The following is a 133970-nucleotide window of genomic DNA, read 5'->3' as shown; positions in this document are numbered from 1 at the left end:
GAGCTGATGCCACTGGGGTCCCACCGCAGCTAAGTTATGTGTGGCTGTGGGATGCAGCAGAGAAAGCTTGGGTAGCCGCCCACCCCCACCTCACAGGTACCGGAGACAGCAGAAGATGCCCTGATGATGGTGGTGTGAGAAGGCCAGGTCGGTGCAAAGCAACTCAGAGGGCTCTGTCTCAGCACCCAGCCGGACATGCTGTGCTAGCAGATTAGGAAAGTCTTGGCGCTGAGGGGGAAGCTTCCGGCGCCCTGTCCCCAATTTGGGGAGCTCGAGCTCCCAGGATCCCGTTTCACTGGGGCCGGTAGGCTCCAGTCTCGGAAGCCAGGGAAAGATCTCCGCGGAAACCCGGGAATTTCCGGCATCTCGGGTCCTCCCCCCACAGCCCGGAGGCTGCCCTGAAACCCTCAAAGGGCGTACTGGTGGGCCCCGGCTTTCTTGAGGGGCGGAGGAACCCCACAGCGTCCTGGTCCCCTCCCTCCGGGGTGCCAGGTCCCCGTTCCCAACCACAGCTCTCAGCCCGGAAGCTTACCTTGCAGAGGGGCTGGGGAGGGGATGCCCCGCCCTCTCCGGCCTGAGGGGCGGGAGGGGACAGGGGTGTCCAGACCCTTTGTTTGCTGTTATGTGTGTGTTTGTGTGTGTGCGCGATTGTGAGACCCGCGGGGGTGTGGGTTCGTGCGCGCGCGTGCCCGGGGCCTTGACGGCCGCGGAGATGCTGTACTGCCTGGGCTGGAGGGGGAGGGGGAGGAGAGGGGGACTTCCCCCGCCCCCGCCCGCCCACTCGCGGGTTTGAAAGATGCAGGAGAGGGAGGGGAGACAGCGGGCGGGCGCTTTTGTCTGGATGGCCCCTCCTCTTCCCTGGACAGGGGAATCCCCCCATCTTGAGAACTTTAATCCATCCCCTCCAGCCCCCTTTCTCCGAACACGCCCTCGGGGGTAGTCTGGGAAAAAGCGCCTCTCACCCAAGGGGTCGGAGCTCCTATCCCACCCGCCCCCACGGAACGCCCTTTAATCGGAGATAATCCTGGCCCTAGGCTGCAACACGGCCTTTTATCCCAGTATCAAAACGAGGACTGGGATGCACGCAAGTGTGCAGCTGGGGTCGCCCAAGCTCGCAGTAATGGAGTCTTTAGAGCCCCGGCCGCGTAAGGGGGATCGAGACCAAAGAGGAGGGGCTACGAACGATTCTAGAGTACCACCACGAGGAAAGCTTCCATCCGCACCTCCAAGATCCCCTTCCCGTCCCCCGGCGGCGCTGGGCTGGAGCACAGGCCTTTGACTAGACATTAGCGACACCCAGCGGCCGCACGGGGAGACGCCGCGGACAAGAGCCCGAGATCCCCAGACTGGAGTTGGGTGGCGGGGGTGGGGGGTGGGGGTCCGGGTGAGTTTAGAGAGGGCGTATGTGCGTGAATCCCCGCTCAGGAATGGCAGAGGATGGTGACGCAAGGGGGAGGCTGTGGCCCGAGCCAGGGAAACACTAGCGCCCAAGGCAGGACCACATCGTCCCCACATCCGACCCCCCAAGGGCAGGGCCATATCCCTCCTCCATTTAGACCTTCCCTGGGCAGGGTGCTGTACCCCTAGGATTGGGAAAATGCTCTGATCAGACACCCCTCCCCAGCGTGAGGTTAGGTCCTCTTCTCCGGGTGCCCGGGGAGAGGTCTTCCCGCCCAAGCCCGCCCCTGCAGTATGCTCGGGCTGACGTCACTGCGGCGTGGCTGAAGGGGACAATCCCAGGCTTCAGTCTCGCCACCTGCCCCGCCCCTCGCGGCAACCGCAAACGCCCACCGGGGGGGAAACCGGAGATGAGGGGGGGCTCGAAGTTGGAACGCCAGCCCATATACCTCCAGGAGATGCCCCGCCGAGGCCCCGCGCGCCATGAGGCGGGGTCTTTGCGGGGACTCCCGGGGGCCTGAACACATGCGCCTGATCCTTTAAGGCAAGCCGGGTCGCCACTGCCGCCACCGCGGTTACTAGGGATATAACGTCATGCGCGGGCGGGGAACGTGCGCGCCAGGGCGGAAGCGGAAGGGGCGGGGCTCCTCAGGCCGAGTCTCCAGCGCTGCCGCCGCCAGAGTCAGACCGGGAGCCGGAGCGGGCTGAGCCGCTGAGGCAAGATGGTGGACTATAGCGTGTGGGACCACATAGAGGTGTCTGACGATGAGGACGAGACGCACCCCAACATCGACACGGCCAGCCTCTTCCGCTGGCGGCACCAGGTAGAGTGCGCGCGTCCATCCCCTGCCTCCCTCCCTCCCCCTCCCCCCAGCGCCCGGGACTCCGCTCCAGAGTTCTGACCCTAGTAGTGCCAGGGACCCCGCCATTGACACCTGGGATTCCCAACGCACAGTCTGGACTTTCAGTATCGCTTGGGGTTTCTCGATTCAACTCCAGACCCCAGAACTGCCAGGGCGCCGAGTCCCTACTAGAGATCTCGGGCCTCCCCTCCGGTTTCTGCATGGAACTCCCACTTGACCCCTAGGGAACCTTTCTCCGAGTCTAAACTGTTAAGAGAAGCTTTGGGGGTGCCCCTCAGTCCCCTCTGGGACTTTCCACTTGCACGCAGAACTCTGCCTCAGAGTCTGGATCCTGATCCTATTCTGGGAGGCATTTCTGATCTTGGATATACCATCCGCCCCTCCCCAAATCGTAGAATGCTCAATACTTCGAATTCATTCTGAGATCTTCTTTCCTAGTTCTTGACAGGGATTCGCGTTCAGATCCAGAGATCCCGCTCCTCCCAACAGAACAAGGAACGGTGTTCTTCCCCGAGATTTCTGTTCCTGGCTTGGGAGTCCAACCCATAGCCAGGACCCCTTCCCTGGAATGTACACGGGTGCTAGTTACACCAGGGCCTTCAATCTCATTCAGGCCTGGAGTTTTGGAACCCGTTTCTCCTCCAGACCAAACAACCGGTTCCACTGTGATGGAGCCTTCCTAATGCCAGCCACTCTTAGCGTTTCCTACTATGGACCCCATTTCCCATTACTCCAGGAAACCCTGCCCCTCCTTGGTATTGCAGGCCCAGGCACCACCCACCCCCAACAGTTTCCTGTAGGAGCCTCTGGCAGCCTTGGAATGCCTTCTACCAACTCCAGTCCAGCACCCAAACCCACCTGGCCTACTTCCTGACCCCAGCTCAGTCTGCTGCTCTCAGACACCCAGACTGTACCTGCTCTCACTAGAGGACCGCCCAGTTTGACTCCAAATTTATCACCCCTTCTTTTACCTATTTGCCCCCAAATCCAGATCCCAGAACCCTGTCTGGGTGTCCTCCTGCCTCTCTCCCTGCTCAGCAGTGCTCACAGGCCAACAAAACAGCTCTCATAAGTCCTAGTAGTCTAACCTCTTGGTCCCGCAAATCCGAGCTCCTACACCGAAGTACTGGTGTATACTATACTCTCACACTGAGGACGAGGGATCTCTCAGAACCTTCCAGTTAGGAATTCCTCACCCCACCCTTGCATAAGGCAACTCCCAGTCAGAACCTCCTAGAACAGCCTTTCCCCATTCCGTGGTGTCTTTTGTCCCTACATCTGGTCTCTAGTCCCATTTCCAATCCTTACCCTACGGCAGCAGTCTCTAGGGGAGTGTACCTGCCAGGCAAGCCACGGAGTAAGAAGAAAGTTCTAGCACTTCTATTTCTTGCTGTGTGTAACATTTTATTACGAAATGCTTAAGATTTGCGCAGAGCTCTAATAAGTCTATTCTTGGGAACACCTACTTCTCTCACATAAAGAGGTTAATCTATACAGCTGTATTGAGAACATTTTGGTCCTGCTGGGTGGAAAGCCGGCACCCCCTCTCCTGCAGAGGGCATCCTCCCCACCATGCCTTCCTCCCTCCTGGCACAGGACCTTTTCCCGTCCTGCTGAGGACCCTGGAGCTGTAGTGGAGCCTAGTGGGGGTGGGGGTGGGTGAGGGGGAGGGGAGATAAACATCTCCAGCTGTGACAGGCAAGCTTGGGCTCTAATCCCAGCCCTACCGTTTACTGCTGTACTTTCCCTGCCTGGGGAGACCAACCTGAGAATGAAATGAGATTAGGCTAGACAAGAACTTGGCTCAGGGCCTGGGAGGGAGTAAGCATATGGGAGCCGGGAGGTGGGATTAGTGAGAAGGTAGCCTGGTGCGCTTCTGAGTACCAGCCTGCACGCCCGGGGTCCAATCCTGGCTCTGGAATCCAATCCGTTGGCTCACTACGTGACCTCCGGCGGGTTGTTTGATCTCCTTGTCTCTCAGTTTCAGTTTCCCCCAGCTGGGACTACTAAGGGTATCTGCCTGAAAGGGTCTTTAGGTAGGAGGGGTTACTTTATTTAACTTGTGTGATGTCCTTGGGATTGACATCATCTGGCGTGTGATAAACTCTCTGTAAACTTGAGCCATTAGCATCATTGTTGTTATTCGGGTGATCTGTGCTCCTGGGAAAGAAAAATTCCAGAGGTATCCAGAAAGGGACAGGGGAGTCTCCCAGGCCCTGCCATGCCCCGCCCCCGCCCCCAACCCCCACCCCCAGCTGCTGTTACTGGTTTCTTGTGACTCCTTTCGTGGAACTGGATGGCACCAAGGTTCTGGGAGCCTCGGGTTTTCTATCTGTGGGGCAGATGGCTGGGGACACCTGCAGCCCCCCCCTCCTCCGTCTGCCGTGCCTAGCCTGCTCCAGCCCCTCCCAGAGGTGTAAAGCCTGGGCTGGGCAAGCTGCCGCCCCGCCCCCATCGGCTCTGAGAGGCCTTTATTTAGCTTCAGTCTCCCTGGCGGCCACTCAGAGGACACCGAGACGAGCTCGGTGGCGGCCCAGCAGGAGTCAGCAGGATGGTAGGTTCCTGCTGCCACCTGAGGCCAGCGATGATGCCAACCTCTTGGCAGCATGGAGCCTCCTGGGCAACAAAGGCCCATCCCGGGAAGGGGAACGGGCAGGGCCCAGGGCTGCTTTCTCTGGTCCCTCCACAAGAAAAGGCCCTTCTTGGCCTTTATCCACATGGGCAAAGTGAGATTCGGGATTGACTGTAGCAGTCCTGTGGGGCGTGAGAGAAGGCTCCAGGCTTCCTGGTTCCCGCCCACCGCCCGCCTGGCTCCGTGCTAGAACCTGGGGATACGGCCTCCAAGAAGGCCCAGAAGTGAGTCGGGAGACCATTCTGGTGGCAGTGACTGTGACGGCGGTAACAGTGTTCAGTACTGAGTACTGGGTTGCGAGCAGTTTCCTGGGACTAACTCCCGAGGCCCCGTTTCCCAAAGAGGAACCCCAAGGCTTGGAGAGTTTTAAGTTTCTTAGCTAAGGTCATGTTGGCAGTAAGTGTGGAGCCGGGTGACTGGACTGTGCAGTGCCGACCGCTCCCAGCTACTGAGCATTTACTCTGGGCTGGAAATTGACCTAAACGCTTCAAGTACATTTTCTTGTTTGAGGCCCAGAATGGCCCCCAGAGAGAGAGAGAGAGAGAGAGAGAGAGAGAAATTGTCCCCTTGGATGGTAGTGGCAGTTGCCAGCACGGGAAAGGGGCTTTGAGCCTCCAGCACAGCTCTGGACTGTCAACTTGAGCTTCTTATCTCCTTTGCTTATCCTAGTGCCACCCTGTGAGGTCGGGGCTGTTGTCACCTTTGACAGCTGAGGAAACGGAGGTCCCTAGAGGTTAAGGGATTGACCCAGGGACACCTGGCCTTTACTTGGTGGCTGTGGGTTATGACCCCACATTCGGGGCCCTGCACCTGTCGTCCAGCATCTTATCATGTCATCTGGGGATCATGAAGGGGCATTGGGGGCACAATGATGTGGGATGGGGGCACTTGGACAAGGCTCTGTTGAAGCTGAGACCCGGGGGCAGAGTAAGTGGAGCAAAGGGAAGAGAGTTCCAGGTGGAAGGAACAGCCTGTGCAGAGGCCACGAGTCAAGAGCGAGCTGGGGCATTTGGGGAACCATGAGGGCCAGCATCTGCCTGGGACCCAGAGTTGGGAGAGGAGAGTGGGACCCAGGCCCCCGTGGGGCCTTGGTGCTATCTGAGCAGCTTGGGGCAAGGGTCAGGGTTCCTGTCTGAACCCAGGCACTCTAGGTGGGGGTGGCGGGAGGGCTGCAGACGGATGTGTGGATTTCAGGGCCTAGCAGCTTCTGAGTCCAGCTTCAGGGAGCAGTGACGGAAGGTAGGGGTGCCTCTCAAGGCTCAGGCAGTGGTTCGAGATTGAGCAGGTACTGCTGAGAGCCGGGGTGGGGGGGTGATGGAGCCCAGCTGGGCTGGGGACCAGACGGGGCCATGCTGTGTGACATGGGGTCCACTGGGGACCTGAGCGAGAAGGGGAATGAAAAGAGACCATCTGAGCTTGGGGAACAGCCGAAGAGGCGGTCTGGGGAGCAACAGCTGGGGAAGGGGGACAGGAGGCTGGTGGTCCCCAAGCTAAGGCTGAAGGAGGTGTGCCGGCCTGGAGACAGAGTAGAAGGGGTCCTGGCAGCAGTCCAGCAGCAGTGCCCTGAGGGGAGCGAATTGGAGAGACATCTAGAAGTGGAAGTAGTCAGGACTGGGTAGCAGAGAGGGAGGGAAGGACAGGGCCAGTAAGCAGGCCTCAGCTGGGGGCAGAGGCGGCTGGAGGAGGTTGCTGGGCAAGGAAGGGCACCAGAGTGTCCCTGAGGGCAGCTCTAGGGAGAAGGGGGAGCCTGAGACCCCCATCCAGTATTTCATCATTTTATTCATCCAACAAATGTTTCCCATGTGTGCGGTGTGTGTGAGATACAAGAGTGAGCAGATCCCCGCCTCCATGGAGCCAGGATCCCCGGAGTGGGACAGCGTCGATAACACAGTAAATAATTATCACCAGGCGTTAGCAGGTAATGAGTGCTGAGGAGGAAGGTGACACAGGGCAAGAGTAAGGGGAGGTTGCCATCTTCAGCAGGGTGGTCAGGGGAGGGCCTCATCTGTAAAGTGACCTTTGAGCCAAGATGGTAAGGATGTAAGGGAGTAAGTGGTATTGAGGGGTGGAATCTGAACAGAGAGCTTTCCAGGCTGAGGAAACAGCCAGTGCAAAGGCCCTGAGGGTGGAAGTGGGTTGGAGAAAGGGTGAGGCAGCCAGTGTGACTGAGGGGAGGGGAAGACCATCCAGGGCCTTTTGGTTGGTCATGGGTAGGACTTGGGCTTTTGCTGAGTGTGGTAGATGGCCCGGAGGGTTCCTGGGTGGGGGGTACGACGACGTGCACAGACGCAGTTGTGTGCAGGTGTACCGGTCGGGGTGGAAGCTGGCCATCCGGGCCACAGAGGGTGGCGCATACATTCCCTGGGCCATCCCAGGTGCAGTGGGTAGAGCCCTGGGTGGGGTGGAGCTGAGGTCCAGGGACTGGCCCTTCCCCCCAGTGATGGGCTGTGTGTCTACCCCCAGGCCCGGGTGGAGCGCATGGAGCAGTTCCAGAAGGAGAAGGAGGAGCTGGACAGGGGCTGCCGTGAGTGCCGGCGCAAGGTGGCTGAGTGCCAGCGGAAGCTGAAGGAGCTGGAGGTGGCCGAGGGCGAGGGCAGCAAGGTGGAGCTCGAGCGGCTGCAGGCCGAGGCTCAGCAGCTGCGCAAGGAGGAGCGGAGCTGGGAGCAGAAGCTGGAGGAGATGCGCAAGAAGGAGAAGAACATGCCCTGGAACGTGGACACGCTCAGCAAGGACGGCTTCAGCAAGGTGGGGGGCGGGGCTTCCCCTCCTGCAGGGGCGGGGTGCTGCGTGCTGGTCAGGGGTAGGTGGTGGGCGGCAGGTCAAGGTGGGCACGGGCTGGCGGGGGTAGAGGGATAGGTGTGCGGGGCCGGGCAGATGAAGCACCCCACTGGTACCGCCCCTCTGATCTGCCCGAAGGCCCTAGTCCGAGGCCACACCTGCCACACCCTGGCTCCCGCCACACTGACGCTCATGACACCGGCACCGCCTCCGCCGTGGAAGGGATGGGCACTGCGGCCTCGGCCCGCCCGGCCGCGCTGGAGGTGCCCCGCGGCCTCGCCCCAGCCCACTCCCCCTCTCGCCCCACCACAGAGCATGGTCAATACCAAGCCAGAGCCGGCGGAGGAGGAGTCGGAGGAGGTGAGGGAGCAGAAACACAAAACCTTCGTGGAGAAGTATGAGAAACAGATCAAGCACTTTGGTGAGTTGGGCGCAGGGTGGAGGGGGCCCGCTGCTGCTGGGGCGTGGGGTGCGCGTGGCAGGGGCCGGCCCTCTGCCTCCGGGGCCCGTCAGCACCTTGCCGACGCCTTCCCATAGGCATGCTCCGCCGCTGGGATGACAGCCAGAAGTACCTGTCGGACAATGTCCACCTCGTGTGCGAGGAAACGGCCAACTACCTGGTCATCTGGTGCATTGACCTGGAGGTGGAGGAGGTGAGCAGAGGCCGCCCCGGGGCTGGGGAAGAGCCGTTGTCCCGAGACCGCCCCTCTGTGACCTGGTGTGTCTGTTCCCTCTCGCAGAAATGCGCGCTCATGGAGCAGGTGGCGCACCAGACCATCGTCATGCAGTTCATCCTGGAGCTCGCCAAGAGCCTGAAGGTGGATCCCCGGGCCTGCTTCCGGCAGTTCTTCACGAAGATCAAGGTAGCGTGCCCAGGAGCCGGGCCGGGCTGGGGTGTGGCCCCCTGTGGCGCACCAGCCTCCGTCTGTAGCAGGGGTGTCCGCGTGTCCGCTCGGGCTCCCGGCCGCGGGATCGGAGCCTGCTGTAGCAGGGGAGGGCAGAGGCGTGGAGGGGCCAGTGGCCAGCTCCCAGACAGTTTGAAAGACAGGGTTGAGGGACAGAGTCAAGGACGCCTCAGGGCTCCTCAGCTGAGCGCCTGGAGGAACAGGGCGGCCCATGCCGGGGCTGGGGGGACTGAGGCCAGGCCAGCCCGTGCGGAGTGGTCCAGAGCGCGAGCAAGCCGTGTTGAGTTTGAGGTGCCTGCCGCCCCCACAGGCGGTTGTGGAGGAGGTGAGCGTCGCCGGTCTGTGGCTCGGGGGATGGGGCAGGCAGGTGGTTGTTAGCACAGAGATGGCAGAGCCGGCAAGGAGACTGCACGGGCCTATGCGGGCTGATCCTGGTGCGGCCCCATGAACAGCTCTCGGCCCCCAACCCTGCAGACCGCCGACCGCCAGTACATGGAGGGCTTCAACGATGAACTTGAGGCCTTCAAGGAGCGTGTGCGGGGCCGCGCCAAGCTGCGAATTGAGAAGGCCATGAAAGAGTACGAGGAGGAGGAGCGCAAGAAGCGGCTGGGCCCTGGCGGCTTGGACCCCGTTGAAGTCTATGAGTCTCTCCCTGAGGTGCGGCTCCCCTGTCCCCAGGTGGGGGGCTGGGGGGGCAGTAGGGAGGACCTCTGGGGACTTAGGCCCTGACCCCCAGCCCTTCTGCACCCGCAGGAACTTCAGAAATGCTTTGACGTGAAGGATGTGCAGATGCTCCAAGATGCCATCAGCAAGATGGACCCCACCGTGAGTAACGGCGCCCCAGGGCCACACTCCAGCCCCACTCCCGGCTGCCCCGGGAGAGCCTGTCACCCTGTGGCCCGCACGGGAGGCAGCCAGGCTTCCTTTCACACACTTCTACTGTGTGACCACCCCCAGAGGTGAACACGGCGTTTTCAGCATGTCCCCTGCCGTCAAGTGTCACTGCCCCTGTGAGCCATTTACGAGCCTAGTGGTCCCACCAGGTTGCCCCACCTTCGTCCAAGGAAGGGGCATTCCTCCCCAGCCTGGGTTACCCCATCAAACCACAGTTTCTTTGGAGACTGACCTGGAGAATGCTTGGGGGCGCTGAGCACATGGTACACGTCACCTGTCACTATACGTGCCCGGCGTGGGGCTTGAACTCATGACCCCAGATCAAGAGTCACGTGCTCTACTGATGGAGCCAGCCAGGCGTCCCCAGCTGCTGCTGCTTTTAGGAGCAGTGATGGTACTGGTGGACGGGACTCTGTATCTTCATAGATCTCGGTTTGACCCCGTGCCTGCTGCTTGCCTCACTGGTTGGCCACACTAGTTTCCTTATCTGTGAAATGGGTCTAGTTGCAGGACCTGACCCAGGATTTCTAGAAGCTTCCATGAAAAAGGATCTCTAGACCGAGGCTCCATGTCTGTCTTTAAAAGTAAAGTTTTATTGGAACGCAAGTCTCATTCTGGACGTACACTGTTTAAATTTGAGTTAATGTTAAGTGAAACGGAAAGGTCTGTTCCTCACCGGCACTGGCTGTGGCTGAAGGACTTGGCAGGCACACGTGCAGATTGCAGACCATTCCCATCATTGCAGAATCCCCTAGACAGCTCTGGTCTAGAACAAGCAGTGAATAGGTTGAAAGATGTGCAGGGGGTAGGGGGGCGGAGAGGGTGGGTGGGCAGCCCGGCCTCACTCGCCATCCTTCTCCCCACAGGATGCGAAGTACCACATGCAGCGCTGCATTGACTCCGGCCTCTGGGTCCCCAACTCCAAGTCCAGCGAGGCCAAGGATGGGGAGGAGGCGGGCCCCGGGGACCCTTTGCTGGAAGCCAGCCCCAAGCCAGGCGACAAGAAGGATGTCAGCGCCTAGCTCGCCTCAGCTGCTGCCCACCTGCCTGCAGGCCCCCGTGTGCCCCTCTTCAGAAAACAGAAATAGATGCTGTCTCCCCAGCTCCTGGCTTCCTCCACTTTCGCCTCCTGCCCTGCCTGGGGCCAGGAGAGGGCCTGTCCCTGCCCCCACTGCCCCCACCTCCAGTGCTCATCCAAGTCTCTGCTTTGAGTCAAGGGGCTTCACTGCCTGCAGGACGTTACCCCTCCCCCATCAGCATTATGCCAAAGGCCTAGGGGTCCAGGGAGGGGTGGAGGTCGCTAGGCTGGTTCCTGGGGTGGGGGTGGGGGTCTCCAGCCCAGAGGCCTGCTCTAGTCACTATGGGCTCTGTTTTCACTGTTCATCTGCTGTCGGAGTCTTCTATATGGTAAACAGCAATGATCTTCCAATAAAGGATTTCAGATGCTCAGGGGGGCGTCTCAAGGGCTGTGGACACAGCTCTTCTCGCGAAGTGGGGGGAAACCCAGTGAGTGTTGGAGGCCTGGCCTGCGGTGCCTCAGGCTTTATCCTCCAGCTGTCTGGGCAGCTCCCTCTGTTCGGATTCCAGGCTCTTGCACGTGCTGTTCCACTGCCTACAACATTCTTCCCCAGGGTTCCTTTACCTTGGAGTTCTCAGCCCCACCCCCCACTCTATGGCTTGGCCCCCAGGCCCCCTGCCCCATTCAGGAGCATCGTTCATCTCTGATCACTGCCCTTTGCATCCATGGCTTCCAGTTGGGTCCAGATCCCATCCCCTCTGGCCTGCAGCCCACCCCAGCCACTTCCACTATCCCCCCACCCCCACCCCAGTCCACATCAGACCCCAACAGCCAGTGGCCAGAGGAGAGCCAGGAACACGTGAGTCAAGTCCCATCCCTCCCTGAGAGCAGAAGCCTGAAGTCCTCTCTGCAGTGCTCTCTGCCCCAGTCTCTTCCTGTACCCCCACCCCCGCTCTGCTCACCCCCTCTCCTGCTCCCTCCTTGCAGGTCCTGAGCACTTTAAATTTCTGTATCAGTGTGACCTTGGGCAACTTACTCAGCCTCTGTATACCTCCCCCCTCTGCACAATGAGTAATGTTAGTGCCTTTCTCCTGGGGACTTAGTGCTAAAAGGAGATCATGCCACAGGCAAGCAGGGCGCCTGGCACTTAAATGCTCAAAATGTGGGCCTTGGCGTGTGCCTGTCCCTCTCCCCGGACACCCCTGCACTCCTCGTGAGGCTCCTTTAAAAAGTAATGAAATATTTGGGCCACATGAAAGGGCTTAAAGAATAGTACAATGAGCAAGGACACCATTTTAGGATGAAGCCCAGCAGGGAGGCTGTCTGCCTGCCCCTTCCAGGGGGTCGCACCCTGGCAGCTGCTTACCCCTCGGACCAGAGCTCGGTGCCGCTTCCTCCCCAGGGCCCTCCCTGGCCCACCTGAGTTGCCCCTCACGTGCAGTCAGGCGGCTTGTCTCACCTGCCATGTGCCAAGCTTTGCCAGCCTGTGTGCTGTCCTTGGGCTGTGGCCGTGAGATACAGTGCCCTGGATGGATCTGGCCTCAGTGGGCACTCGGTAAACCTCTGCTAAAGCGAAGAGCCGGTAGATACTGTTGTGTGCAAGCTGATTGCCACCAGGGGGCAGTGGTGAGCTGCAGACCCTGCGGGCATCCCCTAAAGCTTTTATATGGTGGGCATGGAGCCGATCTGGAGGGCTTGGGGAGGAGGAAGGCATTCCTAAGGCCCTGGGGAAACCTCGGCCATCCAGGATAGGCGACTTCATTATTTACTGTGAAAACTTTCAAAGGTGGAATCCATATTATTGGTTTTTCCTTTTGCCTCAGGCTCTAATATAACTCAGCACTGTTAATGAATCTCTACTTAAAATTTCAGTATTTTGTTCATGGGTGTTCTTTTGTTCACATTAATTGTGCTTTTTTAAAAAATACTTCATTAAAGTATTTATCTTGGTTACTGAGGTTTTGGGCGCCCTCTTTACTTTTCATGCCTCACCTCCTGCACCATAGTGTCGGCTCTCTTAAGGAAGGGTTTAAAACATCAAATGCTGTTAAGAGACACTCAAGAACTAGCTCTGTCTGTCCGCCTTCCACCCAGGTGGTTCCCCGCCCCCAGTCACGGCGCCCATGGGAACCAACTGTCCATGCTTTCTCGTGATTCTTTCCAAGCTTTTCTTTTTACAAAATTGAATGCATTTTGTTCTTTAATTGAATGTGTTCTTATCCCCGCTCCTCTTCTTTACCTGAAACATAGCATGTTTCACTGTCTGAAATGCATCTTGCTTTTTTGATTGAACAGTACGACCTGCAGACCCACCTTTATCAGCCCATCACCACTTCCTCATTCTTTCTACCCTGTGTGGAAAGCTACAGGGTGTGCCTTTCTTGGGGTTGATTTCATTCAGGGCTTTCCAGGCTCTCTCTTTTTACAAGCAAGAAATGCCCTTGTGCGCCGTTTCCCGTAAGCACAGGCATCCTACCTATAGGAAAAATACCCAGAAGCAGGATTGCTGGGTCTTAAGTGAAAGAAACAGAGGTCAACTCAAAAGGGCTTCACAGAACAAACTGTAATGAAGGGATTCGTGTCAGGGATGTCAGCGGGGTTGCGGAACCAACAAATTCATATGGAACGTATTCGTTTTCTATAGCTGGTGTGACATAACTGCAGACTTAGCGTCTTCAACACAAACGTACTGTCTTCCAGTTCTGCTGCTCAGAAGCCTGACACAAGCCTCACTGGGTTAAAATCGGGACATTGGCAGAGCTGCAATCCTTCCGGAAGCTCCGAGGAGGATCCATTTCCTTGCCTTGCCCAGCTTCTAGAAGTTGCTTCCATTCCTTGGCTCCTGGCCCTTCCTCTATCTACAAAGATGGCAAAGATAAGTCAGGGGGCGCCTGGGTGGCTCAGTGGGTTGGGGCCTCTGCCTTCAGCTCAGGTCATGATCCCAGGGTCCTGGGATAGAGCCCCGCATTGGGCTCTCTGCTCGGTGGGGAGCCTGCTTCCCTTCCTCTCTCTCTGCCTGCCTCTCTGCCTACTTGTGATCTCTGTCAAATAAATAATAAAATCTTAAAAAAAAAAAAGATAAGTCAGGCCTTCATATCACTCTGATTTCTTTTTCTGCCTCCCCCTTCCACTTTTTTTTAAAGTTAAGATTTTTAATTTTATTTATTTGAGGTAGAGTGGGGAAGAGGGGCAGTGGGAAAGGGACAGAGAGACTCTGAAGCAGACTCCATGCTTAGTGCAGGCCTGACTCGGGCTGGATCTCACGACCGTGAGATCTCGACCTGAGCCAAGACTAAGAGTCAGTCACCCAACTGATTGAGCCACCCAGGTGTCCTCCCCACCCCCCAACCCCACCCCCACCTCCTCCACTTTTAAGGATCCTTGTGATTACCTTGAGCCCAACAGGATAATCTTCTTATATGAAGGCCATCTGATTAGCATTCTCAATTTCCATCTGCAATTTTGCTTATTTATTTTTAAAAATATTTAATTTATTTATTTGTCAGAGAGAAAGAGAACACGAGCATGGGGAGGGGCAGAGGGAGAAGCAGGCTCCCCGATGACCAAACAGCCCGATGTGGGACTCGATCCCATGACCCTGGGATCATGGCCTGAGAGGAAGGCAGCTGCTTAACTGACTGATCCGCCTAGGCATCCCTCCATCTACAATTTTTTTTAAAGGATTTTATTTATTTGACAGAGAGAGATAGTGAGAAAGAGAGCACAAGCAGGGGGAACGGCAAGCAGGTAGGCAGGCAGGCAGAGGGAGAGGGAGAAGCAGTCTCCCTGCCGAGCAGGAAGCCCAATGTGGGGCTGGATCCCAGGACCCTGGGATCATGACCAGAGCCTAAAGCAGCCACTTAACGAGCCACCCAGGCGCCCCTCCATCTGCAAATTTAATTCTCCCTTTTTATGCTTCTCCCTAACGAAGCATAACCTATTCACAGATTCCAGGGATTAATTAGTTCCTAATGGGCTTTTTGGGGGGTCTGTTTCTCTGCCTGCTACAGGGAGGCACCACATCCAGGCTCAGGAAACAGAATTAGCAGAACTCATTGAGATCTGGAACCACAAGGAAGGCACTCCTTGCAGAACATGTGGTCCCAGAGGTACAATCACTGCCCAAACTGTGCCCAGCAGGGAGGGAGCAGGGGACTAGATATCACTCCATGGTTCTCCCACTTCTGGTCTCTGGCCAGGCTTCCCCGTTGGCAGAACCCACCCGAAGCTGGGTGCAGCACTTTGATTACTTCTGGCCACAAGAGGAAGTCCTCAGTATCATAGGCAACAAATACCTAGACAACAACAAATAGCCTAGAACAAGTTCCTCCAGCCCCCGATACGCCTTACTTGGCTAACTTCTTCCCTCCCTACCACTTAGCACCTTCCAACATATCATAAAACCCACTTACTAGTATTTATATCGTTTACATCCACTCCCCGGAGGCAGGGATTCCTGTGTTTTGTTCATGGCTAAATCATCAGATCCTAGAGCACAGCACACAGTAGGCACTCCATAAGTGTGTGTTTTTAAATTGTGGTGAAATGTACATTCCATGAAATTAACCATTTTGGGATGTGCCATTCAGTGGCTTTAACTACAGGAAACTGTTGCCGTTAAACACTTAATCCCCCATTCATAAAATATCTGTAATTTTGTGGGATGCCTGGGTGGCTCAGTCAGTTAAATGTCTGCCTTCAGCCCAGGTCATGATTCCCTGGGGTTTGGGGATCGAGTCCGGCATCAGCTCTCTGCTCAGCGGGGAGCCTGTTTCTCCCTCTACCTCCGCCTGCTGCTCTACCCACTTGTGCTCTCTCTCTCTAGCAAATGAATAAATGAAGTCTTTTTAAAGAATCTGTAATTTTGTGACTGGCTTATTTCAACTAGCATAACATTTTCAAGGTTCATCCGTGGTGTAGCATGTACCAATTTCATTCCATTTTACAGCTGAATCATTTTGCATCGTAGGATACAATTTCTTTGCATATACAGCCCCGATGTGGAATTGCTGGATTACATGGTAATTCTACACTTAACTTTAGGAACCACCAAACCATAAACATATTCTGAATTCAGTAATTCAATGTCAGGGACCCAGAAGCAGAGTAAGAACTTGTCCTCAAAATCCTTTTCTGCCTTTTCAATTCAGAACCATGTGAGTGAATTACTTACTTAAAATAAGCAATTCTTTAAAAAAAATAATGATAATGTAGGAACATTTCTTGGCACCACTTGGAAACCACATAACTGTCCATCCATGGGAGAAGAGACAGATAAACTGTAGCCTACTTTAAAAAAATTTTTTTAAACTTATTTATTTATTAGAGAGAGAGAGAGAGGAAGACAGAGCATGTGTGGGGGAGGAGCAGAGAAAGAGGGAGAAGCAGACTCCCCGCTGAGCAGGGAGCCCAACGGGGGATTCGATCCCAGGACCCCGGGATCATGACCTGAGCTGAAGGCAGACGCTTAACTGACTGAGCCACGCAGGTGCCCCAACACAATGTTTTCCAGGTTCATCCAAGTTGTGGCATGTGTCAGAGCTTCATTCCTTGTAATGACCAAAAGTTCCCCCGTATGGCTAGACCACATTTTGTTTATCCATTCATTGATTGATGGACACCTGAGTGGTTTCTGCCTGTCATCTAGCTGATGTTTTCATGTATTTCCAACCCCTCGTTGAGTGCCTGCGATATGTCCTAATCAAACAATTCTGCAAAATAGATCTATATGCAGGGGAAAGGAAAGATCACCAAAAACTGTCATTAATTGAAAAAGGTAACGGCCCTCACTCTGTACTCGGGTTCCAAGATCTCACATGTACTTCCCTGTTTGAGGTCTCTGACATGTCTCAGAGTTTGTGACTCCAATTAGCCCCATTCTGCAGAGTAGGAGATGGGTATGAGCAGTTAAATGTTTGCCCAGGATCCCACAATGGCTGAGCTGGGATACAAACCCAGACTTTCTGGTTCCAGCCTTCGTGTGTGTAACTCTTGTTTCCTCCCAAGACCAGCAAGGAATGCCCAGTTTAAGGCTGCTCGTGGGAATTTCCTGGAGGCGTGTATTCACATATGTACCCAACAGGGTATGGCACTTCCTTGGAAGGATTCCCAGGAAACTGACCAGCCTCATGGCTGTTTCGGGGGAAGGGGTTGACTGTTCCATGAACCCTCCAATTCAAAAGAACACAAAGGGGTTTTGTTTTTAATTCACCGACTGGACTCTTGGCTTTTGCCTGGGCTGGTGGGAGCTCTGGGAGGCCCCTCCCTGCAGGGTCAGGGGAATCCCCCAATTCTAGCTTCCTCCTAAACACCTGCGAGGGACTGGTGACCAATTGTTCTATTTTGCTCAGGACTGTCCCAGTTACAACCCCGAAAGTCCCTAGTGGTAATCTCCCTCAATCCTGGGCAAACCCTGATGGTTGGTGGGGTGACCCGGAGTGCCCCTGCTGGGCCTGGAAACTGTCTGTGATGGAGGAGTTTGCAAAGGAGGTCTTGGGCCCTGGGGGCAGGACACTAGCCTTGCCCGCAGTCTCTGTAGTCTCCTTTATCTTCAGCTGTCAGGTGGGTGTGCTGGTCCCACTTTAAGAGAAACTGAAAGAGCTTGGTGAATTCTAAGCACATGCAGTCTGGGACAGTGTGAGCCGGAATTATCTTCTTATTACTGGGGTTGTTAGCATCATTATTATTATCAGTCATCATAGCCACCTGCCACTTCCTGTCCCCCTGGGATGCTGGACACCAGTGCCAGGCTCAGCCCGCGCTCTGTGGAGGCTGCCTCACTCCACCCAGCTGCCTGTTGAACAATCTGGCAACTTCGACTTCCTGCTGCTGCGCTCTCAGGGGCAGAGAGGAAGCTGAGGCCGGAAGGCCATGGTCAGGCTTTCCGCAGCAAGCAGGACAGCCACTCAGGCCCAGAGGGCTCCCTAGATCATTCACCACCACCACCCCCCCACATCTTTAAGGCATCTCCTGGGTGCCAGGCATAATTCCAGATGCTGAGCATATAGTGGAGAACCACACAGACCCCTCCCTTGTGGAGCTGACATTTTAAAGTGGAAGACAGGCGTTAACATCAGTGCTCACAGAAACTTCCAGAGAAATGTCATAAGGACTGCAGAGAAAAATACAGCAGGGGAAGAGACAGAAAGATGGGATTGTTGATTTAGATCAAGAAGCTTCTGGGGAGGGCTGAGGGTTTATTTCTTGGCCTGGGTAGTGGGTTTATTACTGTTCTTTAAAACTGGGCCCACAGGTGAAGCCTGGGAAATCTTTCTTTAGTGCATGGTAAAGGAAAACTTTCTCTACTTGCAACACTTCTGATACCCAGTATGTGGGTTTTCCGCACCAGACAACTCTCCAATTTTCTGTGGCAACCAGCTGGGAGGAACTGAATCAGATACAAAAGATGGGGGATGACTTAAAAGGATTCTTTACTCGGACAGGACCAAGCAGTCTGAAGATAGGCTCAGGCCTAGGTCGAAGGCTGGTCGAGAAGAGAGCTCAGACGAGTGAGGTCAAGGAGGGCGTCGTTGTCACCTCTCTGTGCCTCCGTTTCTTGCTCGGAGAAATGGGGACAACACAAGCCCCCAGAGGACTGCTGCCTTGATCAAATGAGATACTGCATGAGAACACTCAGCGCATAGCCTTCTCGGTAAATGACAGCGACTTGCCGCTGTGTGTTGGTTAGAACTCCGGTCGGGGGGACTTCCAAGCTGCTACTTTGACAGCCTCAGCGGACGGGGCTGGAGGTGATTAAGCGGTGGATGTGAAGAGGCGGGCCGGAGACACCGCCCTGGCGTGCGTGAAGGGTGTCTCGGTCCAGCCAGGTGCAGCTGGCCCGGCGGAGACGAGGGAAGCGAGGCAAGATGGAATGGAGTCAAATCGGCAGGGGCCTGGAAGACGGAAGGGCGGCTGGCTGCAGCCTTGATCGCCAAAATGAGGACAAGAAGTTTACGCCAGTTCCGAAAGCCTCACTTGGGCCAACAGCCCGCGTAGGAAATCCACGCCGTTTGAACGCCTGCACTGTCGAAACCCGCATACCAGCCAGCGCTTCCGCATCTCCTCCCGCTCCCCTCCAGCAGCCATTCACTGACGCCATGGTGCCATCCCAGCCAATCGCGGTTGAGGGTAAAAAAAAGGTGAGGGTGAAGGCCAATAGAAGCGCCGCTATTGCAACGAAAGAACCAATGGCTACGTGCGACGGGTCACAACCGCAGCCAATGAATATGCCCATTTCAGGCGGCCAATGGGAGGCGGCGTCTCGGCGGCGATTTGGTGGTGGCAGCCCGCAGAGCGGGGCGGGGTCCCGGGTTCGAGACAGAGTCCGGGGGGAAAGGGTGAGCCTGAAACCTCCGGGAGGTCCCCTGGAGGGCAGCGGCCGGCGGGAGGCGCGGTGGGAGGCGCGGCGGGAGGCTGAGCGTGGCGGAGGGTGGACGGAAACACCCGCTGCCTCGTGACTCGTCGATGCCTAGTGGGTGCGCATCGCGGCTCCTGCCCCAGCCAGCGAGGTTTTGGGGGGTGTGTTGGGGGGCGGTGCGGGTCTCCTGGGTGCAGACGTCACTCCTACCGCATCGGCAAAGCTGGTCTGCACTGTGGGGACGAGGACGAAGGAAATGGGCACCCCCCGAAACCCCATCCGTATTTTCTCAAACGTTAACATATAGTAATAGCGAACATTTATGAGTACGGACCGCACACCGAGCTCTGAGCTGAGCGCTTCCCCTCCCGCGTCTCACTGAATCCTCCCGGCACCGCTCTGGGGGAAAGACTGCTCTGTGCCCCTTTTCCAGACGAGGAAACGAGCTCAGAGAGGAGCTGATTCCTGAGGAATCGGACATTGTGCTACGACGACACTCTCTTCTTCCCGTCACTGTTTATCTTAAACTGGAGGACTTGGCGGCCTGACCCTGGGCCTGGCTCTCGAGTCCCCCAGCTGGACTGAGGGGCGACTGGAAACAACCCCTCCTAGGCTGGGGGGAGTCGGCAGGGCGTGGGGTCACTCGTGCGGGTAGGTGTGGGACGCATGAATCTTGGCCTGCTGGAGAGAGATCATCAGGACGATGAAATCAATAATAATGATTTTATTTTTGTTTTTGTCATATTTTGTTATTTTTTCATGCCTGCATTAAGGGCTAGGTGCTGTGGGGATGTCACAACCTTCTTTTCATGGCAATGCTCTCCGCATCTTCATTTTCCGATGGGAAAACTGAGGCCCGATGTGGCTAAGTGATTTGCCTGAGTTGACACGGAGAGAGCCAAGATTCGTCCCCTGGTCTGTCTGACCTGCCTGCCTGGTGATTTGGGGAAGGGGGCTGCAAAGCAGGTTTTTATATTAATGCAAGTTTGTCCAATAAAGGGGTTCATTGTTCATGGCAGATCTAACAGGTGTGAACGTGTACCCCAACTCCATCAAACAGATGTAGAAACAGGCTCAGGGAGGGGAATTGTATGCCTAAAGTCACACAGTGAGGGGGTTCTAGAATTTTCCCCTCAGGCCTAATGTTTGGGGGCTGATGGCCTATCTCTTTCTAGCCAAGCCAGCTGTCAAAAGCATGTCTCTGTGCCACTGGGGTGCCACCACCAGGGACAGCAGGCCTGATGGCAATGGAGCTCAGCCCATGGCCACCAGGGGAGGCCTGAAGGTCCTTCTGCACTGGGCTGGCCCTGGCGGCGGGGACCCCTGGGTCACCTTCAGCGAGGCCACACTGACCGCAGAGGAGGTCTGCATCCACATTGCACAAAAAGTCGGTGAGTCTGGGGCATCAGCCCTGTGGCAGGGGTGGAGGTGCTCAAGGTAGCTGGGCCCATCCGTCTGTCCATCTGTCTGCCCGTCTGCCCGTTCATTCAGCAGACATTAAGTGAGCAACTACATTGTGCCAGCCCCAAATCACTGTCTTCTTAGAGCTGATAAGAAGGAAAATCAGCAAGAAACTCAATGAATGAGAAAACCGTGTGGAAGGGGCGCCTGGATGGCTCAGTCAGTTAAGCGCCTGCCTTTGGTTCAGCTCACAATCTTGGGGTCCTGAGATCAAGCCCTGCACCAGGCTCCCTGCTAGGGAGAAGCCAGCTTCTCCCTCTCCCTCCCCCCGCCCCAATTATGCTCCTTTGTTCTCTCTCTCTCTCTCTCTCTCTCAAAGAAATAAATAAAATCTTAAAAAAAAAAACACTGTGGGAGAACAGAGGTAGATGATGGAGAAAAATTAAAAAATTCAGGAGAGGAGTGCCTGGCTGGCTCGCTTGACAGGGTATGTGACTCTTTTTTTTTTTTTTTTGAGATTTTATTTGTTTATTTGACAGAGATCACAAGTAGGCAGAGAGGCAGGCAGAGAGAGAGAAGAGGAAGCAGGCTCCCTGCAGAGCAGAGAGCCCAATGCGGGGCTCGATCCCAGGACCCTGGGATCATGACCTGAGCCGAAGGCAGAGGCTTTAACCCATTGAACCACCCAGGCGCCCCGTGGGTATGTTACTCTTGACTACAAGTGAGGTGGGAGCCACAGAGGACTGGGCGCAAAGGAGGGGCGTGACTGGACTCAGGCGTCACAGGGGCTCTCTGGCTGCTGTGCGGGGAATAGACTGTGGCAGGTGAGGGTGGGAGCCAGGAGACCAGGGTGGCAGTGACCTCCAGGTAGGAGATAAGGGGGAGAGGTCAGCCAGGGCCAGATCTTACAGTGCCTTAAATGCCAAAGGGAGGCGTTGAGAGTTTACGCTTTCTCCTGAGAGCAGTAAGGAACTGCGCGGAATGCCTGGGAGAGCCCATAGCAGAGGCACCAGAAGTATCCTGTCTTCCTCCTGAGGAGGAGAAGATCTGTCCAATTGGACCTTGCTTATATGCCCCTTCCTCCAGGAAGTCCTCTCTGATGCCCTTTGCTACAACCAGATGGGGGCCTCATGGTGGATTTCTGCCACCCTTTGTACTTTCCCACGGGTGGCTGATCCTTCATGAGCTCCGACAGGTGTGTTGGGTGGTGAGAAACATGCCCAGTAGAAGAAACAGCGTGTGAAAAGCTCCCAGACAGCTTGATGTGTGTGAGGAAGCAAAAGATCTTAAGAGTAACGAGTGTCGCTTTCAAGAATTTGAAAAGGGAAGTAGGACTTGAAAGTGGATCATATTTTCAGACTCCAGGTCATAGTTATTATTATTATTTTTAAGATTGATTTATTTTAGGGAGGCGGGGGAGGGGCAGAAGGCGAGGGAGGAGAATCCCATGCGGACTCCCCTCTGAACGTGAAGTCCGACTTGGGGCTCCATCTTACACGCCTGAGATCATGACCTGAGCCTAAATGGAGAGTCAGACATGTAACCGACTAAGCCCCCCCGGGCACTCCCTGCCCAGGTCATGGTTAGTCTGTGCTGAGGGGGTTGGGCTTTCTTATGGGGGCAATGGGAAACCATGGAAGTTTTTAAGCCAGAGAGTGAAACAGTCAGATTGGTTCTTTAGGAAGTTGTCTCTCAAGGAGGCATCCTCCTGTGAGAGGCAGTGAGTACACTTGGACCCAGCAACTTTGGAAAGCCATTGGTATCATCCAACATTGTTGGAATATACGTTCCTTGAGGCCGCATAGTTCCACTTCTAGATAGGCCCGGTACAGACGCTCAGCTCATGTGTTCTAGGAGACACATACCAGAATGTTCGGAGCAGCTTCATTTATTGTGGTGAAAAATAGGAGACCATCTCAGGGTACCCTGTAAGGGAGAGGACACAAACTAAGGTTGAAGGCTGGAAAGCTATACAATCAGGAAAAAGGAAATTTAACCAAAGTTACACCTAATCATATGTGAAGTTTTTTCTTAATTTAATTTTATTTTTTTTAAAGCTTTTATTTATTTATTTGACAGAGATCACAAGTAGGCAGAGAGGCAGGCAGAGAGAGAGGAAGGGAAGCAGGCTCCCTGCTGAGCAGAGAGCCCGATGCAGGACTCGATCCCAGGACCCTGGGATCATGACCTGAGCTGAAGGCAGAGGCTTTAACCCACTGAGCCACCCAGGCACCCCTTTAATTTATTTTTTAAAGTAATCTCTACACCTAACACAGGGCTTGAACTCCTGACCCCAAGATCAAGAGTTCTACTGACTGAACTAGCCAGGCGCCCATTGTGTGAGGTTTTTTGTTTTTTGTTTTAAGAGATTTTATTTATTTATTTGACAGAAATCACAAGTAGGCAGAGAGGCAGGCAAAGAGAGAGGGGGAGGCAGGCTCCCTGCTGAGCAGAGAGCCCGATGTGGGGCTTGATCCCAGGACCCTGAGATCAAGACCTGAGCTGAAGGCAGAGGCTTTAACCCACTGAGCCACCCAGGTGCCCCATGTGTGAGGTTTTAAAAGCTGTTGTGATTGGGTGCCTGGGTGGTTCAGATGGTTAAGCATCTACCTTTGGCTTGGGTCATGATCCCAGGGTCCTGGGATCGAGTCCTTCATTGGGCTCCCTGCTCCTTGGGGAGCCTGCTTCTTTCTCTGCCTCTGCCTCTCTCTCTCTCTCTCATGAATAAATAAATAAAATCTTTAAAAAACAAAACAAAACAAAAACCTGTTATAACATGAAGAAGTAAATTGTAGAAGGACACCTATAGTGTAATACTGCATTTATAGTTTATAACATTTGAGACTAGGTCATAGAGGATACGGGAATGATAAACTCTAGTTCTGGAGTGTGGTTAACCCCCTTTTTTTTTTTTAAGATTTTATTGATTTGCCAGAGAGAGAGAGAGCAAGCGAGTACACACAAGCAGGCAGAGGCAGCGAGAGAAGCAGGTTCCCTGCCGAGCAAGGAGCCCGATGCGGGACTCGATCCCAGGACCCTGGGATCATGACCTGAGCCGAAGGCAGCAGCTTAACCGGCTGAGCCACCCAGGCATCCCAACCCTTTTTTTTTTTTTAAGATTTTATTTATTTATTTGTCAGAGAGAGAGAGAGAGCACACAAGCAGGCAGAGAGGCAGGCAGAGGCAGAGAGAGAAGCAGGCTTCCTGTCGAACAAGGAGCCCAATGCAGGACTCGGTCTCAGGACCCTGGGATCATGACCTGAGCCGAAGGCAGCAGCTTAACCGGCTGAGCCACCCAGGCATCCCAGGAGTGTGGTTAACTCTTGGGGAGAAGAGGTGGATATACGCAGAGGCAAGTTTGATGTCGTGTGGCTGTACTTTGGTGATGATAAATTATTCTCAACAGATTGTCTTAGATAGCAGTTTCAAGTGATATGTATAAAAGGATACCTCGGGTGGCCGGGGTAGGGAATGGCCGCGAGTCTGGAGTCTGGGGTTAGGGCTGGGCTCTGGATCTGAAGGATCCCAGAGATGGAGGATATGGAAAGAGCAGGTCTTGTGACCCATCTGATGTGGATTGCAGGCAAAGTTGAGGACAAGGACCAAGTCCTAGTTTAAAAGAGCCAGAAAAGAGGCAGGCTTGGGGACCTGGCATGAGGTCCCTTTGGAACATGGCACATCTAAGGGGGCTTCATGTCCAGGAGGAGACATCCGGGAGGTAGCTGGGTGTCCCTGCAGGGCTGGAGCTCGGAGACCAGGCGACGTGCCAGCGGTTTGTAGTTGGGCTGGTCGGTCAAGGGTAGGTTTTTGCTGCAGTAACAAGCAGCCCCCCAAATTTCCCTGGGTCAAGACAGTGAAGGTTTACCCAAAATCCAGTGCAGGTCACATGATTCGCTTCTGTCTTGTAGCTTGGCACAAGGGGTCTCTAACATCCCTGAGCCAGAGGAGATGGTAGGAGTTTATTTCCAGGCCTAGAAATCTGCGGATCCTTTTCGCCAGCATCCCATTGTCCAGAAACTGGTCCTGTGGCCCCATCCCAGCTGCAAAGGAGGATGGGAAATGTAGTCTCTGAAGCCACAGCTCGGTCACCATATTGCATTGTCCTCTGTGGGCAGAAAGGAGGCCCAGGGAGGGAGGGCCTGTGATGGGAAACATCAGGTGTGGGGGTCCACAAAGCAGCTGGCAGCAGATGCTGCCCCTGACCCTCTTTCTCCCCTGTTCCAGGCATCACTCCATCCTGCCTCAATCTCTTTGCTCTCTTCGATGCCCAGGCCCAGGTCTGGCTGCCCCCAAACCATGTCTTGGAGATCCCCAGAGACATGAGCCTGACACTGTACTTCCGCATGAGGTGGGTGACGGGCCCTTGGGAGTCCTATCCCCTTTGGTTCTGTGCCCTTGCTCCCCTGCACCCCGCCTTCCTGGAGCGGTGTCTGAGTCCATGCTAGGTCCCAGCTGCGACCTCTTTATCCTGTCTTGCAGGTTTTATTTCCGGAACTGGCATGGCACAAACCCCCAGGAGCCAGCTGTGTACCGCTGTGGGCCCCCAGGGCCCAAATCTTCGCCTGAACAGGCGGAGCAGGGCATGCAACTACTGGACCCGGCCTCCTTTGAGTACCTCTTTGAGCAGGTGCATGTAGGGCTGGGGAGGTGGGACTGTTCGTGAGGGACTTTGGTGCCATTGAGGAACCCCCGCCACCTCGCCCCAATTCACTAAGGCTAATAGATTTCAACTCATGCCACCTGGGATCCTTTGGCTGCCTGGACCAAAGGGTTCTGGGACAAAGGATTGCCCGGGAAAGGGGGCTGTGGTCAATTCGTGACGTCCACTGCGGGCCGAGGTTGGACAGAGGAGGCACACGTGCTATGTATTTGGCCTTTCCTGAAAACAGGGGTCCCCTCCCATCCCCAGAGTGGACAGAAGCTGGGGAGTGAACAGGCTCTCATGCCACCCTTTCTGCCCAATCTGTCCCCCCACCCTCCCGCCCCAACCCCCAGGGCAAGCATGAGTTTGTGAATGACGTAGCATCGCTGTGGGAGCTGTCCAGCGAGGAGGAGATCCACCATTTTAAGAACGAGAGTCTGGGCATGGCCTTTCTGCACCTGTGCCACCTTGCCCTGTGCCGTGGCGTCCCCCTGGAGAAGGTGGCCAAGAAGATCAGGTGTCTGGGAATGCGGCGGGAACGGGTATCTGGGAGCCGCAAGAGCCCTCGCCTACTGCCGTGTATTCATTCAGCACTTATCTAGTACCTGCTGCATACCTGCTGTGGTACCAGCGTTTGTTCTGGGTATTGAGGCCACAGAAGTGACCAAGTCAGACAGTGGTCACTGCCTCCTGAGCGCACATCTGGTGAAGGAGGCATCAGTAAACAAAATACAAAAGGGGGAGGTCCGGTGTTTCCGACAGTGATAAATGCCGAGGGGAAATTCAGCAGGAAAGGAGGAAGAAGGAGCGAGAGGGAGAGGTGTAGGATTTCAGCTTGGAGGGTCCGGGACTCCCTCAGAGAATGTAGCATTCAAATTCTAAGGTGCGAAGGAAGTGAAGGCAGGAGGCTTGCGAGTGTCTGGGAGAGTATTCTAGACAGAGAGGACAGATAACTCTCTGTTTAGAGGACAAAGAGGCAGCTGCAAAGATCCTGAGGCCCGCCTGATGCATTGGAGGATGTGTGGCTGGAGCAGAGCGAGCTTGGAGAATTCCTTAGATTCTAGGGAAGGAAGGTCCCAGGAGCGTGGGGAGCTGGGAGCCAGCTGTGGGCATGGCCATTGCTGTGAGGGCCCTGGTAATCAGGGTAGACTGCCTGGAGGAGGCAGTGGGAGACATGGCTCTTGGAGAACCAGTAGTCCCTCTTAAAGCACATATCTTTCTGTCCCTGTTGTATTATCACTCTGGAAGACTCCGGCTGGGACAGTAAAGTCCACAGTGCTAGGAAACCCAGAGGATATACCCTCTCTAGCCTGGACGGCAGAGAACGCTTCCTGGCGGGGAGGTGACATTTCTGCTAAGACCTGAAGGTTGAGTCAGCTTTATCCTGATGTGGAATACGTTGGCAAAGCATTCCAGGCCGAGGGAAAAGCATATACAAAGGCCCAGAGGCAGGAGGCAGCAAAGGCCTGTTTCTTGGGGATCTGAACTTAGACTATGAGGGCCAGCTTGGCCGGCAACCCCGGACTCCTGACCAGCCCTTCCTGGTTGCCCCCCACCCAGCTTCAAGGACTGCATCCCACGCTCCTTCCGGCTGCAGATCCGGCGGCACAACGCACTGACCCGACTGCGCCTGCGGAACATCTTCCGCAGATTCGTGCGGGCCTTCCAGCCGGGTCACGTCTCACAGCAGGTCATCATGGTCAAATACCTGGCCACGCTCGAGCAGCTGGCACCCCGCTTCGGCACGGAGCGCCTGCCCGTGTGCCACCTGGAGCTACTGGCCCAGGCCGTGGGGGAGCCCTACTACCTCCAGGACGCCGGGCAGGCTCCCCCAGAGCCTGGGCCGGAGTTGGCCACCGGGCCACCCACTCACGAGGTGCTGGTGACGGGCACAGGTGGCATCCAGTGGCGGCCGGTGCGGGCAGAGGTGAGCAGGGTGCCTCTCTGTCTAGTGGTCCAGGTCGGGCTGGGGCTGGGGCTCCTGCTCAGCCTTGGCCTTGGCCTCTGAGCGTGGCTGCAGGGAACCCTTTCCCTGTGTGGCTCTGGGATATGTCTGTTTATCCCCCAGAGTGGTTTTTTGGGGAATGTCCTCTAGTCTGTGTCTCCCCCTTGGGGACCTCTGAGGAACCCCTGTCTGGTATTGGGGTGAGAGGGCCTGGCTCTTCCTCTCTTCCTCCCTGAGGTTCTGGCCTCTGGCATGCGGCTCTCTAGGGGGAGGGTCCCCATCATCCAGTCTGTGACACAGACTCAAGTACGGATGCCTCAGGAGCATCCCCGGTCCCTCCAGCTCCCGCTTCTCTGCAGGGAGAATGTGCGGGAGACTGAACCGGTGTAGCCCTGCGTCACGCACCTGCCCCGCGTGCTGGCTTTCTAGGGTCCCAGAGGCGATGGCAGCAGCAGGAATCCCCGTGCTGGCCCATTTGGGAAGAGAACCAAGGCCCCAGCAGCGGGTGACCAGCCAGCAGACAGGCCTCAGGAAGCGCTGTGGACCTACTTCTGTGACTTCCATGACATCACACACGTGGTGCTGAAGGAATGCCACGTCAGCGTCCACTGTCAGGACAACAAGAGCCTGGTGGGGCCCAGGGTGGGGGCCTGGCAGGGGTGGGGGCTCCTGTGGGCTGGATGCCTGCCTGATGTCCTGTCCCCACCCTGCCCCGCCCTTGGCCTGCAGGAGCTGACCTTGCCTTCCCGGGCCATGGCCCTGTCCTTGGTGTCACTGGTGGATGGCTATTTCCGCCTGACTGCAGACTCGAGCCACTACCTGTGCCATGAGGTGGCTCCGCCACGGCTGGTGATGAGCATCCAGGACGGGATCCACGGACCCCTGCTGTGAGTGTTGGGGGGGGGGGGGGGGGGGGGGGGGGAAGCGGGGGGAGGAGGGGAGGGAGCAGGGGAGGGGCGGGTGGAGCAGGCAGGAGGAGGAAGGGCACTTGGGTGACACAGCCGGGTGGTGGCTACCTAGAGCTCATGGTGAGGCTTCAATGAGGCACGTGCGTGTTTGTGCGTATTCACGTCTTTGCGTTCATGTTAGTGCGCACGTGTTCACCCATGCACGTGCACGTGTGGGAGTGCGTGCGGTCGTGTGTACATGCGTGCAGATTGGGCATGCCAGCGGTGTGGGGGAGAGGGGGCGCCTGCAGTGGTGTGGACGTGTGGCACAAGGTACCGGGTTTGGGACAGTCACCGCGCACGTCTGCAGGTCGAACAGCCCTCCTGGCGCGCAGCTGTGCTGCACGGTCGCCTGCCCAGTTGTCCTTGCCTGGTGTTGCGCGGCGCGATGGGCTGGTGATTTTCGTGGAACCGTGTGTTGCGCAGATGCTGGCGGCCATTCACACGTTCGTGTGAACATTCACATCCCTGCAGGTGTGTGTCTGTCTTGGTCACTGGCGGTCCCTGCGGTTCTCTACAGACTCGCGGGGCGGAAACTGTGCAGTGTCTGGCCATCAGGGGTCCTTCTGTGTGCCGCTGGGTCACGGGGCTGTGACTCTGAGCTCATGTGGTCATCATACCTATGCGTGGCTGTCCCCTGGCCTACCTGTGACAGCGGGACTGGCCGTTAAGGTGTTTTAAGAGGTCTGACCCCTGGGAGCCTCCTCTCTACACTGGAGGAGGGTGGAGGGGCCATTCTGCCTCTTGAGGGCCGAGGTGGCACAAGGTCACTGTCTGGTGTGTGTCACCTGACAGGGTTCTCTGGGCCCCATCCACGGGCATCCTCGTGTGTTCAGGCGGCTGTGACTGTCCCAGTGACCGGGTGATGCCAAAACAGCGGACATCGATTTCTCACAGTTCTGGAGGCTGAAAGTCTCAGTGCAAGGTGCGGGCAGGTCCAGTGTTTGACGGAGAGCCTCCCGCACGGGTGCACAGACAGCCAGCTTCCGGCTGGGTCCTCACATGGGGGAAGGGGCAGGGGCTCTCTCTGTGGTCCTTTTCTTAAAAGGGCACGAATCCTATCCATGGGCTTTCCACCCTGGCGACCTACTCAGCCCCCAGAGGCTCTGCTTCCTCGAGCTGTCGCGCTGGGGGGTAGGTTTCCACACGGGAGTTCTGGGGAGACGTGGATGTTGGGTCAACAATAGAATGGGAGCCCCAGTGTCCGGGGAGGGCGGTGTGTCTGGGCCCAGGTGGCAGTGTCACGAGTCCTGCCCATCTGTGTTCCTGGCGGTCGTCTCCTCTGGGTCTGGGATGTTGTGGCCCCTTATGCGCCCTGTCGCAGGGGTTGTGATTGGTATCGTCTGTGCATGTGTGGCAGGCTACCCACCCTGTGTCCAAGTGGCTGGCTGGGCATGTGCCCTCCAGTATCTGATCGATGTCTCCTGTCTCTGGGCACGTGTTACCGTGTCGGAGGTGCTGCCTGACCGTCGCCCCGCACGCGGGTGCCTGTCCCACTACCTCTTTCATCCCGTGGGTATTTCTGGACACGCTCAGACTCCACGTCCACACAGAAGTGCCAACATTTGTCCCAGCCGGGAGTGCTCCCCTACGGGCAGATTCTCTGTATCCCTGTTGCCTGGCATGTGCCCCATGGTATCCCCCAGATTCTCTGACCGCGGCCCCCTGGTCCCCCTACAGGGAGCCATTTGTGCTGGCCAAGCTGCGGCCCGAGGACGGCCTCTACCTCATTCACTGGAGCACCAGCCACCTCAACCGCCTCATCCTCACAGTGGCGCAGAGAGAGCAAGTGAGCCTGGGGCGGGGGTCCTGGGCCGGGGCTGGGTGCGCTTCTGGCCTGGACCCCTGCTCACCGCCCTGCCCCCTGGCCCCACCGCAGACCCCAGGCACACAGCACGTGCACCTGCGCAAATTCCCCATTGAGCTGCAGGCCGGGGTCTTCACGCTGGAGGGCTGGGACCGGTCCTTCCCCAGCATGCGGGAGCTGCGAGCCGCCCTGCAGGGTTGCTGCCTGCGGGCTGGCGATGACTGCTTCGCCCTGCGCCGCTGTTGCCTGCCACGGCCCGGAGGTACGATGTGGGGGGCCCGGGACAGGGTGAGGGTGGGCGTTGGGGTCCCCATCCCCAACCCAGGCCAGCCCTCCGTGACGGCACCTCAACCCTCCAGAGATCTCCAACCTCATCATCACGCGGGGGTCTCGGGCCAGCACCGCTCCGCCCAACCTCAGCCAGCTCAGCTTCCACCGGATCAGCCAGGATGACATCACCCAGGTGTGTGGGGTTGGAGCTCCCTGGGGCCGGGGGGGCACTGTGGAGGGCAACCCTGGGTGCTGGTCATGGAGCTGCCCCGTGCCCTGTTCCCTCAGCTGTCCCACTTGGGCCAAGGCACGAGGACCAACGTGTACGAGGGCATCTTACGAGTGGGGGACAGAGGCCCCAAGGAGGACACGGCAGACAGTGAGGACCCCCCCACGCCCAGTGGGGACTGTGGGCAAGAGCTCCGAGTGATACTCAAGGTGCTGGACCCCAGTCACCACGACATCGCCCTGGTGAGTGAGCCCAGCCGGGGGGCCGTGGGGAGGGGTGTGGGGGTCAGGGTCTGTGGCTGCCTGACCTGCCCTGTCCCCACAGGCCTTCTACGAGACAGCCAGTCTCATGAGCCAGGTCTCCCACGTGCACCTGGCCTTTGTACATGGCATCTGCGTGCATGGCTCTGAGAGTGAGTCCCCGTCAGCAGGCCACCCCCGCCTGTGCCGCTCCCTGGGTTGGACCCTGACCCTCAAGCCTGTGTCCTCCTTACCCTTAACTCTGTGCTCCACCTTGACCTGTACTGGGATCTCTGACTACACATCTCCATCTGTGACTATTTGACCTTCGACCTGTGCCCCAGCCGCAGACTATTTCCCAATGGTCCCCGACTGCACCTGGACTCTTAGTTTCGCCTCGATGCCTGGCTGCACCCTGATCCCTAGCTCCATCTGCCACCCAGCCTCTGTCTACCCTCTGACCCCACTGTGCGGGTGCCAGTGTTGTGGGGCGCCCTAGTCCTCCCAGATCTCAGTCCCTGCTCTACCCCCACCCCTGCACTTACCCTGCATGTACCTCAGAAGTCCTTGTCCAGCCAGTAGCCCCCAGATCCTCAACCCCATGTGTCTCTCTTGCTTTCCTTCTAACACTGGTCGACACCCCATGAGCACCCCAAGCCCCTGGGATCCTCTCATCACTTAAGCCCCAGCCCCATGCTCCATGCCTCCACTTGTCTCCACCTGCCCCCAGGTCCCCAGTCCCATCCTCCTCTTTGTCCCTTACATGGCAGCTTTGCCCGCCTCCCACCCCCACCCCGGACTGAGATGCCAGCATTCACCTCTGCCTCACCCTGTACCCACATGGCCTACCCTCCCTCCTGCATCTCCCCTTGCCCCACAGTCATTTGTTGGCCGCCCCCAGCATTTCTGCCCCAGCACCTTCCCCACCCACGGTCCCAGCCCCCATGTCCCGCCCCCACCGTGTCCAGGACGGGGGAGGCAGGTGGGCGGCCTGTGCAGTGGCTGGGACTTTGCAGACATCATGGTGGCAGAGTACGTGGAGCACGGGCCCCTGGACGTGTGGCTGCGGCGAGAGAAGGGCCACGTGCCTGTGGCCTGGAAGGTGGTGGTGGCCCAGCAGCTGGCCAGTGCCCTCAGCTACCTGGTACGTGGCCTGTGGGCGGGGCCTGGGTTGGTGGGACGCGCCGGGGCGGTCATGTACACACTGGCCCTAGGAGGTCTTTCCATGAGCCTCTTCTGCTCACACACCCCTGTGACTCCCATCTCCCCCAAGAGAAGAATGCCTCAACCCTCTATGTCCCATGGGGGCCTGAGCTCAGCAACTCTGTCGCTCTCTCTTGGCATTGGTCCCAGCTCCTCCTGGTGCAGTCACCCCAGTTTCCAGAGAACCTCTGTGTGCCAGGCTCTGTCCTAGACCCTGAGGACACAGTAGAGAACAAAACCAAAGTCTCTGTCCTTAGGGAGCAGGTATTTTAGTTGGGAGGGGCAAACAAATGATTAACTACTTTACACAGTATTTTAGAAAGCAGTCACAACCGTGGGAGAGTAGCTGGCGTGGAGATAAGCAGTTGCTACAGGCAAGGGAAGAGGTGGAGTTTAAAATAGATGCTATGGTGACCCGGAGGTGAGGAAGGAGCCGTGGGGGCACTTCAGGAAGTGCATTCTAGGCAGCGGGAATAGCCAGTGCAAAGGCCCTGGGGCAGGACCATGCCTGGCATGGTTGGAGGACAGCAGTTGGACCTGACCACGAGCTTTGACCACCAGCTCTGGGAAGACAGGAAGGACCTACTGGGTATCCAGTGCCAATGATGTACTTGTATCCCCATGATGGCTTTTTTGTTTTGTTTTGTTTAACCATGGTTATTTTCTTCACGTGGTCTGTCCCTGTGGAGACCACATGGGATGGCAGTGGAGGCAGCATCTATAGCACCCCCCCCAGTGGTCACACCCCCTTTTCACCCCCCACAGGAAGACAAGAACCTGGTTCATGGTAATGTGTGTGGCCGGAATATTCTGCTGGCACGGCTGGGGCTGACGGAGGGCACCAGCCCCTTCATCAAGCTGAGCGACCCCGGTGTGGGCCTGGCTGCCCTTTCCAGGGAGGGTGAGGACCTGGGCTGGCTTGGGTTCAGGGATAGGCTTCCCCCCAACTCTTTTTCCATCCTCGCTGACCTCTGACCCTGGCCCCCAGAGCGGGTGGAGCGGATCCCCTGGACAGCCCCTGAGTGCCTCTCCGGAGGAGCCAACAGTCTGACCACTGCGGCTGATAAATGGGGCTTTGGTGCCACCCTCCTGGAGATCTGCTTCGATGGGGAGGCTCCTCTGCAGGGCCGTGGCCCCTCCGAGGTATGTCTGGGACATCTCTGGGCCCTTCCCACAGAGGGGATTGGTACCTCCAAGGAGTCTAGAGGGCACGTTCAGGGTCCTGGGCTGCCTCCCCTCTGGCTATGTGGCCTGGCATATATATGTGGCCTCATCTCTCTGGGGCTCCATCTGATTGTCTGTCAGCTGGTGCTGACAGTCTCTACCTCATCAGGTTGTTGTGACACACAGCAAGTAAGTGACATGCTTCAATTTTAAGCAGAGCGACCAAGGCCGTCATGGGAGAAGCCCTAGGCTGTGGGGGTGAGGGAGGACCAGAGGACCCCCCTGAACCAGCTGAGGGGTCAGGCAAGGCTTCCCAGAGGAGGTTTCAATCCAAGTACAGAAATGTTGCAGTGACCCAGGCTTGGAAGTGCAACCTAGGCAGAGGTCATGGCAGGTACCAAAGGCCCTGAGGCATCAGATTGCGGTTCGGTTCGAGCTTCCTGGAGGCAGAGTGAGGAGGAGGCAGGGCAGGAAGGGCCTCGTGCGGGCTGCTCCCGAGCTCTGCAGAGTCAGCTGGACTTGGGATTCAGCCCCGGCTCTGCAGTGATGTCCAAGTCTGCTTCCCTCCACCAAGCCGCAGTGGCATCATCTGTAAAATGGGAATGACGGAACAAGGACCCAGCATGCTCTGGGGGCTTGACCTGTCTTTTGGAAAAGGGGTTTGGGGGCAGGGGATGGGCGGGGGTTACTGACTCCTGCGGGTCCCCTTCCTGGCAGAAAGAGTGCTTCTACCAGAAGCAGCACCAGCTTCCTCAGCCCTCCTGCCCGGAGCTGGCCACACTCACCAGCCAGTGCCTGACCTATGAACCAGCTCAGCGGCCCTCCTTCCGCACCATCCTGCGGGACCTCACTCAGCTGCAGCCCCAGAGTGAGCCCCACCCCATTGCTGGGATCCCTGCTGGTGCTGGCCCCGGGCCCCTGAGGTTTCTACCCCATGACCCCTCTCAGGTGTGACAGTGTCTGACTCACTTCCGGGTGTGCGGACACCTGTGCTTGCCTTAATGGTTTATGTGGGGAGAACCACGGCTTCCTTGGACAGATCGGGCGCTTGCAGCTTTCTGGCTTTCGTTTTCTCTCATCTTGAAACACCCTTTACCCTATCTGAGACTGTCCCGGGTGTCCCTGGATGCAGCCACTTCTGCATTTTGGACACGAGGTAGAATTTTCCAACCGTTGCAAAAAAAAAAGGTTTCCTTATATTTGAGATAGGATACTGGCAGAGTGGTGGCCCCCTTTCTGTGTGACACCCACCGCGGCTCTTCTAGATCTTGCTGACGTCTTGGCTGTGAACCCTGATTCACCTGCGTCAGACCCCACCGTGTTCCACAAGCGCTATTTGAAAAAGATCCGAGATCTGGGCGAGGTGAGGGGCTCAGGGGGCTGGGGCGGGCCTGAGGTTAGTTCTGGAAATATAGGTGGGGCCTGGCCTAGAAGGACACCCCCCCCCCACCTCAAGGGAGTCCGAGTCCCGGGCCCCCACAGAGGAGGTGGGGCCTGGGATTTTCCAAGCGCACCCAGCCAGCGGGGGGGGGGCCTGGGGAGCCGGGGCAGGGCCGACCCGCCTGCGCCTTCCCGGGCCAGGGCCATTTCGGCAAGGTCAGTCTGTACTGCTACGACCCCACGAACGACGGCACCGGCGAGATGGTGGCCGTGAAGGCCCTCAAGGCGGACTGCGACCCCCAGCTCCGCACCAGCTGGCGGCGGGAGATCGACATCCTGCGCACGCTGTACCACAAGCACATTGTCAAGTACAAGGGCTGCTGCGAGGACGCAGGTGGGCGGGGCCGGCGGGGCCCCGGGGCCCATTGGAGCCGCTGGCAGGAGCCTCCGGCTGGAGAACACGGGCAGGGGTGGCTGCGGCCCGGGGCTGCCTCCTTCCCACTTTGGCCCTCTGCGGGGCGCGATGGGTGAGAGGGACTCGGCGGCCCCCTCACTGGGGGTTTTAGGATGGGCTGGCCCCCCGAGGGCTGGACCTAGTGTGGGCGAGTCAGGGCCCCACGCTGGGGAGGGCGAAGCTGCGGCGCTCAGAACGCGCGGCGCCCAGCCCCTGCCTCTGTCGCCCGTCGCCTGCACGGGCCACCACCCTGCCTTGCTTCAGGAGAGAAGTCGGTACCGCTGGTCATGGAGTATGTGCCCCTGGGAAGCCTGCGAGACTACCTGCCCCGGCACAGCGTGGGGCTGGCGCAGCTGCTGCTCTTCGCCCAGCAGATCTGTGAGGTGGGCCCCGCTGGCCCCCGGTCCCCGAGCCCGGCTCCCTCCTCCGTGGCCAGGCCCCGATGGCCCCACACCGCCCGCTCACCTGTCCCCGCCCCTGCTGCCGGCCCTGCTCCCTTCTGTGGCTGCCGCCTGCCACCCTGCCCGCGCTGGCGTGGTCCCAGCAGTCCCGCCCCACTCCTCAGCCCCTTCCCATCGGCCTGGCACGCCTCAGGCTCTGCCCCGGGCCACTGACCCTGACTCGCCCTTCCCCCAGGGCATGGCCTACCTCCACACACAGCACTACGTGCACCGAGACCTCGCGGCCCGCAACGTGCTGCTGGACAACGACAGGCTGGTCAAAATCGGGGACTTTGGCCTAGCCAAGGCTGTGCCCGAAGGCCATGAGTACTACCGCGTGCGCGAGGATGGGGACAGCCCCGTATTCTGGTGACCAGACAGGAACCCGCTGGAGTGGGGGGTCAGGGATACCTGGAGCAGACAGGGTGAAGGAGATAGATGCCGGGGTCTCAGGCGACAGGGCCTGGTCTCAGTGAAACTGCTCCCCCCCCACAAGGGTGGGGCCCTGACTGGGACCAGAGAGCCCCTAAGCCCCAGGTAAGGACTCCCACCTGGTCTGGCCAGAGGCATGAGTGCCCCCCCATTCCCCCGCCCCCAGGTATGCCCCAGAGTGCCTGAAGGAGTGTAAGTTCTACTATGCCTCCGATGTCTGGTCCTTTGGGGTCACCATGTACGAGCTGCTGACCTACTGTGACTCCAGCCAGAGCCCCCCCTCGGTGAGAGCCAGGCCCTCAGCCCCACCCCATACCAGAGGCGCTGGAAAGGAAGGCATTGAATTCCCAGCTCACCCACTGTAGGGAGCGCTTAAGCCACGTGGGCCTCACAGTCCCACCGTGTAAAACGGGCCCCCTTGCCACGTCGGGGGGCTCTGATTGTGACAGAAACCCAAATAGAAACAGCTTATTCAGGCGTTTGCAGCCGGGAAGGCACAGCTTGACTTAGATCCTCAGCTGTCCTCAGGAGACCCACTTTTCTCCATCTCCACTCAGCTGCTCTCCGAGGAGGCATCTCTCAGGCAGCCCCCCCCATCCCCACCCCCACCCCCGCCCCCTGCTCCGTTGTGGCAGCAGTGGCCCCCTAGCTCTGCAGGTGCAGCCTCCCAGCTGAGGGGACCAAAGTGTCTCCTCCCCACCAGCATCATTGAGGGCTTTCTGATTGGCCCAGCTTGGCCCCCCGAACCATGGTTATTGGCCAGGCCTCGGCTGGGGGAGGAACCAAGGCTGTGCTCCGAGTTTATTCCCAAAGGCCATGGTCAGAGGGGTGGGCAAAGGATTCTGGACCGATGAAAACACTTTGCTGAGAGGCTTAACAGCAACCGCCCCCCCCCCCACCTCCGACTTACTCCGTGAGTGTTAATTACCTACCTTCAATATAACCCAGTGGTAGATGTTATCGCCCCATTTTACAGATGAGTAAACTGAAGCCCAGAGAGATGAGGTCATAAATCTGAACCTGGGCACCACATCCTGGTGGAGGCGGGCAGGGACTGCTGAGCCGGCAGCTTCTGACGGCTGTCTAGCCGGCCCCGCCCCCTGAAAAGAGCTGCTTTTGTCTCTGTGTAGAAATTCATGGAGCTCATAGGTCTCACCCAGGGGCAGATGACGGTGCTGAGGCTCACTGAGCTGCTGGAACGCGGGGAGAGGCTGCCCCGGCCAGAGAGATGTCCTTGTGAGGTGAGACCCCCGCTCCACTTTTCACCTCCCTGCCATCATACCGCAGAGAGAGCAGCCCCCCCGCAGACCCACCTTCTTTCCTGCCCAGATCTATCTCCTCATGAAGAACTGCTGGGAGGCAGAGGCCTCATTCCGCCCCACCTTCCAGAACCTCATACCCATTCTCAAGACAGTCCAGGAGAAATACCAAGGCCAGGCCGCCTCAGTGTTCAATGTGTGCTGAAGCTTAGCAGTGGCTCTCGGGGGACCAGAGCAGGCGCCCACCCAGAGGGCCTCCCAGGCCCCAGAGGAACCCGACAAGGAGAGGCCTGCCTCACCGTTCCCAGTGCCTTACTCCTGACCGGAGCCGCCATGTCTGTGAATGGACTTTCCTTCTGTCTTACTCCCTTGGGTTGCTGTAGCAGTCTTACGGATGGGATGGCTTATAAACAAATTTATTTCTCACAGTTCTGGAGGTTGGGAAGTCCAAAACCAAGGTGCCAGCACGGTCACATTTTGGTGAAGGCCCTCTTCTTGTTTCACAGCCAACACCTTCTGGCTGGGTCCCTACAGGGTCGGGGAGGGGGGCGCTGGGGATCTCACTGGAGTCCCTCTTATAAGGACACTTAAGCCCAAGGACACCATCATGATTTAGCACCTGCCAGAGGCCCACCTCCTGATACTGTCATATGAGGCATTGGGATTTCAATGTGAGAATTTTGAGGGGACACAACCCTTCAAACTGTCACACCCTCCATGGTTATGAGCCTGGTGCAGGCCCCTGAGGGACCCGGGACAAGCAAGGACCTAATCAGGCCCTTGAATCCAATCTTCTGGCCTCCCCACTTCCAGCCTTAGTTAGGGCCCGGCATTTCCACTAGCTGGTAATAAACTCATATTTTCTCTGCTGGAGGCCGTGTTCCTTGGGCCCTTCTTCAGCCGGTGTTTGCTGTCCTGGGCTTTGCAGCTGGAGCAGGACGCTGCAGAGGAAGCCAGACATATCTCCGACCTTTGCTTCGACCGAATCCCCAGCTAGCAGGCCAGTGCCTGGAGCACAGAAGGCTTGTGGGAACTACTCGCATAGAGATCAACAAAGAATGCAGGGCTTGGAGGGGCCCTGCACCAGGTAGATAAGCCTTCCGGGTTCACGCTTTCTTCCCTGTGTGACTTCAGGCAAATGGCTCTCCCTCTCTGGGCCTTAGCTCTCAGCTCTGAACTGGGCATGGTCGTGCTGGCTACCTTGGGGGACTCACAGAAATAGCTAATGGGGTTCTTTAAGTCAGACGCTTAGTGGACAGATATGCAAACAATGTACTTAATAAACATTTTATATTCTTGTTAATCTGGTGTTTGCCAAAGTGTTTCTTTTATTTTTTTTTTAAGGAAATGATTAATTTTGCTTTTCTCCCCCTTAAGATGTATGTGTTAGAGCACGAGCGAGAGGGGCAGAGGGAGAGGGAGAGAGAATTTCAAGCAGACTCCATGTGTGTGGAACCCAGCACGGGGCTTTGATCTCACGATCCTGAGATCAGGACCCTGATATCACCACCTGAGCCGAAACAAAGTGTCCAACGGTTAACCCGCTGTGCCACCCAGGTCCCCTGCTGAGGCGTTTCTACTGAAATAGGATGTGTGTCAGGCCACATTGTGAAACGCACTGAAATATTTTTCTTTCTGCTTTGGTTTCTCGAGACCTTGTGGCCTGCAGCTCTCCTTTTCCAGATAATTCCATACGGATGTGTTGAGGTTTGCTTTTTATAACAGTTTTCATATTAAATATGCATTACAGTTATAAATGGGCACGAGGTAGGTGATACTGACCCATGCGGTGAACTGTCCCTCTACAAGCCACTACTGTCATCTCCCTGAAGGCAGCTAATGTCATCTGGTTTCCCGTTCTTGCTTCCAGAGACTATCTAGAAAAAGGAAATCTGTGCACATACTAGGCTTTCTCAACTCTTGCAAAAATAGTAGCATGTGGTGGGCCCGGCTGGCTCAGTAGGTGGACCCTGTGACTCTTGATCTTGGGGTTATGAGTTCAAGCTCCACGTAGACGTGGAACCTACTTTAAAAAGACACATTCTTTTTATTTTTATTTTTATTTTTATTTTTTTTTGACACATTCTTTTTAAAAGGCATTTCAGATTTTATTTATTTATTTGAGAGAGAGTGAGAGAGAGCACGAGAGAGGAGAAGGTCAAAGGGAGAAGCAGACTCCCCGCGGAGCTGGGAGCCCAATACGGGACTCGATCCTGGGTCTCCAGGATCATGACCTGAGCCAAAGGCAGCTGCTTAACCAGCTGAACCACCCAGGTGCCCCCCCCAAAAAAATTTTTTAGGGACACCTGGGTGGCTCAGTCGTTTAAGCATCTGACTCTTGGTTTTAGCTCATTCGTGGGATCAGGTCTAAGAGATATTATTTCGGGAGTCTGAGAAGGCTCAAGATTTTTTTCACTAGAAATTGATTGCTTCTTCACTTTCCATTTTAAAAAAAAAGGATTTTATTTATTTATTTGAGAGAGGGAGAGAGCGCATGAGCAGGGGGAACAGCAGAAGGAGAGGGAAAAGCAGGCTGCTGACTGAGTAGGGATCCTGATTCGGGGCTTGATCTCAGGACCCTGGGATCATGACCTGAGCTGAAAGCAGATGCTTAACCGACTAAGCCATCCAGGTGCCCTAAATAGCTTCTTTGAAGAAATGTCTATTCAAGTCCTTTGCCCATTTTCAAATGGGTTTTTTTTTGTTGTTGTTGAGTTGTGTTGTAGTTGCATTCCCCACCCCAAGAATATTGAGCCCTCATGCTAAGGCTTTTAGACCCTCCTAGAAGTCCCCCTATTGTCCTCTTGAAATGTTGCCTTGCAATCCCATTTTATCACCTCAAGGACAGTACCTGACTGGAGATCCCCTGTTTACTTCCTCTGTAACTTGCAGGAATTTCTCTAAACTGGATATAATCCCTCACCAGATAACATAAGTTCCCCCAGCCATGCCAAAGTGATGCGTTCCTATGAAACCTTTTATAAGTCAAAAATGGCCTAAAGTGAAGAAGTAATTATCATGAATTTATGTGGAAAAAATTGTTAGTGTTCCCAGACCCAGAATAAATGGGGAGAAAGCCCCGATGCTTGCAGACGCAGGTCAGAGCTCCAGCGGCTCGCTGCTGGGATGCTGAGTGTCATCCCGGGGAAGGACTTGGGGCGCCCCTCCCACTGCGTAGTTGGGCACCGTCCTCTATAACGTCCACTACGAATCCAATGCTGAATACTATTTTCGCTTTTAATCTTTTCTCCTAAAAAGGAAAATTCTCTTCAGATTTCCTTTGGTTAAAAAAAACAGGTACTAAAAAAAAAAAAAAAAAAAACAGGTACTAATGTAAGTCTTTCGTAAAAGCCAAGTGGCGTAACGGAACTTTAGAAAAGGGAGGGAGACCAGGGTTACTTACAAATACTTTTGATTTTGGTTTTAGGCGCCCTCTCAGGACTTTAGGGGAAATGGACGGGGGTGCCCCCCACCACCTCCCCACCTCCCCACCCAGGGCAGGGCAGCAGGGGAGAGACCCAACTGGAGCGGGGAGATATTCCAGCTGAGAGAGCAGGGGGCATTGTCTCGGAATGGGGACAGAGGGTGGATGCTGGCTGCCCTCGAGGACCTCAACAAGGTTCCTCTCTAGAGCTCAGATCAGAGGCACGAGACAAGGTCCGAAGCTCTGGAGATGGAGCAGATGGAAATGGAAGTGCCCACCTGGGCCCCCAGAACCTTTTCTTGGGGTAGAGAAAGCTGCTGCCCCCAGGGGAGGGGGCAAGGGGAGGCAGGGGGGGTTGTGAGGAGGGAGGGAAGGGCCAGTTATAAGTAGCACCTTCGGCTGGATTCGGCCCAGGATTTGGCTGTACTCCAAACACCCCACCTCAGCATGACACACAGGAAATGGGGGGATCCTCCAAGATCTTCCAAGTTAAAGCACCCCCACAGTAGCCACTCAGACAAGTCAATGCAGAGCCAGGCACCCGGGCCCCTTCAACGTGGCTTCTGTCCATTTTCATGTCTTTACTCATCTTAGGGGACCCTCACTATCTCCCCCAAGTCTCTTATTTGCCTCATCCCGGGAATATCAGGTCCCCACGCTAACGCCTTTAGACCCTGCCTACAAGTCCCTCCACTGTCCTTGTGCAATCCCACCTCATCACCTCAAGGACACTGCCTGCCTGGAGATCCCCTGTTAACTTCTTCTCTGGAAACCGAGCACCCCCTTCACCCAAGTTCAGCAGGAAGGAGGCGTCTCATCACCTCCTCCAACGCACCCCAGGCTTCCTAGTACTGAGCACAAAGGAAGCCAACTGTGTTAGCATTTCCTGTCGATCACGGGGGCCAGCGGTGTGAGTCAGGCCTGCCCCGTCCAAGACCCACCAGCAGCCTCTACCTCGCTGGGGTCCCCCCACTCCGGACCCCCTGCTCTTCTCCAGGGCTGGCCCGAAGAGCCGCCCCTGGACTTCTGCAGTTTTAACGCTGTGGCTGGGCTTCCGTCCCGTGGGGGCCACACCCACTCCCCCACCCCACCCCCGGCTGCCCTGGACCGCATTAGGACGACTTTCTCCTACAGGCTGGCCACCATGGTGCTCCCGGGGCTGCTGCCCGGGGCCTTCGGGACTCCACTCATCTCCCTGCTTCTCGTCTGCTGTCTGCTGCCCCCAGGTGAGGCAAGTCAGGCTGGGGAGGATTGGAGCTGGGGTACTGGCCGATGGCCGGCAGGGTGGGGGTGGGAATTGATGAAGCAGAGCTTCCCTCACCCCGCTCCTGGCCCTGTAACACTTCCCTAAACTCGAATCCGGCGGGTACTCACCCAGCGGCCTCAACAGAACGGCTGTTTACCTCGGCCTTCAGGGCTCCCTGATGCCTCATCCCTGCAATGTGACTTGCCCCGCCCCCACCCCCCCACAGACTCCTTCCCTGGACCTTTGTTTCTACTTTCCCCTCTGCCGGGATCTCTTCCCTTTCACTCAGAACACTCCTATTTTCCCTTCAGAGCTGGCCCGATTTGCCTCCTCCTCCAGGAAGCTTTTGTTGGCTCACTTCCTCCTCCAGGCTGGATCAGGGTCTCCCCTAGCCTTCCTCAGGGCTTTCCCCAACTCCTGACCAATCATCCGTCTTCCCCACTGGACTGAGGCACCACAAATGCAGGGAGGTGGTGTTGAGAGGTGGGCTGTCGGGGGCTGGGGAGAGGCACCGGCCAGTAGAGTGTCCCTCTGCTCCCACAGGTGCCCCAGGACAGCAGTTCCCGCTGAGGGTGGAGGTCCAGAGCCCCGTGGTGCCTGCCGGGGGGTCCTTCTTGGTCAACTGCAGTACGGATTGCCCCAATCCCAACCTCATCGCCCTAGAGACATCCCTATCCAAGGAACCTGTGGGCAATGGCCTGGGCTGGGCGGCCTTCCAGCTCTTCAATGTGACTGGTGACACCCAGGTCCTCTGCTCTGGCTTCTGCAATGATGTTCAGATGATAGGCTTCTTGATCATCACAGTGTACCGTGAGTGATAGAGCCTGGAGATGGGACCGGCCTGGGGCAGTAGTTGGGGTGGGGAGATGGTGAGGGGTGTGGGGGAGCAGGGAACCCTGAGTCTGCAGAGATGGACCTGGGCTCTGACCCAGAGTGTGGACCTGAGCGTGTGTGTGTGTGTGTGTGTGTGTGTGTGTGTGTGTGTGTGGAGAGAGGGGCACATCACAACCATATGCCAAGGCAACAGCTGCGGAATCAATTTACTTGGATCCCATCAAGCACTTTTTTCGATGACATCTTCTTTTCTTTCTCTATTTCTTATGGCAGGGAATAAGTCATGTATGTGGTTTCAAATCAAGAGTTATAAAAAGGCATTAAAGTCAGAACCTCCATTCTTCCTAGTGCTGGCTGCGATGTGTTCATGTGGACACTGGGTGCTCTTTCAGTCCATAAGCAGCCCCAGTCTGGGGGAGGAACCCCGAGGAGCCTCATTCCGCAAATGAGGACAGAGGGCTCAGTGGGGTCAAGTCGCTTGTCGGGGCTCACAGCCCACGAGTGGAGAAGCTGGTCATCTGGCTCTCAGGTCCTTGCTCCTAACAGCTGAGTCTTCCCCAATCCCCGCCGTTACCAGTTTCTTTCTTTGTTGTTTTTTTTTTTTTAAGATTTTATTTATTTATTTGACAGAGAGAGATCACAAGTAGGCAGAGGCAGGCAGAGAGAGAGGAGGGAGCAGGCTCCCCATGGAGCAGAGAGCCTGATGCAGGGCTCGATCCAAGGACCCTGAGATCATGACCTGAGCCGAAGGTAGAGGCTTTAACCCACTGAGCCACCCAGGCGCTCCTGTTACTAGTTTCTTATGCTTCCTGCCAGAGTTTTTCTGCGTTTAAAGGAATCCAATAGATCAGAAAAGAGAGCACGCCCCTCCTGGTCCCTGCCATTTGGCGGAGCCTTCATAGAGAAGTGTGGTATATGCATGGGATCGTGTGTGCGCCTGTGTCTGTGTCCCCATGTGCGTGTCTGTGCATGTACATACGTGTGTCATCATCTCTGTGGGTCTGTGTGGAGTGTACACAGGCGTTAGTGTCTGTCTGCATGTTTGTGTGTGCCTGTGGCGTGTGGGGGTGTGAATGTGAGTGTGGGTAAGTCTGGCTCAGGATCTGCGCCTGTGTGTGTCTCTGTGTGTGAGCATGTGTTTCTGTGTCGATGTGTGTATCTGTGTGTGATGGGCGTGGAGGTCTGCGTCGGGACACGTCTGTGCTTTTATGTCTTTGTATCTGCATTTCCGTGTAAGGTGCAGATCTCTGTGTATCCCAGATACCTCTGTCCAGCGTTCTGTGGAAGCCTGTCAGTCCTGGCTCACAGGAGCCGAATGCACTCATCCCTTCGAGACCCTGCGTCACGTTGGGTAGCTTAAAAGCAGCCAGAGTAGGAGTATTTACACTGCAGAAACTGGCAAACTCTCCATGTTGGGGCTGTCCCACCCCACCCCAGCCCTGAGTTCCCAAGCGTTACTAGCATTGGCCCACATGCCACCATCTCTGACCCCTGGTGCCCGAGGTTGGATGGGGGCCCTTTTTGTTAAATACTCTAAAATTGTAAATACAGGCTTCTCCTACTATTCCAAAGGAAAGCACTCCTGTGAAAACTTTTGTGAGTCAAAATGATGTAAAGTTGGTGGGCCTGTGGGCCTCAGTCCTTAAGTGTCTGACTTCAGCTCAGGTGATGATCCCAGAGTCCTGAGATAGAGCCCATCAGGCTCCCTGCTCAGCAGAGAGCCTGCTTCTCCCTCTCCCTCTGCTGCTCCCCTCGCTTGTGTGTATTCTCTTTCTCTCTCTCCCTCTCCAATAAATAAATAAATAAATAAATAAATAAATAAAATCTTTTTTTAAAAATGATGGAAAGTGAAGCAGCAATCAATTTCTATTGAAAAAAATCTTGAGCATTCTCAGACGCCAAAAATAACATCTCCTAGGCTTTTCTGATACATCTTACGGACACATTTTGCTAACAGGCTCACAAAATAAATGGGGAGAAAGCCCCGATGCTCGCAGACGCAGGTCAGAGCTCCAGTGGATCGCTGCTGGGATGCTGAGTGTCATCCCAGGGAAGGACCTTGGATGCCCCTCTCACTGGACATGATATCTGCTGCCCTATAACCCCTCCCTGCAATACCAACACTGAATGTTATCTTTGCTTTTTGCCAATTTTTTTTTTAAAGGTTGATTTATTTATTTGAGAGGGAGCACAAGCAGGAGAGGCCGAGGGAGAGGGAGAGAGAATTTCAAGCTGAGTCTGCACTGAACACAGAGCCCAACGTGGGGCTCGATCTCATGACCCTGGGATCATGACTTGAGCCGAAACCCAGGGCTGGAGGCCTAACCAACTGTGCAGAGGCGCCCCTGGCCATTTTCCTTTCCTTTTCTTTTTTAAGAGATTTTATTTATGTGAGAGAGAGAGAGTGAGAGAGCACAAGCAGGTGGGAGGAGCAGAGGGAGAAGGAGAAGCAGGCTCTCTGATGAGCAGGGAGCCCGATGTGGGCCTGGATCCCAGGATCTGGGATCACAACCTTAGAGGAAGGCAGAGACTTAACTGATGGAGGCACCCAGGCGCCCCCTGGCTATTTTTCTTAAAAGCGAAAATCCTCTTCCGATTTCTTCTGCTTAGCGAAAACAGGTGCTAATTAATGTTGGGCTTTCACCAAAGTGGAGTCATGAACTTTTGGAAAGCGGGGGACACCTGCAGGAAGATGTTAGCTATTTTTCACAGCAGCCTGTGCACTGGCCTCCGTGTGATAGCTGAGATCCAGGCTTGAGTTGTCGAGGGCCCAAGATGCTTCCCGAAGGGGGCCCGGGATTTGGTCCCCATGCCTAGGAGGGGCACTGCAGCTGCCGCTGGGAGCAGACCCAGCCAGCCTGGTCACCCTGAGAGGCTGCCCCAGAAGAGCCTTGAGTGCCTGGGACTGACTGAGGAGGCCAAGGCCAGAGTCCAGGCCAGACGCTGGGAGGTGGGCTGTGGGAGTCCCAGGCTGTGACATCAAGGAGGCAGGGGAACACACATGGGCCTGGAGTTTGGGTGACTCACCTTCTAACCCCAGCTGGGTCCCTTTCTGGCTCTGTGTCCTTGGGTAGATCACCTTACCCTCACCTCTCTGGGCCTCAGTTTCCCTATCCATAAAAAAGAAGGATATAGAGATTTCGCTTGGTTGCTGTGTGCATGAAGGAGAAGGACATTTGGAAAGTCTAAGGAAAACTAAATAAACAGGAACTTTTATAAGCACTAATAACATTGTAAGTGGTCATAACTTAGTCCCCTTTCTTCCCCCTTTTTTTTTCCTCAACGTGAATTTCTCAGGAACAGAAAATCTGACTTCTATTTCGGTTCCTGGCAAGGGATCCCACAAAACAGGAAATAATAATCATGATGTTAAGGACAATAGCAAACACTTCTGGCACAGTACTAAGCCCTCCCCATTTATTAACTCAAAGTTCAGTTCTGCCCTGGGCCACCTTCAGCTTTCTCTCAGCTCCCTGGGGTGGGAGTTGTAGGGCTGGCTGGTGAGTACAACGCTCCCCGCTCCCAACCCCGCCCCAGGGTTCCCGGAGCGAGTGGAGCTGTTACCCCTGCCCCGCTGGCAGCCCGTGGGCGAAAACCTCACCCTGCGCTGCCAGGTGGCAGGCGGGGCGCCCCGGAGAAACCTCACCGTGGTGCTGCTCCGCGGGGAGGAGGAGCTGAGCCGGCAGCCAGCCGTCGGGGAACCCGCCGAGGTCACGGTCGCGGTGTTGGCGGGCAGAGAGGACCACCTCGCCAATTTCTCCTGCCGCACGGAACTGGACCTGAGGCCCGGAGGGCTGGGATTGTTCCAGAACAGCTCGGCCCCCAGGCAGCTCCAAACCTTTGGTGAGGGAAGAGGCTGCAGAGGGTGGGTGATGAGCTGAGCCAGAGAAGGGGTACCCTGGTCGGGAGGTTTCTTGCAAATGGAGGGGACTGGACCTCAGCGGCTTCTGGGAAGGGATGCCCTTGGCCACTGAGGACGGTGTAGCCTCAGTTGGGAGACTCGAGGCCGCGGTAACTAACGAGAAGTCTAAGGGGGTGTGTCCTGGGAAGGTGGTGAGCCAGGCCGCAAGATATCCTGGGAAAGAAGGACCCTGGTTCGGGACAGTGAGCATTCCATGGGGAAAGGGACGCCCAGGGCTCTGGGAGACCCTCCTCCTGCTCACGTCCGCCCTTCTCCCCAGCACTGCCCGTGACCACTCCACACCTCACTGTCCCTCGGTTCTTGGAGGTGGGAACGACTTGGTCCGTGAACTGCACCGTGGACGGGTTGTTCCCCGCCTCTGAGGTCCAGGTCCACCTGGCGCTGGGGAACCAGACGCTGAACTCTACAGTCGAGAACCACGGGAACACGATCACGGCCACAGCCACAGCCACAGCGAGCATGGAACAGGAGGGTGCCCGGGAGATTGTCTGCAACATGACATTGGCGAACGTCAGCTGGGAGGCCCGGGAGAACATAACCATCTACAGTAAGAGGGGGCGGAGCCAAGACAGCAGGCCAGGCGAGACAAGGGGCGGGGCTTCGGTATCCGCAGTGGAGTGACATATATAGGGCGGAGACTAAACTGGAGAGGTGGGGTCTGAGCCCTCAGAGAGGAAGGGGTTGTCGTGTGGGCGGGGCCTAAATTACACGAAGGGTGTATATATAGCAAGATTACCCTAAGCTGGACTGGGGCCGCGGGGGTGGCGGGGGGAAGGGGCGTCGCACCGAGTAGCATAAAGGCATGGCCTGGATACCCCAAGAAGAAAGAGACAAGTGGAGGGCGGGGACAGATCTATGTGAGGGGCGTGGTCAGTAACCTACTGGGCAATGTCGCGTCTTTAGGCTTCCATGGGCCCATCCTAAACCTGAGTGAGCCCAGCGCCCCCGAGGGGACCGCAGTGACTGTGACTTGCTTGGCCGGACCCCGAGTCCAGGTCACGCTGGAGGGAGTTCCAGCTCCGGCCCCTGGACAGCCTGTCCAGTTTCAGCTAAACGCCACCGAGACGGACGACAGGCGCATTTTCTTCTGCAGTGCGACCCTCCGGGTGGATGGGGAGATCTTACACAGAAACAGCAGCGTCCAGTTGCGTGTCTTGTGTGAGTAGGTCACTCTGATCTTTAAACCCTTGCTCTCCTGGTTTGGTGGGAAGTCTCTCCCTTGCCCCACTGTGCCTCGAGTGTGTCTTATCATTGGACTGATCCACAGACGGTCCCAAGATTGACCAAGCCAAATGTCCTCAACGCTTGACGTGGAAAGATAGGACTATCCAGGTCCTGCAGTGCCAGGCTCGGGGCAACCCGGACCCCACGCTGCACTGTTTCCAGGAAGGCTCCCGGCTTGAGGTGCCCATCGGGATCCCGTTCCTCGTCAGGTTAAAACATAATGGAGCGTACTCCTGCAAGGCGGCCAGCTCACGAGGCACACAGACTATAGCCGTGGTGATGAACGTTTGGGGTGAGCCAAGACGGGGCCGCGGGTATAGATGGGCAACCCCGGGCGGGGGCGTGGGGCGGCAGAGCGTGTGTATTTATTTCTTGCTTCTCTGCATAGATCGGAACACCCGCGCCGTCAGCATCGTCCTGGGGGTGTTAGCGGTCCTGGGCGTGGTGACGATCTGCGCTGCCTTACTGTACGTCTTCGGGGTCCACAGGCATAGTGACATCTACCATGTGAACCAGGGGAGCACTTCGTTGCCCCTGACGTCTAGGCAGCCCGAGGAGGCTGTAGGGGAGGATCCATCCTGAACTTCCAGCTGGGGGAACGCTGGACCAAAGCCGATGAGGGGTTTGGCTGTATCCCCGGGTTCCGCACCAATAAAGCTCTCAAAATCCGGAGTCTGTGGCTTGATTCCACGTGTGCTGAGGAGCTCACCCACTGCGCTTGGCGTCCTTTGAGTGACATCTCTGTGGCAGCAAGGGGTGGAGCCTGTGGTGCCCAGACGCGGCTTGAACTCTGAGAGGCGGGCTGGGCCTTAGCCAATGGGCTGAGGGGGTGGGAAGGGAGGCGGGGCTTGTCCTGGCCAATCGGTGGGCGTGCCCTCGTTGCCGCTCTATGCCGCTCCGCCCAGGCTCGCTGGTCCCAGAAGGCGCCGGGTTTCCCAAGATGGCGGCCGACGTGTCCGTTACTCACCGGCCCCTGCTGAGCCCGGAGGCTGGGGCCGAGGCTGAAGCTGATGATGCCGCGGAGCGCCGGGCGCCCGAAGAAGAATTGCCGCCGCTAGATCCAGAGGAGATCCGGAAACGCCTAGAACATACCGAGCGCCAGTTCCGTAACCGCCGCAAGATACTGATCCGGGGCCTCCCGGGGGACGTGACCAACCAGGTATGGGGGGGGGGGGGAGCGTGGCGGGAAATACCACCGTGCGCGTGCGCGGGGGGAACCGGGCGACACCAACGCTGGCCTGCGCTGGGGGGCGTCGGCGGGAGAGTCCAAGCGCGGGATCAGTGCGGGATCGGGAGAAACCAAGAGCAGGATGTGGGGGTGGGGGTGGGCAGTGATGGAGGGAAAAACCAACTTTGGACTGAGGGAGGACGTTGCTAGGGGCGACCACAGGCTTGGATGAAACCAAGTGATTGAAGGGGGGGCGGGGAACTGGAAGGGGGCGGGCAACTTTGGCCTGGTTGGGGGATTGTGAATGAGCTGCTATGTTGGGACTGGAAGTAGGGATGGCAGTTGCTCCCTGCTCTAATCGTGTATTGCCCCACCCCCTCTACCATGGGTAGGCGGGATGTATCCAGAAGTTTCAGGGTTCACTGGATTATGCCTTTCCATAGCACACATTTATCGACCCCTCTGCGTCATCCGGAAGTGGTAGTAGCTCCTGGGGTCTTTCTTCCCCTAATGCTTCTGGATTAATTTGGAAAAATAGGAGTCTAGTTCCCCCAGCTCACAGACCTGCAGGTCTCCCCCACTGTTCTGTGACCCCTCCCTTGACCGGTCTGGCCAGGGCTGCCCTTCTTTTGGGGCCTACATGGGGTAGGGCTTCCCAGTGCTCTTTGGACCCAAGGATTGCATCTAGTCTGCCCTGCCCTGCCACAGTGGGATGGGTTCTTTCTCCCTGCTGCTGAGAAATCTCTGCTCTCTGACCCACGTGCACATCTACCACTGACTCTCCCTAACCACGAGTAGGCGCATGGCTGGTGGGGTCTCAGAGTGTGGTGAGGGGCCAACTTGAGGACAGACCTGGGGCAGGTGCCACTAAGCATGGTCTGTTTTTTTCCCAGAGCTGGCTCTCCTAATACCTACCATCTCTCAGCTGGGAACACTCTATCTCCTTCAGGGTGCATGGTGTGTGTCTGGCAGTAGCAGGCCCCAGAGTTTTCCCAGGAAGCTAGCTTACCAGAAGGCCAGCCCTGTCAGCAGGAGGGAGTTGGGAGGCATGTGAAGCTATGCACTGTGGTCTTATTAAGTACACAGAGTCCCCAGTTAGGTACCCCCTGGCTGGCATTCTCTCTGCTGCCCTGACCAGCTGCATGACCTACGACATGTTTCTTTGCATCCCTGAGCCTCAGTTTCTTCATCTACAAAATGGGTTAATGCCCAATTTGTTGGGATGTTGGAAAGAGTCAGACTTGCAAACAGAGGTTGAGGTGGATTGAAGTTAACTTCCCTAAGGACATACAGCAGACCTGGGTCTTGAACTCAGACCCGTCTGACTCTTCAGTTGTGTTGTGTTAGTTCAAAGCATGGAGTCTGCAGCTAGGCTCTGAATCCTGGCTGTGAGTGTTCCCTCGTTTGTGAGATGGGGATGCTGACTGATCTGCTTTCATAGCTGGTCCATGTGGAGGTGGCTCTGGGTGGGTGCCTTCAGCCCCTGGTGACTCTATCCTTTGGCTTCTGTCTCCACAGGAAGTGCACGATCTGCTCAGCGACTATGAGCTCAAGTACTGTTTTGTGGACAAATACAAAGGGACAGGTTTGTGGGGCTGTGGGTTGGGCTAGTGGCAGGAGGTGACAGTCCCTGAAACTGGGAGGGTCTAGGCCCAACAATTCCTGTCCTGAACCTCAGGCCCAACATTGTCCCCTAGGCCATACAGGACAGACTATTGTCCCACTCTGCCTCTCATCCTGGGTGCCCATTGTGGAGCAGCCTTGGCCTTCCTCCCCTGGGCTGCCTAGCCAGATACCTGAACACTGGGCTCCCCACTTGCCCACGCCATTCCCCCCAGCCAGCCAGTCACCCAGGCCTAGTCTGGCTTTCTCCTTCAAGTCCTCCAGAACAGTTGGCATCCCTTAATTCCCTCAATTTCCATCTGACCCATGCTCCCTCCATCTCTGCCAAAAAGGCAGCTTCCCTCTGATCCGTCCGCCTCTATGATTTCATGCCTTCCCCCCAGTAGCCAGCCCTGATCCAGTTGAAAATCTGACCAAATCCAGGCCTAACCTTCATTGTTCTTCTTTCTCTTCAACATCTCTGAGGCTCCTGCTGACACTACGGTGCAGGGATGGGCCCCGCCTCACCGTCCCCCTGGGCACCCATCATGTTCCCAGCTGTTCCCTCTGCCAGTGCTCTTAGCTGTCCACTGTGCTATCCGGGCGGCATCGGGCAGCTCCGCGTTGTGCCTCGAACGCCCCGCCCACCATAGCACTGTCACGCTGGGCTCTTGTCGCTCTCTCACTCACCTGCCTCCTACACTTCGTGGCTGGCTCCATGAGAACAAGGAGGGGTCTTGTCAGCCTTGGCGCTCCCTCTCCCCCCTGCCCACCAGGCATGGGAGGCTCTCTGTGGGTGTCTTTGCCTGCCAGGCATTGTGCCAGTGTTAAATCTTCTGGGGCCTTTTCTTGCAGTGTGTAAGATGGGTGAGGAGCTGAGGACAGGTAACTCCTTGCTACCCACCTGGCAGGCTAGGAAGGTTGTTCAGATCTTGGGTGCAGGAGGCAAATGGACCTGGGTTCAGGTCCTGGTCTGGCCACCCTCTGTGGCCCCAGGCAAGTGATTTACCCTCTGGAGCCTCAGTTTTCTCACCTGCAAATTGGGCATGACCTGCTTGGGTTAGCCATGAGGCCAAACCTGTTAAAATACCTAAAAAGCTGGGGGTGCCTGGCACCTAATGGGTGCTTATTAATATTGGTAGAGGCAGTGCATCAAAAGTATTTACTGAGCACCTAGTATGTGTGTGTGCCGGGCATCAGGGATCCAGAGGTTAACTGACATTCTCATTGATAGAATCTTCCAGCAGTGGTCACTGAATGTTGTATGCCAGGTACCGGATACATAACTGTTAACCGAGTGGAGAACAGTCTAGTCTGCAGACAAGGGTGTTACTCAAACAGCTACAAACATGGAGGTTTGCACACGTGCATGCATACACACACACGCACACACACACACGACCAGAAGCTCCAGATGTGCAACAGGAGAAGTCAGGCTAGGCTTTGTGGGGAAGTGATGTTTGAAGGGCAGGTCGGGTTAACCAGGCAAAGCAGCATGGAGGTCCGGCTTCCAGGCTCAGGGTAAGCGGGAGCAAAGGTCCGCGGCCGAGTGGGCGTGGCACAGTCCAGGAAGTAGTAGTGAAGAGATGGGAGAGGAGGTCAGCTAGGCCAGTGGGCCAGGCCACACAGGATCCACTGGTCCCTGTAATGAGAAACCAACCCCTAGACAGGGACGCGATGCCATCTGATTATCCTTTTGAAAGGCTCCCTGTCACTGCTGGGTGGAGAGCAAATGAGGCATGGCGGTGGGACTGGATATGAGAGGTGTTGGTGGCCTAGAAAGGTGGTAAAGGAAGGGTGCAGAGCAGGGCACTGGGGCTTGCCTGCCTGGGTTCAAGTCCAGGCTCCTCGATGGGGGCAGGGGGCCCTGCTCTGGACCTGTTTCCTTGCTGGCCTAACGGGGGTGGCCAGGAGTAAGTTCTCTCGTTTCCCATGAAGAAACTGAGACCCCAGAGCTCCCCAGAGCCATTCAGGGGCTGGAGTGGAAGCCCAGGCCCCAGCGACTACATCCTGAACCACTGCCACACAGCCCCCGAGTTAGACCCAGCAAGGCACACAGTGGGTGAGCCCTGCTGTGGGTGGGGATTGGGGACAGAGCAGGGAGCAGGGCTCAGGGAGGCAGGAGGCCCCTGTAGCCAGACCTCAAGGCTGCCAGACATTCCCTTAGCGGGCCGGTCTCTGACACGTCCTGGTTGTTAGGTATTCTGAGGTCAACGCAAGGTATGGGGGGGTGGGCTTGCCCCTCAGGGTGCCTCCTGAGCCTGCACCCCCTTCCGCCGCAGCCTTCGTGACCCTGCTGAACGGGGAGCAGGCAGAGGCTGCCATCAGCGCCTTCCACCAGAGCCGCCTGCGGGAGCGCGAGCTGTCGGTGCAGCTGCAGCCCACGGACGCGCTGCTGTGCGTGGCCAACCTGCCCCCCAGCTTCACGCAGCAGCAGTTCGAGGAGCTGGTGCGGCCCTTCGGCAGCCTGGAGCGCTGCTTCCTGGTCTACAGCGAGCGCACCGGCCACTCCAAGGGCTACGGCTTCGCGGAGTACATGAAGAAGGACTCGGCTGCTCGCGCCAAGTCGGACCTGCTAGGCAAGCCGCTGGGCCCGCGCACCCTCTACGTGCACTGGACGGACGCCGGGCAGCTGACCCCCGTGCTGCTGCACTCCCGCTGCCTCTGTGTCGACCGCCTGCCCCCCGGCTTTAGCGACGTGGACGCCCTGCGCCGGGCGCTGTCGGCGGTCCACACGCCCACCTTCTGCCAGGTGAGCCCTGGGCCTGGTACAGGGGCCTGGGGGGTCGGGACCAGGGACAGAGCGCCTCGGAGGGGCCCTTTGGAGTCACCTGCTTTTTCTAATCTCCTGGGTCCCTTTTCAGTAAAGCAGCGGCGGTGCCACTTTGAATGGGGTTCTTGTTAGAAAGGCCACGTGGTGTAGTGGGTGACAGCCCAGCCCAGAGCCAGATGGCTGGGGTTCAGATCCCTGGGCACCCTTTAGCAACTTGCTGAACCTTGGTGGCCTTGAACCTCCTATCAAGTGCAGGTGAGGCCGCCTTTGAGAAAGCTGGGTGCGAGCTGGTCACCTCTCTCTCCCATTCCCATGTTCCTCAGACGTTTGCAGAGGGGCCTCGTGGCTCCCAGGTCTGGCCTTGGGGAGGCTGTCCGGAGACGGCCACAGTCCCGTGTGAGCCTGGAAGTCAGGACGTCGGGCTTGGCTGAATTCCAGCCCTGCCCTGTGGCTTTGAGCAAGTCAGTCACTCTCTGAGTCACAGTCTCCCTCCATAAAAAGGGATTCGGCACTCACGTCAGGTCGGCAGAACAGTGTCTGTTTCATCCGAGTGGCATGTGTCATGCACTCCGGTGTGCATGCCTGGCCCTGTGACAGGCACGGTGGCGTGAGAGCAGGCCAGACCCACTCCTCTTACCCACAGAGCCCCGCGTAGGCACTCCTTCAGTACCCACTGAGAGCGTTGCTGAGAATCCCTTCATCCTAGAACAGCCCACGGAGGCAGATAATAACCCCATTTTCAGGCGGCACAAGTTCAAGTGCCCTGCGGAGGGCTGTACAGCCAGGGAGGGCGTGGCATGGCCAGGATTGGAAGGCCGCAGCCTGGCTCCAGGGACCCCCAGGCAGCCTGACGGAGCTGCCGTACAGGCTCTAACCCCAGATCCCCCCAGTTCTGTGGACAGGGGTGGCTCCCGCTTCCCTCGTGTAAATGGAATGTTGGGGCCTGGGGACTCCACTGTCTTAGGAAGCCCGCTCCTCGCTCACTCTGCATTTGGTCGCGCTGCTGCCTTCCGTGGCGTACCTGCCACATGCTAGGTCCGGGTCGGGGGCTCAGGACACAGATGACTTAGCTTGGCAGCTCTGTCCTGTCTTGCGGGGGTGGGACAACAGGGCTGTGACCAATGATCAGTTCTCACTCCGAGCCTCAGTTTCCCCGTCTGGAAATGGGGCTAGCAGTGCTTTGTGATTGGGTTATTGTAAATGGCTCCTTGTTCATGGTTCCACTTAGAGTACGTGTCCTGGTTGAATGGAGGCCGGGCTCAGGAGTGGGGCACGTTGAGGTTTGAGCCTTACTCTCCCTCTCTAGGAGCCGTGAAGCCTCGCTTGCCCTTTGACCCCTCCCTCTCTTCCCCTGCAAGATGGCACATGTTGTTAGAAGATGTGCGTCTGGGCCTTGGTCAGAGGCAAAGCTAAAGTGCTCAGTAGAGGCAGGCTGACGGCCGGATCCCCCCTACCTGGGCACCCAGAGCGGGGGCATGCTGAGAGCACCGTCCTTCCTTGCCCCCGGGGAGGAGTGTCTCCTTGAATCCCCACAACCACCCTTAGAGGTGGGTTCGTTTGGCCCCAGGTCACAGATGAGGAGAGTGAGGCCCAGGGCTGGGCATGTGCAGTGATGTGCCCACACCAGCCTGCCAGTAAGAGGGGCCTGGGGGTCGAGGTCCAGCAGCTGACCCCTGGGTCCCCCAATCCTGAGCGGGGCACCCTCACCTTTCAAGAAGGCGGGACGCAGAGCTGGGAACTGGCCGTCCTGGTGGGGAGCGTCGTTCTCAGCATCGCCAAGCTGAGCCCATCAGGCAGCGCCCTAGCAGCCCGCTCTGCGCGCTCTGCCAGCCCCTCACGGGCCGGTCTCCAGCAGTGCTGTAGACGCGAATAAAGCAGGTATCCCAAGGCTCTGGGTGTTGTCAGAAGCCTCCTCCGTTTTATTTATTTTTGCGAATGGGCAGGCCAGTCCTGTTTGGAAATTCAGCAGGTGCAGAAAAGTCAGTGGTGAAGGCGGCTTTGCCCGCAGCCCCTGCTCAGAGCCGGTTGTGGTGTCTCCTTCCGGCGAGATTCTACCTCGCATTTCAAGCAGTGCGTGCGGATGTCCTTGCGCTGCCCTCTGCCTGACCCAGATACGGCCGGGCCTGCTTCGTTTTGGTTCTTCCGCTCGGTCTCAGGCATATTTTCATGCTCAGACACGAGAGAGCTTTCTCACTGCTGTCAGGGATGCCCCATATTCGTTTCGTGGGGCCTGCTGTCCTCTGTGGATGGACGTGCATCGCTGGGGACCAAGGAGCATCGCTGTTTCTTGAAACGGCCAGAGGCGCCCGGAGGTGGTTTCTTGAGGGCAGCAGCATGGCCTTGTCTGCTCCCAGCTCCGGCTCTGTGGCCCGGGCCAGGGACTGCCCTTGTCCAAACCCGTTTCCTCCCCTGCAGAGTGGGAGCGCTGCCCGTGCCAGGCTCTGCGACGTGTTGGGACAGCCCCCGTGGCACCCAGCCTGTGGCGGGCACAGTCTGACCGGGTGCTCGCCGGGGATCTGCCTGCCCTGGGACAGCACCCACCGTGCCCATTCGTTCCCTGAGCAGGTGGCGGGCTCACATGGTTGTACAGCTGACCTGACCTGACGGGGGCGGGGGGGGGGCACCCGTGGCCTTTATCTTTGTGTCTTGCTGCAGAGACAGACCCGGGTGGTGGGGGAGCAGACACGTGACACACAGCACATGCGGCATCCTCCCTGTCTCCAAAAACGTCTCCATCCCGGGGCGCATCTGACCCAGAGTCTGCATAAGGGGCTGTGGGCCTAACCCACAGGCCGCTGTCAGGAGCGGAGGAGGGCCCTGACTGGCTGTATGACTTCCCTCTCAACTGGCACATCTGGTCTTGAACCTGAGCTTGGAGGCCACGTGTTTCACCCACAAGCTGTGTCCTTCCTCTCCAGCCCTGGCTGTGTGTCTTCAACCTGAGGCTCAGTGGAGCGCTGTCAGAGCCACCCGTCTCTCCTCCCCCCAGCACCCCTTCACAGCTCTGTAACTCCGCCTCCCTGCGCCTTTGTGTGCTTCACGGTCCCCATCAGAGTCCCCAGGTGGCGCTGGTCTGAGGCCCAGGGGACTTGACCCATGCGAGGTGGATCTCAGCTTTGCGCTCTTGCCAGCTGCGTGACCTTGGGCATGTCGACCTCTGAACTTCAGTTGTCCGCTCTGAAAAATGGGTAGGATGCAGCCTCCTAGGGCCATCCAGAAGATTCGATGAGCTGGTGCAAGAACAGGGCTCAGAAGAGTATAGGGCTAAAAATCCACCCTGTCTGGGGAGGTTCACTGTCACGAGGAGCCAAGTCTGGTCACTGTTGTCACTTCACATGAGGGCGGCCACTGCCACTTGGGTGCTCACGTCTTCCTCCCCACGCCCGACCCCCCACCCCCCGCCAGCTGGCGTACGGCCAGGATGGGCAGCTGAAGGGCTTCGCCGTGCTGGAGTACGAGACGGCGGAGATGGCTGAAGAGGCACAGCAGCGGGCGGATGGCCTGGCGCTGGGGGGCAGTCACTTGCGCGTCTCCTTCTGTGCCCCCGGGCCCCCCGGCCGCAGCATGCTGGCTGCGCTCATCGCTGCGCAGGCCACGGTGAGTGCCTGCCTGGGAGGTGCGCCCCCGGGGCTGGGGGTGGGGCACCCAGGGGCCAGACCCTCCTCTCTGGAAAAGTCAGGGTGTCAGCTGGACTCAGGATGAGAGGGACGGGTGAGCCCGCGTCCCTGCGGCCGGGCGGGGCTCTGAGCTGCTCTTCCCTCTCTCTCTGCAGGCCCTCAATCGGGGCAAAGGGCTCCTGCCCGAGCCCAACCTCCTGCAGCTGCTCAACAACCTGGGGCCCTCCGCCTCCCTCCAGCTGCTGTTGAACCCCCTGCTCCACGGCAGTGCAGGGGGCAAGCAGGGTAAGGTGGGGCCAGGCAAAGTGGCGGCCAGGGTCCCCAGCTGTCTCGGAACCCGGCGCCTCTGTGGACTGTTTTCCCATCCAACCGCTAAGTGACTCGAGCCCGTGAGCAGGGGCTGGAGGACAGCACCACAGAGGGAGCAGGTGCTAGCTGCAGAGAGGCAGGCTAGTGAAAGGGCCATCCCTCCCTGCGGCACACTCTCCTGGCCCTCTTTTGGGGGACGTCGGTTGCTTTCAGGGAGCTTCAAGCCCGGGGCTGTGCTTCACTGGGGCAGGTGTTTCCATCCTGGGTTTGCCCTCACTTCCCGATCTCCCCAGGCCTCCTGGGCGCACCGCCGGCCGTGCCACTGCTCAATGGGCCCGCCCTGTCCACGGCGCTGCTGCAGCTCGCCCTGCAGACCCAGAATCAGAAGGTAACTGCACGGCCCGGGGCCCTGGGCCCTCCGTAACCATACACACGCCCCAGCCCCATGTTGGTCCACGTCACACCCCGGTCACATCTGCCAGTGGCTTGTCATCGGTGGGGTGAAGACAGGTGCTCAGGACTCTGGCGATGACGCAGTCTGGGAGAGAAAGTCCAGGCTTCACAGGAGTCGCTTGCTGGTGTCTCACTCCTACCTTCTCAACGCACAGACACAGAGACCCGTACAGACCAAGATACACACACACACCTGTACACATACACACCCATACACACACACACACCCGTACACACACACACACCCGTATATATACACACACACACCCGCACACACACACACCCGCACACACACACACACCCGCACACACACACACCCGTATATACACACACACGCACCCATACCCGTACACACACACGCACACGTACACGTACACACACGCACCCGTACACACACACGCACCCGTACACACACACACACGTACACACACACGCACCCGTACACACACACGCACCCGTACACACACACACACGTACACACACACACATGCTGCTAACCTACCCGGTTTGGTTCATTAGGGTCAAGTCAGTGACGTGGGGGTGTCTGACCATCACTGATGGCCTCAGGGGCTTGTGGGGCTGAAAGTGGCTCCACGTGTGGCTGTTACCTGTGTTGGATACTGTGCTTCCGTGATAATGAGCAAGGGGACCGGGTGTGGGACAGTGTGTGCCTGTGAAGGACCGTCATCTTATGTGTGTCTGACGGTGGCTGGCAGTGCGGGGTCATGGGCCCTGACACCTTGAGCGTAAGGTGCATGTCCCTGGGGTCTTCCCAGGGCCTGGTGTGCCGGAGGCGCTCTGTCACCACTGGGTGGCTGGAAGGGTGACGGCTGGGATGTGGGAGCCCATGTCCGTGTGTGCCTGTGACTGGCTGGGCCTGGAGTCTGGGCGTGCTGGGTGTGGTGACCCCTGCCTCCTGCCTGGGCCACGATGGCCCATCTCCAGCTGATTGTGCTCTGTCTCCAGAAGCCTGGGATCCTGGGGGACTCTCCCCTGGGCACCCTTCAGCCTGGGGCCCAGCCGGCCAACCCCCTCCTCGGGGAACTGCCTGCAGGTAACACAGACCCTGCCCCTCCTCATCTTTCTGGACCCGTTCCCTCTCCCCCTTTCTGAGCCCCTTTCCTTACCGGGTGTGGGTGGATGACCCCATCTCTCTCTGGGTCTCAGTGGCCCCAGCCGTCAGTTGGGCCCCTGCCTCCCAGGGTGGCTGGAAGGATCCCGGGAGGTGACATGCTTAGAGGGCTCTCCGCAGTGCTCACCGAATACCTGCTAGTCCCAGTCCTAGCAGAGGCCCAGGACCCCCGGAAGATGGGTCCTTTCCAGTTGGGCGCCAATACCTCCTTCTCCCTGCAGGGGGGGCCCTGCCCCCAGAGCTGCCGCCCCGGCGAGGGAAGCCACCACCTCTGCTGCCACCACTCCTTGGCCCCTCTGCCGGTGACCGGGAAGCCATAGGCCTGGGTCCCCCAGCAGCCCAGCTCACTCCACCCCCGGTCCCAGTGGGACTCCGAGGCGCCGGCCTTAGGAGCCTCCAGAAAGACAGTGGACCTCTGCCAGCACCCCCCCGGGGTAAGGCCCCACCCTGTACCCAGTACCAATCTGGCCTCCTGCCCTGCCAGACCCCGCCTGCCAGGGACCCTCAAGAATCCAGCTCTTCCACCACAGGTCTCGCTGCTGGGGGAACCCCCAAAGGACTTCCGGATCCCCCTGAATCCCTACCTGAACCTACACAGCCTACTCCCGGCCAGCAACCTGGCGGGTAAGGAGGCCCGGGGCTGGGGAGGCACAGGGAGAAGCCGCCGCCCGGCTGAGGGCCACCTGCCTAACCCCCCAGCCCCTGGAGGTGGCGGCGGCGGCGGCGGCGGCAGCAGCAAAGCCTTCCAGCTCAAGTCCCGCCTGCTCAGCCCTCTGGCCAGCACCCGCCTGCCCCCTGAACCAGGGCTGCCTGACAGCTGTGGTTTCGACTACCCCTCGGTGAGTACCTAGCCGCTGTGTGGTCAGCCCTCCCGGGGGCCGCTGCTGTGGCCCTTTGTCCCCTTAGAGGAGGTCATTCTCCAGAGCGTTATTTCTCGAGTGCTGATGGCCAGGCGAGCACTAGGGAGATTGTGGGAAAGGTGCCACACAGTCCCTGCCCCGAGTCACAGGTCTGTCTCTGCACATCAGACCTGCTTCCTGTCTGTCTGTCTCTCCTGAGAGGCGTTAGGCTGTGCTTCTGGCTCTTAGAGACAAGGCGCGGTGTCCTGTTGGTTTCTCTGTCCTCTCCCTTTTCCGACTCCTGTCCCTGTCCCTGGAGAGCTGCTCCTTCCGTGATCCCAGCCCCCCATCCCGGTCAGCCATTGGAGCCTGGCCACTGGCAGGCCCCCTGTGTTGTTTGGCCCACGCTGGGTTAAAAACAAATAACAACTGAGAGAAATGTCGACACTAACGTAGAAAAGACCTCACACACCCCAGATGGGCAGCTGCTCCTGAAACACTGTAAACACCTTCCCACACGGGGGCCACACGCCTTCACAGCAGCCGCCTCCAGGGCCGATGTGGAAGCCCTCCCTGCTGTGGGGCGCACACCCTGTCTCCTTCCAGCCGCCCAGCCTGCACTTGGAAGTTGCCCACAGACAGTCGAGTGTGCCTCCTGCTGGAGGGGGCCAGACTTACCCAGGAGCAGCAGTGCCCTGGAACTCAGCCAGGGGTGAGGCTGGCACGGACTCCAACCCAACATGCTTCTCCCCCTTTCCTTTAGGATGTGGGACCTCGGCGTCTCTTCTCCCATCCACGGGAACCCACACTAGGGCCTCACAGACCCAGCCGACACAAAGTAAGGGCTGCCCTGGCCAGCTTGCCTCCTGGGTGTATCAGTTAGCTCTTCCCGCATAACAAGCAGCCCCACCACTTGGTGGCTCAGAACAGCAGATACTTGATTTCTCCGTCGCGGAGGCCGGCGGGTGGTTCCCTGGTGGCTCAGCTGGGGCTCGGTCATCTGCATTGGTTTTAGTCACATACCTAGCAGTTACTGGGCGGGGTGGTGGGGGGGCTCAGCTGGGACGATGACCAGCCCCCGGAGCTTGTTCTCCAGCATACCACCCTGTGAGGGCAGCCCACGTATGGTGGTGGTGGCCCTGGGACTCCCCAGAGGAAGCAGGGAGGCCAGGCCCCTCTGCCTTTACCATGATGCTGCTCGTCCCAGTGGCCAAAGCTAGTCACCGGTGCAGGGGGCATTTCGGTGTCCAGGGAGCGGGTGGGGGGGCCTTTCGGAGGGTCTGCAAAAGCAAGTGGAACTTCAGTCCTCTCTTTCATTCGGCCCACCCCCTCTCTGCAGATGTCCCCCCCACCCAGTGGTTTCGGAGAACGGACCGGCGGGGGCGGTGGGGGACCCCTCTCCCACTTCTATTCGGGCTCGCCCACTTCCTACTTCACCAGTGGCCTGCAGGCTGGCCTCAAGCAGAGCCACCTTAACAAGGTGAGGAGCTTCCCCAGCCACCAATTTCCCCAGGGACAGCCAGAATGCAGAGGCTCCTGTGACCTTTGGTGCCTGGGCCCTGGCTGAGGTGGTGGCAGAGTGGGGTTCTGGGCAGGGCCGAGCTCAAACAAGCCATCCTCCCCACACCTGCATTGTCTTGCCCCTAATATCCAGCCTTCCTGGTCACCTTTCACTCCCTCTCCAGTGGCCTATGGTGTGGGCGATATTAGCCCCAGTAGACAGAGGACGAAACAGGCTCACAAAAAAAGAACTCCTCCTCCCCTGGTTTCCTAGCTGATGAGTGGCAGAGGCAGGATTTGAGCCAAAAAACCCTTCCCTTGGCCCTTGGGGACCGCTTCCTCTCCCATTCCATCTTTCTCCCATGTCTCCCAGGCGGTCGGCTCCTCTCCACTGGGCTCCGGAGAAGGGCTCCTGGGACTCGGTCCCGGGCCCAATGGCCACAGCCACCTGCTGAAGGTACGGGTCATGAGGTGGGGTGGGGTGGCAGCGAGGACATACCAGGCTGGGGAGCAGTGGCCCCTGGATGGCCCCTGACTTGCCACCCCCTCCCCTCTGTCTCTAGACCCCACTGGGTGGCCAGAAACGCAGCTTTGCCCACCTGTTGCCCTCACCTGAGCCCAGCCCCGAAGGCAGCTACGTGGGCCAGCACTCCCAGGGCCTTGGGGGCCACTACGCAGATTCCTACCTGAAGCGCAAGAGGATTTTCTAGGGGGCCAGTGCCAGAGATGCTCAAGGGCCTGCACCAAATCGCTTTTGGGTTTTCTGGTGTTCTGTTTGTGTTTTTTCTTTCCCCCTTTCAGTAATAGAAAAATCTCTGAAAGACTTTGTTGACCCACCAGCCGGAACCCAAGGAGTGTGGGGGAGTCTGGGGGCCGCTGTGCACCTCTGGCCTGCTCCCGGCATGGAAACTCTACAGCCTTAAGAGAGAGGGGCCCTCGCCTGCTCTCTGTCCCCTCCCCCATATCCACCTGTGTCTGTCTCTCTGGGAGTCCTCTCCTGCCTCGTCACTCCTGTATTTTGGCCTTTCGAGTGCCTTGGAGGTTCCCCTGACCTCCCGTGAGGATCAGAGACTGTCCCCCTTTTTTAACTTTGACAATTGACTTTTGTTTCCTTTTCTAATTTGTATTATTTTTTAAACAATCCAGGACGACCCCCAGCTCTGATTCCTTCAAGGTCCAGCATGTCTGGGCCTTCATTCCACTCTTTTCGGTTTGAAATGGCTCAGCCCTCTTTCTCTCATGTCTGCTGCAGGCATGGCTGTGTCCTGCCCCTGCCTGCCCACTCTAGCCTGTATTCCAGCTGGGGGGCCCTAGGCCCCTGCCACTGTTCCCTTGCCTTCTGATGCCTTAAAGCCGGGTCCCAGGCCCTGCGGTCAGAGCCTCTTAGATGCCGAGCTCCAGAAGCTTGACTCAGGACCAAATGGCTCTGGCCTGGGGATTGGGCCCCTCTACCCAGGGTCCCCACTCTGAGGACAGTAGAAGGCCAAAGCCTTGGTCTTGGCAAAACAACCCTATCATCCTTCCTGCCCAGGCCTAGGTGCAGAGACAGGTTTTCTCTGCCAGCTTAAACCAGTCTTGCTGTCAGTCTGTGGGAGTCGGGTATTGTGCATCTCACTGAGCCTCTGCTGTCTACCCCCTCCCCCACTACCCCCATGTTGAAGATGAGCTCCGCCTCTCCATCCCCAGGCTAGATCACCTGGAGCTGGCCTCCTGGCCTTCTGTTGGCCCAGTGCCCAGTCCAGCAACTTCATGCAGATAAGCTCTGCCCCTGCCCACCAGCAGGACCTGTCGGCCTGGACCCTCCTGGCCGGCTGGGCCACCAGCTTTCCTCCCCTGACTCTGGGGGGTCCACATCCACTCCAGGGGGGTGTCGTCTCCCCAGTCCTCCCTCACAGACCTTCCTTTGCTGAATTAAAGTTTGTAAGTAAATGGTTTTAAAGAAAGCAGAGCTGGCTGGTTCTTGGGACGAACAGTGGGCCTGGGTGGGTAGTCGGGGATGGCCCCGCAGTTCTTTTGTGGGGGCGAGCCTGCCTGGCTCTCTCGCACTCTGGCAGTCCCTTCCTTGGAGTCCTTCCTGGCACACGTCCCACTCAAACGACAGTGCTTGTATTCGGGCAATTACGGGCCTCTTGGGTTGCGAGGCTGCCACTGGGCATGCCCAGTCCCGGGTCACGTGATGCCTGTCATGGCCGCCTCCGTGGCCCGGGGAGGCGTGAGTGCTGGATTTCTGCTGCGGGCGGCCAGGGGATCCTGGTGGAGCCGGCCTGGGGGCTCCTGGGGGTCTGGGGAGGCAGCGGCGCCAGTGACAGCCAGAAGATTCCGAGCGACAGGTACCTGGGGCGTTTTGGGGGACAGCGCTAATCCGCCAGACGCCTGCGAGGCGCGCCGCGGCCGCTCACCCAACTGTGTTTTCCAGGCTCGCGCCCGGCGGGGGAAGAAGAAGCTGGCGGCCCCGACCGGCCCGGGGACGTGTGAGTGTAGGGGGCCAAGTCCCCTGTTCTTTATCCCACGAGGCTCCTCTGGTCCCCACCTTGCCCTGCAGCCTCATCTCTGTGTCCTCCCTCTTCCTCGTCCTATTCCCCTGGCAGTCAAGGGGAGGGGAACCAAACGTAGACATTACCTGCTCACCGCGCCCACCATCAGGTTTGGTATCTGCACCCCGATCTGTCCCCAGGGTGAACGTGGTGTTCGTAGACCGGTCAGGCCAGCGGATTCCGGTGAGCGGCAGAGTGGGGGACAATGTGCTCCACCTGGCCCAGCGCCATGGAGTGGACCTGGAAGGTGGGAACCCGGCACTGGGAATTGGGGAGGCCCTTACCCATTGTTTTAAAAACCCTGCAAATCAGATAATGTTCTCCGTTACTTAACCCTCCCGTGGCTTCCCATCAAACGTGGCTAATATCTAGACTCTTCACCATGGCTCAAACCCTGACCAGCTCTGACCCTTCACTCTCTCAGCAGCAATTTATTGAGCATTTCTTAGAGGTCAGTAAAATTCCTGCTCTCCAGAAGCTTGTATTTTCTCCTTCCTCTTTATAATCTAGGCAAACTGGCTTTCTTGCTGGTTGCTCAAACGAAAAAGCCAAGTTCATTCCTGCTTCAGGGCTTTTGCATTTCCTGCTCCAGACATCTGAAGTGCTTTCCCACCAGAACTTCTGGCTCCACCTCATCCATTGGGTCTCATTCTTGACAATCTCATCCCCTCAGCCCAGCTGAAACCCTCAGCCCCAGACCCTCCATCACCTCAGTGTGCTTTATTGTCTTCCTAGCACTTCTCAGTGTCTTGTTTCATTTTTGTCACCTATCCTCAGAATGAGATCAGAAACCGTGGTGCTACTTACCGGTTGCCTGTCATGTTATTTAGATGTAACCGGTATTAAATCTGTATTTGCTGAATAAAAGATAATCATAGCAGACATTATGTTAAGCGCATTAAATACCTCTGACTGACTGAATCTTCATGACAAGGTTAAGTGATAAGGGAGACTGTTATTTCATTTTATAGGTGAGGAAGCAGCCCCAGGTTAAATTGACATGCTTCAAGGTCAAGTAAGTGGCAAAACTAGATGCAAAGCCCGCTTATTTTAGCCACTGATCAGTGCCGCTCTTCTGTGTATATTGAACAGCTACTGTGTGTTAGGCAGCAATGTACAAAACAGACAAGACCCCTGTCATTTCACGTCAGTTTCAACTTCACAGGGACCATAATCCCAGGAGTAAACATGTAATTACATCCTGAGCAGCTGGAAAGGGCAGTCTGGAAGAAGGAAAAAAACAAAACAGATAGGGTTATTTTTGAGGTGACTGTAATACAGAGCCTGATTTAATATCATCCGGGGTGGGGATGTTGGGGGCTGGCCGTGGCAGGCCTACCTCAAGTTCTGTTCTGGAATCCAATCCTAGGAGCCCACAACAGAGATTGGAACGTGAGTTTCAGAGGCAAGTGGCCTGTATTCAGCTTTTGCCTCTTACCAGCTCTGTGACTCTGAGCAAGGTCCTTGACCTCTCTGGGCCTCTGAGGCCTCATCTATGAAAGGGGACAGTTCATTTGCTGTCTCACTGGACTGCTCTTGCACTTAGTGCTGAATGCCCGGCCCCTGGTTAGTGTGCCGTTGCCTCGCTGGGACTCTTGTATTCGATAATCTCTCATTGATGAGGACGCCACTGAGGTGGGAAACGGGGCTGGGGACGAGATTCCTTGGGGACTGCCTGGAGCTGCAGGGTCCAGACATTTTATCTCCAGGGGGCAGGGAGGGTGGGCCAAGTCACCAGGTCCCCCTGGGTGGTTCTTCTGGGTTAGGAGACTGCCTTGCAGCTTCATCCTCATTATCCAGCAAGTTGTGGAAGAGACAGAAATCTGTCCCATTCGCTTATAACATGTCTTGAGCTTCCACCTGCCAGGCTCAGTGCCAAGTAACAAGAGAGCAGGCCAGATTGATGGGGCACAGGTACACCCAGAGATTCAGATGGTAACCTGAGATCGTGGTAAACGCTGTGCAGAAATTAGAGTCCCCACGGCCAGACAGGGATGGAGGGTGGTGTGGGGAGAGGATAAGAAACAGGAGATGGGTGGGGGCGCCTGGGTGGTTTGGTGGGTTGAGGCCTCTGCCTTCAGCTCGGGTCGTGGTCCCGGTGTCCTGGGATCGAGCCCCGCATTGGGCTCTCTGCTCGGCAGGGAGCCTGCTTCCTCCTCTCTGCCTGCCTCTCTGCCTACTTGTGATCTCTGTCTGTCAAATAAATAAAATCTTAAAAAAAAAAAAAAAGAAACAGGAGATGGAACAGTTGAGTCCCTGAAGGCAAGAAGGTTCTAGCCATGGTAAAGGAGTGGAGAGAAGAACATTCTAGGGCAAGGGGACAGCAAGGGCAGAGTCCCTGTGGTGGGGACGAGCGTGGTGCATTGGAACTGAGCAGGGGGGCCAGCGTGGCTGAAGTGAAATGAGTGAGGGGTTGGGAGGATCTCAAGGAATGAGCTGAAGAGTTTGGTTTTATTCTGGCTGCGAAAAGGCCTTGGAAGGTTTTGTTTTATTTATTTTTAAGATTTTATTTATTTATTTGACAGAGACAGCAAGAGAGGGTGGGTGGGAGAGGGAGAAGCAGGCTTCCCATAGAGCAGGGAGCCCGATGCGGGGCTGGACCCCAGGACCCGGATCATGACCTGAGCTGAAGGCAGACATTCAACAACTGAGCCACCCAGGTGCCCCAAGGCCTTGGAAGATTTTAGACCCAGAGGGACATTATCCTCAAGCACAGTTCTTAGCGACCAGTCCAAAGGGTGGGAATGCGTCCGGGGGAAAAAGCCGGAAACCCCAGCTTCTGTATCTTTCAACCCTTATTTTCTGGTCTCTTCCCCTGCCACAATGAGTGTTGAGGAAGGGGGTGTCCATCGTCAGGAGCAAGAAGGAGAAGGAAGCCCGTCTGCCCAGCACAGTGACAGGGTCCCGGCTAGGGCTTACATGCTGCGGGGACCCTGCCTGACCATTCCCCTCTCAGCCATACTGAAGTCAAGTCCACGCTCATTTACAGTTCTGTGTGCACCGTCTGGTCCACAGCCTGCTGGGGGGTCCTTGGGAGATGAGACACCCTAGACAGTCCTTTGCAAAACGTACACGCAGCTTGGGAACAGCTACTCGAATCAGTGGGGGCGGGGATTGTCCTCGGTGCGGGCCCCTGAAGGACAAGGGGCCAGCGGGGAAACAAAGGGTCTCTTCCCTCTTCTGTCTGTGCCACATGGTGCCTCCGTGACCCTGCCCCTCACTGGCATTTCATCTGTCCCCCACAGGGGCCTGTGAAGCTTCCCTGGCCTGCTCTACCTGCCACGTGTACGTGAGCGAGGACCACCTGGACCTTCTGCCTCCTCCCGATGAGAGGTGAGCGGGGCCCGCCCCTCCCTGCTGTCCCGAGGCCCTCCAGCGGCCCCAGCCTCTCTCCTCCCTGCCCTGTGGGGCCCCCTGCCAGCTGGACAACGCGCCCCCCCCATGACTGCTCTTCTCACTCCAGGGAGGACGACATGCTGGACATGGCCCCCCTTCTTCAGGAAAACTCCCGGCTGGGCTGCCAAATCGTGCTGACTCCTGAGCTGGAAGGCGCTGAATTCACGCTGCCAAAGATCACCAGGAACTTCTACGTGGACGGCCACGTCCCCAAGCCCCACTGACACCGGCAGCCGCGTGGCCCTGGGGAGCCGGGACCGGAGAAAAAACCAAGTTGCCAGCCCAGCCCAGAGCATGGACAGGCCGGAGAGAGATGCTGGAAGCAACCAGAAGGCCAGAGCCCCTGCCTCAGAGAGATCCCATGTCCAGGCTCTGGTTTTGGGGGCCGCAGGGAGACCCAGCCCTGCTGGGGAGGCCTCCCCGCAACTCATGAGAATCAGTGTGGAGATAGGGTGGAGTCTGACCGGAGCAACAATAAAACCATCTCACGGACCTCCAGTGTCTTGAGTGTCCTTAGTGGGGGGCGGGGAGGGCAGGCCCTGGGGGGGTCTCTGGCCGCATCTTCTGGAGCCCCACATCTCCCCCCCACACACACAGTAGCGCTGGGGCCATGGGGGTGGGGGCGGGGGACGATTGAGGCAGAGACCTGGAAGCTTCCGACCCGGAGAGCTCGGGAGCGGAGCGCACGTGCAGCCGCGTGGCAAGGCCCCGCCCCCGCAGCCGCCGAGGGATTTGGAGGGACCCAGGCTGGTCTGTAGGGGTGTGAAGACCACCCGAGCAGAGCTGCCGGGGTGGGACCGGGGCAGGCCGGAGGGGTGGGGGTGGGGGTGGGGGTGCTTGGAACCGAGTGCCCGGAGCTGCCTGCCAGCCCCACCCCACCCTCCGCTCGCCCCGCCCCCCCCAGGTGGGACTCATCGCAGCCTCTGCCAGAAGCGCCCCCACCAGGCACGTTCTGTTCCACTCAGGTGGGGCTCATCGAGGGGGCTCGGGGTGGGCGGGGCCGGGCGTGACTAGGGAAGTGGGACTGGGCCGAGCGTGATGGAGGCCGAACCCGTCCCAGACTTCTCGAAGCTGCAAGAGCTGCTGGCGCCGCCGTGTCTGGACCCTAAGCCGCCCCGGGCGTCCCCTGCTCAGCAGGCACCAAGGACCCCAGGATGCCCCAGACCCAATGGCAGGTGCGTTCAGGAGCGGCCCCTTCCCCGAACCTGATCCAGTGGTCAAAGGGTCATGACCTCTGGTTCCTGGGGTTATCCAGGGGTCACAGTGTTAGTTACTGGCACTTAAAAAGAAGTTCTGGTCCTGAGGGATCCTTGGGGTCATGTAGGGGTCACGTGGGGGTCAGAGGCCACGCAATTCCCCCATGTCTCTGAGGGCTACATAGGTGCTGCCCAGGGCTGGGGGTGACCACCCTGTCCCTTGTTCCCAGGTCCTTCTGGCCTGCACGCCAGGACTCGGTCACCGCCCTGCGTTTCGTCCAAGAAACAGCAGAGGGGCTGGTGCAGCCCCCTGCCCGGGACACCCAAGCCCTCGGGCCCTGCTGGGAGCCAAAGGCCTTGGAGATTCTGGGACCCTCGCCTCTGGCAAGGGATGCCAAGAACATGCAGGCCCCAGTCAGCCAGCCATGCTGCAGCTCGGGGCCCCCGGAGACTCCCGCAGCCCCCTCAGCCCTACCCCAGAGGAGGCCCCGGAAGCAGTCAAAGCCCCACCCAGGCGCTGAGAAAGTGGACCCCCGCTTCGAGGGGGTGACCCTGAAGTTTCAGTTAAAGCCGGATTCCAGCCTACAGATCACACCCAGCTACAGGTAGGGGCTGGCCCAGAGGAGGGCGCCCTTTTGCAAGTTACAGTGATAATAGGGGGGCGGGGGCCTCTGGGCGTCGACTGGGGGGGCGCCCCACACCAGCCCTACGTTACAAACGGCCCAGTCTCTGAGCCAGAGCTCAGGCTACGACCAGTCTGGGCCCCTGCTACAGCGAGCCCGCAACGTCCTGGTCCGAGCATAGGTCCCGTCTATGAGACGGGCCTGACCATCCCAAGGGCTGCTGCTACTGTTTTCTCCAGTAATGATCATGACCACCACCTGTCAGGAACAACAACGAGGAGAAGTAACAGGTGGCCCTTGAGGTGTCTATTGGCTCTCTGAAGCCTTGTGAAGCCCATTTTGCAGATTTGGGGACTGAGGTGCAAACAATGCGATCGCTTATCCGGAGTTAACCATTGAGGTCTCTAGAGAAATGGGGTCTCAAGCCGGCAGGCTGGCCCCAGACTTCCTACCTCTTCACATAATTATCATTATTATTACTGATGAGGGGGCAAGACCAGACCTTTCAGACAGCAGGTGCCTCCCTGGGGATGCTCCAAATCCCTCCAAATCCGAGGGGCCATTGCTTGGGACAAGGTTCAGGTCTCCCCAGTGCTAACTCCTGTGTACTCTCCAGCCTGGCCTGCAGTAGCCGCTCTCAGGGTCCCTCTGCAGGCCCTGCCAGAGGTCCTGAGGCCAACTCGGGAGGCGGCGAGGCCCTCGGTGAGTCCTGGTGACTTAAGAGCTATAAATATGGCCGGGGGGGGGCTAGTTTCCCATCCTCTCCTTCTTCCCATCCTGCTTCCCCATTTAGACCCATCCAGAAGGAGTCATGGTGCACCTCCCTCCGCTCAGGCTGAGTCACCCCCGCCCCCGGTTTCCTCCTCTGCTTAGCTTTGCCATCTGTCTCCCTTTCTGGCTTTCCCTCTGTCTTCGATCTGGTAATACCCAGGGCTGGCCCAGGGCCAGGTGGGGCCATCGCAGCGACTAACAAAATGCCCCACCTGCACAGGCCTCGTGAGCCCAGACTCTTGGCTTCTGGCCCTCACCCTTGAACCTCTGCCCCTTCAGGGCCCCGGTGCTGTGCTTCCTGTAGGACCCAAAGGACCCCCCTCTGGAGAGATGCTGAAGATGGGACCCCTCTCTGCAATGCCTGTGGTATCAGGTCCTCAGGGTGGAGGGAGTTTGGGTGCTTAGCCGGTGTGGGGCTCTGGGAGGGGAAACCCTCAGCCGTGGGGAAAATGGTTCCTGTGCGGCAGTTTCTGGGCCCCTGCTGCGTTCTGATGGTGGTTTTTCCAACCCCCGCCCCAGGTACAAGAAATATGGCACCCGCTGCTCCAGCTGCTGGCTGGTGCCCAGGAAAAGTGTGCAGCCCAAGAAGTTATGTGGCAGATGCGGGCTGTCCCTGGGCCCCCACCAAGGCCCGACTCAGGAAGGGTAAGCCTTTCCTCACCCAGCTGAGCCCATCTTGACTCAGTTTCTCCAGGGTGGGGGGGATGGGCAGAAGCCCTCCCGGGAGGAGTGGGAGAAAAAGACTTGGGTCTTCAGGGGCCCAGCCTACCTCTTCTCTGTCCCCTCCCATTCAGGGATCCCAGGTGGAAGACCCAGGCCTCGGGCTCCAAAGTCCCTGTCTCGGGGGGCCACTGTCCCTCTCTCTGGCCCCTGGTCCCATCAGGTTGGGCTGAGCCTCCCCTCCGAAAATGTTCTCAGCAGTGACACTCCAACTGTGGACAGCAACAGCAATAAAGAACCAAACGACTCTGAGAAAGGGCGCTGTGACTTGGGGATCCCACCTCATGCACATTTCCCTCCCTCCCCCGTGCCAGCAATGTGGGGGCATGTTTTCTCATTAGGATTCTGAGGGACACACACACCCATGTACACAGGGACCAGCCCCCCCCCACCCCGAGAATTAGCCACATTCACCACAACATCCCACATAGGGCACCAGCTACCCCTTGCAGAGACAAAGAACACTTGCAGAAAGACAGACACGCATGGTGCCTGGCTGGCTCGGTAGGTGGAGGGTACAACTCTTGAGCTTGGGGTTGTGGGTTTGAGCCCCAGGTTGGGTGTAGAGATGACTTAAAAAAAATAAAGGCAAGACAGATACGTGTGTGTGGGCTGACACACATTCACATACGAGCCACACACACCCACATGTGCTGACACGTACGTGAGACACATAGACCACATGCTAGGCAGAAACCCACATTGACGCAGACACATGAGATACACATGACAACACGGAAGATACACCCGGGTGACACACACATTGGCACACAGTGATACACGCACAGTGGTCCCTTCGATGGCCCCCTCTTCCTCTTCCAAGAGCTCTCTAACCCCACCAAAGGGTGTCCCTAGCCTGAAGCCAGAAGCCATGTAGGAGAAGAGGGCCCTGGCCAGAGCTCAGTCTTGCGGCTGTCCCCAGAACACACAGGGTACCAGTGCTCACTGGGAGGACTGGCGGGATACAGCCAGGGTGGGGGGTGGTCCTCCGTGGCTGCAAGTGAGACCTGCCTGGCCACACACCCCAGGAAGGGGAGCCCCTGTGAAACCCTCTTTGTCCCTCTTGGGTGAGCCTGTGGGGCCCAGTTCCTCAGTACTCGGATCCCTGACTCCTTCCGTCCCACCATTCCTCGGCTCAGAACACCCTCCCCCGTGTCTCCCATAGCTGCTGTCCTCTCCTTACTGGGAGGGTGGGCAGCATTCCTTGACCACCCAATCTAAAATGTATACCCCACTCCCACACTGTGTCAGGCTCTAGTTCAGCTCCTCACTGGTCTCCCTCTTAGAACCTACCAGAATCTTCAGTTCTCTACTGCTTTAGGCTTATTTCATTCACCTTCATCTTCCCACCAGGACCATGACTGCAGGGGTCCAAGGCCACAATCGGCCACCCCACGGCCCAGCATGGGAGTTCTCTGGGGATAAACATTGAACACACGAAGGTCTCAGACCGTGTCCCTGTGAACTCACGGCTGTTTTTACCCACTTATTCATCATTTATTGAGAAAGTACTGTGCACCAGGCCCCAATGGGGACACTTTGTGGTGACTAGAAAAAACATCCCTGCTCTAGTGAAGCCAATATTCTAAAACGGCAGTAAACAAGTACTCAATTAAATATCTAAAATATGAAAATAAAATCTATAAGGAGATAAGGGGTTGGAGGGCTACCTCAGTGAGGCTTCTCTGAGGGGAGACAGCTAAGGCCTCTCTGACATTTGTATAGAAACCTGAGGATCAGGAAGTAGCTGTGGGACTTTGAGGGGAGGACAGTCCAGGCAGAGGGAATGGCAAAAGCAAAGGCCCTGTGGCAGGCTGGACTTGGTGGGACTCAAGGAACCTCAAAGAGGCTGGTGGGAGTGGAGGGAGGTGGTTAAGCGTGTGTGTGACAGGAGGGGCCACACCATCCTTGTGCTGTTGCCTGCTGTATACAGGCTTGGCCTTTAGTTCCTCCCACCCCCCAGTCCCCCAGTATCCCCCATTTCCTGTTCTTACCTTTGCTCAGGAAATGTTTGCCTAGGGCAGCTGACAGAGTGGGAGATGTCCGGGACTGCTTCCTTCTCTCGGGCTCTGTTCCTGCTTTTGAGGGAGGCAGAGACTGCCAGAGTGGGGGGGAGGCCAGCTGTTCTCTCCTTATGCTGCAGGGGGTGAGTGAGACGGTGGTGTGCAGAGGGGGTTGCATGCATCTCCTCTGAATCGTGACAGGCAGTCAAAAGGTAGTTTGGGGTAAACTGAGGCACGGTGGACGGACACAAGGTGGAGGTGGCATTGAGGGTGGGGCGGGGAGGCACTCTCTAACATGAGGAACCCTTTAATGGGAGGGACATCTCACTCATAGTGCAGTCACTGTCCTCATTTCCTCATCCTGGCAAGACCTCCGGATAGGAGCCCACTGCCCAGACCCCTGGGAGGGGCTCCACCCATCCTGGGAAGACAGCCTCTGCTCTGCCCGGAACCGGGCCTGGGGGAATCACCTAGCTCCCACCTCACAAGTTAGCAGGGTTAGAGGGCAGTGCTGGGCGGAAGAGATAAGGGGCAGGGAGCTGGAGGAAGGAGTGCGGTCCCCACCCCAGCCCAAGGTTGGCTGAGAGCAGGAAAATGGACACGGAGAGAACGCGCTCCAGCTCACATCGCATGAAGGCGCCTTGGATCGTCCCTGACACACAGGTCCTCAGAAACAAAAGAGTCCATGTATGAATAACCTCGGGGTTGGGACTGGAGCCTCTGGTTGCTTCCTCACGGCAGAGACTGAAGTGGACGGACTCAGAGTCCTTTATAAAAACTTTATTGGGGGGGGGTAGAAAATGGGCGTGATGCCCCTGGAATTGAATAAATAAATGAATGAATAAATAAATACATAAATAAATAGAACAATAAATAAGCCCCCGTGTGCCTCTGGGGGGCGTCCCCCGGCCTGCGGGGAGAGGGGAACCGGCTCACGCCGACGTCAGCTGGATGGCGAAGACCTCGCCCCCCGCCTGCGCCTCTGCGGTGTCCGCAGCCTCGGTTCCACCTTCAGCGCCGGTGCCCCCGCCAGTGCCGCCGCCTGCGCCGTTGAGACACACGGCCTCACCGGAGCTTTCGGCCTCCTGCACGTTATACTCGCCCTTCTTACAAGCGGTGGACTGAACGTAGAAGGCCAGGCCGGCCCCAGCGGCCAGCAGGGCCGCGCCCCCCGCCGCGCCGCCCACGGCGACCCACAGCCACGGACCTGCGGGAGGAGACCCTCAAAGACAGTGGACCAGCTCAAGGCTCCCAAGCCTGGCCACCTCTGTTCCCTCCCCATGGGCGATGTCAGTCCTCCCCGGCCTGGCAGGGAACCCCAGGAAACTCACAGCGTGGGATGGGGGAAAGGAGAAAGCCCCCAAAGGCTACCCCGAGCGCTAGTATGACCCCAGACCCGTTTTACGCATCACTTCAGCACATGAGGCTAGAAGTCCCCAGCCTCAGGGACACCTCCAAGTCAACCAACTCTCTTCACCCCCAAGAGGATGAGGGCAGGGGGGACCGGGTCATTCCTTCACCCCGGAAAGCCCAAGACACACGAAGTGGGAGGGAGGGGATCTGGGTGGGACCCCCCCACCCCCGTCACCCCCATCTTCCCCGTCACCCCTTTCCTCTGCCCTAGGTCCTCTCCAACAGTTCTCCACAGCGGCACAGTGAAGGGTGAATTGGCTGGTCTTTACCACACAGGACCTACCCCAAGTTAATAAGCCCGTCCCACAGCCGTCACAGCCCTAGCGGGTCCCTCCCCCTGAGCTGCAGTCCGTTTCCTCTTCCTCCACCTTCCACCCAAAACACGCCATCAAAGCCCCATTCGTCAGGGTGCCCCTGCCTTCTGCCCTGCCCCCATCATCTACCTGGAAGGAGAGGGAAGCAAGGACCGGGTTGGGGGGGCGGGGAGCCCAAGGCGCAGGCCACGCCCCCTGCAGATTCCCTCGTCCCGCCCCCAGCTCCCACTTACCGGCCACGCGCACTGTGATGCGTCGCGCGTGGCGCCCATGCGCGTTGGTGGCTGCGCACTCGTACTCGCCGCCGTGGCTGCCCATGGCGCCCGCCACGCTCAGCGTGCTGTTGTTGCTCGACAGGCCGATGTTGAGCGCCCCCGGGGGCGCGCGCCAGCTGATCTGGGCTGGGGGCCAGGCCTCCGCGCGGCAGGTCAACGTGAAGTTCCCGCCCGGCCGCACCCCTCCGGGAGGCGAGGCTGCCAACTCGGCCACCACTGGCCGGTCTGCAGAGGACATGGAGGAGCCCCTCAGAGCCGGGCCAGGCACTGACCAAGGGCCCTTCCGCCCACCGCAATCGGAAAGTCCTGCTCAGATGAGTGGGCAGGGATCCGGCCTTCCGTCCCAGCCACCACCTCCGCTTACTGTGCGGCCGTAGTCAGCACTAAAATCCTCTGTCCAGCTTTAATGAAGGAGAGGAAGTGGGGACCTGCACCAGTGCCCTTCTGACCTAGAATTTGAGGGGGCGCGGGCGCCTGTTCCCTGGAGTTTTCATTACCCTCAGGTTTAGACCGGGAATCCTTGTCCCCAGGAGGGGGAGGCCTGAAGGAGTTACCCTTGAACTGCCCTGGGCAATCCCACTGCAGCAAGTCACCGTTTTGGGAACCGAGGGTCCTCTAAGCGGTGCTGCTCCCACTCACATTCCACGCCCACGGTGACCGTCCGGATGTCTGTGCCATGCATGTTGGTGGCCAAGCAACGGTAGGTACCCGCATCCTCTCGGGACACGCGCAGTCGCTGAGGCCCGGGCACGCCCTCCCGGGAACAGCGCACTTGTGGGGACGGGCGACCCCGGGCAGCGCAGGCCAGCCCTGCTGCCTCGGCCCCTTCCAGCCACGTCTGGTGACTTGGGCAGGTGGACTCATCCATTTGCGGCGGCGCTGCAAAGCAGCCATGGGGGGACGTCAGGGAGGGTCCCCGACCCTGGGCCACCCCTACTTCCCCGCCAGCCTCGGCCCCGCTCACACTCTGTGCTCACGGCGACAGTCTTGACCATGGAGCCATGCTGGTTGGTGGCGTTGCAAATGTAGATACCAGGTGCCAGTCCACTCGCGATGCTGGGGACTCCGGGAGGAGAGTCTGGGGAGGCCAGCGGCAGCAGCAACCCCTCACTGGCACCCTCTGAGCCGATGCACTCCACACTTGGCTCTGGCTTTCCATCCACCTCACAAGAAAACAGCTGCCCAGATCCTTCCACCCACGTCCAATTGCTCGGGCAGCTCTGCTCCTCGAAACTGGGGCCATCTGGGGAACAGAAGGTCACACAGGGACTGGAAGTCAGGCCAGGGTTATCCTGACATACCCCATCTTGCCCCGTGTTGTCCCCACTCACATTCCACTGTGACGGCCACAGTTTTGGCCACAGAGCCTTGAGCATTGGTGGCTTCGCAGCGGTAGGTTCCTGCATGCTGCCGCACCACACGCAGCAGGCCCTCGACGACCCCGGCCTCCCCAGAGTGCACACAGCTCACGTTGGGCGGCGGGACCCCGTGCGCCATACAGCTCAGGGAGACCTCTGTCCCTTCCAGCCATGTAATGTGTTCTGGGCAGCCCATGCTGTCCAGCGATGGGGCATCTGGAGAAGGAAGAGTCGTTGGGTTGGAGGTTTGGGGACTGGCCTAATGTCCCTAGACCCTCTTTCCCTATGAGGGAGGCCACAAAGGGTTGGGCAGGGTGTGCCCTGCCCAGAGACACTAAACCGAAGAGATTTTAGCCTGGTAGGGTGGTGAGCTGTTTTGAGTCCTTTTTTCTGATTCCTACAAAGTACCCACAGGCTCGTCCCCAAGTCTTTGGCCTAGAAACTTTTAAACGCCTTGCAAAGCCAACCTTCCCAAGATTCTGCCCACACGCCACACCGCAGACCCTTAGGGACACATCTGCCTCTCCCCCTCCTTCCTTCTGTAAGATCTTTCCCTAATCCCGCTTACCAGCCTCTTCCGTTTTTCAAAATCCTGCCCAAAGACACATTTCGGACCCACTCTTCCCTGTAGGCTACGTACCCCTAGACCCTGAGAAACAGAAATGCGCCTGTGCACCCGGACTCACACTCCACTGTCACCGTCACTTCCTTGACTGCCTCGCCCTGGCTGTTGACCGCAGTGCAGCGGTAAGTGCCGGCGAGAGCGCGAGTGACCGGACCTTGCAGGCCCAGCGCCAGCACCGCCCCGCTGTCAGGCCGCTCGCAGTGCACGGAGGGCGCGGGGTTTCCGCGGGCTTCGCAGCGCAGCGTCTGCTCTGGGCCCTCCGGCCACGTCCAGCTCCTGGGACAGTCCGAATCATCCAGCCGAGGGGCGTCTGCGGGCAGGGGCGTGGGCCACTGAGAAGCTAGACGCGGTCCTTGAGGAAAAGCCCCACTTCCACAGCAGGGCCAGGGAGCGGACAGGCCGCTGGAAATCACGAGGGAGGCGAGAGGTTAAAGACCAACTCACATAGGACGCGGAGTTCGGCGCTCTTGTTCTTGCTTAGGGTCTGTCCGACCACCTCGAGGCTGGCGTCGCAGAAGAAGCGGCGCTTGTCGTCGTCCTCGGTGGCATTTAGCTGAAGCTGGGCGGGCTGCCCCGGGACCACGGCTGGAATTCCGTCCAGTGTGACCAAGGCTTCAGGTCCAGCTGCGCAAGTTACTGTCACCACCTTCCCCTCGGGGGTGCTGGGCTCGCTCAGGGTCAAGACCGGCGCGGGGAAGCCTGGGGACGGGGCATTGGCCGGGAGTCCACCGACCACGCCTCTCCTTGCGGGTCGAGGCTGCACCTCATCTGCCCGAACTCTCCCGGCAGTGCCGCCCACCCGTAGGCACCGCGCCCCGCCTCTCCGGATGCTTATGATCCGCCCCCTTTCCCCCGCCCTCTTGAGGTCGTCTGGCCACAATTTTACAGGGTCCTCGTCGGGTTTGCGATGTTTCCCTTCGGCGGCGGCTCAGACTCTCCCTCTACAACTGTTCAGTCTCAGTCCTTCAACCTTCCCACCCGTTAGGGACTTGGAACCACGGCTATTCCTATACTAAGGCCCCGCCCATCACTTGCCCCGCCTTCCAGTTCCTCTGGCTCCACCCCTGAGCCGCGGCCGTTCCGCTTCACTCCCTCTTACTGTAGACGGTCACGTTCTCCCGGGTCTCGCGGCTCTCGCCCCCCAGGGTCACGTTGCAGACCAACTGCCTGGCGCCCTCCTGTTCTGCATTAGCTGTGGCTGTGGCAGTGACCACGAGCGCGTCCCCCTCCAGGGTGATATCGGGACTCAGCCTGTGGTCCCCCAGCGCCAGGTAGACCTCAGCCTCCGAGGCTGGAAACAGCTCGTCCAAGGTGCAGCGCACGGGTCTTTCTGAGCCCACTTCCAAGAGCCGGGGAACAGCGAGGCGCGGGGGGTCCGGAGACAGGGCTGAGGGTCGAAGAACAGAGCTTGAAGATCATGTATCAAACACTCCATATGTACTAAGCGCTTTACCTGCACTATCTTACCCTATCATCCTCAACGCACAGGGAGGAAAACAACTTACACCTTGTGTATTTTGGAGTAAGGATTGTAATTCAGATTTCTTTGCCTCCAGATTCTTAAACACTCGCCCGACTCCTTTTCGTCCCCATTTGGCTCCCTACACCCACTCACCGAAAGTTCGGAGTTCTCTGGGGGCGGAGCTGTTTGAAAACAGCCCCAAGCCATGCGGCCGCAGGTCCAGCTCCGCTCGGCAGGAGAAATTGGCCCCATGGTCCTCCCTTCGCGCCAGTACTGTAGCCGTGAGCACCGCGCCCCGCGCTCGGGGTGGCTCCCCGGCGAAGCTGCGACGGATGAGCTCCTGCGCGCCCCGCAACAAGGTCAATGTGAGGCTCCCACGAGGCCCAGCGCCCGGGACCCTACAGCTCAGGGTGAAGTTCTCGCCCACAGGCTGCCAGGTAGGCAGCGGTACCAGCTCTACGCGATCCGGTCGCTCTGCAACGGGAGAACCACTGCTCTTGGAAACGCCGGGGCTCAGAGGCACGTGGCTTGGAACCCAGGGTCCCAGAGGCAGAGAGCTTGGGGGGCCCAGGGGGTGGAGCCTGAAGGGGAGGACCCTGGGGCCCAGGGGGCGGGGCTTGGAAGGAAGGGAAAATACTAGTAGAGTGGAGCGTGGCCGCTGAGAACTCACGGAAAGTGCGAATGAGCCCACGCGCCTGCAGCGTGCGCCGGGCGCAGCGGAAGAAGCAGACGGGCTGGGTCTCCGGCTCGCGGATGTCCACCAGCTGCCGCGCCAGCCAGCGCAAGCCCCTCTGGGTCCCATTCCGGCGCAGCGAGGTTTCCAGGCCACCGCGCTCAGGTCGTGGGCAGTTGGTGCTGCAATTCAGCCACAAAGATCCCCCGCGCTCCACGAGCGCCACGCGGGGCTGCAGGTCCGCCCAAAAGGGCTCCTGCGCGACCGCTGACCAAGGAAACGTGGGCTCAGCCTGGGGAGCCACCTTCCTGGTATCTTTGTGCCCCTATGTCGAATCAGGGATTCCCGGGGAATTAGCAGAGGCCACAGCCAAGGAGGAACTCAGGAGTCCCACATCCTGCCCTGGCCTCAGGTTTGGAGGCGCGCTCCCAGGGTTCAAACCTCGAGGGCGTCTCTGGGACATGGCAGCAGAGAGCCCTGGTCTCCAAGGAGCCGATGGAGCGATGGGAAAGCATGGGGGGGGGGGAGGGGTGATGAGATGAAAGACGGGGTCTTTGACGCACACAGCAATGATGGGAAGAGGGGACCTCATGTGGAGGAAGGAAAACGAACTGGTTCTCAGGGTTCTTGCCGGAGAGGGGGAGACAGGTTGAGGCGAGGGCAAAAGAGAGATGAGGCTGAGTCAAGGCTAAGTGAGGACCCCAAACCCGGGAGAACACAGAAAGAACACTGAGGCTGGGCTCATGGAAGGAACCGCGGAACAGAGGAGGGACTCCTTTGCCAGGGCTCGGGATGGAGCGGGAATAGCGCCTCTGAGTCACAGCAGTTGGGGAAATCGGGTCTTTCTGGACCACGACTGAGAAGGATGTCAGTCCGTGAACCATGGAGCATAACAGAGCGTGGAGAGGTACCCCGGAAAGGGACACGGGAGACCCGGGGTCTCCAGGGCACGAGATGGGTGCGGAAGAGCACCCAGGATCTCGAAGAGGGCAGGGTAGAGACCTGGGCGAGCGAGGAGTCTGGGAGCTGGGTCTCCACTGTGTGTTGGTGGGGAGAGGGATGGAGGGAGAGGCCCGGGCTCAAGGTGGGACAGAAGCGTGGGAGTAGAGCGAGACGAGGGCGGAGCTGGGAGGGGCTTGTGGCCGCTTCTCTGGTCCCGGAACTCCGCCCCCGCCCTGTCCACCCTGAGCCAGGACCCGGCTCTTACCTGAGAGGCCGAAGAGCCCCGGGCCCAGGGCAGCCCAGAGGCCGAGCAACGCCCGGCACAGCCCCGGCGAAGGCCCCGGCATCGCCGCCGCGGGGGAAGCGCAGGAGGCGAGGAGAGCGCGAGCGCTGAGCTGGGCGAGAGGACCGCGCGGCGGGTGGGTTGTGGAGGAGGCAGAGTTGCGTTCCGGGATTGGTTTAACGTTGGTAACTTGGTTTCCAAGGAGGGGGCGGCGGCAGAGGCGGCTGGGGGGCGGGAGGGCGAGCGTGCTCCAGGCTCCCGGCCTCCGCGAAGGCGTGCTGGCAGGAGAAAGCGACCCCCGGGGTCTACGTGGAGGCCCGCCCCATGGCCCGGAGCCTTCTGGGGGCGACCGCGCGCTCCCGCGTCATCCTCGGCGGCGAAGCCGAGGTCCGGGGTTGCTGGGTTGCCCTTCTCAACCGCCCCCCACCCCTAGCATGGATGCTGTGGTAATGAGCTGGACTCAGAGCTCCGCCCCCATAGTTAGTTTCCCCACCCAACCCCTGCGGCCCTTGGGCAGGGGATTGGTGTGAGGGTTGGGAGAGATCCGCGGAGCAGAATGGGGTAAGGCACAATTCTAGGAAAGGGTGTGGGGTTTGCCTCCCTCACTGATCCTTTTCCTTATGACCGGGGAGCTGCGGGCTATAGCCACGCCCCTAGTCCCCCTCCGGCTCCGCCCCCGCACGCGACAGAGGGGGTGGGGAAGAAAGTGCCAGCGAGTCGGGAACACGTGTGCGTGCGCGCAGCGTTCGCGGGCGTCTAAATTAGGGTCGGCTCTGCTCTGGGTCTGTATTTACCCAGCGTGCAGCGGGCACGTGTCTACGCGGCGTGTGTGAGCGCAAGCGGCGGAGGAGCGCCCCCGAATCCGCTTTCGCCGCGGTGGGCGAGGCCCCGGATCGCACCGGCCCTCCCAGACATCCAGTGCGAGCCCGGCTTCTGTGTCTACGCGAGACCGAGAGACCAAGTATGACACTTCGACCCTGCATCCGGGCCCCAAGCTTTGACGCCCCCCTGGATGTGCCCCCCAGGCCGGGTGATCATCAAGACGTTGCCAGGACGCGAGTCTGTGACACCCCACGTGGGCCATCCGAATTTTCCTTCCCCGCAGTCACAACATGGGTATCTTTTCTTCGTATCTTCGTCCCTCAACGTGTCATGTGACCCCGTCCATTTGCTCTCTCACCGCCAGCGCTAACGGTGAACTGTGGGGGTCAGTTCTCGCTCCACCCCTGTCCTCCAGTAAAGTGCTGGGTCTGAAGGGGAGGGGCGAGGGGGGGAAATGGGAAAGGAAACTTAACATCCAATCGGAGCTGCTGCTTTGCAGCGGCCTAGCCAATGCGGGGCGGGGGGGGGGGGCACACTGTGAGCCAACCCTCCCACAGCCCAAGCCCTCCAGTGCCCAAGCTATGCCCATTTGCACCGCACTTATAATGCCCGCAAGGGAGGTATATTACCAAACTCGTCTGGGAGTGGAGGGGCTGGTGCGCCCGGGTCCCCAGCTGGACGGGAATGAGGAAACCTCAGGGGCCCTCAGAGAGACAAGGAACTTGGAGAAAGTGACGGAGGCAAGGGCAAACCAGAACGCCACTTCCTCGGAGGTGGTACCCTATTGGGGGACCTTTAGGCCGCGAGACAGAGGGTGACGGAGGAGGACTTTATTGAACCAGCGTTCCCCAAATTGTCCCAGATGCCTTTTTCCTCCGGCTCAGCCGGCAGAGACCCTGCTCTCTTTACTCTGGTTGTGCACCAATGGCCATTGTCGCAGGTAGACGGCCCCCACGACGAGAAGGATCCCCACAAGAGCCGCGATGGAGCTGGAGGCCAAGGCTTTGGACGCGGGACGCCAAGCTGGGGACGGGAGGTGAGAGTGAGGAATGGAGCACAGGGAGGTAGGCCCACCCGCCGGGAGCTCCCCCGGGACTCGCTCAGCTACCGGCGCGGTGCCCTGCCCGTCCCCTCCTCCAGTGCCCGGGATCGCAGAGGTGCCTCACCGAGGCCACTCAGCGTTATGGGTGCCGAGCTGCTGCGGACCACCAGGCCATCAAGACTGAGGCGTGCGTGGCAGGTCACCGGTTTCCAGAAGTCGCGGAGCCTGGCGGGCGCCGTGTAAGTCAGCGTCACGTTGGCCAGATCAGAGCCGTTGTAGCGCCTCAGGTTCTCCGAGTAGATGACCCGGCCGCCGCGCCTCAGAGTCACCACCAGGAAGCCCACGGGGAACACGTGCGTCACGTGGCAGCGCAGAGTGTACTCATTGCCCACCAAGAGCGGAGGCTCCAGGATCACGCTTCGCGGCCGCTCTAAAGCAAGGGGCGGTGGGGCGGAGGGGGGGGCGCTCTGAGCCAGGTCCGCGTGCGCCCCCTAGTGCTACTTCTAAATACCCACTTCCGTCCCCCTCCCCTCACCCCGGCAAGGCCTGAACCCCCGTCCCTCACTGTAGGCGGTGATCTTGGCCGTGGCCCACCGTGTTTCTCCTGCGCAGGTGACGAAGCAGCGCACCTCGGAGCTCCAGGCTCTCACGTCCAACAGCTGGTAGGCTACCCAGCCGGGCCCACTGTGCGTTTGGCCCCGCGGCAGCTGAGTGCTGAGGCTGGAGTACTCCGGCAGGGGGCAACTAGTGCTGCAGTTGAGCCACACGGAGCCCCCCGGCTGCACCTCCTTGAACTCCGGCCTTAGGCGCACCCAGAACGCAGCTGGAGTCTCTGAGGGCGCCGGGGAGCTTCCTCCCGGGCCCTGCACCCGCGCTCTCCAGGTCCGGTGCGCCCTTCCGCCTCCCGGGTAGGCGGCCGCCAGCAAAAGCAGCAGCAAGAGGGGGAGCAGAGACCCCATGGCAAAGGGCCCAGACTGAGGGGCCAGAGCGCCCGGGAGCCAAGGCTGGCTCTGGAGATAAGGAGGCCAGCAGCCCCGCCTCCGCAGCCCCACCCAGAGGGACAGAGGCCCCCAGAGGGCCGAGGATCCTGCAGTGTGCAAACCCCTCAGGCCCTCCCTCAGCTCAAGAAGAAATTCCAGACCTTTGTAAAGCAAGGCTCAGAGACTTTGCTGAAGAGGTATCTTTAATTTTCACTTGAGTCTCCCAAGGTCCTAACAAGCCCCAGATTTGGATTTGAGCCTGAGGGGTGGGCCTTGAGCCGGCAGCTTTTTCTTGGGGGAAGTGAGAGGACCAGGCTGGAAGGGCCTTCAGCTGGATGGGACAGCTCCCCTCAACTCACAAGGCAAGTGTTTATGAAAAAGCTTAATTAGCACGAGAGAGAGGCTTCTGGAACTGGGAGGGGATCTTCCCAAGCCTCTCCTCCCTACTGCCCGCAGGGTCCTCACCTCTCCAGGAACCTGGGGCTGCCAGAGTGTTCTGGTCTTGCATGGTCCCACTGAGATGGAAACAGGACAAGGCAGAGGACACACAGGGGTTGGGAATAGTTTCATAGGACTCCATGGTTTAGCCGCCATTGCGTGGGCATTCATGTTTAGGCATGCCACAGTATCATTGTGAGCACTAGCAGAGATGCATATGGGCAGAGAGGGGGCTAACAGAGGTCAGTGTCAAAGATGGGGGGAGGGCTGCGTGGGTTGCCCGTAGGCATGGCACCAACTAAACTGTATCACCATAGTCAGTCCCCTTCTGGAGGAAAGCAGCTTAGCCCATGGAATGGGAAATTCCAGCCCCACTTGATCTTTTTGGCCAGGTGCTCCTATGCAGTACACAACTAGCACACCTGTACCTGGCAACCCTGAATGAGGTTAGATTGAGAGCTCCTTGAGGACAGGAACTCACATTCCTCTTCTTTACCATTCTAGCCCACATAAAAGGCACCCAATAAATAGCTGGTAAAAGAACAAATTAATAAATATGTCATCATTAAAAGTTGGGGACAGTCCGTGGACTGCAGGGCTGGAGCTGGCATTTGTCAGAGGAAGTATGGGGGTATGTGTTTCCATGCTGTTTGTGTTTGTGCAGGCTACTTCTCTCTTAGGACTAGAGCATCTCAGTACATGCAGTAGGGGTGTTTCACTGTTTCCCAGTTGGGGGTCCCATGTTGAGTGTCCCACCACACCCACCCTAGACAGGTCAGGCCCTGACATCCCTCAGTCATGCCCCATGTCCTGCCCCCTCCTTGTGGCTCAGTCCTGTGGCTCCAGGTCAGGCATGAGGCTTGGGGATCCTAAGTGTGCCCGTGACAGGACCCCAAATCCTGTCTGTATCCTGAGGCCTCTATCCTGTCCTCAGGCATCCTGGGAAGGTGGGTGGAGCTGCATAGTTTGTGACCACCCTTGTTCAATGTGGCACTGCTGCCACCGTGTGGGGGGCTGAGGGGGAGGCTGGTTCCTGGCCCAGGTTCAGGGCGGTGTGGCCGGTGTGTTCAGCTTCATGGCAGCTGCCTCCTGGGCCTTCTGTAGCTTGTATTTCTGGATCTTTCGCTGACGGTTATAGAGGTAAGCGGCTCCGCTCACAGTTCCCAGGAGGACAGCAACTGCCACCACGATGATGATGGCCATGTTATTCTGGTGGTCTGTGGGGAGGACACAGGGCTGATGAGGGTTGAGTCAGGCTCATTGTCCCTGCCCTGCCCAGCTCCAAACCCCAGCACACTCACAGGTCACGTTCAGGACCACTTCGCGCCTGGTCACCCCGCGGGGGCTCCGGGCCTCACAAAGGTAAGTGCCCGCAACCTCTCGCTTGACGGGTCTCAGGTCCCCGATGGGCAGCAAAGCATTGTCCCCCTTCCGGTGACATTTCAGTTCAGGAACTGGGTTCCCCCAAGCTTGGCACCGCAGGGTCTGCTGGGAGCCTTCCTCCCATGTCCAGTTTCCCGGACAATCCCTCTCGTCTAGTCGGGGACCATCTGGAGAAACACAGCAAGATGAGGAAGGGGTGAGGAACCAGGAGGACACCCTCACCACCTAGGAATCTGGGGAGAGGGCTGGGGGGTGCCCTCAGAGGCCAGGAGCTCATGGGATCTTAGGGGCTGGGTCCTCGGGGTTAGGGGTCACTGGCCAGTGGCCCCACTCACACAGGACTCGGAGTTCCCGGATCTGGTTCTTGTGCAACAGGTGTCCAGCCACGATCAGGGTAGCAGAGCAGGAGAAGCTGCGTCTGTGGTCCGCGGCGCTGGCATTTAGTCGGAATTCTGCTCTGTGTGCTGGAGACTCGGATGATAGGCCTTCCAGCAACACCGTGGCTCCAGCCTGGGCCTCACACTCCACAGTCACCACAGTCCCTTCTGAGACCTCTGGCTCACTTAGGGTCAGGCTAGGCGCGGGGAAGCCTGGAAGGGGGTGGGCGCACAGTAAGCACTGCCCCCCTAGCATTGGCCTCGCCCCTAGGAGGCCCCGCCCCATCCTGACTTACTGTAGAGGACCACATTCTCCTCCCTCTTCTGGTCTCGACCTCCTAGGGTCACCACACACGCCAGCTGCTGGATCCCCTCCTCTTGTGAGTTCGCCTTGACATTGGCCATGGCCAAGACGGAGTCTTTGCTGTACAGGGATGTAGAGTCCAGTGTCTTTTCTGCTAACATCAGGATGACTTTGGCCTCCGCAGCTGGGAACAGCCCATCCAGAGTGCAGTTCACAGTCCACTGTGTGCCCACTTCCACAATTGTGGGGGTAGCAAGGCGTGGCTGGGTCTCTGGCAGGACTGGCGAAAGAGGGTGGGTGTGAACAGAGAGGCGACATGCAACCTGAAACCCCTTTCTGGGGCATTTTCATTCCCCCATCTGGGACATTCTCTGGTTCCCAGAGACTTTGCGGCTCTGGTCACCCCTGTCCCAGAACCCAAGCCGGATTATAGCCTTTTCAGAAGGTCCTTAAACTGGGGCACCCCATCCCAGACCACCCCACCCCAATGCTCAAGAACATGCTCTTTCCTGAAGCCTTAGCACCCCGACCAAAGGCCTCTCTCCCCTGGCTCCCCAAGCAAGAACAAAGCCCTGAGCCCATCCTCTCTGGCAGCTCCCCAGTGCCTCACCAAAGGTTTGGAGCTGCCTGGGGGCGGAGCTGTTCTGGAACAATCCCAGCCCTCCGGGCCTCAGGTCCAATTCCGTGCGGCAGGAGAAATTGGCGAGGTGGTCCTCTCTGCCCGCCAGCACCGCGACCGTGACCTCGGCGGGCTCCCCGACGGCTGGCTGCCGGCTCAGCTCCTCCTCCCCGCGGAGCAGCACCACGGTGAGGTTTCTCCGGGGCGCCCCGCCTGCCACCTGGCAGCGCAGGGTGATGTTTTCGCCCACGGGCTGCCAGCGGGGCAGGGGTAACAGCTCCACTCGCTCCGGGAACCCTGGGTGTTAAGGGGGCGGGGGTGGTGGTGTGTGAGCAGGACAGCTGCCCGCAGGGGGCGCCGGGGCGCCGGCTGCACCTGTCCCAGGAGCCCCGCCACTCTCCACTCTTGACAAACACTTCCCAAATCACCCCAGCGGGACAGGAATTTTAAGAGCTTCAGGATAAACCGGTGGGAAATCCCCAGGTGGTTGTGAACCGGGCAAAAGCAATTCTTTAGTTTCAGCGTCTGAGAGTGAAATGCGGAAAAGAAGCTCAAAATCTATCACCAGGAAATTTAAGCTGCCCGGTCCAGTAGAGATTGTTTTTAAAAGCCCCCCCCCAACCCGCTCCCCCTTCTCCTCTTCTTGGCCTCAGTTTTCTCCCAAGCAGCCCTCACTGTGTGGCATCCGAAGATGACATCCAACCACTGAGTTAACTTGTCTCTACTCTATGTACCCGCTCCCCCACCACGGGAGGTCAGGGGTCTTTGCTTTGTCCCCTGACCCATGCGGCTCACAGTAGCCTCTCTATATTCGTAGAATGAATAAGGGTGAGCCACCCTCACTGACTCGAGGCCTTTCAGAAGCCCCCTTTTAAGGGAAAGAAGTTCCCAAAATGCAAGAACCACCTGCAGACACTGAAAACGAGACTCTGAACATCCCCTGAAAACACAACACAGTGGGCTTGTTGCCAGGGTCTCCACTTCAAGCACTTCAAGCCCGGGCTGCTCATGAAAATTGACAGCAGCCATGACTCAGCCCTGAGACGGGACCCCCAGCCTTCCCAGGGAGGGGTCTTAAGGACTGCGGTTCACTACACCTGTCCCAAGAGCCCCTGAAGTGTCTGTTAACGTCTCAGGGGCTGACACCTAGCTTCGGGGCTTCACTGCTACCTGCTGTATGCGAGTGACTTTGCCTCTGGAAAAGGGGTAGAAATTGAGCCTCAGTTTCCTGAGCCATAAAATGGGTTATCGGAGATAAAACTTTTATGAGTCCATTTAAGAGGTAGAGAGAATGACTGTTAAACAGGAGCTTGAAGGTTCTTTTTAGGGTGATGGGGATGTTCTAAAATTAGATTGTGGTGATGGTTGTGCGACTCTATAAATACGTGAAAAGGTGTTGAATTGTACACTTCAAAGGGGTATCTTTGATGGTGTGTACCTCACACCATATCTCAGTAAAGCTGTTTTAAGAAATAAAAGGGCAAGAAACCCCTCCACCTGCTGTGAGCATGAACTTGCAGAGCTGGTGTAAACCTCAAAACCTCAGCCCCCCCACTGCTCCGAAATGGAACTCACATCTCTGAGCCCAGCTCCTTGACCTTCAGGTCAGACTGGGGGAGGAGGTCTGTGTTGCTTGGCCCTCTCTCTGAGCCCCAACCTCCAGTCCTGGTTACTTCACTCTTCAAATATTTGTCTGCCCTCCCTTCCTGTACCCAGCCACTGCCCACACATGTGGTCTGGATGAGGTCCATGCCCAACTGCTCTCTGGCTTCCCAGAAGCCTGCCGTCATCTAGAACCCTGGCCTGCTCACACACCTGCTATGGCTCCCTATCCACCCGGCATTTGAGGCCCTGCCCACCTCAGCTCTAGCCACACGGCTCTGTCTGTATTCAGTCCCTCCTAACGCCCCTGCCCCTATCCATATGTTTTCCCACTCAAACCCTTGTCTAGGCTGTTCCCTCTGTCCTGAGTGTCTGTGAACTCCTACTCACCCTTCAAGGCCCAGTTAGGGGTCACCTCCTATAGGAGTTAACACCCTTATTCTTTCTAGAGAAATCTCAGCCCCCCAGGGATCCTGCCTCAGCTTTACACTGGGGGTGGGGCAGGACCGAACTGGACAGAATGTCTTCTAAGGGACCCTTCTACTGTGTGCCGGTTCTGTTCCATTTCCCAGAGCTGGAAATGAAGGCAAAGTCTGGTGCCCAAAGACACAGAGGGAGAAACGTCACAGAGCCGGGACTCAGACTGGGGGGCACTGGGCTCTCAGCTATCAGGCTGAAATGCAGAAGTCTTTGGGGAGGTTTGCCGGGGGTTTCACAGGCCACCGGGAATGTTCGGGGACTCCCCTCACCTGGCTAGAATCTGTTCAGACATGGTCCTGAAGGCTTCCTTCAGCCATGCACCATGAAGGGGGAAGGTCTTTTATGCCTCATGGCCTCATTATACCTGTACAAGGAGAGCTCACAGGGAGACAAGCCATGTCCCCCGCCGTCGCCCAGTTAGGCAGGGCCGTGCTGGGACCGGAACCCGAGGCTGGCTGATCCAAGACCAGTCGGCCCATTCTCTTCCTTTTCTTTCTTCCCTTTTGTTTTGTTTAGTTTGGAGTAGCGTTTTATATGTGACAACACAGGCGTCCCTCACCCCGCCGCGCTGCTCCTTAACACCAAAGTTGGATGCCACTCATTCTGAGTATACCTCCTTCCCTTAAACTTGACAGTACACTTGGGAACTCATTTCTCCTTTCTGGACACATGCCCTTCCTCCCTGTTTTTTTCTTTTTTTGCACAGCTGTATACTATTCCCCCCACCCCACCCCAGCCCCCATGCTTGCCCACGTCTGCCCTTCCAAAGCCCAGGGAATAAGGCCATCCGGCGCCCCACCCCGATCAGTTCCCCTGGTGGGTGGAGCCCCAGGGAAGCCTGATTCCCAGCAGTGGGATTTCTCTGTCCAAGCACATGTGCCTGTGTCATTCGGAGAACTGACACTCCCTTTCCCCGTTCAGGGCTGTGCTCCTGATGCTCCCACTCTGTCAACAATGTCCCAGGACGGCCTGCTCCCCCACTCCCAAGTCTTGCCAGCACGGTTCTGAGCAATTCTATTGACTGTTGCCAATATGTGAAAAATGCCATCACTGGGCTGCTTTGAAATTGCCTCTTCTTTTCAAGAGTCGCATCTAGGACCTGTCATATGTTTAAAGAGGCCCGGAATATTTAAAGGTACTGACCGAATCTCTGTACTGCGCTAAAGGCACCCCAGAAAATTCAAGAAGGGGTTTCAAAGGACAATGAGGCTCTCTGAGGAGGTCCCCCCTAGCCCTTCAGTGAGTCAGCTCTGGCCCCATCAGCAAGCCGCCAGGGCTGTCCTGGCCTGCGGGGAACCCCAAGCACCCACCTCTCCCACCCAGCCCGCCTAGTCCGGCCCCTGGGCCCAGCCACTCACAGTACACGGTAAGGGACATTGGAGCCATCATCTGATAGCCACAGTTGACAAAGCATATGGGATGGCTGTCTTCTTGTACGTCACTCAGTTCAAAGACCTTCCAGTGGGACCCATGGGCCACTTCCTTCTTCGTCAACTGAGTCTCCAGGCCCAGCGTGGGGGTCTGGTCACAGGAAGTACTACAGTTCACCTGTATGGTGCCTCCTCGGGGTATGGTGGCTTCTGGGGGGTGCACTGATATTTGGGCACCTCCAAGTCCTAGAACAAGAGACGGAGGAGGGGACAGGCATTACAAACGGGGTTCAACCACAATTACCGTGGACCCAGCCCATGCTGGGTGCCAGGGACATCGCCTTGAACGAGACAAAACTCTGCCTTCAGTGTTTGAGACAGAAAAATTCACAAACAAGATAATTAATAACTGATGTTAATCCGAGCTTTGACGGAAACAAAACAGGGTGATAGACTGGACAGTTCCTTGGCAACAGGTGATGTGTGAATGATGAGAAGGGGCTGGCCATTCAGAGGACAGAGACATTAATTCTGGGGAAAAGGAACAAGTGCAAAGGCCCTGCGGCAGGGTAGCTGGAGGAGAGCGAGTGAGGGGGAAGAGCTGGGAGCAAGCGGGGTGGGAAGATCCTGTGGGCGGTGCAGGCCATGCCAAGGTCTTGTTCTTCACCCCGAGGGCAATGGGAAACCACGGAGGATTTTGGCAGAGGATGGCATGATGTCAGTGTTCTTCTTCCTCCCAAAGTGTGAGGTGGAGAGGACTAGCCCTCTGGGAATGGAGAGGCTCTGATTAAGCTGGCTCCCTACTCCCTCTGACAAGTGGTCTCCCCTCTCCAGGCCTCAATTTCCCCATCTGTAAGGTGGGGGAATACAGCCATCCCAGTCCCTGCTAATGCAGTGGGCTCACAGCACAGCGCAGGGGAGAAGAAGGCGGTTTGTAGCGGTTAGCTTCCTCAGACCCCCCACACCTCCGAAGCGGAAAAAAGTGTCTGTCTGGGCCCACCCCTTCTCTCTCTCCTCCAAAGATCCCTGGCTTCAGTTTTCAGTCTACTCTCTCTGAGGTGGAGGTGTGGGAAAAGAGCAGCTCTGTTAATTTCTCCTAGAGTAATGGGATGGTTCCCGTATCATGGAATGAAATGGCGAGGCTGGGAGAGATGACGTTTCTCACCTAAAAAGCCACAGAATCCACACCGGAATCTGGACTAGAACCCTTCATTGACCTCGTAAGCACAGGTGTCCCTTTCCCACCAATGTGCTTCCCAGCACCCACCACCATGTGTGACCCACGGTGTCCCCTTCTCCCTTCCCTCTGGTCTGGAGTTAGCGGAAGGGTGCTGGGACATACCACTCTCAGCCTCTGGGCCCTGGGCAAGTCAGCCCTGGAATTCCCCAGAGCAGAAGCAGTCCCGGACTTCCCCAGAGGTAGGGGATGAGGAACAGAATGTAAGTGTGTGTTGTGGGGGGGGTCCCCAGTCTACTCAGCTTGGCGCAGGACCCATTCCCATATGGTCTGACCGGGTCCTGGAGCCAGGCGTGGCATTGGGCCAGGACACAACCATTTCGAAGTGGCGGCTCTTGCGTTCTCCATTTTACAGCTGAGAAACTGAGGCTCCGGGAGGCTCAACCTGTAGCTTGAGGCCACCCATGGAGATCATGCAGGTTTGAATTCGAACCCAGTGCTGTTGTCTTCGGCTCCAGCCCCAACTTCCCATAAAGAGCTACCTAAGTACGATTGGGGCTTTATCCCCAGCTGGCCGGGAGTCGGTCCTCCCGGTGCATTCAGGGCGCAGCCTGGATTCCGGGAGTTCGGCGCGACGGCAGCCCCCACCCGTGACTCACCTGGGGGCAGAACTCCGATCAGGGCGAGGAGCGCTGGCAGCGCGAGACGGGCGGCGCCGGGAGCCATATCGGGCGGGAGGAGGGCGGAGAGCGCGCGGCAGGAGCGCAGAGGCGTGCGACGCGGACTGGGCTCCCGGAGCGCGCGGGAGCTCTTATAGTGGCCGGGCACGGGGGGACAGAGGGGCGGGGCTGCTTTCCCGGAAACCTCGCGCCTTCCCCTCCGGAAGGAGGGCTCCGGCATTTCCGGATCGAGAGGGTACCGAGCCCAAGTCGTGTTGACCCCCCTAATGAGCGCTGGAATTTCCGAGTTGAATTAACGAGGGCCGCAGCGGCCCCGCTGGCCCCGGGAGCCGCTCCTGGTGCTGGGGGTCGGGTCCCGGGCTCGGGTGACCGTGGTTCAGCGTTTACTTTGCGCGAAACGCTTTCCTGAATACTGCCCACTGCCCTGGACGGTGGGGACTGCTATTGTGTCCGTTTCACGGAGGGGTAAACCGAGGCTCCGAGCTGCGAGTGGATTCGGACTCAAGTGTGACGTCTCAGCGCAGGCGGGCCTCTTTAACGGAGTGGTGGGTCCCTCGCTTGGACGGGGGCCCAGGAATCCCTTCGGGGCGTCCTCTATCAAGGGCGCCCCTCCCCAAGGAGCATGGCCCTGCCCAGCCGACAGATTTCCCGAGAAGCGGCAGGAGCAGGGCCAGGCACATTCTGGCGTCCGCGAAAGCTGGGGGTAAGAACCGGCGGCGTCATCACGTCCGGGGCCCTGCCTCCTCCACTCCGATGGGCGCTTTCACCCCCGCGGCCTCGCTTCCCCTTTCGGCCTCCGCAGCGGGGACATCTTCACAGCTTCCAGAAAAGGGAAGGAAGCCGCGTGGTCCTGACGCGCCGAGTCCCTCGCTGCCGTTCCCAGGGGAAACTGAGGCAGCAAACCTGGAAGGGAGGGGGGCGCTCGGACCCTTCCGTTCCGCGGGGAAACAGCTCCCTAAGTTGGGCGGGGAGAGGAGGCCGTCAAATTCCAAGGGCTGCGCGCGGCTCCTGCAACTTGAGCGCTGGGCGCGAGCGCTGAGTACGTGCAGATGTTTGCACCCGCTGATTCCATTAGGGCGGGGCGGGGGGGGGGCGTTGTCTCTGGGCCGCCTGCACGCCCCCCACGCCAGGGACTCGGCCCGCGAGTGTGACCCCAAGACTTGGCATCTACCACGACGACGGTGGGGACCCTGGAGTCTCCCAGCTCCAGCCCGCGCCGCCCGAGGCTTCCTGTTGTGGGGCGCGCGCCACGTCGCCATGGAGAACTCCGAGGGGCCAGGGAGGTCGCTCAGCAGAAGGGGAAGGAGGGGGGCCCCGGGGACGTTCGGGCCCTTCCTCCGGAGGATGGGCCTGCGAGTCACTCATCAGCAAGAAACGCGTCCCTTCCCCCTCCCCGATCCTTCCCAAGGAATTTCCACGGGGATCTTTCTACGCGGGGTGTGGTGGGTGCTGAATTCCCGGCCAGAACTGCCTAGCAAAGGTGCAGAGTGGGAACGGGGACGCGCCGCACCTCGAAGGGCCTGGGAAAATCCCGTACGGGATGGGGTCGGGGAGGGGGGAGTATTTTCCGGCGGATTTTCCTTTTTCTCTAAAGATTTTGTTTATTTGAGAGCAATAAAGATTACATTTATTTCTTTGAGAGCGAGAGCACGAGCAAGGGGAAGGAAAGGGAGAAAGCAGACTTCCCGCCGAGCGGGGAGCCCGAGGAGGGTCTCGATTCCACGACCCTGAGATCACGACCCGAGCGGAAGCCAGACGCTGTACCCACTGAGCCACCCAGGTGCCCCGGGCGGATTTTTCTCGGGCTCTTCTTGGGTCCCTTGACCTTAGTCCAAGGTGCGCAGGCCGCGAGCTCCCCCGCGCGGCCCAAATCTTCCTTGCAGCCATAAAAGCGCCAATCTTTTTCCCATCTCCTGACCTGCTGTGTCCTATTTATTGAGCGCCTTTTGTATACCAAGAATCCTTCCAAGGGGTGCTAACGACAGAGCAGTGATCAGAAAAGACAAAAGTTTCGTCATTGTGCAGAGGTGGTTTTAGTGGGGGGGGCAGACAAACAAAAATAAAATACATGGGCTGTTACTTGTGATTAGTGCTGAGAAGAAGTAAAACGGGAGGGAATAGGCAATGTGGGATTGATGAGCTTTTTAATAGAGTACTCTGAGACAGACTGAGAAGGTGACATTTGAGCAAAGACCACAGGAGGTGAGGAGGGAGGTGACAATATCAGGGAGGGAGTGTACCAGGCAGAGTACTGAACATGCAAAGGCCCTGTGGTAGGGACAGCCAGGAGGCCATGGTGGCTGGAGTGCAGTAAGGAAGGGAGGAGGAAAGGAGGGCAGGGAGGAGATGGTGCAGAGCATGCTTGTTGGCCTGCAGGGGACTTTGGCTTTCCTTCCAGTGAAGTGGGAGCCATGGAAGGTTCTGAGCAGAGGAGAGACAGCCCTGACTCAGGTGTTTACAGGTACCCTCCTGAGACCGCAGGAGCTATGCTCTGGGAGCAGGGAGGACAGTCTGGAAGCCAGGAAGCCAGAGGAGGTGACTCCTCAAGTCCAGGTGAGTAATGATGGGGCCTGCACTGGCTGGTGGCATTTGGAAACGTGGTCAGATTTGGCCTCAGTTTCGGTGGCAGGGTCAACTGCACTTGCTGGGCCTTGAGGACAAAATGGAGTCAGGGAGGGCTTGTTGGTCCTGACCTGAGCCCCTGGGAGGATGGGGAGCTATTTCCTGAGATGGAGATGGGGCGGTAACGGGGCACAGGTTGGCAAGAGGAGCCTCCACTCTTGGTCTTCCACTCCCTTTGTGTTTCCTTGAGGAAAAGGAAAACAGAGGCTCCCCAGCCCTTCACTGAAGCTTCCAGGAAGGGCAGGGCTTCCTTTAGGGTGCCAGGCAGTCTCAGGCAGGCCAACAAATGTCCCCAATGCAGACCAGAGGCCGTGGACACAGGGCAAAGTGGCCACAACCCACTTTGTGGTTTCGTGCCTGCTTCTCCCTTCAGTCCAAGCTCTCGCATGGCTACCCTGCCTTTCCTGGCAGCTTCCGTGAGCTGCTTTTGGCTCTGAGCATTTGGACCATGCTGTTCCTCTAGCCCAGAATTCTCTTCCACCATTTCTACAAAAGGTTCTCAGAGCATCGCGTCGCATCCCCAAGGTTGTAACAGGATGAGGAGCAGCTGGGGGTTTGAATCCAGGCTCCCATACCTACCAGCCATTTGAGCGTAAGCTTTCCCCAAAAGTGAACCTTGAAACAAAACTTGGCGTCCAGGCAGTTTGTCTGGGAGGTGATCTCAAGAAACACCTGGGGTGGGGGAGTCTGGGAAGGCAGGCAGTAAAGGTGTGTTAATGGCGGTATCCATTGGGGTCACTGAGGTTCAGTCTTATGGAGGAACTCTTGGAGGTGGGGAGACTCTATGCCAGTCCTGTGCCTTGCTGGGTGGAAGCCGTTCTGGGACTGTCAGCTCCCCAACGCTTTATTACTAGATATATATTTTAATTTAAAAATTGTAATAGGTTTTATTTATTTATTTGACAGAGAATACAAAAAGGCAGAGTAGCAGAGGGAGAGGGAGAAGCAGGCTCCCCATGGAGCAGGGAGACCGCTGTGGGACTTGATCCCAGGACCGTGGGATCGCGACCTGAGCTGAAGACAGACGCTTAACCGACTGAGCCATACAGTCGCCCCTTAAAAATTTTTTAGTCACCAGGCTGTCCATTACATCCCCAGAACCTATTTATCTTATAACTGGAAGTTTGCGCCTTTGAACCCCTTTACCCATTTCCCCACCCCCTGCCTCTAGCAAGCACCAGTCTGTTCTCTGTAACTACAGATTCAGGTGTTGTTTTTTTAAGATTCCACATGTGAGTGAGATCACACAGTATTTGTCGTTGTCTGTCTGATTTATTTCACTTAGCATAATGACCTCAAGGTCCATCTACATTGTAGCAAATGGCAAAATGTCCTTTTTTTTTTTTTTTTAAGGTAGGCTCCACGCCTACAACATAGGGTATGAGACTGAGACCCGAGCTGAGATTAAAAGTTGGATGCCTAACCGACTGAGCCACGCCGGGGCCCCACGCTTTCCTTCTTTTTTTTTTATGGCCAAATAGCATTCCACTGTGAGTATGTATATGTCCATCCATCCACCAATGGATGGTTAGGCTCTTTCCCTGTCTTGAGTATTGTAAACAATGCTGCAGTAGCATGGGGGCGTAGAGGCCTTTTCAAGATAGTGACTCTGTTCCCCTCCAACTGATGCAGAAGCAAAATTGCTGGGCCATATGGTAGTAACTGATTTTAATTTGGGGGGAGCCACAATCCTGGTTTTCAAAGTGACTATGCCAGTTTACATTCACATATATGTGTCTAATTGAGACAAGTTCACATAATATAAAGTTTACATTTTTAAAAGATTTTATGTATTTATTTGTCAGAGAGAGAGAGAGCACAAGCAGGGGCAGCAGGCGGGGGGTGGGGGGCCAGGCTCCCCGCTGAGCAGAGAGCCCAACGCGGGGCTCGATCCCAGGACCCTGAGATCATGACCTGAACTGAAGGCGGACGCTTAACCCACTGAGTCACCCAGATGCCCCCTATAAAGTTTACATTTTTGCCCTTTAACAACTTTCTAGAATATTCACAATCTTGTACCACCATCACCACGATTCGATTCCGGACTATTTCCTCACCCTCCCCCAAAACCTGGCGCCTCCCAATTCCCTCTTCCCTCAGCCCCTGGAAACCCCTACTCCGCTGTCTGTCTCTGTGGGTCTGGCTATTCTGGACATTTCCCGAAAACGGAATCACACACTCTGTGGCGTTTTGTGTCCGGCTTCTTTCCCTCTGCATCACGTTCAGGATGTCTCACGTAAAGGTTCATCCCTGTTGTAGCATCCCACAGCCCTTTTTCCTCTCTCTGGCCAAACAGTGGTCCACAGCAACAATATATCACATTTCGTTCATCCATTCATCAACAGGTGGGTCACGCGAGTTGTTGCCACCGCTGGCTGTTGTGAAATCAGGCCACCACGAACGCTGGCTTACAAGTGTCTGCTGCAGTCCCTGTTTTCAGTTCTGGGCGTATCTCATTTCTTGTTATAGCTGGAGAATATTGCCTTGTATGCATACATGACACTTTGTTGATCCGTCCATCAGTCGACGGACATCTAGGTTGTTTCTCCCTTTTGGCCCTGGGGAACCACGCTGCTTTGTACATTCACGTGCAGGCATCGGTATGAACATTTTTTCAATTCCTTTGGGAATATGGGTAGAATTGCTGGTCATATGGTAATTCCAAGTGGAGTTTTGGAGAAACTGCTAGACTGTTTTCTCTTTCTTTTCTTTTCTTTTTAAGATTTTATTTATTTATTTGACAGAGAGAGAGAGAGAGCACTCAAACGGGGGGAGCAGCAGTAGAGGGAGAGGGAGAAGGAGGCTCTCCACCAAGCAAGGAGCCCAATGCGGAACTCAATCCCAGGACCCTGGGATCACAACCTGAGCCGAAGGCAGACGCTTAACCGACTGAGCCACCCAGGCGCCCTGAGACTGTTTTCCACAGCAGCTGTACCATTTGCATGCCCACCAGCAATATACAAGGATGCAAGACTTCCAATTTCTCCACATCCTCTTCAATACCAATTTTCTGTTTGATGATTACTACCATAATTGCCATCCTAGTGGGTGGTATGTTGTCCTTGTCCCCCTCCCCCCCAGCTCCCATCCCACTGTCCTTCTCACCTGCCCAGCAGACAAGCCCAGCAGAGGACTGGGGAGTGGGGGGAGGCCGGCATGCCAGACAGCAGGTGTCAAGGATGCTGAGAGCCCCTGCTGTGAACTGTGACCTTGAGCAAACCACTTCCCCCCACTGCGGGGGGTATCTTGCTGGCCTCAGCTGAAGAATGAGATGGTAACACAGACCTTGAAGGCTGATGTGAGGTGTCACTAATCTAGTTTGGATGCGATGATTGGCCAGCAAAGAGCAAGGGCAGTTAGCGGTCATCAAAATTTGTCTGTTTCACGAGGAACCAGTGTGGAGAAACTCTCCCTTAAACTTCCTCGGTGGAAACACAGGCTTCCTCTGCGTTCCCACAGATCTGGTTCATGCCGGTATCACAGTTCATCCTAGCCACCCTAGGGCGTAAAGGCAGAAGTTCACGTTTACGAGTCAGTCAAAACAGAACTTTGCTTCTCCCTGCACCCCTTGACTCTGTGCTGGAGTCTCGCCCCACTCCTGGCTGAGAAGTCTGACCAGGACTCAGGCCCAACTCAGTATCATATTCAAGTCTCTGAACTTGACTTGATGTTGGAGGGGAGCCCCAGGTCAGGCCTCGCTAGGCTGGAGGCCTCAGTGAGGAAGAAGGGCCTGGTCTCCCTGCTGGTGACCTTCTTTCTGTCTGCCTCACCCCCTCTCACTAGCCTGGGTGGGGGGACCCTCCTTGCTCAGGTGCAGGAAGGAGGAGACAGGGGACAGGGCAGTTCCTCCCGGGCTGAGAGCTCTGGACGGCCCAGCAGCACATAAATGTGGCACCCTTCAGGGATTTGGTGGGTATGTGTTTTGAGGGGCTCTGAGGCTTTCTTTTCTAGAGATCCCTTGGTTAGGGTGGGAGCATTTTTGGTTTGGGTAAATAAGCAGTAAGCAGACCCCTGGCCCCACCTTCTGAGCTGCCTGCCTCTCGCCCTTTGCCCTCCGAGTGGGATCCCAGCTCTAGCTTTTGCTTTCACTTTCTTAAGCCAGATTCAGCCTGAGTCCTGGGTGTCCTGTCTTGGAATGGGTAACTGCAAAGTGCCCTCCCTCTCTGGGCTCTGTCTGGGTCAGTCCATGTCCCCAGAGGGTGGGAGGACTTAAGGGTAGCAACAGCTCCCCCGATGAAATGTCTCCACTCATTTCTTCTTAAAAAGGCTCATTATAGAGAATTTCCAACACAGACAACAGCAGAGGATACGCGGTAAAGCCGCACGTGCCAGCTTCCATGGTCCTCACGGCTGATCTGGTTCCATTTCTCCCCTTACACCCCTTCATGGGATCAATTCTCCCCCCCCCCCCCCCCCCCCCCCCCCCCCCGAAAAAAAAAAAAAAGCTAACTAACCCCCAGGACCTGCAAATGAGTAAGAAGAGGTTGGTTATTGAGGCCGGGTGGCGGCAGGGGAAGCAGGGCACTAACCCAACATGACCGGGGTCCTTATAAAAAGGGGGAATCTGGACACAGGCACATCCACAGGGACACTGCCATTCAAAGACGAGGACAGACCTTGGGGTGACCATGAGCCCAGTAACAGCAAGGATCGCCAGCAAACCACCAGAAGCCGGGGAAGAGGGATGGGACAGAGAGTCTCGCTCGCAGCTTCAGAAGGAAGCCCCTGGCCGACAGCATGATCTTCGATTTCCAGCTTCTTGGACCACGGGACAGTATGTTTGTTACTTCAGCCCCCCAGGCTGTGGTACTTGGTTCAGGCAAGCCCTAGGAGACCAACACACACGCTGCCTCCCAATTATTTGAAAACACATTCTAGTATCAGATCACCTTTTTTTTCTTTTTTTAAGGTTATTTGCTAGAGAGAAACACAGCAAGAGGGAACACAAGCAGGGAGAGGGAGAGGGAGAAGCAGGCTTCCCACAGAACAGGGAGACTGTTGGGAGGCTCAATCCTAGGACCCTGGGATCGTGACCTGAGCCAAAGGCAGACGCCAACAGTTGGCGTCCCAGGCATCCGCTCCCCCCCAACCCCGTCCGATTTGAGAGAGAAAGCCCGCACATGCTCCTGAGTGGGGGGAGGGACAGAGAATTTCCGATTCCCCGCGTGGAGCTGACACAGGACTCAATCCCATGGCTCTGAGATCCGCCCTGAGCCGAAACCAAGAGTCGGATGCTTAACCGACTGAGCCACCCAGATCATTTTTCTCTAATGCCTTTTTTCACCCTTGGTCTGGCTGCAGGTTTCCGGTATGGTTGAACAGGTTCCAACACATCTCTGGAAAGTCCGTGGCGGGAGGCGGGGTGGGGGGGTGAGTTGGCCTTGCTGTTTCCTGACCGCCCTGAGGTGGACAACTAAGCAGCCTGCCTTCTAGCTACGATGATCTAGACTGGTCTGGGCGCTGTCAGCACAGCTGGGTCTTACTCCAAGCCTCACATCCCCACGTGGCGAGAGGCACAGGGAGAGGTAGGGACCAGTTTGACTTCAGCCCAAGGGACATTTCCCACCCGCCCTCTGCACCCATTCTTACACAGGCTCCAAATGGCTTTTTTACTTTATCAAGTCTGGTGCTTTAAGGATCAAAGTTTTTATCCATGAGGATTTTCAAAGAATGTGCTGCGAGCTCTGAAGGCACTCCCCAGAGACGCATTCCAGAGATGTTTTTGGCAAGGGGCTGCCTAGCCCATGGGTGGTCCCTAACCACCCCCCCCCCCCCGCCCCCGGCAACCTTGGCTAGACGGACGCGCAGATGTCCGTTCTGGCTGACTTTAAGGAAACTGACCACATGGTAGTCTGTGTTAGGACTATTACAAGAAAATTAGCTTGGGGAGCAGATATCAGCAGACTCCACAATTAGGATGCTAGTTTGGTGTTTAAAAAAGTGTGTTTATTTGCTCATTTACTGAGCACAGGGATTCAAACTCTGCTTGCGGGAAATCATGATAAAAGCTTCAGGTTTACACTTCCTTTTTGTAGAATCAACCCCCTTGCTTGGCCTGCAGGACCATGACCAAAGGCAGCACGAGCCCCATCGGGGATGTGAATTCTCGGGGGCAGCCCTGAGCAGCGGGGAGGCAGCGGGAGCGGGTTCTTAGGGACAGCGGTGCCACGACTCCCCTGCACACTCCTGGAACCTGACTCCTCCTGGGGAAGCAGACTGTGGGTCATCGCTATAAACAGCCCTGAGGTTGCCCCTTGAAGAGAGGTACCTAGCAGCACCTAGCACTGAGCAAAGAGCCAGACTTGCCAAGTGGAAGTATTTACAAAATGGCAATGAGCCGTTCTGATTCTGATTAAAAAACAAAAAAAACCCCATACTCAATGTTAAAAATGAAAGAGAAAATTGGGGCCAGAGGCCAGTGGGGCTCATGTGCCGAGCGGCCCCTCTCTGGTGGTGACGCCCGCTCGGCCACTCTGCGCACGGCTGCACGGGGATGAGGGGCTTCGAGCGGTGCGGCCCTGCTCTCACAGGGTGGGCACGAGGCTCCCAGGCCTGCTGGGGGTTCGGCCTGGCTCAGGGCAAGCAGCCGGCACGGAGGGGTCCAGGAAGAGGGCGGCTGAGGGGCCCCCGAGGGCAGAGGACCAGGGCTCAGGGGAAGTCACGGTAGGGCAGGCGGAAGGGGTAGAGAGGCGTGTAGCGTGAGTCGTGCCAGAGCAGCTTCTCCTCCAGGAAGGCGACGGTCTGCAGGGTCAGGACCAGGGTCTGGTGCTTGAGCATGCTGTACACGTTCAGACCTGGGGGTGGGGGGGCGGAGATGCGGTCCAGGCTGGGCTGCCTACCACCTCTGGGCGCCCATGTCCTCCTCGAGGAAGCAAGCCCTCCCAGTATTGCCCCTTGTGGTCCGACACGGGCTCACAGATCTTGCAGGCTAGGCTCGGGCCCTGGCTCAGCTGCTCACTGATGGCAAGACCCTGAGCAAGAGACGGTCCTTCGCTCAGCTTCTGAATCAGAGCCTCCTGCGTGCCTGGCTCTGCTCTGCGATGGGGCTGTGACCCTCGCCACCCTCCCCAGCGGGAGCAGAGGCATGAATGGACGGCGGGAGGCCTGTGGCTGCAGTGAGCGAGGGAGCGGGACAAGTGGGGGAGGCGAGGAGCGCAGGGAGAGGATGGGGCAGGCTGTGGAGGATCCTGTGGGCCTCAGGATGAACTTGGGCCTTGACCCAGAAGGGAGTGGGGAACAGCAGAGGAGGGAGGGGCGGGGCCCGGGTGCTCATGGGCGCCCTCTGGTGGCTGCGGTGGGGAGACCAGGCTGCGGACGAGAGCAGGAGCCAGGGCCAGGAGGAAGATGGGGGTACTGGGGGTAAGCAGTGGAATGCCCGACATGTTTAAAGTCAGACCCGACAGAGTGAGCTAAGAGATGAGTGGAGGGTGAGAGCACGGTCGGGGTCTGAGCCACAGGAAGCAAGGAGTTCAAGGAGCCAAGGTGAGACCCCCAGGGGCAATTGTCCGGGAGGAAGTCAGTCATGCAATCAGGAGTCGGAGAAAGAGCTCTAGAGCCTAGTCAGTGTGGTGATGGGTGTGACATGCCCGAGCCAGACTGGATCCCACCTCCCAGGCTCTCGGAGGCAGGAGCCAGATGAGGGCAGCGAGCGGCCGGTCCACTCACTCCACGCCCAGCACTATGACCCGAGCATGGACAGAGCCTTTTTCAAGGATGGCATTTTCCCGATGCTCTGTCTGGGGAAGGTAAGGGCTGGGCTGAGGAGGTGGCAGGTACAGAATCTGAACTGGCCCACGCACTGCTGGGGACCTGGAGGCGGGGAGAATGGGGGCCCTCTGCTCACCGACAGCTGGGATCAGGTTGAAGGTCTTGAGGCTGGAGGTGGCTGCCACGACATTCTGGGGCATGTCCTCATAGGCTCTGAAACAGAGGTCAGGAGGTGAACCCCGCAGAGGACGGCACCCAGCACCCCCACCCCTGCCCTGCCCCGCGTCCTCACAAGTCCACAAGAAGCACGGAGTCCCCCCAGCGACGGTATCGGGCCAGCTCAGTCAGGTACTGAGGGTCGGAGGTCGGCAGCTCCAGGGAGTCTACGACGTGCAAGTCATCCTAGTAGGAAGAATGGACGGGTTGAGCCCCCAACAGCCCCCCGGAAGCTGCCTGAGCTCTCCAGCCCCCACAGCCTCCCCCCCTCACCAGGCCAGCAGCTCCTGGTGGGATCAGGCCCGTACCTGGGCCAGCTTGACGGTGAGCGCCACCTTGAGGCCCTGTACCCGCACCTTCATGGGCAGCATGTAGTAGTAGCTCGTGGGGCCCCGGGGGCCGTGGGCAATGCCTCCTGCAGGGACAGAGACGTGTGGACAGGTGAGGACCCCAGCTGGGTGTAGAGTACAGAAATTTCTCACAGTGGCTGGTGTAGGGAGGCTGCCAGGAGGCAAAATGAATCAGCAAAGGGGACAGGGCCTCGGGGAGGGACAGAGGGGAGACACTGGATCCAGCGTTGCCTGGGACAGGTGACTTTATCATACTGGGCCTCGATTTCCTCAGTGTCAAACCTTAAGTGAGGCCCATCTACCTGTGCGTCCTCCCTCTGCTGAGCCCTGGGGGGCGGCGGGGGGGAGTGCATCAGGGAAGAAGACGGGCAGGATCCCCGGCCTCATGTCATTCACCTTCAGACAAAGGTTCAACTATAGAGGAAATCAGGGCTCTTTTGGGTGGCACCAGGAGTTGTTGGGGGTGGGGGACCCAAAGGAGGTCAGGAAAAGCTTTCTGGAAGAGGCACAGCCCAAACACATGAGAAGAGTTGACCAGGCAAATGGGAGATGACACTGACATCAGCTGTCTGGTCAGGGAGGATGTGGAGGAACAAGGGCAGTGGGGGGTGGGGGTGGTCTGCAGGCACCACTGCCTGGAATGCCAAGGAAAGGAGCTCAGACTTACCAAAAAGGCTGCAAGAGCCACCGGGAGGCTTAGGAAAAGCACTCTGGGTGCTGTGTGAAGGGTGGCCCAGGAGAGGTAAGGCAGTAGTCAGGGCCAAAGGGAGCTGTGGCCATAGTCTGGTGAGAGAGGCTAAAGCCAGAGCTGGCGGGGGCTGGGAAAATGGACGACTCTCTGATCTCTGACCCGCACACAGGCAGTGAGGTCTGAGGGCCAGAGTCCTACTGCCCCTGCCTAGATGAAAGGAATGGGACCGACAAGCTATCGCACCAGATGGGTGTGAAGACACCCCCAGGGTCCCTCCCTCCCTGTCCCGCTCACCTCCTCGCCAGATCGGGGAGCGGATGCTGCCTTGCCTAGAACGCCCGCTGCCTTTCTGCGGCCAAGGCTTCCGGCCTCCGCCCCGCACCTCGGCCCTAGTCTTGGTCTTGGCATAGCTCTGCGGGTGCAAAGGGAGGAGGTGGACGGTCAGGTTCCCGGGGCAGACACTGTCACGGCTGAAAGGGCCCAGACCTGGGAAGAAAGCAGTGAGCTGGGCAGTGGGGGTTCGCCATTGGGGAGCCCTACAACAGGAGGGACAGAGATTAGGGCTCCATCGGGACAAGCACACAGCACTTGGGGAGAGAGACGATAAAGAAATCAACAGTTCCCTCATCCGCTCCAGAATGTCAGCCTCAGAAAGGCAGGGGCTCTGCTGCCTGGCACATGGTAGTCACTCTGCAGTTTTTGAATGATTTTAATGTGGTGGCCACTAAAAGGAAGGTGTGGTGTGGGGAAACGTGGGTAGAGGCTAGAGAAAAATCAGGGAGAGGTATGGGGGGGGAGATGATGAGAGACTTCCATGCTAAGCTAAAGACTTCACTCCTAGGACTATGGGGAGCCAGGGAGGGTGTGGGTAGGGAAAGGACTCACTGGACTTCTGAGATAAGCAGATAAAAAGCAGAGAGACCCTGATTGATAATGGCTTCTTCAATGTACTTGGCAAAAAAAACTAATCCAAACTACTCACCACTGCTCCTGCTGACCTCTGTGGCCACACCAGGCTCCCTGTTGTCTCTGCCGCAGGACCTTTGCACATACTGTTCCCACTACCTCTACCCTAGCTTTACTGCCCCCTTTACCTAGTTAGCACCTACTACACACCTGAGGTTAAATGTCTCTTTTTCTCTGGGACAACCTCCCTTGTCATATATTTACAAGCTTGCCTACTTGATTCACGTTCACCTCTCTGACGAGACTACGAGCTTCATCAGGGCAGGGATCTTGTCTGTCTTGTCCGCTAGCACAAAGCCTAATGCACGGTGGGTGTTCAGAAAACACCTGGCAAGTCACCTATCAGTGAATGGTTCAGAAGAGCCTAGCAGTCCAGAGAAGACAAACCGAGGAGTTTCCTCTGCCTCCTTCTGCCAACCTCACCCCACTCCGCCACTCACAATTCTCTTAAAGTTCCTCTGCCAGATGGCAACCTGGTGCAAGATATCCAACCTACGGAGAAAGAAGAGTCCGTGAAAGGCCCACCTCCAGTTAAAGCCCTCCCCCACCTCTCCAGACAAAAACAGGGGCTCCTACCATCCAACTCCAGGGCCCTGTGCAATCTGCCCCCCCGCCCCTCTCTGCCCCATCTCACACCACCACCAGGCCCACTCCATTTCCATTCTGTGAAATGGGGTCCAGCCTCCATGCCTTGTGCTCACTACTCCCTCTGCCTGAAACGCTCTTCCTCTGGCTGGTCCCTCCTTAGCCCGTAAGTCTCAGCCCAGACATCTCCGAGAGGAGCCTCCTTGCTAAGAAGAGAGCCACCTCTTCCTCCTCCTCAGAGTACCTTACTCTTTTCCTATTGTTACAACTTACTCCTTGAGACCTTCTTTAGGGACTGATTTGCTTCTCTAGCCCTGCACACTGGCCACTGTGGCTACCGACCTCCTGAAACATGGCCAGGGCCTCATGTTGAAATACACTGTTTTAGATATACCAGGTTAAATTAAATAGATTTCCCCCCCCCTTTTTTTTTTTAAATGTGGCTACCAACAAAATGTAAATTACACACATCACTCATACTATGGGGCTACATTGGACATGACCGCTGGGGAAGCTTGCCAGGGCTTGGCAAGCTACTATGGCCAGCAGGCCAAATCTGGCCTACTGCCTGTTTCTGTAAATATGTGCTTTTGCTTACAAACTGCCTATTGCCACTTTGTACCACATCAGCAGAGAGGAGTCGTTGTCATGGCAACAGGAGAGCCTATAAAGCCTAAAATGTTTACTATCTGGCCCTTTCGAGAAGAGGTTCGCGGGCCCCGTTCTGCACTGTAAGCAACATCAGCAACCTTGGTGCTCACTCCCTGAATTCCCAACACCCAGAATGGAATGCGGCACGTAGCAGATGCTTTGTAAGTATTTACAGAATACACGAAATACGTTGTTTTTAATTTCTTTTGTCACTCTCTACTAGATTGGGACTCTAAAAGCAAGGGGCAAACCATGCCAATATCAGTAACAGTAATAAACTAACAGCACTTATTATGTGCCCAATACGAAGCAACTGAGGGGCAACATACACCTTGGCAAGCAATGAACCAGCCCAAGGAGTTGGCCCACATAAGGCTGAGATCCCTGTTCTAAAGCTTCCAAGCTGTGTGAGCTTGGGCAAATTTCTTACCCTGTCTGTGCTCAGTTTCTCTGTCCACAAAGCAAGAGTAAATGAACCCTATCCTAGGGTTGCTCTAAGGACCTACTTAACCAAAATGCAAAGAGGCTATGCGAGGGCATAACCACTGTTAGTGCTTATTTTTGCAAAATTCAGTAACAGCGACCATAGTCAACCCATCTACATGACTTATTAGGTGCCAGAATTAACTCATTTCATCATCACAGAAACCTCTTGAGGTCTGACAGAATGAGGACACTGGAACACAAGAGGGAAGGCAGGATTCGAACTCAGTCACTCAGGCTCCAGAATTCTGCGACCTTAACTTCCAGGACGTTAACTCTTAGACCTCAACCTCACATAACTCTTTGGCAGGGAAAACCATCGTCCCCTTTTGGCACGTGAAGACGCTGAGGCTCAAGCCCCGCTCCTTCTCCCTCTGGAACTCAGTTCACCATTTCACTCCCACCCACCTGGGCGCTGTGGAGAAAACTTCGGGGTGCAGCTCGGCCAGACCCACGCGCTCCTGCTCGTAGCCCCGCAGGGACTCCACCCAGGCCTGCACCGGACGCCGGGACGCGGGTACCGGGAGCTCGCACCTGCGCAGCACGGGCGCCTGGGGACCTGAAGCGATGGGGAGGTCACGGGTCAGGGCCGAGCGTCGGGACTCCCGGTTGCCGCCCCTCCTAGAGCGACCCTGGCAACCTCACCCGCGCTAGCTACCGACTCTGGCTTCGCCGCCTGGGGTGCTGCCTCTTCCGCCAGCGCGTTCAAGCCCTGTAAACGGGGAACGAGTGTGAGAAACGACTCCCGGAACCTCCAACCTTTGTCCTCCGGCCCGTCTCCAGTCCCCTGCCTCACCCGGCAGCCCGCGGGCCGAGCCCAGGTGCGCGCCCCGGCCCGTAGTAGCTGCAGCATTGTCGCGCAGCCCCCAACGCGAGGTCAAGGCTCCTTCTGGCGGCGCGCGGCGCCTAGCGATGACATCACGCCGGCGACACCATGCACCCCGCTCGGATCGGCGCTGGAAAGCTGAGTATGCAAGAGCGACGTCCGCGGAGCCTGGCCCAGCGTGCCTCTATCTTCGCCCCAAAACTAACCCCAGGTTCCAATTTTCACGCCTGGCCTAAAGGACCCCCCCCTCCCCCCCACCGGCAACGCCTGGGAACACGTGACCTTACATCGAGAAGCCGCGCCCCTTCCGTAGGCCCTACGCTTTTTTTTTTTTTCTGGGTCCCGCCCCCAAAGGGCCTATACAGGAATCCAGCCAATGAGACCTCCCTGCCGGAAAAGGGTCTCTCCTCGTTTAGCCAATGAGCGTTAAGTCTGGAAAAATGGCCCGCCTATGGCTGGGCGGTCCTGGGGCGGGCACTAAGAGAATATGACCAATACCTGTTACGCTTTTAGTGTCGGTAAAGCCCTCCACGCTCCGCTCCCGCTCCATCTAGCTTCCCGGACCCTCTTCGGTGGTTTTTCGGTTTTCGATAAAGTGGTTTTGTGTGTTTGTTTACGTGTAGGACCTCGTCTGTCGCTGAAAACCCTAAGTACTGAGGCTCTGGGACCGTGCATCTCAGATCCCCCCAAGGTAGAGGGGTATCTTTCCCCTCAAAACACAGATTAGGTCTGTATCTTCACCTCCTAGACAGGGTCCTGTCCCCTCTCAGACTTCTCTCCGCAAACAGAGCAAGGTGAGGAGCTGCAGACCCTGGATGGCCTTCCTCGTTGCGCACCCTTACAACCGAAATTCAAATACTAATTTTTAGGTTCTTTGCCACGTTCCCCGGGCGGCCTCCAGGGGGCGTCATGAACCCATAGCAGCCTTAGCTGCCTCGCGGAGCCTGGCGTGACCTAGAACGTGGTCTGGGAGCCCTCAGTTTCCTCATCTGGAAAATGGAGAGGTCGTGAGACTTCATTCAATAAAGTCATGTCTACCACAAAGGGAACACTTAATGGTATTACTACTACTACTACTACTACTACTACTACTACTATTGAAGGTGAATTTTGTCATCAAAACAAGTCAAGAGCCAAGGCAGGGATGGGGTGGACCTAGCAGACTCGAATACCTACTAAAGACATGAGTGGGCGTTTTGTTTTGTTTTGTTTTGTTTGCGTCGGATATATAACATGGATATTTTTGTGTAATATTAATAAAATTTGCAATGTATTTCATTGTGTGCTCTATTCCTGCTAGAATAATTGTGAATGCATATTTAAAACTCCGCCCACTCTGCAATTTAGAAAGCTCTTTCAATCCTTTATGTTGTAGAATTTTATTTATTCATTTCATGTTTGCGTAGGTAATTCACACACCGGGTAAAGACAATTTCAACAACTACAGGAGTATAAACTAGAGTGAAGTGTCTCCTGCGATCTATGATCCTGCCCCTCCCTGTTCCCCTCCCAAAAGCCACCACCACAACCAGCTGTGTGTCTCCTCCCAGAAACAGTTTAGGATTTTATAAGCAGATTTACTAGTCTGTCCTGTGGGAGGAAGTTTGGATACTATGTAGCAAATGATGGAACAGCACTGCTTAATGATTTATTAGGCACCTACTGGTACTGCATAGGTAAAGCCGGCAGACAACACTGAGATGCTCACAGCACAGTGCAGAAGGTTGAAAAATCAGAATAGGGGAAAGGGGATGCCTGGGTGGCTCACTCTTAAGCATCTGCTTTTCCAGTGCCCTGGGATGGAGTCCCGCTTTGGACTATTTGCCTAGCTGGGAGTCTGCTTCTCTCTCTACCTGCTGGTCCCCAGTTTCTCCCTCTGCCTGCTGCTCCCCCTGCTTATGCTTGCTAGCGTGCACTCTCTCTCTGACAAATAGATAAATAAAATCTTGGGGGGGGGGGGGGGAGAATGGGAAAGGGAAGCCTATAGTGTATGCAGAAGCCCAGGGGAAGAACTCTTAAACTCTGGGGGCAGGGTCTTAGAGGTGACTTCTCCGAAGCTGTAACTTGAGAGCTAAGATTTGAGGGTCTATCAGGAGTTTGTCCAGAGGAGAAAACGTGTTTTGAAAGAACAAAGTTGCAAAGACCAGAGGTGGGGAGAGAGCGGCAGGAGCCAGGGGTGACTGGACCTTCCTGATGGCAACTCAATCATTTAAGTTGAACCCACCTCAGGGCCTTTGCACTGGTGTTTCTTTTGCCCGGAACATACTTCTCCCAGAGTTCCACATGGCTTTATCTCTCACCTCCTTCAATTATTTGTTCAAATGTCACCTCCTCCAAGAAGCCTGTCCTGACCACCCCATTCAAAATTGCAATCCCCACTCCTGGCCCTTCAGACCCCCTTATCCTGTCCCCCCATCAGTATTTCTCTTCTAACATCCTATGTAATTTCCTGGTTTTTGATGCTTTTTGTCTCTCTCCCGCATTAGAACGTAAACTCCCCCAGGACAGAAGTTTTGCTCAGTGTCCTTCCCTGCTGTAGCTCTAACACCCAGGATAGTAGCTGTAACGCAGTAGGGGCTCAATACATGTTTCTTGAGTGAATTCCTTTGCTCAAAATCCTGTTGCAGAGGTATTACCAGAAACACAGAAAGTCCTCCCTTTGTCTCCTGGGTCTCAAGATCTATACTGCCCCTTTTGACCCCGATGTCACAGGAACATAAGATACCAAAAAAAAAAAAAAAAAAAGGAAAAAAAAAAAAGATTATTTACCCAATGACGCTGTAGTCACAGAGACACACGTTCACATCTAGAGGGTGCCACTAAGTGGCTGAGTACCCCTAGACAACTTGTTAGCTCTTTCAGAGTCTGGTCTGCTTAGCCGTGTAAGTGGGACACACGCAAACCCTCCCCTCCTGAGCTGAGTGAATGATCAGAATTCTCTTTTCCTTCACGTCCACTCCCCACAGTGTTTTTCCCTCCTCCGAAGGAGCCTGTAAACACGAGTTAGATCACATCCCTCCTCTGCTCAGAACCCTTGTGCCTCTCGTTTTACTCTGAGCAAAAGCCAAAGTCCTCGCTGCAGCCCACAAGGCCTTGCAGGACCTGTCCTCATCTCCTCCCACCTTCCCCCTTTATTACTCTGTGGTTTAGGCCACACTGGTCTTCTCACCAGAACTGGTCAATCCCATGTCAACCTCAGGGCCTTTGCACTGGTGCTTCTCTCTGCCTGAACCTCTCATCCTTAAATATCTGCGTGACTCACTCCTCACCTCCTTCAGGTCTTTACTCAAATAATTACCTCGGGTGACACTGGGTCCAAAGTCACTGTTCCCTTCCTACCCCACGTTCTTCATACATCAGTATGCTTACCCCATTCTAACAGATGATGTCATTCTTGTTTATCTTGATTCTTGACTGCCTCTTCCACAAGAACACCAGCTCCTGGAGGATGGGGTCTTTGTTTCCTGCTGGGTCTCCTTGCTAAGAAGAGTGCCAGGCATCCAGTAGGTTCTTAGTACCTAGTAACTGAACAATGGGATGTAGAGAAAGAAGTTTGCATAGGAGTCCTCTACCAGCATATATTGATTGTGAGTGAGCCTTAATGAAAGGGAGATAATGACCTGGAGACCTGCATACTGAAAAGCTCAAAGTTTGGCCATTTTGGCCCAAGCCAGGATGGAGGTCAAAGGTTGATGTGTCTGGCCCTCTCCTGTGGATCAAAGGCTCAATTGCAGGTGACCTCTGTCCCCAGTGGTGTGTGGCCAATGTCAGCCTTGCCCCTCAGAGAAGATCCCTGCTTACCGTGGGCATGATAGCAATTTAGAGAGCAGACATCGGAAGGTGGAGGACCCCCCAACATCTGGTCTTTTCTAGTCCCCCATCATGGTGAAATGGTTTTCACAAAGGCCAGAGGTCAAGGATAGAGTATGGCGGGCAGCCCTCGGAAAGGAGGTACGGGACGTGGGTGCAGACTTGACCAGGGACCTTGACCTACTGGGGAGAGCCGCTCCCTCATCACTGACAAAACACCTGTGTGTTCGTTTGCGGCTCTGTTTGTGGGTGACCGCCAAGCATGAAGACCAGGAGTCTCCCATTTCAGCAGCCCCCAGAGGCCCCGGGGGTGGGCCTGATTTGCATAGACATTTCCATTCCCTTTAGTTCCCTTCAGTTCAGGTCAGATGGGAAGTAGTGCAGAAAAAAAAGGTCTTGAACCCCTTGGGGCAGGGTACGTGGGCTCCCTAGGCCTCAGTTTCCTCCTCTGTAAAATGGGAGTATAATTACCCCACCCTTGCATGTTTTGTGTTCACCTAGGGCCTAGGTACCTTCAGCCCATCCATTCCCTGCTCCGCCCTGCCCCATGGCGAGGGGCTGACCCTGGCATAGGCCATCCCCTTGCCCATGGGCTCCTGCCCACGTTTAGCCAATGGCAGATCCTGGAGGACGACTGGAGGGCAGAAGACTAGGGACAGTCAGGATATTTCTCTCCACCTGCACTGGGCACAGCCTCCCTATTTGCTTCTTTCTTTTTTTTTTTTTTAAGATTTTATTTATTTTTTTGACAGAGAGAGAGATCACAAGTAGGCAGAGAGGCAGGCAGAGAGAGAGGAAGGGAAGCAGGCTCCCTGCTGAGCAGAGAGCCCGATGCGGGGCTCGATCCCAGGACCCTGGGATCATGACCTGAGCCGAAGGCAGAGGCTTTAACCCACTGAGCCACCCAGGCGCCCCTATTTGCTTATTTCTAAGTAGTCTATGCAACCCCTTCCCCAACTTGGGTTTCATATCTATATAACCAACCCCTGCGCTAAATCCCCTCTGTCCATCGAGGTCCCTGTGTAGACCTTGACTGATATAAGGCAGTTGGGAGGCATTTGTGTTTTGTTTGTTTTCAGATACAGTTTTTTTTTTTTTTTAAGATACCATTGAAGTAACATAAAGTCTTCCCTTTTTAGGGTACAGTTCTGCAAGCTCGCACAAAGACATAGAGTCACATAACCACGACCACAAGCAAGAAAGGGAATTATTTCATCACTGAAAATCTACTCCCCGCTGAGCCCTTCCTAGGCAGTTCCTCCCACTGTCCTCAGCTCCCTGCAAACCACCGGTCTGTTCCCCATCCCTCTAGTTTGGCCTTTTCTAGAATGTCATAGAAACGGAATCATCCAGTACATAGCCTTTTGTGTCTGGCTACTTTTCCTCCTTAGAAGGCATTGGAGGGAGTGCCTGGGTGGCTTGGTCGTTAAGTGTCTGCCTTCAGCTCAGGTCATGATCCTGGGGATCGAGCCCCGCCTCGGGCTCCCTGCTTAGTGGGGAGCCTGCTTCTCCCTCTCCCACACCCATGGCTTGTGTTCCCTCTATGGCTGTCTCTCTGTCAAATAAATAAAGAAAAATCCTTAAAAAAAAAAATGCACTGGAGAGTCACCTATTTTGTTCTATGTCACTAGCTCCTTACTTTTGGAACTCGAAGTCACCGATATACTCCGTCCTTGAGTGGTCTTCTATGTAAGGGTGCCCTGTGGTTTGTCTAGCATTCTCTAGTTGAGGGAGCTGCTGTGAGCTTTTGACAGGAACCGGCACATTAATATATAAGTGCTGGGGTAGGGGGGCTTGCTGCAAAGTTGGCCTCGGACGTGCCCCAGCTCCCCTAACTGCTGCCTCCCTCATCCAGAAAAAGCTCTGGAAGGCCCAAGACTGTGTCTGCTGCAGATGTGCAGGGACTGGCCTCCACCGGCCGACTTCCCGCCCCATCCCCGAAGCGGAGAGTGGGCCCCGAGCCCAAGGAGGAGGCCAGGCGGCCGCAGCCTCACCGCCTGCCAAAATCAGCATCTGGAAAGCTTCTCTACAGTTGGGGCTCCTTCCCCCAGTGCTGCGATGATGACGAGAAACTTGGGACCTGTCTTTGATACTTCATGCAGTTCTTCCTGCCAAAAACCAAGAGCTGGGGGCTGGGGAGGAGAGGGGAAGCCCAGGGAGGACAGAAGGATTAAGGAGAAGAATGTTCTCCATCTTACCAGCGATGGATGCGGGCTCGGGATGAGCTGCAGAGCAGAGAGTTCTAGTTAAAGGAGCGAGACTGATACAAAGCGAAGGTCAAGCAAAGCTTTATGTCGCGCCAAGCATCCGGAATCAAACCGAACATCTGGGGCCGCACCTCTTACAGAGAGGGCGACCTTGCTCTGTTTCAGAGACTAGCGTTTATAGAGCAAAGGCCATGTGGTCGGGCCTGGCCACGCACAGGTGGCCAATGAAGTTGTGACACACAGAGAAAGCTTCACAGCCACGCTAGGTCACACATAAGTGACCAATTGAATTACAATTTACCCTATAGTAGACGTTTGAACCAGCCTATCACCTTGGTCAGAATTGGTGCCCAAAAGGTGCCCAAAGCGCGGGCGAGGCCCATACTCCTTGGTAACTAGGAAGACAGTAGGCGCCCCCACTCATTGAATACCTCCACCTGGCCTGACCCACCCTTGTACCTGGTCTTTGCTACCTGGAACTGGTTTCCGGGCCTTGTTTTTAAGTAAGTTCCCCCAGGGTGGGGGGGCGCAGCGTCGATTTAAGTTTTACAACAAAATGGCAGTTGAGCCGGGGGGGCGGGGGGGGGGAGGACCGCTCTGGTTGAATAGGTCCTTACAGTTTAAGTCTCACCGCGGCTGTGTGCTTTGGTTTCTTCATCTTTAAAATGGGGTGATGAGGGCGCCTGGGTGGCTCAGTGGGTTAAGCTGCTGCCTTCGGCTCAGGTCATGATCTCAGGGTCCTGGGATCGAGTCCCGCATCGGGCTCTCTGCTCAGTGGGGAGCCTGCTTCCCTCTCACTCTCTCTGTCTACTTGTGATCGCTCTCTGTCAAATAAATAAATAAAATCTTTAAAAAAATAAATAAATAAATAAATAAATAAAATGGGGTGATGAGGAAAAAGCAAAACTTTGGAGACAGTAAAAAGGTGAGTGGTGCCAGGGGCTGGTGCGGGGGCGCGGGGCGGGAGGGATGATCTGGCGGAGCACAGAGCACCTTCCAGGCAGTGAAACTACTCAGTGTGCAACGATAATGGTGGGTCATTGGCCATACATTCATCCAAACCCATAGAACATATGCCAGGAGCGAACTCCAACGCAAACTATGGGCTCCGGGTGCCTCCACATGTAAGCACTGTAACAAATGCAGCCCCTGGGTGGAAATTTGGTAGCGGGAGGCTGTGCCTGTGAGGGGGCAGAAGGTATATGGGAAATCTCTGTCCTTTCTGCTCCGTTTTGCTGTGAACCGAAAACTGTTCTAAACACTGAGGTCTATTAAAAATAATGGGATGATGACAATAATAATGCCCCCCCCCAGCTGTGAGGACTTGTAGAGCCGCGCCCAGCCCCGTCTGTCTGCGTTGTGGGAGCGTTAGCCATTATTGTTGGCGGCCCTGTAATTAATGGAGGCTGCTCCAAGCCTCTTCCTTCTCTTCTTTTCTCCTGCCTGGGAGCTCCCCAAGAAAAGGGCCTCGTTTCCTTCCTCTTCCACTGTTCTCTGATTCAAGCCCACCCCCCCTCAGGGCTCAGCTTTCCCCTTGACCTCCCAGACCATCAGGAAGTCTAGGATTGCAGTGTTTTCCAGTTCTTTTTCCAGCCCATTCCCTCAGCTGACCGCCAAGACCTGGGGTTGACCCAGAAGTAGGAGGTGGAGGAGTAGGGAGAGGCGGAAGTCGTCTGTTGGTGTATCCGTGTGTCTCTGGGGACATCACCTTTGTCTAGGAGCCATAGTCCCCTGACAGACAGCCCGGATATGTCTGTGGCCTTGATATCACCCCACCCCCAGGTCCCTTGGGGGGGTGGCAAACTGCTGAGCCAGCCGGGGCTGAGTGAGGGGGGGCACTTCCTCCCCAGCCTTTGGGTCCCCACAGAGAGCTGAGATTTCCGCTCCGATAGCTCCCTGGTGAGGGGAGGACCCAGTTTGCTTTGTGCTTTGTACCCCGTGGGTTGAACACCTGGTTTCTAGAGGTTGTCCAGGCAACACACTCACTTGGCAGACGTTTCAGTGAGTTTTTGTTGAGGTCTGATTGGACCCCAAGAGTTTTTGCTGAGGTCTGATTGGAACTGAGTGGAAATCTGGCTCAGGAAAAGGAACAAAGTCATTGTCTGATTTTTCTTTATCTCCCCATCAAGGTCCTACTACCTGTGTTAGAACGATCTCGTTTCTTCTCTGTCTCCTCCATCGGACTGTCAGTTTTGGATGGCAGAAACCAGTGAGGCATAACCAGAGGCAGCATCAAGTACTATATGAATATATAGGCTGTGTACATACATGTGGCAATAATATTTTTTCCTTCTTTCTTTCTTTCTTTCCTTCTTTCTTTCTTTCTTTCTTTCTTTCTTTCTTAGCTAAGCTCTGTGCCCAGTGCCCAACGTGGGGCTTGAACTCATGACCCTGAGATCAAGAGTTGTATGCTCTTACCCACTGAGCCAGCCAGGTCTGCCAATACATTGATTTTCAACCAACCTTCCTTCCTTTCTTTCTTTCTTTCTTTCTCTCTCTCTTTTTTCTTTTTTTAATTTTATTTATTTATTTGACACAGAGAGAGTACAAGCAGGGGGAGCAGCAGGCAGAGGGAGAGGGAGAAGCAGGCTCCCCCTGAGCAGGGAGCTTGATGCGGGGCTCGACCCCAGAACCCTGGGATCATGACCCAAGCCGAAGGCAGATGCTTAACCCACGGAGCCACCCAGGCGCTCATTGTTTCTTTTTATTCTTTTTTGTTTAAATGTTTATTCTTTTGGGGCACCTGGGTGGCTCCATTGGTTAAGCGGCTGCCTTTGGCTCAGGTCAAGATCCTGGGGTCCTGGGATTGAGCCCCGCATCCGGCTCTCTGCTCAGTGGAGATCCTGCTTCTCCCTCTCCCTCTGCCTGCCGCTCTGCCTACTTGTGCTCTCTCTCTCTGTCAAATAAATAAATAAAAAATATTTTAAAAGTTTATTCTTTTTTAAGAGTGTGTTTATTGGGGCGCCTGGGTGGCTCAGTGGGTTAAAGCCTCTGTCTTTGACTCAGGTCATGATCCCAGGGTCCTGGGATTGAGCCCCACATCGGGCTCTCTGCTCAGCAGAAAGCCTGCTTCCCCCTCTCTCTCTCTGCCTGCCTCTCTGCCTACTTGTGTTCTCTGTCTGTCAAATAAATAAATAAATAAATCTTAAAAAAAAGAGTGTGTTTATTATTAATATAAATTTATTCTTTTTAGACATGTTTCTTCTTTTTAAATATCGTTCTTTTAAAAATATGTTAATTATTAATATAAATTTATTTAATAGCAATATGTTACATACTATCATCGTATGTTTATTAAGCATGTTATTGTTTATATTATTGATAATAGTCATTATTTTTATGATAAGAATGATTTTATGACTAGAAGTCTGGTGATTTTGACCTATTATTTGATTTTTCATGTCTTTGTCAATTTTTAAAATTGATAATGTGAGCTGAAAATTTCCAACAGTTCCCCCAGGGTACACCATAAAGATCTGGCCTCCTCTCACCTGTTCCCCTGCCCCCAGTTCCTCCGCCAAAGGGTAACCACCGTGACTGGTGTCTTGTGCCTTTTCCCAGAGGTGGCTGGTGAGCAGACAGGCAAATGTGTGTGTATTTATACAATCCTTATAAATACACTCAGAAACGCGGGCAAGCAATGCAAACCAATGTGCATTGTGCTTATTTTCAACTTAACACGTTGAAGAGAGTTTCACGCCAAGACGAATCCATTTTCACTTTTTAATAGGCCTAAATGGATCGATTTTAATTTCTTTTTGTATCTTTTTGCTTTTCAACACTTTTTTTTTAAGGTCTTATTTATTTGACAGAGAAAGACATATCAAGAGAGGGAACACAAGCAGGGGGAGTGGGAGAGGGAGAAGTAGGCTTCCTGCTGAGCAGGCAGCCCGATGCGGGGCTCGATCCCAGGACCCTGGGATCATAACCTGAGCTGAAGGCAGACGCGTAACAACTGAGCCACCCAGGCGCCCTGCTTTTCAACACTTTATGAAGTATATACATACAGAAGACTGCACCCAACCTCTCTTTCTACTGGTTGCATTGTCTAGGTATCAAGCCACCTTAATTTTTTTTTAAATTTCAGCTCTCTTGAGGCATTGTTGACATATGAAACTGTGAGATATTTAAAGTGTACATCATGTTGATTTGATACATGTAGACGCTGTGGAAGAGTACAGCTAGTTGACGAACACATTTGTCATCTCCCATATTTATGTTGTGTGTGTATCAGACCATTTAAGTCCCACTCTCTTGGCAAATTTCAATTATACAATATGGTGTCAGCTAGGACAGCTACCCCATTTTACATTACAGACTCAGACATTATTCATCTCACGGCTGCAAGTTTGTACCCTTTTACCCAGCTCTCCCTTTGCCCTCCTCACCGCAGCAGCTGGCAATCACCACTTTCCTCCTCTCTGTTTCTCTGAGTTTGACCTTGTTTTGTCTTGTTTAGATTCCACATATAAGTGATAACCAAACAGTATTTGTCTTTCCCTGCTTGGCTTATTTCACTTTGTATAATCTCTACAGGTTCATCCATGCTGTTGAAAATGTCAGGATTTTCTTCCTTCTCATGGCTGAATAATATTCCAACGCATGTGCACATCGTATTTTCTTTTTAAATAATTTTTAAAAGATTTTACTTATTCATTTGAGAGAGATAGAGAGAGAGCACAAGCTGCGGGGGGCAGGTGCAGAAGGGGAGGAAGAAGCAGACTGCCTGAGGAGCAGGGATCCCATCCCGGGACTCGATCCCAAGAGCCTGGGATTGTGACTTGAGCCAAAGGCAGATGCTTAACTGACTAAGCCACCCAGGTGCCCCTATACCACATTTTCTTTATCCATTCCTTCACTGACGAATGCTAAGGTTATTTTCATATCTTGGCTATTGTGTATAATGCTGCGATGAACATGGGAGTGCAGATAACCCTTTTCATCCTTGTATATTTCAACGTTCTTGACTGAAGTATGATACACATACAGAAAAGTGCACCGAAACTCTCCTTGTCATTGCACCATCTAGGTGTCTAGCAGTCCACTTTATTTTTTAAGATTTATTTATTTATTTATTTATTTGACAGAGAAAGAGAGATCACAAGTAGGCAGAGAGTCAGGCAGAGAGAGAGGAGGAAGCAGGCTCCCTGCGGAGCACAGAGCCCGATGCGGGGCTCGATCTCAGGACCCTGAGATCATGACCTAAGCCGAAGGCAGTGGCTTAATCCACTGAGCCACCCAGGCGCCCCTAGCAGTCCACTTTTAATTTAACTTATTACTGGAATAGGATCACGTGCACATGTTACAAAAATCAAAAGTTAGGAGAGCGTTCATAGAATGAAAGCAGCCTCCCTTCCATGCCCTGTCCCTATCTTCCCCTTCCACTCCCAGGGAATTCACTGGTTTCTTCTTCCTCCAATATTCTGCATATTCTGAGGACATGTGGTGGAACATCAGCTCCATAGGGACCCAGAGTTTTGTCTGATTTGATCTTGATATATCTCCAGCCTTTTAGGATACTATCTGGTACACAGCAGGTGCTTAATGTATCTGGTAAATAGCGTATATGAAGGTTATGTATGCATTTTCACAAATAGTGTCCTCCTAAAAGGCTCTTTTTTTTTTTTTAAAGATTTTATTTATTTATTTGAGAGAGAGAGAGAGAGTGAGAGCATGAAAGGGGAGAAGGTCAGAGGGAGAAGCAGACTCCCCGTGGAGCTGGGATCCTGGTGCAGGGCTCCATCCCAGGACTCCGGGATCATGACCTGAGCAGAAGGCAGTCGCTTAACCAACTGAGCCACCCAGGCACCCCTAAAAGGCTGTCTCTTGTACCTGAACATAAGCTGCAAAAGGGTGAGGCCCTTTTTTCTGGTTTTGTTCACTGCTGTTGCCCAGGAGGTGTACCAAAAATGTTTGTTGGAGGAACCAAGGGCTCTCCTATTATGCTGCCTAGCTGCTGATCTCTTACACACATGTGTGTGTGCATGAATGTGAGTGAGGGTGTCCTTCCCTCTCAGCAGCTAGGCACACAGTCGCCCGGGAAAAGCTGAATGAGGAAAAGAGAGGGAAACCGAAGAACCGTATGGAAGATTGGGCCCCAAGCTGGAAGGTGGGCTGAGCCTGGGCCTTCTTGTTTGGTTGACTCCAGCAAGGGCGGCTCTGAGATCATCAGCAGAGGCAAGGGAGACTGTTGGATGCTCCCACTTTTCTAGGGGTCTTTCTGAATTTTGAGGTCTTATCGAGGCAAGAGCTACTCCTGTCTTTGGGCCAAGGCGTGACACATAGTGGGGACTTGATTTGCTGGAGGAACTCAGAGCAGGCGCTTCGTGCCTTTTTGCTGCGTTGACACATAGGGGCTTTGGTGTCTCCTTGTTGAGTATATAAATGGGGTTCCAGGTTCTCCAACTCCGGGGTCCCAGGGATGACCCAATAGTACATCTACAATTGAAGACAGTTGTTTCAGGGTGAAGACAGTGGTTTCACGGAACCGCGTGACGTCACGATCCCGCAGGTTCTCACGACTGGGTCCTGGGAGGAGCAGGGCGCGGGGTGGGGGGAGGTGCGGACAAAGGGACCCCGCGCGCCTCCCCCGCCGTCCCCAGCGCGCGCGCGGCGGGTCAGACCCGCCACATCTGGAATTCATTGCCGCCGCCGCCGGAAAGGGGAGGGGAGGAGGGCGGGGCGAGTGGGGGGGCTAGGCGGTGTCTCTCCCCGCCCCCCTCTGTCCCCGGTCGGGAGCCCCGGGACGCAGTCCCAGTACGGCGGGCAGCCCCAGCCCCTGCCGATGCCGTCCCGGGGACGCAGACGCCAGAGCGAGCCCCTCCGGCTAGGGCAGGGACCCGGGCCGGCCCAGCCAGGTGAGTGTGCGGGACGAGTGGGAGGCAGAAAGGAAGAGCCCAGGATCCCTGAGTCGCAGGATCGGAGCTGGGTAGCCAGGCCAGGGGTCGGGGGCGCACCGGGGCGCGCACGCGCCGCCCGTGCTTCTGCTGCACGGAGGGAGTGGTCACTGTGCGCCCTCTCCACGACTCCGGGCGGCCCCTACAGCCTCGGCAGAACCCCCAGACTGAGCTCCCCGCCTTCCCCGGCGGCAGGAAGTTGGCGCCGAAGAGAAGGCGGATCCGTGCTCTTTCGGCCAGAGTCTGGGAGGCAGAGCGGTGTGGTTCAGGACCGGAGGGTTTGGGGAGTGTGTGTGAAGGGGAGGGGCCCTCCCGCAGGCCGACTCCGGCTGGGCCAGAGCGAAAGGTGCAGCGAGCCGCGGAGCTTCTAAGTCAAGGGGCGGGGTCCCCGGGGAGGGCCGTCTGCTCCACAGCCTGCAGGTCTGTCTCTGTGCCTCAGTTTCCCCGAGTAGTTCGTCTTCTTCAGTCACCCCCTCGGGGGTGTGGCTTTGTTCTGGAAGGAAAGGGAACGTGAGTGCGTGACTCCCGCGCCTCTCCTTTCACCTGGGGCCCAGGGACGGTGCGGGGGTGCAGTCACCCGTGGCGCGGACCTCGTGTGTTCGGGGACCCAGTTGAGCGTCGGAACCTCGCCCCCTCCTCCGGCACGAGTTGACTCACCCGGGGATTTCCATGCCCTCCCCCGACTCTGCGCCAGTCAGATGCTCCGGGAGCCACGCGCTGAGCCCACGGACCCCCGCGTGGCGCGATGGTGGTTTGGTATTTACCAAGAGGCTGCAACTGGGATCACAACCCCCCCCCCAACTCCCGCCTCTAAGCCCTCCGGGAATATTGGGGCGAAGCTCCTGGCGGGACGCAGAGGTGCCCTCCCCCCACGCAGCCACGGGAGATGTACGGGTTCCTCGCGTGTGGCTGTCGCGAGAGAGGCCCCAGCGGGAGCGCGTGTGGGATACCGCGCATTCCACCGCCAGATAAGGAGGCCTAGACTGCAGCCAGAGGGCGGGGGCGGGTCCTGCCGCTGTCTCCACGGAGACGCGCTGGGCTTCGCTCGGTCAGGGGGCTGCCGGCGCCCCGAGGCGTCTCCAGCCTCTGTTGTGGTTTGGGGGCTAGGCTGAATTGAGGTGCCTCTACCTCGGGAACCCTCGGGGCTTTGTTCACTCGTCCGTCCGTCCATCCATCCACCCATCCATCCATCCATCACACGTTTTCAGAGCGCCTTCTGTGTGCCAGGCATCACGCCAAAGGGGCTGAAAACAGACTTGGTCGCTGGCCTCCAACACTCATATTCTACCACGGAAGCCAGACAGAACACAATAAAATACAATAATGATCTCTGAGCATGGCAAGTTGTGTGAAGATAATGAAGCAAGATGCTGTCATAGGCCCCGGGGAAGGTGGCTATGGCAGACCGAGGAGACCCCTCTGAGCTGGTGACCTTAAAACCGAAACCAGAAAGAGGGGAAGACAGTCATTCCAGAATTTGAGGGAAGGGCATGCCAGGTGGAGGGAGAGCAAAGTCTCTGAGGTAGGGATGGGGGTGGCACCTAGGAGGCCAGCGTGGTTGGAGTGGAGAGGCCCTGGGGAAGCGTGGCAGGAGGCTAGATGGGCAAGGGCCAGGCCATTTTGGGCAGTGGGGAGCCATGGAAGAATTAGGAGGTGAGGGAGTGACACAGTGTATTGGCTTTGTGAATTAAACAGCTCCCCCTGGTTGCTGCATGGAGAACCGCAGTGTAGGGCGCGCCTGACCGCTTAAGGGAAACCAAAAGTAGGGGTGGGGGCACTGCCCTAGGGCCAATGGCAGGGATCAGTGAGTGACAGTGGGACTGTTAGCACAGGGCCTGCCTCAGTGGAACTTGGAGGAGGGGCTCCTGGAAGCCGCTGAGGCTTTCTCTGTCCTTCCTCTCTTCTAATCTCCCACAGAACAGTCTTGGTCTATCTTCCCTTCCCTCCAAACCCTGTCACTTGTCCCTCTCATTCCATTTCAGGCCTGGCCATTCCCTGGCTCTGAGCCCAGTGACCTCTTACTGAGCCTCTGGGAAGAAGTTAGGACGGCCTTGGTGAAGGTGAGCGGGAGACAGGCCCTGCGTTTAGCCAGGTCTGGGAGCCTGACACAGGGAGGGAAGCAGCCAAGGCCTCTATGTGCCTGGGTGGGGTGGGGGTGCCTCTTCTGCCAGCCCCAATCTCCAGGCCCCGCTTCCTCTTTCTGGGAAGCATGAGCCTGCCTTAAGCTCTGTCTTCAGCAGAGTCCTAGTGGGGAAGATGAGAAGAGGGAAGCAGTGTGGGCCTCGGTTTCCCCTTCTCTAACTAGGCGAGCCACCCCTCCTTCTGAGGAAGCCCTGACAGCCTCCAAGGGCTGCAGAAAGTGAGTGTGCAGCTCCTGGTCTCCCCCCACCCACCCCACCCCACCCCCACCCCAGGGAAGAAGACAGACTTTCGGTGGGCCTCTGGGGAGTGAGGACTGAACCCAATTCTTATTTCTCCAGGAAGCCTCCATAAATCTTCCTCTTGGCTGCCAGACCAGAAGGTTGGTGGCCCCGAGTGAGGGAGGGGTGAAGGGGGTGACCTAGGCTTTTCGACCACCAGCACGGGTGCTTCCCAGGCCTGCAACGGGTCCTTGATTCTCAGTCATGAAACCCAGGAGGGGCCCAGGAGGCCAGGGCAGCCTGGGGGGCGTCTGGTCGGCGTGACCTGGCGGTCAGGCTGCGGTTCACACTGTCCCTAGGGACATCCACACAGCCCTAACTCTGTTCTCTGAAAGATGTGGTCGGCCTGTAAAGGACCCATCACGAGCGCCTTCCTTAGAGAGCCCCCGACTGGGCCAATCAAATGCCGAGGACGGAAAGCTCAGGCCAATGGGCGAATCGCTCAAGGCCCTGGGATTGAAAATCAGCCAATCAGGGCTCGGGCTGTTTCTGCCCCGAAGGCCGATCTAGTGGGGCGGAGGCCAGGGCCAGGCTAGCTCCCGGCCGGCTGCAGCCTGCAACGGCCAGAGGGCATCGGGGCGCCCAGGGCCCGATCCGGCAGCGGAACAAGGGGCCTCTGTTTGGCGATCTGGGCGGGGCGGCAGTCTCCGGGGATGCGCACAAGCCTTTCTCTGTTTCCAAACTAGGACGGATGCTCCTTCACCCAGGGGGAGCAGCTGCCTCTGTCAGGCCCCCGGCCAGGGCCTCCTCTGAGGGGGCGTCCAGGGACTGACATGGCTTGGGTAACCCCGGAAGCCCCCCATAATTCTCAGGCTCACTAGGAACCAGCCTAACCAGCCTTTTCTGGAACCGTACTCCCGGAGCGCACGTGTTCCTTGCCAGGCCTGTTTCCAGGCACCTAGGGAGGGCTCTTCCCGCTCCCTCCCCAATTAGCTAAAGGCTGGAGCTTCCTCCTGGCTCCCCTCCGCCAAAGGCAGACACTGCACCAGCCCCTCTGAGACTACCCCCCCACCGCCACCACCAAGCTGGGAGGAGGCCATGATCTTGGCCTCTCAGCCTCTCTGCCCACGCTTCTTCCCGCCCCCTCCCCCCACAGCTCAGTTTTCCTTGACGGGGGGGTGACTCAGGCTTTCATGGAAACAAATGCCCGTCCCCCCTCTCCTCTCAACCCCCTCTCCGGGTGCCTCTCGCCCCCTCTTTCGGCTCACATGACTTCAGCTTCAGCGCTGCAGCAGCTGCCCCATCCTCCCAGCCAGGACCTCCCAGACTGGTCTCCTGTGGCTCCCCCATCCCATCACCCCCTCCCAGCCTTTCCCACACCGGATGTGACTGGGAAGTGAGGACTCCACCCTGCTTCTTCCTGGGGCCTCACATCTGGATTTCATCCTGGCTGGGGAGGGGGGTGCCAGCGCCCTGCCCACTCCTCTGGGACCCTCTGTCCCAGGGCAGGGCTAGATGGTGCTGATGAGAACAGGATGTTGGGAATCTTGCCTGGCTAACTCAGTCTACATTCCCTCCCCAAAGATTGGCTGGAGGGCACCTAGTCCCCAGCTGTGTGTGTGGCAGGAAGAGGGGGGGCTAATATATCAGCTAGTATTTATTGAGTGTTTGCTATGTGCTAAGGGTGCCTCTTGTGCCATTCAAGATAATTTTCCCATTTCCCCTATAAAGTGGGCTTTCTTCTCCACATTGCACAGATGAGGACATTGCGGTGAGTGTTGAGTGACTTGCCCAAGGTCTCACAGCATGTCAGGTGGAGCGGGGTTGAACCCTGGATTGCCTCCAAGGTCTTCGTCCTTGAAGATGCCATGACCTCTTAGATGCTTAAACCTCAGGGCCGCCCTGGTGTCTCCCCAAGACCTTATCTCGGGAGCACCCATGGCTGCAAGGCTTAGACCCAGCCTGAAATCCAGGGCAGTGGGTGGTAATGAGCAGGGGATGGTGCTATCAGCAGCCAGCATCTTGCTGACCCAGGTTGGCAGGCGGCATGAGGCCCCGGGCTCCAGTGTATTCCAAAAGGGAGACGAGCCCTCCAGGCCCTGCCCAAGGCTCGCTGTCTGGGGAGGTGAGCAAGAGTTCTGGAAGTTTATTTTGTGTCCCTCATGCTCTTTGGGGGAGCTTCTGCTCTTCTGAGACCTCAACCTTGAGGTTATAGAGGCTTTGGGGAGGTTTTCTGGCTCTACCACTTACCGGCTTTGAGACTCAGAGCAAGTGAGTTAACCTCTCTGGGTTTCTGGTTGGTAAAGCAGGGAAGATGATGCTTCTGACTTCGTGTGGCCGCTCAGTGAGAAGGGAGGGAGCTGGGACTCAAACCACAGCCACCCAAAGTCAGATCCCAGGAAGCAGCCATGGCACTGACCCATCTGTCTGTCTGTCTTCTCTCTCTGCAGCTCTGACAGCCCCATGGCCCTGGTGGGCCACTGAGCCCCACCATGGGCAGCCTGTACTCAGAGTACCTAAGCCCCAGCAAGGTCCGGGAACACTACAATTACACCAAGGAGACTCTGGACACTCAGGAGACGCCCTCCCGCCAGGTGGCCTTGGCCGTCATCATCATCCTCTGCTTCGCCATCGTGGTGGAGAACCTGCTGGTGCTCATCGCGGTTGCTCGCAACAGCAAGTTCCACTCAGCCATGTACCTGTTCCTGGGCAACCTGGCCGCCTCGGACCTGCTGGCAGGAGTGGCCTTCGTTGCCAATACCTTGCTGTCGGGCCCGGTCACGCTGGGGCTGACCCCGGTGCAGTGGTTTGCCCGAGAGGGCTCCGCCTTCATCACACTCTCTGCTTCTGTCTTCAGCCTCCTGGCCATTGCCATTGAGCGGCATGTGGCCATTGCCAAGGTCAAGCTCTACGGCAGTGACAAGAGCTGCCGCATGCTGCTGTTGATCGCGGCCTCGTGGCTCATCTCGCTGGCTCTCGGCGGCCTGCCCATCCTTGGGTGGAACTGCCTGGGCCATCTCGAAGCCTGCTCCACTGTTCTGCCGCTCTACACCAAGCACTACGTGCTCTGTGTGGTCACCATCTTCTCAGTCATCTTACTGGCCATCGTCGCTCTGTATGTCCGCATCTATTGCGTGGTCCGCTCCAGCCATGCCGACGTGGCCGGCCCCCAGACGCTGGCCCTGCTCAAGACGGTCACCATCGTGCTGGGTGTCTTCATTGTCTGCTGGCTGCCGGCCTTTAGCATCCTGCTCCTGGACTACGCCTGCCCCGTCCGGTCCTGCCCTGTCCTCTACAAGGCCCACTACTTCTTTGCCTTCGCCACTCTGAACTCACTGCTCAACCCCGTCATCTACACGTGGCGCAGCCGGGACCTGCGGCGAGAGGTGCTGCGGCCGCTGCGATGCTGCCGGCGGGCAGCGGGGGTTCAAGGACGGCGGGGTGGGACCCCGGGCCATCGACTCCTGCCTCTCCGCAGCTCCAGCTCCCTGGAGAGGGGCACACACATGCCTACGTCGCCCACGTTTCTGGAGGGCAACACGGTGGTCTGAGGGGCAAGTAGGCCACCAGGCCACGGCACAGGGCTCTGTGAGCTGTCTCCCTGGACAGAGAGGGGGCTGCGAAGCAAGATGCCCGTACACCACAGACCTGGGTGACATTGAAAATATTTCACCCTGGGCTCGGCCCGCTGAGACCCCCCACCCGGCAGATGGCAGAGCTCCAACGGGGTCAGAGGCTAGTGCAGTAACTAATGTGACCGCCTTCAGAACTGGATCGTGGGGAGGCCCCAGGGGACCTGGAAGGGGCCTGGGTGACACAGCCGGCAAGCACTCAGGTGACACGGCAGGCAAGCACTCCAGGTGGGGAGCTCAGGGCAGGAACAATTCACAACCCGATACAAGGGATTTCAACATTTCACGACTCTCTGACCCTCTGCCCTGCATGGAACTTCCCTCTCTGAATCCAGCCCCGCTGTCACCTTTTCCTGACAACCTTAAGTCACTTCCCCACAACCACTGTTCCCAAAGGGCTGGAGGCCTCCTCCCTGACTGTCCTGGGTGGCCCCAGCTGACAATTGCAAGGCCCCAGTCCACAGCTTCCCCAAATTTCACCAGCTGCCCACTTTGGCGGCTTCTTCCCTTTCCTCTGTCTCTCCACGAGATGCTGGCAAACCACAGGGTTGGGGGTAGATGCTGGATGCTATTCTCAGACCTCACTGGCCAATTGCACTATTTGGGGGTATAAAGGAGTCACCAAGGGCTGGAAAAACTGGTCTGGGGGGGTGCTGAGGAGGGCTCTGGGCCTCCTGGTGGGAAAGGGTGGAACTTGAGAAGGTTCTAGGGGAGCTGTTGGCAGAGGACCCCCATTCCTAAAAACCACCCCCCTGCCCAAGGTACTCCCACCTCCAGCGCAGCCAGGGTAAGCAGATCTCCTGAGGCAGGGCAGCCTTGAGTCTGCTGTGCCTCCTTTCAAGTTGCATTGTATGGAGAAACATGGGGGTCGGGGGGCCAAGGACGACGTTTGTGGGGTGCTCCCTTCTCGCCTGCCCCAGAAGGACTTCGCTAAATTCCATGGTTATATGGAAGGGATGTTGCGGTACAAATATATATTTATGTGTGTCTATGTGTGCATGTGTGTGATGCGTGTGACCTCCTCTCCCCATCATGCTCCCCCAGAACGGATGCTGTTGTTGTCTCACGTCTGTGTTGAAGCTGCCAAAGAGGGGTTGGCCCCCGCACAGACCCCTTTGTAATTGCTGGCTCATCTCCCCGCTTGAGAGCTGGGGTACAGCTCGCCTCGGGGAAGGAAACCTCATGCCTCAAAGCAATTTCTTGTGAATGCAAAGGCTGGGGAAGAGGGTGTTGGGGGGCAAGGAGCCAGTCGGGGGCCTGTCTTCCCCCATACAGCTCCCCAGATTCCCCTCGTGCCTGAGACCCGGACCCAGGCCAATAAACGGTTCAATTCCTCATTTGGGTGGTTGTCTTTTGAAACTTAAGGCGGCCATTGCCCTAACTAACACCCGGTGGCTGGAGGGTGCGTGGGATAGGGAGGGTGGACGGGATGGGAAGGGTGGCTGCTGCCCAGGCCGCTCATACTTTGTCATCCTTCCTATTCTGTGCCCCAACCCCGAGCCTCACCCAAGCCAGGATTACATTGACTTCTGAGAAAACAGTGTGAATGCTGACCTTTCCCTTAGGGCATCTGTCTGGCCCTTCCCAGTGATTAATTAGACTCCCGACCTCCCTGTTTCCCTTCAGAGATAGCCTGGCAGGTGTGGGAGGGTCCCCTACTTCACCTCATCTTACCTACCTGTTCCTCCCTAGGAGATGGTCTTAGGGGACATGGGCCCTGATGACCCTCCAGGGCTCAGTCTTCCCCAAAGGAATGGGTAACTGCGTCAAGCACTTCCCATGATGTGAATCCCCAGAAGGTGGGAGTTACTATGAACTATCGTGGAGATGTGGGTTCAGAGAAGGTAAGTGAGCCGCTCGGGGTCACACAGCTAGCTGGGGCAAGGGCCTGTCTGGATATGAACTCAGGCGGGAACAATTTGCAACCCGGTACAAGGGATTTCAACATTTCCCTGGGCTGACTCTGGATCCCGCCAGCCCCACCACCCGGCCAGAGAAAGTATCCTCCACCCACTCTTTGCAGTGGAAGGGATAGGGTTGGTGTGAGCTGCCAGACCCCACCCAGAACCAGGAGAAACCCAGATGGGACACAGCTGGGGGGTGGGTTCCTAGCTCAGCTCCAGGCTAACACTCCCTTCTGCGCAGAGGCACAGGGCCCAGCAGCTCCTTTGAAGATAGATTTGGAGCTTTGATGGGGAACACAGTCCCCTAAGCTAGAGCCCCACCCAGCACACCAACGCAAACACTAGAGTGGCCAATGAGAGAAGGAGTGGGGCAGACAGCTGCATACGCTGCAAGGTCTGCACTCCCCATTGAATCCCCTCCATCGGTTCACAGACAACCTCTGCTTGGAAACCCGAGCCCCGACTGAGAGGAAGGAACAGAAGAGACACGGGCCAGGCCAGAGTTAATAGATTTCTTCCAGATACACACCTGCTTTCTCTACTGCCTCCTTCCAGGCCTCTGCTCAAACACCATCTCCTCAGAGAGGCCTGCCCTATCTTCTACTCTACCGAATCCCTCTCCAGCTCATCACGTGGGAGGATGTCATAGATCACTTTATCCATCTCCTCTCCTCCATTAAAATGCGAGCACCTTGAAGAAAGGACGGCAACTGTCTTATCACTGTCTGTAGCATCTTGAATGGTACTTGCTATGTTCCTATCACAGAACCTTTGCACCTGCTGTTCCTTCTGCCTGGAATGATCTTCCCCCACATATGCTTGTGCTGCCTCTCTGGTCCTTCTGGCCTACAATAAAATATCCCCCTGGGTGAGGCCTCCGGCCATGCTTACATTGCCGGTCCTAGCTACTTACCTTGCTACTCTCTTATATGCAACACATTTTTCCTTTTCATCCTGATTATTTTTTTTTAAGATTTTATTTATTTATTTGACAGAGAGAGAGATCACAAGTAGGCCGAGAGACAGACGGCGGGGAGATAAGCAGAGAGCCTGATGCGGGACTCGATCCCAGGACCCTGGGATCACAACCCGAGCCAAAGGCAGAGGCCCAACCCACTGAGCCACCCAGGCGCCCTCATCCTGATTATTTCTACCTCCCCCTTTGGAATGCCACTTCTGTGACAGCGGGGTTTGTGTCCGTCCTGCTCACTGCTTGGCCATGGTGCTCAGAACAGTGGTGAGGAAACAGCAGGTGCTCAATAAATGTTTGTCAAATGAATTAAAACAAAAGCACACACTGGTCTTTTCAGTGAGATGTTTATTTCCTATGAAGAAAATAAAATAGAGAAAGCAATGGTTTGGGGTACTCTGTAGACTCTATTATTGGCACTCTGACAGGTTAAAACAAACAAACAAACAAACAAACAAACAAAAAAATGGAAGCACCAGAGAGGTCAAGGAATCTGACCAAAGTCATGCACATGAGTGGAGCGGCAGGGATTTGAACTCCGGTGGTCCTTGGCTGAAAACTGCAGTCACATCTGATACTTCTCAGTATTCTGGCCTGAAGATCTAATTTGCTGACATCTCTCAAATCTTGGAGCCTAGAAGAGAGCAGACCAACCCACAGGGATGCAAAATGATTTTCCCTACGGAGGCTTTGGCCGTTAGGGAGCATCAGAATCACCTACAATAACCTGGTAAAATGCTGGTCTTTAAGGGTCTAGCATGTGAAATGTGGCTAGTGCGATGCAGGAGCTGAATTTTAATCTTAATTAATTTAAAAGTGAAGAGCCACAAGTGGCCATTGGCTAGAGTACTAACAGCACAATTCTAGATTGCAGATCTGGTTTCCACAGCCTTTGAGCAGCTGAACCCTCTCGGCATTATGCCATCATTTCAAAAAAAAATTCATAAGTCTTACCACCTTTATTATTATTTTGAATGACATTGTAGCTTCCACTTATTATTATTATTTTTTAAAGATTCTATTTATTGGGGCGCCTGGGTGGCTCAGTGGGTTAAAGCCTCTGCCTTCAGCTCAGGTCATGATCCCAGGGTCCTGGGATCGAGCCCCACATCGGGCTCTCTGCTCAGCGGGGAGACTGCTTCCTCCTCTCTCTCTCTGCTTGCCTCTCTGCCTACTTGTGATCTCTATCAAATAAATAACTAAAATCTTTTTAAAAAAGAATCTAAATAGTAGTTTTTAAAAAAAGATTCTATTTATTTATTTGACAGACAGAGATCGCAAGTGGGCAGAGAGGCAGGCAGGGGGCGGGGGGAGCAGGCTCCTTGCTGAGGGCCTGAGGTGGGACTCGACCCCAGAACCCTGAGATCATGACCTGAGCTGAAGGCAGAGGCTTAACCCACTGAGCCACCCAGGTGCCCCTCCACTTATTATTTCATGGTTTTTGGAATATTTCTTTTAATTATGACATCAAGATTAGGTTCAGTTGCAGATGACAGAAAACAAATATTAGTAACTTAAATTAAGAGACAGAAATTGTGGGGCGCCTGGGTGGCTCAGTGGGTTAAGCCTCTGCCTTCGACCCAGGTCATGATCTCAGGGTCCTGGGATCGAGCCCCACATCGGGCTCTCTGCTCTGCGGGGAGCCTGCTTTCTCCTCTCTCTGCCTGCCTGTCTGCCTACTTGTGATCTCTCTCTCTGTCAAATAAATAAAATTTAAAAAAAAAAAAGAAAAAGAAAAATCTTTAAAAAAAAGAGAGAGAGAAATTGATTTCTCTCATATAAAAGGGTTTTGGGGGGCACCTGGGTGGCTCAGTGGGTTGAGGCCTCTGCCTTCGGCTCAGGTCGTGATCCCAGGGTCCTGGGATCCGGCCCCAGCATGGGGCTCACTGCTCGGCAGGGGGCCTGCTTTGCCCTCTCTCTCTGCCTGCCTCTCTGCCTACTTGAGATCTCTGTCTGTCAAATAAATAAATAAAATCTTAAAAAAAAAAAAAGGGTTTTGAAGGAAATTGGTCCTGGGTAAGGACAGATGCCCAGTTACCAGCGGTCCAGGCTCCTATCCTCTTCCTTTCTCTCCCCTCCCTCTCCTTTCCCCTCCTTTCCTCTCCTCCTCCCTCCCTCTTCCCTCTTTCTCCCACCCCCTCCCTCCCTCTCCATCCCCCTCTCTATCCACTCATACATCCATCCACCATCCATCTACCTACCTAAATACTTCACTGTGTTTCCTAAGAACAAGACACTCTCTTATATAATATAACCTTAGTAAAATGATCAAAATCAGGAATCTATAAACTTTCATCAGATTTCACCAATTGTCCTAGTGCTGACCTTTAGAGCAGAAGAAAATCCCAGATCACTCTTGGCAGGCAGTTGTCCTTTTAGTTTCCTTCAATCGGAACAGTTTCTGACCCTTTCTTTGTCTTTTGTGACCTTGACATTTTTGAAAAATATAGGTCAGTAATTTGGCAGAATGTCCTTCACGTTGGGTTTGTCTCATGTTTCCTCATGATTAGATTCAGGTTATGCATTTTTGGCAGAAATACCACAGAAGTAAGGTGTTTTTCTCAGTTAGTCCCATCACCGGCAATGTTAACTTTGATCACTTGGTTGCCTTTGCCAAATTTCCCCACTTGAAACTTACCATTTCCTCCTTCATAATTATTAAGTATCTTGTGGGGAGGTACTCTGAGACTCTGTAAATATCCTGTTACTTGCTATATTTTCAGTCATTTAGTATCTATTCTTGTCTGAACCAATTACTACTCACCGATTTTTTTTTTTAAGAAAACCAGAGGCTATCACATCATTTTCTTCCACTTTTTATTTTAGAAGAAAGTGACACTTTTTTTTAAACTTAACCACAATACCATGATCAGGCTTATCAAAAGTATCAATCAGTGTTAAAAATTTCCCCATCTGTCTCTGTTTTCTTTCTTAACATTTGACTTGTTTGATCCAGAATTCAAACAAGGCCCTCTTGTGGCATCTAGTTAATGAATCTCAGGTATTTACATTTTTGTTTTATTAAAGAGTTTATTTATGGGGCAACTGGGTGACTCAGTCGGTTAAGCACCTGCCTTCTGCTCCAGTTGTGATCCTAGGGTCCTGTGATCAAGCCCCACATGGGGCTCCTTGCTCAATGGGGAGCCTGCTTCTCCCTCTGCCTCTGCCTCTCTCTTTCTCTGTCTCACATGAATAAATAAATAGTATTTTATATAAACATATATAAATAATATAATAAATATTATTTATTTATTTACTTGAGAGAGAGAAAGAAAGCATGAGAGGAGGTAGGGGGAAGGACCTTCCCTTTCTTCCTTCCTTCCTTTCTCCCCTCCTCCCTTCCTTCTTTCCTTCCTTCCTCCATCCCTTCCTTCTGTCCTAACTCATCTGTTGAAGAAACCAGGTTGTTTGTCCTGGAGAGTTTCCCATAGTTTGGTATTAGTCGACAGCAGCCCCAAGGGGTCATTTAACAGGACTCCTGTCAGATTCAAGATTGGTATTTTTGGCTTCAATTCTTGATAGGCAGTGCTGGAAACTTACATCAGAAGGACATGAAGTCTGGCTGTCTCTCTCTCTCTTGCTGGTAACTAAGACTGATCAGGACGTTCAGATGCCATCAGCCTGATCCCACCTTTATAAATTCTCCCATCCAACTACTCCTAATGGCTTGGTCATCCATGGACAACCGTTGACTGGATCCATTGTTTCCAGAGGATTTCTGGTCTACCTTCCGATCTCTACCTCCTGGCTCTTTTTTCTCATTTGTCTACAAAACAAGTGTATTCTCCCAAAATTCAGACATCTGATGTTCACCATCTTTCCCTGAATGTCTTGTCTGGAAAAGTTAAATCATTTAAAAAAAAAAAAAAAGGGAAATGAAGTTGAGAGTGGCTGATTCGTTTTTAGTGGTGACTGTGGTGTAGGTGTTAAAGGTACAAATTAGAGGGTGCCTGGGTGGCTCAGTGGGTTAAAGCCTCTGCCTTTGGCTCAGGTCATGATCTCAGGGTCCTGGGATCGAGACCCGCATCGGGCTCTCTGCTCATCAGGGAGCCTGCTTCCTCCTCTCTCTCTCTCTCTCTCTCTCTCTGCCTGCCTCTCTGCCTACTTGTGATCTCTGTCAAATAAATAAAAAATAAAAATCTTTAAAGGTACAAACTAGAGGGTGCCTGGGTGGCTCAGTTGGTTAGGCAACTGCCTTCAGCTCAGGTCATGATCCCGGAGTCCCAGTATCAAGTCCCGAGTCAGGCTCCCAGCTCCTCGGGGAGTCTGCTTCTCCCTCTGACCTCTCCTCTCTCATGCTCTCTCTCACGGCCTCTCTCAAATAAATAAATAAAATCTTAAAAAAAAAAAGGGTACAAACTAGAAAGTTTGAAAAACCTGACCAGAGTCTCAAATCCAATAGTCTACAACCCAAGCCAACTTTGAGCAAGTCACCTGACAAACCTCAGCAGGTTTCTTCCTCTGTAAAATTGATATGCTAAGAATTCCAGCCTCCAATGTAAAATGGTACTGCCACTTTGGAAACAGTTTGGTGGTTTCTTACAAAGGGAAATGTAAACTTACCATAGGACCCAGCAATTTGACTATAGGTATCTACCCAGGAGAAATGAAAACCTAGGTCTGTCCGCACAAAGACTTGTGTGAATGTTCACTACAATATTTTTCTAATAGACCCAAAGTGGAAACCACTGAAATGTCCACCTGCTGGTAAATGGAAGACAAAATGTGGTACATCCATACAATGGAATATGACTCAGCAATAAAAAGTAGTATATAGGGGCGCCTGGGTGGCTCAGTGGGTTAAGCCGCTGCCTTCGGCTCAGGTCATGATCTCGGGGTCCTGGGATCGAGTCCCGCATCGGCCTCTCTGCTCAGCAGGAAGCCTGCTTCCCTTCCTCTCTCTCTGCCTGTCTCTCTGCCTACTTGTGATCTCTCTCTGTCAAATAAATAAATAAAAATCTTTAAAAAAAAAAGTGGTATATATTACATGTATACTGATACACCCAATAGCATAGATGAAACTCACAATAATTATGCTAAGTGAACGAAGCCAGACACAAAAGATCCCATATTAGGGGTGCCTGGGTGGCTCAGTGGGTTAAAGCCTCTGCCTTCGGCTCAGGTCATGATCCCAGGGTCCTGGGATCGAGCCCCACATCGGGCTCTCTGCTCCACGGGGAGCCTGCTTCCTCCTCTCTCTCTCTCTGCCTGCCTCTCTGCCTGCTTGTGATCTCTGTCTGTCAAATAAATGATAAATAAAATCTTTAAAATAAAATAAAATAAAAGTGAAAAAAAAGTGTGAGAGAGATGTGCACATACATAATCACCGTGGAATATTATTCAGCCATAAGGAAGGGAATCCTGCCATTTGCAGCACTGTGAATGAACCTGGAGGACATAATGCTGGGTGAAATAAACCAGACACAGACAAATGGCGAACAATTTTGCTTATACATGGAATCTAGGAAAATGGAACTCACAGAAGCAGAGAGTGGAATGGGGATTGCCAGGGGCTGGGAAGAGGGGGGGATGGGGAGATGTTGGTCAAAGCGTACATAACTTTCAGTTATAAGATCAGTGAGTTCTGGGGTGCCTAGGTAGTGCAGTTTGTTAAGTGTCCGACTCTTGGTTTCAGCTTAGGTCGTGATCTCAGGATCTTGAGATGAAGCCCCATGTTGGGCTCCATACAAAGCTTGGAACCTGCTTCAGATTTTCTATCTCCCTCTTCCCCTCCCCACCACTTGCTCTCTCTCTCTCAAATGAATAAATAGATAAATCTTTAAAAAAGTAAGATGAATAATTTCTGAGATCTAACGTACAGAATGGCGATTGTGGTTAATACTGTATTGTACAGTTGTAATATTCTAGATAGTAGTGTTCTTACTATACACAAAAAATGATAACTAAGTGAGGTGCTAGGAGTATTAATTAGCTATATTGTGGTAATCATTTCACAATGTATACGTATATCAAAGCCTCATGTTGTACACTTCAAATACGTGCAGGTTTTAATTGGTGATTATATCTCAATAAAGCTGGGGAAAATGCTTCTGAAACTTTCACAGGCGAGGAGCTTGTAAAAAATACAGCTTCCTGGGTGCTACCAGGGCTGGTAGAATCTGATGCCAGGGCCCAAGACTCTGCATTTTCACTCTGCGCTGCTCCTGATGCAACCCATCTATGACTTACAAGTTTCAGAATGCTGGTGCGAGGCTGATTTTAGTCTGTAAGATATTGCCCAGAAGAAATATGGCTTGGACAAGGCTGTTGTTATCATTTCCATGTGGAAATCATTCTCACCCTGGGTGATCCACACCCTCAGGGGATGTTTGGCCAAGTCTGGAGACATTTTTGGTTGCCCCACCTGAGGATGGAAGTGGGATGTCACTGATCATCCTGCAGGCAGAGGACAGTCTTCCATGACAAAGGATTATTTGGCCCCAAATGTCAGCAGCTCCCAGGTTGGGACACAACACGTGCCCTTCTGGCTCCTTCCACCTCGTCCGTTGGTTCAGGACTCCAAGGCCACGTTG

The 133970-nt window shown here is 56.3% G+C and overlaps 11 protein-coding genes and 1 long non-coding RNA gene across 23 annotated transcripts; 8 read left to right on the top strand and 4 right to left on the bottom strand.

The window, feature by feature from the left end:
- Positions 1–2019: 2019 nt before the first annotated feature.
- On the top strand, positions 2020–10919 carry CDC37 (cell division cycle 37, HSP90 cochaperone). Its single transcript, XM_032883983.1, has 8 exons — positions 2020–2222; positions 7357–7638; positions 7984–8092; positions 8209–8324; positions 8412–8534; positions 9051–9233; positions 9330–9401; positions 10337–10919. The coding sequence occupies exons 1-8, from the start codon at positions 2121–2123 to the stop codon at positions 10490–10492; spliced, it is 1143 nt and encodes a 380-aa protein (XP_032739874.1). The 5' UTR covers positions 2020–2120; the 3' UTR covers positions 10493–10919.
- Positions 10920–18994: 8075 nt separating this feature from the next.
- Positions 18995–37959, top strand: TYK2 (tyrosine kinase 2). Of its 5 annotated transcripts, none has more exons than XM_032883972.1 (25): positions 18995–19495; positions 19618–19781; positions 20020–20235; positions 24470–24593; positions 24725–24872; positions 25241–25464; positions 26448–26814; positions 27262–27462; positions 27562–27719; positions 29460–29568; positions 29659–29848; positions 29946–30049; positions 30145–30327; positions 30410–30497; positions 31293–31468; positions 32293–32428; positions 32516–32670; positions 33409–33559; positions 33957–34054; positions 34273–34465; positions 34790–34908; positions 35162–35334; positions 35564–35681; positions 36528–36638; positions 36727–37959. In XM_032883972.1, exons 3-25 carry the CDS (start codon positions 20040–20042, stop codon positions 36859–36861), a joined length of 3657 nt encoding a protein of 1218 aa, XP_032739863.1. In that variant the 5' UTR covers positions 18995–19495; positions 19618–19781; positions 20020–20039; the 3' UTR covers positions 36862–37959. The 5 variants fall into 5 exon arrangements, with proteins under 5 accessions (XP_032739863.1, XP_032739866.1, XP_032739865.1 ...); XM_032883975.1 differs by having other exon boundaries at positions 18996–19495; positions 25241–25404; positions 31341–31468; XM_032883974.1 differs by having other exon boundaries at positions 18996–19495; positions 25241–25404.
- A 2923-nt stretch (positions 37960–40882) lies between these two features.
- Positions 40883–47978, top strand: ICAM3 (intercellular adhesion molecule 3). The gene is made up of 8 exons (XM_032883964.1): positions 40883–40990; positions 41215–41306; positions 41870–42136; positions 45698–46003; positions 46342–46629; positions 46986–47240; positions 47350–47598; positions 47695–47978. Exons 2-8 carry the CDS (start codon positions 41225–41227, stop codon positions 47886–47888), a joined length of 1641 nt encoding a protein of 546 aa, XP_032739855.1. The 5' UTR covers positions 40883–40990; positions 41215–41224; the 3' UTR covers positions 47889–47978.
- A 117-nt stretch (positions 47979–48095) lies between these two features.
- RAVER1 (ribonucleoprotein, PTB binding 1) lies at positions 48096–61832 on the top strand. Of its 2 annotated transcripts, XM_032883971.1 has the most exons (14): positions 48096–48465; positions 49993–50059; positions 52359–52828; positions 56255–56446; positions 56622–56751; positions 57069–57163; positions 58195–58282; positions 58582–58794; positions 58877–58984; positions 59060–59199; positions 59963–60037; positions 60539–60679; positions 61073–61156; positions 61263–61832. In XM_032883971.1, exons 1-14 carry the CDS (start codon positions 48196–48198, stop codon positions 61407–61409), a joined length of 2220 nt encoding a protein of 739 aa, XP_032739862.1. In that variant the 5' UTR covers positions 48096–48195; the 3' UTR covers positions 61410–61832. The 2 variants fall into 2 exon arrangements, with proteins under 2 accessions (XP_032739862.1, XP_032739860.1); XM_032883969.1 differs by having other exon boundaries at positions 58877–59199.
- Positions 61833–62679: 847 nt separating this feature from the next.
- Positions 62680–67121, top strand: FDX2 (ferredoxin 2). 2 transcript variants are annotated; one of them, XM_032883967.1, is made up of 5 exons: positions 62680–63029; positions 63116–63170; positions 63374–63480; positions 66479–66566; positions 66697–67121. In XM_032883967.1, exons 1-5 carry the CDS (start codon positions 62696–62698, stop codon positions 66851–66853), a joined length of 741 nt encoding a protein of 246 aa, XP_032739858.1. In that variant the 5' UTR covers positions 62680–62695; the 3' UTR covers positions 66854–67121. The 2 variants fall into 2 exon arrangements, with proteins under 2 accessions (XP_032739858.1, XP_032739859.1); XM_032883968.1 differs by lacking the exons at positions 66479–66566; positions 66697–67121 and adding an exon at positions 63744–64120.
- Positions 67122–67576: 455 nt separating this feature from the next.
- On the top strand, positions 67577–70384 carry ZGLP1 (zinc finger GATA like protein 1). Its single transcript, XM_032883965.1, has 6 exons — positions 67577–67804; positions 68056–68430; positions 69065–69150; positions 69499–69592; positions 69739–69864; positions 70014–70384. The coding sequence occupies exons 1-6, from the start codon at positions 67668–67670 to the stop codon at positions 70141–70143; spliced, it is 948 nt and encodes a 315-aa protein (XP_032739856.1). The 5' UTR covers positions 67577–67667; the 3' UTR covers positions 70144–70384.
- A 2323-nt stretch (positions 70385–72707) lies between these two features.
- On the bottom strand, positions 72708–79375 carry ICAM5 (intercellular adhesion molecule 5). 2 transcript variants are annotated; one of them, XM_032883959.1, is made up of 11 exons: positions 79270–79375; positions 78060–78329; positions 77543–77863; positions 77027–77314; positions 76372–76626; positions 75989–76237; positions 75276–75518; positions 74909–75187; positions 74584–74823; positions 73903–74169; positions 72708–73149 (listed from the first exon to the last, which is right to left on the bottom strand). In XM_032883959.1, exons 1-11 carry the CDS (start codon positions 79349–79351, stop codon positions 72875–72877), a joined length of 2769 nt encoding a protein of 922 aa, XP_032739850.1. In that variant the 5' UTR covers positions 79352–79375; the 3' UTR covers positions 72708–72874. The 2 variants fall into 2 exon arrangements, with proteins under 2 accessions (XP_032739850.1, XP_032739851.1); XM_032883960.1 differs by having other exon boundaries at positions 74653–74823.
- Positions 78644–81367, top strand: LOC116883080. Its single transcript, XR_004385727.1, has 5 exons — positions 78644–78969; positions 79256–79423; positions 80313–80494; positions 81050–81145; positions 81250–81367. It is a non-coding gene; the product is annotated as an uncharacterized LOC116883080 (long non-coding RNA).
- ICAM4 (intercellular adhesion molecule 4 (Landsteiner-Wiener blood group)) lies at positions 80650–82216 on the bottom strand. Its single transcript, XM_032883966.1, has 3 exons — positions 81717–82216; positions 81276–81581; positions 80650–81132 (listed from the first exon to the last, which is right to left on the bottom strand). Exons 1-3 carry the CDS (start codon positions 82108–82110, stop codon positions 80990–80992), a joined length of 843 nt encoding a protein of 280 aa, XP_032739857.1. The 5' UTR covers positions 82111–82216; the 3' UTR covers positions 80650–80989.
- A 100-nt stretch (positions 82217–82316) lies between these two features.
- Positions 82317–90681, bottom strand: ICAM1 (intercellular adhesion molecule 1). 2 transcript variants are annotated; one of them, XM_032883962.1, is made up of 7 exons: positions 90541–90681; positions 88693–88950; positions 85244–85549; positions 84626–84913; positions 84288–84542; positions 83871–84119; positions 82317–83786 (listed from the first exon to the last, which is right to left on the bottom strand). In XM_032883962.1, exons 1-7 carry the CDS (start codon positions 90605–90607, stop codon positions 83614–83616), a joined length of 1596 nt encoding a protein of 531 aa, XP_032739853.1. In that variant the 5' UTR covers positions 90608–90681; the 3' UTR covers positions 82317–83613. The 2 variants fall into 2 exon arrangements, with proteins under 2 accessions (XP_032739853.1, XP_032739854.1); XM_032883963.1 differs by having other exon boundaries at positions 83650–83805.
- An 8709-nt stretch (positions 90682–99390) lies between these two features.
- On the bottom strand, positions 99391–105841 carry MRPL4 (mitochondrial ribosomal protein L4). Its single transcript, XM_032883958.1, has 9 exons — positions 105629–105841; positions 105478–105544; positions 105241–105391; positions 103554–103605; positions 102442–102559; positions 101415–101521; positions 101183–101292; positions 101027–101103; positions 99391–99977 (listed from the first exon to the last, which is right to left on the bottom strand). The coding sequence occupies exons 1-9, from the start codon at positions 105683–105685 to the stop codon at positions 99832–99834; spliced, it is 885 nt and encodes a 294-aa protein (XP_032739849.1). The 5' UTR covers positions 105686–105841; the 3' UTR covers positions 99391–99831.
- Positions 105842–118377: 12536 nt separating this feature from the next.
- On the top strand, positions 118378–125900 carry S1PR2 (sphingosine-1-phosphate receptor 2). 4 transcript variants are annotated; one of them, XM_032883955.1, is made up of 4 exons: positions 118378–118532; positions 120554–120631; positions 121052–121092; positions 123382–125900. In XM_032883955.1, the coding sequence occupies exon 4, from the start codon at positions 123424–123426 to the stop codon at positions 124480–124482; it is 1059 nt and encodes a 352-aa protein (XP_032739846.1). In that variant the 5' UTR covers positions 118378–118532; positions 120554–120631; positions 121052–121092; positions 123382–123423; the 3' UTR covers positions 124483–125900. The 4 variants fall into 4 exon arrangements, with proteins under 4 accessions (XP_032739846.1, XP_032739845.1, XP_032739848.1 ...); XM_032883954.1 differs by lacking the exon at positions 121052–121092; XM_032883956.1 differs by lacking the exons at positions 118378–118532; positions 120554–120631 and adding an exon at positions 120732–120930.
- The last annotated feature ends 8070 nt before the right edge of the window (positions 125901–133970 follow it).

This window comes from Lontra canadensis, unplaced genomic scaffold (assembly GCF_010015895.1).
Source record: "Lontra canadensis isolate GAN:19392208 unplaced genomic scaffold, GSC_riverotter_1.0 scaffold88, whole genome shotgun sequence".
Taxonomy (NCBI): Eukaryota; Metazoa; Chordata; class Mammalia; order Carnivora; family Mustelidae; genus Lontra; species Lontra canadensis.
This window is presented reverse-complemented; position numbering and strand designations above follow the sequence as displayed.

Bases quoted from the DNA above. Each gene is read 5' to 3' on its own strand.
- CDC37 (XM_032883983.1), top strand. From the start codon at position 2,121: ATGGTGGACTATAGCGTGTGGGACCACATAGAGGTGTCTGACGATGAG. The intron at 8,535-9,050 runs GTAGCGTGCCCA...CCAACCCTGCAG, and splicing joins AGTTCTTCACGAAGATCAAG to ACCGCCGACCGCCAGTACAT. The intron at 9,234-9,329 runs GTGCGGCTCCCC...CTGCACCCGCAG, and splicing joins TCTATGAGTCTCTCCCTGAG to GAACTTCAGAAATGCTTTGA.
- TYK2 (XM_032883972.1), top strand. From the start codon at position 20,040: ATGTCTCTGTGCCACTGGGGTGCCACCACCAGGGACAGCAGGCCTGAT. The intron at 26,815-27,261 runs GTGAGCAGGGTG...CTGGCTTTCTAG, and splicing joins GGCGGCCGGTGCGGGCAGAG to GGTCCCAGAGGCGATGGCAG. The intron at 27,463-27,561 runs GTGGGGCCCAGG...CTTGGCCTGCAG, and splicing joins GTCAGGACAACAAGAGCCTG to GAGCTGACCTTGCCTTCCCG.
- ICAM3 (XM_032883964.1), top strand. From the start codon at position 41,225: ATGGTGCTCCCGGGGCTGCTGCCCGGGGCCTTCGGGACTCCACTCATC. The intron at 47,241-47,349 runs GTGAGTAGGTCA...ACTGATCCACAG, and splicing joins CGTCCAGTTGCGTGTCTTGT to ACGGTCCCAAGATTGACCAA. The intron at 47,599-47,694 runs GTGAGCCAAGAC...TTCTCTGCATAG, and splicing joins CGTGGTGATGAACGTTTGGG to ATCGGAACACCCGCGCCGTC.
- RAVER1 (XM_032883969.1), top strand. From the start codon at position 48,196: ATGCCGCTCCGCCCAGGCTCGCTGGTCCCAGAAGGCGCCGGGTTTCCC. The intron at 52,829-56,254 runs GTGAGCCCTGGG...ACCCCCCGCCAG, and splicing joins ACACGCCCACCTTCTGCCAG to CTGGCGTACGGCCAGGATGG. The intron at 58,283-58,581 runs GTAACACAGACC...TTCTCCCTGCAG, and splicing joins CCTCGGGGAACTGCCTGCAG to GGGGGGCCCTGCCCCCAGAG.
- FDX2 (XM_032883967.1), top strand. From the start codon at position 62,696: ATGGCCCCGCAGTTCTTTTGTGGGGGCGAGCCTGCCTGGCTCTCTCGC. The intron at 63,030-63,115 runs GTACCTGGGGCG...TGTGTTTTCCAG, and splicing joins CAGAAGATTCCGAGCGACAG to GCTCGCGCCCGGCGGGGGAA. The intron at 63,481-66,478 runs GTGGGAACCCGG...TGTCCCCCACAG, and splicing joins CCATGGAGTGGACCTGGAAG to GGGCCTGTGAAGCTTCCCTG.
- ZGLP1 (XM_032883965.1), top strand. From the start codon at position 67,668: ATGGAGGCCGAACCCGTCCCAGACTTCTCGAAGCTGCAAGAGCTGCTG. The intron at 68,431-69,064 runs GTAGGGGCTGGC...TGTACTCTCCAG, and splicing joins CAGATCACACCCAGCTACAG to CCTGGCCTGCAGTAGCCGCT. The intron at 69,593-69,738 runs GTCCTCAGGGTG...CCCCCGCCCCAG, and splicing joins TGCAATGCCTGTGGTATCAG to GTACAAGAAATATGGCACCC.
- ICAM5 (XM_032883959.1), bottom strand. From the start codon at position 79,351: ATGCCGGGGCCTTCGCCGGGGCTGTGCCGGGCGTTGCTCGGCCTCTGG. The intron at 74,170-74,583 runs GTGAGTGGGAGC...TGTCCTCTGCAG, and splicing joins GGTCACCGTGGGCGTGGAAT to ACCGGCCAGTGGTGGCCGAG. The intron at 73,150-73,902 runs GTAAGTGGGAGC...CTCCTCCCGCAG, and splicing joins CATCACAGTGCGCGTGGCCG to GTCCGTGGCTGTGGGTCGCC.
- ICAM4 (XM_032883966.1), bottom strand. From the start codon at position 82,110: ATGGGGTCTCTGCTCCCCCTCTTGCTGCTGCTTTTGCTGGCGGCCGCC. The intron at 81,582-81,716 runs GTGAGGGACGGG...CCCTTGCTTTAG, and splicing joins GGCCAAGATCACCGCCTACA to AGCGGCCGCGAAGCGTGATC. The intron at 81,133-81,275 runs GTGAGGCACCTC...TCCCGTCCCCAG, and splicing joins CATAACGCTGAGTGGCCTCG to CTTGGCGTCCCGCGTCCAAA.
- ICAM1 (XM_032883962.1), bottom strand. From the start codon at position 90,607: ATGGCTCCCGGCGCCGCCCGTCTCGCGCTGCCAGCGCTCCTCGCCCTG. The intron at 85,550-88,692 runs GTGAGTGGCTGG...CTTAACACCCAG, and splicing joins AATGTCCCTTACCGTGTACT to GGTTCCCGGAGCGAGTGGAG. The intron at 84,120-84,287 runs GTGAGTGGGGCC...GTGTTTCTCCAG, and splicing joins CCGGGAACTCCGAGTCCTGT to ATGGTCCCCGACTAGACGAG.
- MRPL4 (XM_032883958.1), bottom strand. From the start codon at position 105,685: ATGCTGCAGCTACTACGGGCCGGGGCGCGCACCTGGGCTCGGCCCGCG. The intron at 105,392-105,477 runs GTGAGGTTGCCA...CCATCGCTTCAG, and splicing joins AGAGTCGGTAGCTAGCGCGG to GTCCCCAGGCGCCCGTGCTG. The intron at 101,293-101,414 runs GTACGGGCCTGA...TCTTCCTACTAG, and splicing joins TCACCGTCAAGCTGGCCCAG to GATGACTTGCACGTCGTAGA.
- S1PR2 (XM_032883957.1), top strand. From the start codon at position 123,424: ATGGGCAGCCTGTACTCAGAGTACCTAAGCCCCAGCAAGGTCCGGGAA.